Here is a 108,130-nt window from a genome sequence, read left to right as displayed (position 1 = left end):
GAAAATATGGTTATACCTTTCTATAGTAATGGTCTAAACTGTAACCAAACTACGATCAGCAAAATAGTTCAATATCATTCCAAACTCATCTTACAACGTCCATCCATCACCCTTAGAAATAAACTCACCTTACGACACCCCTTTTAGAAATACTGTGAATGGCTTTCAGATTTGATTTAAAAGAAATGCGTAACACATGCACTTGCAGACTCCCTCTTAGCTCCATCTGCTCACAACCCAGGTGAAACTTGTGCTTCCCTGACAGTCTAAAAAAGTGTATCACTTCAACATGTTTCTGTACACCATTGTACTACTTTTCTATTAGACAGAGCTTTGGCCCTATTTGGTGGTGTTTAAGAGCACAAAACTGCAAATAGGTGAGTTTTCAGCAAATAGCTGAGGTAAGGTTTCACAGAAAAACAAAATAAAAACTTGTTAGGGATAACTTTATAATCTGTCTTCAAGTAACAGAGACTATTTTTAACCACACTGAAATAGAGCAGGTCTAAAATATGTGCAACCCCACTTTCTGCAACGTGAATAAAACATCAGCAGAAAAGGTTTAAACGCACAAACTCACGACTGTTGACCTCTGGCATGAACAAAGTTTGAGCGCTCAGCGGGCCATCTTTTTTTTTTTTTTAAATATATTACTCGCCCAGATTCAGCAAAATTCCGTTTCACCGCATATGGGAGATGCGGTTCAATATATTTGCTGGAACTAATCAAAGGCCATTTGGCAGCTGTGACATCGACGGATGCATTTTTAATGATATGAGTGGCAGGCAATATGCAAAACGCCAGCGGAACACCATCCGCATTGTGAAAACTTGATTACCCAATTGATTTTTTTTCAATCCAAAGTGGCATCAAATATGACTAAATATTCCCATATCAGCATGTGGCGGGGAAATCCAAGTTGCATGCGCTGATCCCTGTGTTAATGGGAGGGCACATTTGCATAGCTCTCTCACCTTATGACACGATGAGTGATTGCATTTCCCTCCAAAATTCTTGATATTACAAAGAAAGCCAAAGAAGATAAATGATTTGAGGACTCAAATCGTTTTGAATGCATCACAACATATTACAGGGAGTCCTCGGTGTACGACTGAGATCCCTTCCTACAGTAGTGTCTTAACTCGAATTTCGACATAAGCCAGAGTCCACCATGAAAGTCAGAATTTATATCAAAATACTTTGTATAAAAAACTTATACTGTACATTGAAATAAACAAGAGGACGTATTTAGCATTACTGCTGAGAGGTGGATGGAGAAGAAGAAGGGGTGGCTGTGCTTAGCTACTGCGAAGGAACCTGGTCCTCAATCCTCTCCATCTCGACAAGTATCAAAGAACCTTGTTTTGTGATCATTGTATCCGACACATTGGAACGGAACCCTTCATTTGGGCTAAAATACGGGCTTTGTCTTCAATAAATGTCACCACGGTCGACTGACTGAAGCCTTTGTTGTGTTGGTGTCTCTCCTTTCTCCAATCTTTTTATGATCTTGAGCTTTGTTTCCATGGTAAAGGATTTTCCTTTTGCTGCAGAGCATTGCTAAAAGACACAACTTTCTTCTTTGGGGTCATAATGTCTAAAAAGGAGGGCAACAAATCCCGGCGCACAAACACGGACAAGCATTAGCAGGACAAAATAGCGGACGGGGGACGGGTATTGTAAAGCCGAAACGTCTTAGGTCAAGAGCGTCTTAACCCGAGGACTCGCTGTATTGCAAGCCCCAAGTTCCATGCATGTGTACTCTGAGTAGCACAGGGACCACTTGACGGCAATCTGAGCGGATGCTATGAGCTCGGTTTACTAAAATTTTAAATAGCAGGTTGCGAAACTGCGCCCAGCAGATTGTATTGCACTGTTGGCAAAAGGTGGAAAAGTGGTGAGAACCATCGTATCTAACAGAGTATTTTTGTTGTGTTTTATCAGTTAGTGCAAAATTAACAGTTCTCTTTATACAGACTTTAAAAAACAAGTGCAGCTCAAATAAAGTGTTGGATTTAAATAACTCCAGCTGTTGTTGCTAGGCCTCATTTTCCCTATCGCGATCAATGAAAGAAATGGTTTGAATCCCCTGCCCTGTGCTGGCCTCTCTGTGACTTTGGGGCCTGTCTTCCCTGGGCAAGTCCCTCTCTAGATCTCCTCCCCATATCTGAAGCAGACCGCCACCTTGCCGACGCCCCGCGATGTTGCCCTTGGGCCACTGATGGGGTAAAGTTAGGGTTGCAATGGCTTGTTCTCTTTCACAATGCAATGTTAATCGCTCAACAAATCTTTTTTTTTTAGGGTGGGGCTTCCTGAGGAGTGATGGTTTTGTAGGTACGAGGTATATGCAAGTGACAGAATCGGAATCAGGATCCGAATCAGAAACAGCTTAAATGGCCAAGTATGTAAAAACACACAAGGAATTTGTCTGTGGCAGTTAGTGCCGCCCAGGTACCACATTCAGAACAAAGAACAAACATGGGCAATTGTGCTATAAAGTTAACGTTTTGCATGATTGGGTACTGAACATTGTTGTTCATACTGCCTTCTGATTAGAGTTGGAATACCATTCACTGTGAAAAACTAATGGCCCTCGTGGACCTGGGAAAAAAGAGACGATTCAGGGAAAAAAGAGAGCGAGACAAGGCTTGAAAGGGTCTCAGTTGTCCCTTGGGGAGGACAAAGTGATGCCATCCTTCTCACTCCTGAAGACAGATAGCGATGCTGTGGAAACAAAATTCCCAAATAGTGCAGACGTTTCGTCAGCAAAAAGACTGATGACCATTGATTTGGGATGACTTCACCTTCTGGAATAATGTCCTTTTGCTGCGGTTCATATCGTAACTCACCAAAAATGTAGAGAGTAAGTTGGCTATCTAGTAGAATATGAACATTATAATACCAACATTTCTATGTTCATAATCAGTGGCCATTCAACCTCAGAATCTAGAATGTAAAATGCTCCTGAAGGTGTGTCTACAATTTGGAATTTGACCACTATTGTTCTGAAAAAATATTTGCCTAAAGTTGCACAAATCTTACATAAGACAGCATACCTCAGTTGAGTAAACAAAGGTTTTAATCAGGATGGAGTTCCAGATATGGCTCAGTGGGGCAAAATAAACTCTGGCCACAATTTATCTATTACGAATGGCCAAAATTCGAATGTCTAGCCACAAAATACCATCTATACTTATTTCGACTTTTTTATAGAAACTCCAAGAGGCTCCTTACTTTGAAAGACAGACAGGTAGATAATGTAACACAGACGAAGAAGAAATCGTGTCTACTTCTTATCGGTTATGAATTGAAACCTTGGTGGCACCAAACTGAGATCAATGGGCTGAGACCAATAAGGTACGTGCATCTGTTGAGGAGTCATCATGTTTGCAGATAATATTGCAGAATGGGCCCACTGTATGGAACCTCAGCCCACTTCTCAAATGCACGATCCGTGCGTGCGGTCAATATATATGATTGTTTCTGAAGATGGGTTAGAGGGAAAAACAACAGCGCTGAACTTGAGGGATGGCAGACAAGGAAATATGCAGTCAGTAGCTGGAGAAACAAGTTTTTTTTATGGGTGGCCTTTCAGAAAGTATCACAATTGTCCGGGCTTCCAAAGAGAAGTGCCAAAAGTACTCACAATCTGAAATCCAGTGTACTTGTGTAAAGAAAAAAAGAAGTAGTACTCCTTATTCAACTCCTCTGTAAAATGTATGTAAGCGCAAAAGTAAAAAGTACACATGAATTCTTAGGGTTAAGCTGTTGGTGGGATTGATAGGGTTGAAGAGTGATGTCACATGTTAGGGCAAGCTAGTGTTGCAAGCTAGTGATAGCTCAGGCTTCTATGCTATTGTGGTGTTTACATAATTGACCCCTCCGTACAGGGCACTTAACCACGCCTCCTGAAGTGACGTCACGCCACGTGCGCTGACATAAGACAAACAATTAGTAAAAATGGCCAATACAATACAAAACATTCTTAACTGAGAGAGATGCCATGCTTCTGATTTCATTCAAGCATTCACACGTAGCAATGTTATGCTAGCGAAGAACGTCTCATTCATTTATACGAGACGTGTTTTAAAAATCAAATATAGGGCATATCTTCGTGCAAACACAGTCTGGTTAAGCTTCGGCTGCGAGCCGACAAGAAAGCGACACGTTTGTGCAGTCCGATCATCGCTAAATATCGCTCAACAAAGAATAAGTGTGTCAATCGTTCACATGTAGCTATGTTATGCTAGCGAAGAACTTCGAATTCATTTACACGAGACATGTATTGAAAATCAAATATAGGGCTTACCTTTGTGCATACTTATGTGTTCCGGTTGATATTAGATGGATTTAGTTGGTGATGCGGTCTTCCACAAAGTTTGATCCATCGAAGGCATTTTTCGTACTGGGTCTTCGGTTTTGAAAAGGGTACGAATCGAACTCCACCAACTAGCCTTTCAGGATACCTGTCATCACTATTACAAAGTCCGTGACTACACCTCTTAACCATATTTTTTGTTAAATAACCCAAATACGCGATAAAATGCTAACAAAACCTATACTGGACCATGCAATGTTGACTGAGAAAATGTCGGGAGCAAAAAGGGGCGTGGTTTATGCAGATCTCTGGCCTCTGATTGGTCAGTGACGCAGATTGCGCAATATCCACGGAGGGGTCAATTTACCCGCGGGACCTCGAGTTAGGGTGCGGGGTTCTGCACGGACTGTTTTTGTTGTTGCGCTTCCAGAGTCAAGGTTAACAGAGTTCCCGCCGTTATGCGAGTTATGTTTTGATGTCGAACAATAAAACAGGTTTTGTTCCTGTGTCCGACACGCCGCTTCCGACTCCTTTTCTCCGGCGCTACACTGGTGACCCCGACGTCAGTCCCGGCGTTTTCGAGACTGAAAGGAACATGGCAACCGCCATCCTCAAATTGCCAGAGTTTTGGGAGACGTCCGGCAGCGTGGTTCGCGCAGATGGAGGCTCAGTTCCCCCTCCGCGGGATCACAGATGATTCCATGCGTTATTATCACATTGTCTCAGCCCTCGGGAGCTCAACGGCGGCCAGAGCAGTGAACTTCATCACCTCTCCCCCGGCCCGAGATAAGTATGCTGGAATCAAGGCTCACCTTCTCAAGGTTTTTGAGCTTTCTCCGCCGGAGCATGCCTGACGTCTGTTGGCTATTAATGGACTGGGGGACAGCAAACCTTCCAAACTCATGGAAATGATGCTAAACCTGCTGGGCACGGAAGAGCCCAATTTCATTTTCATGGAACTGTTTCTCAGGCACATGCTGCTGCATATTCAGACGGCGCTCGCTAACAGTTCTGTCACTGAGCCCCGGGCCCTGGCCGAGGAGGGTGACCGTTTCTTCCTGGCCACCTAGCACTTCTCCCCTGAGATGCTGGCCGCGACGCCCAGTTACTCGCCTCCGGGCGCGGGGGTGGCATCCAGCAGGGGCCCCATCGCCACCGACGGCCGTGCTGGCACAGGCTTGACACGGCCCACTTTCTCCTCTGCCACGACTTAACATGGGGTCGAGCACCACATTGAGACCAAGGGCCCCCCGATTCACACGAGGGCCCGGCGACTTGACTCCGAGAAGCTAGCAGTCGCTAAGTCCGAGTTTGCCAACATGGAGCGCCTGGGCATCGTCCGCCGCTCGGATAGCCCATGGGCCTCGCCGCTACACATCGTCCCTAAACCGAGTGGCGGGTGGCGACCGTGTGGTGACTACCGCCGCCTTAACGACGCCACTACGCCCGACCGCTACCCTGTTCCACACATTCAGGACTTCTCAGCCCACCTGGCGGGCAAAATCCTGTTCTCCAAGGTCGACCTGGTGCGCGGGTATCACCAGGTTCCCGTGCACCCCTCAGACGTTCCCAAGACGGCTGTAATCAATCCGTTTGGACTGTTCAAGTTTCTGAGGATGCCGTTTGGTCTTAAAAACGCGGCACAATCTTTCCAGCGTTTAATGGATTCTGTGCTCAGGGACTTGCCATTTGTGTTCGTCTATTTGGATGACATCCTCGTCGCCAGCTCCTCGGAGGATGAACATCTGATGCACCTCAGCGACCTCTTCGCAAGACTTGAGCACCATGGCCTGATCATCAACCCGGCGAAGTGTGTTTTCGGGTGCCCTCTATCCTGTTCCTCGGGCACCTCATAGACAAGAACGGCGCCGCCCCCCTTCCGGCAAAGGTGGAGGCCGTCTCCGCTTTTCCCCGACCTCGCTCGGCTCGGGGCCTCCGGGAGTTCCTGGGGATGGTGACTTTCTACCACTGGTTCATCCGCCGGGTGCCCCACATCATGCGCCCGCTCTATGAGGCTCTTAAAGACAAGGCACCCAACCGGGACGTTGAATGGACGGCCGAGAGGATGGGGTCAAGCTGCACCGCACTCCGGAGTCAAGGTTAACAGAGTTCCCGCCGTTTTGTTCCTGTGTCCGATACTCCGCCTCCGAATCCTTTTCTCTGGCGCTACACTATCAAACATTAGCTAGCTCTACTTTCATACTATCAAAACAATGTTTATACTATAAAAGCAACATACATTACTGCTAAGGTACATTAGCATATTTTTTTTACTTCTCACCACATAAAAAAAAGAATTTCTCTACTTTTGCTCACGTAACAACTGTATGGATTGTATAAAAAGTGAATCTTTTGTGGATGTGATTTACATCTAAATCTGTGAAAGTTTACAATTTTTTTTGAGTCAAAAGCAAAAAAGAAAAGAATTGGCCTTCCTCCTCTTGGTGGGGATTGTATCCCAACCTCATTATTTGAAATAAATAAATTTTCAAGATGAACAGGCTTGTCACACTGAAAAAGAGGAAGAATCATTTTGGTGAAGGTGAGCTTTTTCACAGGCAAGGATGGTTTTATTTTATTTATTTTTTTTGACAGCATCTTACTTTTCCAAAATAGTAATTAGCTATTTCAAATAAATGTAGACATTTCCTCCGTTTGCCTCTGTTATGTGCAATCAGCACCATCCAAAAATCTATGGCGGCCATCTGCTGCTCTGTTCAGCTTCTCTTACCTTTAATTACACACGCACGCTGGCAATGAGGACGCCGTTCGGGGAGGCTTTGGCGATCCTGTGTCAGAAAACAGCCCACAATTTACACCTCAATTGCATAGTTTGTTGCACACGTGTGTGTGCTTAATAATTAGTTGAAACTACAAGATGCGGCAGATGTAAAGAGCTTTGTCCACACGTAACGTGAAGCATTGAGCTTACGTCGAATCGTTCTTAAAAAAAAAGAAAAAAAAAACAATAGGTGGTTTGCTTAGGCTTTGCAGGGAATTGGACAGAAACCTGAAAGTCTGTCATTCTTCTTCTTTTGGCTTGTCCCTTTTGGGGCCGCCACAGCGTGTTATCTCAGATGAACGCACATGTATGTTTGGCACAATTGAGGCCCCAGTGGGATATGAACCCAGAACCCCTGGTTTACCAAACCAGTGCTCTAACCACTGAGCTACAGGGCCTCAAAGTCTGGAAGGTAAACACTAAAATGAGAAAATTTAGTTTAAAAAGGAAAAACTGTGGATCTAGCATGTATTTTTGTCTATAAAGATTTTTTTTTTTCTGACCACAGGTCAAAGCAGACAACTCTCGTGAATATTCTTGAAATTGTAACTGCTGAATTGCAATTGGCAAGTTTCACTTAAAGACGCTGTCGAGTGAATTTAATTTATTAATTTATTTCTAAATAAATTATACGCATTTGAATAGAACTGCTACAAATGTGCAAACACTGACAACTATAAGTAATGATTTGTGGGGACCTAGCATGAGAGAGCAGATTTGAGAACTCATATTTTGGGGGATTTGGCTCAACTGTTAATAACCCTCAATATAATAATGCGAAATGTTTGATACATTTGAAAAGAAAGCCAAGTTCCAAAGTAAAATGATACTGGAAGCATGAAAATGTCACAAAAATGCATACAGTCACCAGGGGATCCACCGATGAGACGCACAATTTTGAAATAAGCACAAGTGCACACGCTTGCCTTGTGCTGTAATTTGCTCTTCATCATAAGCAGCACAGAGCACAATAAAAACAAAAACAAAAAAATCTTTCTGAGCAAATTCAACTCCAAAAAAAAAGGCTAATGAACGAGATGATGTTTAAAAGTAAACAACTGTGAATTTTCATCCCTATATTAAACTGCTGCAAAGTAGATGATCCTCATTTCAAGAATGTTCTTCTACCCATCTGTGACTCATTTTTTCGCATTAAACTCTGTATTAGATTTTAAAAGGCCACCTGTTCCCCAGGTCATTATTTTCAAAGATTCTTTGTGGTTATGAATGTCTTGAAACTGTGCAGTTTGCGTGGGCATGGGCCCTTCTTTATTGAAGGACTCCTGCTCACCTGTGATCTAAGCAGTTTAGTAAAGCTTTTGCTAAAGTAAAAAAAAAAAAAATCCCATTAATGTGTGGGTGTGTTTGTGTGGGCGTGTTTTACCCTGGGCTATTTGTGAGGCTAACAATGTGCATTAAACCTCAATCACATCGTAATACTAGAAGCTCATTTACCCTCTACGTGAGTGAAGACCCTAAATAGGTCTTCCCAAAGGCCAGATGGCATGGCTCTGAGTGGACAATTCATGGTGTTCAGTAACTACTAACTGTCTTACGATCTGTGAAATTTTCAGGACCCGCAAGCTGCTCTCAGGACAACACACATGTAAAAAACGTGTGCCATCATATCAAGATGCTGCTTGAAATCTGGTCCTTAGGTCATAAACCTGAGTACATGCAACGTGTCACGATCCTAAATGCCCGATCATCAGTGTCGTTAAGCTGTCGTTAGCTCCAGAAGACGCACATGTCCCCTAGTAATAAAGTTAGATTGTATCTCCATCATCAAGGGAGAGGTGGGAGGAGGTCACATATGTGCGACCCTTCCACTTTGAAGTCAGGCCCAAGTTACTGTGGCAAAAACAAAGTCAAGTCAAGTCAAGTCCCAAATTAATTTCGGGCAAGATGAGTCAAGCCATTATTTGGATTAAGCAAGTCAAAATCTTCTTCAGTTGCTACACATTAGCTACTTTGCACTCATTTCCTTTACTGAGGTTAGTTAGTGTTATTAACACATTCCCAATTTATGTTTTTAAATGGTCCTGGTCTCCATATTACCCATGACTTTATTTTCCTTTTAAACATATAACCGACCAGCTATCAGGATTGGGAATAGCAGTTCTTTTGACTCCACTCAACCACCACAATTACTTCAATAAAATGTTTTTTCCCCCCAAAATGTATTTACCAAATCATACAGTGCATCATTCTTTCCCTCATGATTCAACCCTTGTGGTCACATTCACTCTACCACATGTTTACTTACAAAAAGACCGTAGAACACAGTCATGTGCAAGAGATTCTGTTTTACTTAACAGTATATATTCACTAAAATTACTGCACATGAAGACAAGTCTTCTTTATTTTAAAGGACTTTTCAAGCCTTATCTTAATCAGTGTATTGTATTCTTTTTCCTGTGACTTGACTCTCCATTAGGCATTAGCTTGGAAGAACGGATGCCACTGAAAGCGTACCCCCGCAAGGGCAAAACAGGAAGGAATGATTCAAGAGATACACGCTCATTCGTAGTGAATGAATCATGGGTTCAGTCGGTGGATCCTTTCGGTGTGCCCGCGTTGCATCATTCACCGAAGACTCACGAGTGAGTGAAAGACTGCAACAGTTTCTGCTCATGTCTGAGCCCAATTAAAATGAGAAGGGAATGAAACAGTTCGTAAAGTCGCAGTCCTCGAATCCACAAAAAAAAAATCTTCAGAACTTGAGCCATGGTCTTAGCAGAGGACGATCACAGCTTACTAGTGGCTTGCGAGGTTCGCGCGCACTGCACAAAAAAAAGAATTTTCTAAAAAAAAATTTAAAAAAATACACCTTCAAAATGCAAATGTTCATTTATAAACATGAACAACATGTGTTAAGTCATATAGCCTTGCAACCACAAATTCTAAAGCTGTTGACTTAAGTCAAGTTACGTGAGTCAAGTCCACTACCAACTCCATTTCCTCCAACATTCACATGTATCTGCATTAATGGAGGTACCAATACTCAAAAAAAAAAGGACACCATATTTTTTTAATTACAATAAAAACACTTCAAAACCTTTTCAATAAATCTGCCGGGAAAGATGGTGTTTTATGGAATTTTTATGTTTGTCATTTGACATTTTTTATTACTTTACTTCTTCAGACACTATTTAGATGTGATTTGCTCATAAAAGCTGACTTATTCCTGAGCAATTTGTTCCCCTAACTTTTAAAATAATGACTACATCCTTGTGACTCTATGGCGACCCCGCCTCTCACACAAAGTCTGTCAAAGTGATTGGCTCCAGCTCCCAATGAAAAGCACTACAGAAAATTCACAGATGCAACAACTACAGGCACGTCACTAACTTTTACAACGTTGTAAATGAAAACATCCCAAGATCATCATTTCGTAGATGTAAATGCCAGTCACACGTGTCATCATCACATGCTCATCATTATTCAGAAAATCCAACAACAAAGATTATAATAATTAGGTAAGTCTCCAGTGTCTGTCGCTCAACTATTTCATATTAAGCAACACAATTAAAAAGTATAAAATAATGCACAATTGTTTACCTGTACTTTAAATCAAGCAATTAAAATTTCTCTAAACTAGCTGATTAGAACTAGATGAAGATATTAGCTCGAATATATATACAGCCCATAACAAAAAGTCAAGAGAGGCCACAGTCAACACTGAGCAACTACAAGCAGAACTTCACACTCTCGAAAACCTCATGGGACCAATTATTTCATTCGTTGACACCCCAAACTGACGGAGATGCCAAGTACCAGATACGATAAACACACCTCATTAGCCTGGGATGACATTAGTTTTCCGAGTGTTAGCTTATGAATGATGCAAATTGTTTAGCGCACAACATACTTTCAATTCCTCCATCATTCAGGGAAGGGATTCCAAACCACTTTATTGTGACAGATCATTAAGAATGTTGCCTGATTTCACATCTATTTTCTGTGCCACTTATCCTCATTAGGGTCACGGGAGTGGCGTAGCCAGGCCCAGGAGTCATTGGGCAGGAGGCAGGGTACACCCTGAACTGATCGGCAGCCAATCGCAGGGCACACAGAGACAGACAACAGTCGCACTCACAATCACACCTGCGTTGTAATTTAGAGTGTCCAATTAAATGTTGCATGTTTTTGGGATGTGGGAGGAAATTCGAGTGCCAGGAGGAAACCCACGCAGGCAACAGGGAGAACATGCAAACTCCACACAGGCAGGACTGGGATTTGAACCCCAGTTCTCAGAACTGTGGGGCCAACAATCTAACCAGTTGTCTCACTGTTCCGCCGCATAAATGGTTACAACGTTTCTATTTACAAGAAATGAATTTTTGGTCATTTACCAACTGTATACCAGCATATCTACTTCTACTGCTTTCTGTGACTCCCCCAGTCTCTCTCTATATGTTGCAACCTGCTGGCGATGCTCTATCCCCACCGGGCATTGAGAAAATCCTGTTTGAAGCCTCACAATCGTGAGGTACTGCTGATCAATTGTTAGGCACTGTCCTGGTCTCGTGATGTCAAATTGTATACATTGAGATAAAGACAAGGAGGAAGACGACTGTTCTAAATAAACTACTGTAGGAAATATTCATTCACAGTCCAAACACTTGTTGTAAATGTTTCTGTCCAGCTCCTCATTAGAGAACAGCAAGTTTTGCAGAAAGTACTAAAACACTGCACAACTGCAACCAGAAGTCTTTGACAGCCTAATGAGACTGTCGCACACCGAACGACATGGCCGAATCTGACAGAACTCTGGAGAAGCGTGTGAGATTGTGCAACCACTTTCATGAGTAGTTTTGCCACGGTTCAATGTTCGAATCGCTGGTGCACAGCGTCGCAGAATGTAGTCACTCAAAATGCACACTCAAAATGTATTTGCAAGTCGAACCCTACTGAGAGCCTTAGCCCTGCCCACAAGCCATTCATTCATGTAAGCCAACAAGAACAGTCCAGTTGCAATCGATTCAAGGCCCTGAGAATGAGTCTGATGTTGTCCGACATTAATCTTTTCTGATTTTATTGGAAAACTGCACCTTCCCCAAAGAATTATTGAGCATGTTGCCTTTTTGTTTGTTGATCCAGTCTGTTATATTTTAGCAGCTGCTTAGAACACACACAGAGTGACTTGGTACAAACATGTGAGCCATATTCAGTCAGACTCAGTTTGATGTCGTGAGAGCTCGGTGGGTGGTTTTGGATGCGGGGGGTGGGGGGGGTATTCTAGGGCGCTGAGGATGATGAAAAGGAGCACAGGGTAGTGGGGGAGGGTTTTGGATGGACATTATTTTTGATGTGTCATGCTCTTACTGTGAGAAACAATAATGTACATGAATGAAATGAAATCTAGCCAATATACTATATAAAAGCGTTTCATCCTCTCATTTCGAGGTTAGCTCAGAACTTCAGATTATTCAAGGATCGCTTTTTTTGTTGTTTGACCTTATAGTTACTGTGACCGTGACGTGATAGTCTGCCTTTGTACGTCTGACTAAATCCAGGAAGCTGCAGCTGGGGGTCATGTTTTGTCTGGGAGGGGTCACTACTGAGCTTGCTCCCACTGAGCGCTCCCAGAACACTCACAGTAGGACGTCCGCTGTGCGCCGAGTTCTTTCAATGTTCCCGCTTTCCGTCACCCAAACTACACTTCACACGGTTGTGTCGGTCAGTCCTCCGATGCCAATCAATTCACTAAATGGGGAAATATTCATTGAATGATTTTGCTCTTATTATTCTGAATCAAATGTGCACTTGAAGACATCAAATTACTACTTTGAATTTAAGTTGTCCCAGCTGGTTTTGTTACACTGAAACCAGACGAAGGTGAGATGACGATGTTAGCCTGGCCTAAGTAAAGCCACTCCCCCATAGTCAAACAAACCTTCAGCCTCCTTTAGAGAAAATGCCAAAAAGGAGCAACTACAGCTAATTTTACCTCACATTTGTTGACATATCGACTTAATGTTTCATCATTTGAAAGGCTTACTCATCAATGCTAAAAATGGTCAGTTGTGGTAGTAGTGGAATGCTGGCGGACAGGCTGCTGACGGGCATCCATAGTTGCTCCAGTTGTACAGTCGTGGTTAGCTGGTTGTGGGGGTGGGACATGCACCCAAATGAGATTACAGAGCAGGTGAAACACATGAGAAATGTTTTCAGTTTTATCTGTCCAACAAACATTTTTCTGTTTGTCTCTGTAAGCACTGCTCATCTGCTGCACCTGTTGAAAATGGAGTTCCGCAAGGTTCACTTCTGGGGCCTGGCTTCTTCTCCTTGAAATTGCGCCCCCTAAAGGTATCATTAAAAGGATGGCATCTTGTTTCATTTTTATTCAGACGACACCCAAATTAAGATGCCCCTTAAACCAAATGTCTCAAATTGTACAACACCTTTGCTGGATTGCCTGAAGGACATTAAATCTTGGATGACTGAGTTCCTTTTCAAGTTTAATCCACGCAAAACCCAAGTGTTTGGTCCCTGTGGTACCCCTACGGCCCCTTCCAACTTGGGTTCCCTTGCAGCAAACTCAAACACAGTCACAGTGATTTTAAAATGGATCAACAAATTAATTTTGTCGTAAAGTCAATTTTTTCAATGAATAATTTTCTCCTAGGTTAAGCCTTCCCTTTAATCTTTTTAGAGGGTTATTTACACTTTTGTCTCCACTCTCTATGTTGTTGTCAGCCAGTCTTCCCTTGCTCATTTACAAATCGGTCCAGATTCCTGACAGGAGCACATCTGACCTGTGCTGGCATCATTCCACTGACTCCCAATACACTTTGGAATTCATTTTAAAAAGCCATTGTTTGATTTAAAAGCGCTGAAAGGCCCGACTTCATCCTGACTCTCTGAACTTTTACAGTCTTAACCTGGCCTCTAATGTCTGGCAACAGATCCGTCCTTGTCGTCCAAAAGCAATGTTGAAATGCGGGGCGACACAAACTTTGCTGTCACAGCCCCCGAACCAGCAAATGAGCGGCCATATATTCGAATTTCGTTTAAGATAAAAAAAAAAATAATAATAAAAAATATTCATCCCTGAATTTGTCAGACCAGAAATGCCAATGCATGGATTTAGTTTGTGATTTTATGTCCTGCATCTACCTTATGTTACTGACGCTATATTTTATATTGGTGCTACTTTTATATTTATGTAGTTTATACATGTGCTTTGTAAATAAATTGGATTGGATCATTATCAAAAACATAAAGGCAATAGTGAGTAGCACAAAAAGATGCAAATTTTGCAAAAGAAAAGAGACGCCAGGAGCACTTGGAAAACATCCCAACTGCCCCCATGGAAGCCAGAAGTGAGATTTGAACCTTAGATATGCTAACCACTCATCCGCAACACTAGCTACTGTTTGTCACTCATTTTACTGCATTTATAAAAATCTCTCCCTTCGTCTGCTTTCCTCACTTCCCATCTCATTAATCTTTGATGGGAATAGAGCCGTCATTGTGACGTGTTATTGTTAGGGATTTTATATCAGTGCTGAGTCCTCATATATCAAACTGCATTCATGGTTGTTTTGTTGGCTTTTTGTGGTGAATTTACACCTCTTGCCACATCGCTTGGAGTGCGCCGCAATCTGTTTCCACTTGCCGACATTGTTCACCATTCTCGGCCTCGTCGGGCGGTGCTTATTGTGGTTATCTGGAGGCTACACTTGTGTTGTTTGTGCGTGTGTGCGTGTCAGGTAACGACAACAGAGGAAACACAACAGGCCTGTTCGTGGCTGATTTTAAGACAAGTGATGCAAACTTTACAGTTTGAGCACCTCATAACTCAACTTTAAGGCGTTCATAAGTTGTTTTGCTCGCCAGCCCTTCCCACGGGGGGAAAAAGGTAGACTTTTTAGTCACTCCAATGTGTCGATCTTATATTTCGGCAGTATTTTACAGTGCAACACAGAATTAGAAGCCGTGTATGAATTCTTTGTTTATGAACAGCAGAAGGAAGTTAGGAGCATGTGTGTGGCACACTGAGCATTAGAAATAAAGAGTATGAACTACTCCGATTCTTTTTTTCTTTTGTATTTTTTCAAGATGACTTCTTTCTGAGTTTTCTTCATGATCATCCATCCGTTCGTTTTCTATTAAACCTTTCCACAAAGGATAGGTTGTCTATACTCAGTCAAGATACTCAATGGAGCGTGACTTACAAAGTCTCATTGTTATATTTACGGTGGTTTTTAAACAGATGTCATTTTTGGAAGTTTCAACATCTTTTCGAGAACGTATTTGTACACCGTACTGTCAGCCTATCGCTGTGGGCTTCTTCAACTTTCAACCAATGACAATGTGGATTCACAATGCCGAAATTGAAGTCTTTTGTCTGACCAGAAACAACAAGACGCCAAACAGTAGAAGACACCCTCGAGATCACTTTCACTTCCAGAGAGAACACAAAGGGACACTTTTAAGATTTATTCCAAATGTGTCGACGTTTTCTTAGGTTTATGCAGTGTTATGTATTTGTAACACGTACAGTACGTATTGTTTTTCCCAAGTCTCAGAGCAAAGACAATTTTTGTAGCACAATGTGATACTTTTTTTTGGAATGCGTTAATATAGCAAACTAACGTACACTAGCTAAGTAGAGACGGGTGAGTGCAAAGTGGCTAATGTGGGAATTGAAGTTCCTACAAGATTGTCTGGATTTTTTCGCTTTGAGTAGCTTGAAGGCAGAAAAGCTCTGTAGAATGAAAGTCTGTTTACGTTATTTTAAGACTCGCTTAAGTAATGAATTGACTCAACCAGACAAGGAGTCAACTCGATTTGCTCGATTTTTGTCACTGGAACTTGGGCCTCACTTTAAATCTGAAGACTTGAGACTTGTTTATGACTGATATCACTTAAGTTGCACCCTCGAGGCCTCTAACGATCGCTTTGGAAAAGACGAAGTGAATAAACATTTCAGAGTATACATTTTTGCAGGTTTGACCAAGAGTGACGGAAATTAGCACGATTGTCGAGTGCGTTGTATGTGGCGTACACGTATTTTGCCATGCTTCCCTGCTGACTTGAACCCACGTCAAAGTTTTGCAGCTCATACGGGAGAAACCGCCAACAGCGAACAGCCATTTGACGATCGATGAAGTCTGCGAACACGGCGGGCTCCTTGGATGTTTCCGACATTTGCTAACCGCACTGGGTCCCTCCGATGCTTTTAATGGCCGAGATGTCGGCGGCGTATTTGTCCAACTCTGGCGAGGTCCCATCAGTCCTGTGGTTGACAAAGAAGTCGTGCAAAGAGTCGCAACAGCCTTTTCACACTCTGCCTCACCCACTCAGCCTACCGTGCGCCCCATTTGTCCCCACTTTGTGGTTTCTCCCCCACAAAAAAATAAAAAATGAAGACAACGTGTTGTCTTCATGTGAACGTGTTTGTACGAGGTCGCCACCCATTAGCATCCTCCTGTTCTCGTAAATTCCACACATCGACTGCGCCTTCTGATTTATTCATTGGCTCGTTTGGGATTCAATGCATCTGCGTGCGGTGGCTTTGCCAGTGTCTGATTGGCTCATTTGCCTGCGTCCTTCCACTTTAATGATTCACTTGCGTTACAGGGAGTCTTCTTGTGGGCCACTTGGCATGCAAACACCTGATCCTATGCTGAACATTCCACGCCAACATACTGCAACGGAAGAATGGAGATGTGTCGGCAAAGGGTGTTGATGTTCACGTTTAAAATTACTTAGTTTCCATACCCAGAGATTGTTTTAACATGATCGTACAATGATGAAAGCTCATTTCAAATGGATATCTATTTGCAGCCGAGATGCCACAACTTATCATATTACTTGTCTTGATTGTGTTGCTTCTTTTATCATTCAATTAAATCCCTCCCAACCCATCCGTTGGTAGATCGTGAGAGACTGGCTGCTTGAAAAGTAGATCAAGGGGTCAAAAATTCTGGGCACCCCTGCTTTAGACTCTCAAGTTGGACAAGGTTTTCTGAAGTCCTGCTGTGAAAATTCAAATCTGCTCAAAAGCGAAGGAAAGAGGCTGACACAAACTGCTTTTGCAGTATTCCTGGCTTTTGGTGTGTTCCTCCGATCAAATGATTTATCAATTGATTGATTGGTAGACAGATGGACGGTTGGTCACTCATCAATGCAGGCGCGCCAAAATATTCAACAGGTTATCAACTGAATACGTCATTTTTCTACCACAAATAGCACTTAAATTTTGTTCATAATTGCAGTGTGAGCAGAAGATCCGGATTAAGGCGGGTGGTGATCCATGTACAAGTACAGAAAGTATCGAATCATGCAACAACCGCAGATGTTTGTCATGTCTGGTACGAGTATCAGTGGCCAAAATGTTGCCGTACGGCCAAGTTGTTGTGAAAATCTCTGGGACGCTGCCTTTGCAGGAAGTACCAAATTTTACGACCAGGCAATTCAGACTTGGGCCTCCGCTTCAACTTCGCCACAGCCTCGATTCTGAGACGGGAAGAGAGAGCCTACGTGCGTTTGTCGGCCTAATGCACCTGCTAAGCTATTCAAACTGCACTAAACAGCGCCGGAGGCTCCTTCATCTTCCCGCCTGCATCTCCCGGGCCCGGCGTCACTCGACACGTGCTCCACTTTGCTTTTTTGACCCCCCCCCCCATTTACTTCCAGCTTCAACCCTTCAGACCCGTGAACGCGTGAAGCGCTACCCCTTGTTGCTGTTCACTGTACTCTGGCCTTCATTTCTTCTGTCAGAAAATCAATCGTTAGTTTAGCAAGAATTAGCCGCTCGTCTGGTTGAATAATTCAAAATGCGCGCACACAAAATGGGCCCAAAGGAGGAAGAAGACTCTCTTTGCATTTTGAAAGTAATTCTAAACAATGTTCAAGCGCAAAAGCGGCTGATGGGATGTAGTGTGAGGGGAACTTGTTGTGCAACGTACTTTTACACATTTCTTTTAGTTCAATTTTCTTGTCATAAAACAATAACTCCAAAATTGAGAAAATAACCACTTTTAAACTGGCTTTGCTTTTAACTATCAAATGACAGAAAGGATGAAGGTGGATCCAAGGAACGTGATCTGTTGCACCTTGTCGCATGGACATAATTAGATGCGTGCCATCACCACAAAGAGGCGTGGACAGCGTGTGCACAGACTTAAACGTCATACATTTTGCACATATATGTTTTCAATTATTTATTTATTTTTGCTGGAACCACACACAAAAAATAAAAGCTGATTGAAAATCAAATAAGTCATCAGAAAACAGGCTGAAAGAAGATATCTGTAGATACCATTTTTAAGTCCAGAACAATGGAACAGGTGGCAGTGTTGACAACATAGAAGTTCAAAGGTGCCTCAGTAACTCGACACATCCAAAGTGAAAGGAGCTGACCAAAAGTACATTTTGGGCAAAAGCTTTGGAAAAAAAAAAGACTCTGTGACGAGATGTGCGACATCCCTGTGGTGTCCTTATCTTCTCCTCGGTGGCGGAGAGCGCTGGCAGCCAGTATGCCAGATCAGGAAGACGCGAGATGCTTCCCTGGCCTTCGCAGTTTTGCTGTGCTGCGTTCGATCTCGTTCCATTTTTGGAATGTGTGACTAGTCGGATGTTTTTTGTACTTTTTGTTTCTTCCAGGACGTTGATCTCCTCCTCCTCCTTTCAGTTGCTGTTTGTTCGAACGTTGTTGCGATTAGCACTTTATTTTATTCATTTTTTTTCTTTGTATTTTGTAAATTACTATTCAACTTCTTGTCAGTGGGGCTGTATTTTTGTACCCCACACCGCCACCCCCTTCTCATTAGTAGTGCCGTATGTGACCGCTTTCCTGACTTTGTGTCAATGAACCTTCTTGTCACTTGTACATTCTGTTTCAGATAAAATGTCCGCGTTGGGGCCTGACCAGTTGCTGATCATTACAGATATTTCATTTATTATTATTTTTTTAAACAAGATATGAGGAGGGTTCCAAAGGTGTGCAACATTTCTGGTTAAAATACAGAACGTTTTTAGTGAATTGCCACGGGGAAGTTAAGCTGGGGAACATGGCAAACATTCCAAAGAAGAAGAATAAAACGAAGTCTTCAAGACAGTAGAAATATAAACGTGTTTTGTAAAAAGCACACATTGAGGCCCGATCCAATCCATTAAAAGAATGGAAAATGCAGCCTCATTCAAAAACGTCAACATAGTCCCATTTGAAATGTGAACTGATAATAGCGAGCCTGTCTCCCTTGCATCAAAAATAAAATAAAATAAAATAAAGTATCTCCTGAAGCCTAGCCGCTGCATTTTTGCTCAACTCTTCAGGCAACCGAGCATACTTGCATGAAATGTTTTGGAAATGTATTTTCATCAGGATTATGACCAAATATGTTTTCACCAACTGTCATGATCTTGCCGCTCCAACCCGGGCTGTGCGGGTGTCCGCGTGGCCGCGCTAATTGGGAGGCACACACCTGCGCCTCATGCGGGCTGATTATCCCCTGTGTATATATAGGACCCCGATGACGACTGGTTGTCCGCCAGATCGTTGAGGGTCATGTCCCGTTCCAGCAGTATCCCTGATCGTCAACCCGTGTGTACCGACCTTCGCCTGTTCTCCAACCGACCCCATAAGCCTGACTCCTTTGACACTTCTACCTTCCTTGATCGTTCTCCCGTGTACCGACCCCTGCCTGCCCGCTGACCTGCTCTCTACGCCCGACGTCCCAACTGCCGCTGGTGCACCCGACTGCCTGCCAGATCCCCTACCTTCTAATAATAAATGTTTTTCCCTGAACTACCTTGCATCTCACGAGTCCTGCATTTGGGTCCTACCTCCGTTCCGATGGGACGTGACACAACTATATTTAAGTCTCCCATTTCGAGTCAACCTTTTCATTCTGTAAATAACTGGTTTCCTCCTAATAATTAATATACATTTTCATCAATTGCCTTGGAAAAATTTAGCAAACAAACCAAGTTGATCTTAAACATTAACAGTAAATTTAAAACATTTCGGGGGGATTTTCAGGGGAGTGACACAATTTTTAAATTTTTATTTTATTTTATTTTTTTTTACCAAAACCTTGCTAAGTCCAGCACTATTCTATTGGCAGATAATTATATTTAGAATCTTATTTTTTTTCTTTGTATTTTTAAGTCCCAGTTTTTCCAGTACGTTTGTCTGTCACTTGCCGGTCCTACTAACGGATATGTCAGAAAATCAATTAATTACTTTGAAGCAGCAGTTAACTGCATCCACACAATACAAGCCATGAATTATAGAACATCCATATGTGTGTGTGTATGCATGTGTGTGTCCGGCTGTCTTATTAATATGTGACACGAATTTTAGTCTTCACACATCTACTACGCCGAACTCAGGATGCAAGTCACCATCTTTTTCTATCCTTAGCCTTGACCGCCACGACCTGATCAATCCCCGGTCTCGGGTGACGCGCTTGTGTGGGTGTTTGTGCACTGCTCGCCCTCGTCGCGGATCAACGGAAGCAGATAAAACTACTCCCCGGATTGGTCACCAGGAAATCGGCGGGCACATACCTGTAGAGACAGACAACAGATCACGTTGGTACTGTTGCTGAGTGCAAAATGAATGTGTGTGGCAAAAATCAGCGCAAAATCTTATGTTCCCCCCTTCCCATATCACTTCCTCCTTCTTAAACCGACGCTTGTGATTGGCTTTCGCTGGTCATGTGCAATTCTCCAATAGTCTCAAAGATGACATGCTTTTCAAAATATGACTTTCAAAGAACCACCTTGTTGTCCAATCTATTTATTGGTCCGAAATTTTCAAAAGGCTCATTTTGAAAAGATTCATAGTTACAGTTTTGAAAATATAAATCATCTTTTGACTTTCAAATAGTTTCATATTTAAAATGTTTGGGCTTTAATGGAGCATTCACTTATCTGGGTTGTCATATAAAGGTACATTTTCAAAACTGCGCATTTGTCATTAGGTCATCATGGTACTGTATGTTACGTGGTTAATTCATAATTAATGTCCTATTATTGTAATCCATTTTTTTATTGTCATCATCCAAGGCTCCTAATGATGCATTCATTCCCAATTGAGATAAATCTACTCAAATGCAATTAGCTACATTACCTTTAGAATATAATTTCAATATTTAATATTACATTTTCAAGTGTGTAATTGTAACCAAGTACATTTCCAAAGTAAACATCCCAACACTGTTCCATAAATATAGAAATGGACATCTGTACTTTCTACATTGCGCTTTCTAAAAAGAGGCTTTTTACCTTGTTCCCCTTCAAATCTCAGCGGATGTCAACATGAGGTAAAAAATACAAGCAGAGAGGTTGTTCAATTTTTTTTTTATATTGATCAATTAAGATGGATCGAAAAAAAAAAACAGGGACAGTGGACTCATGGACGGTGAGGATGCAACTGTTCCAGAGCAATAAATTCCACACGGGCGTCCTTTATTGTTATTTGCGAGACTTGTGGTTGGCACTTCCTCCTCACAGGTCAGAGGTCACGCCTTCAAATCAAACTTAAATTCCAAATGTATTTTCTAATGTTAATGACTCCACTGTGCATGTTTTTGAAGTGTGGGAGAAAAAAAACAAACATCCCAGCAGAGAGTTGAACCCAGATCTCCTGTTGGGGGGGGGGTGTCACCACGGCAACATTAGAGCACCAGACAGTTAATCGAGCTATTATATAGAAACGAGAGTATCAATAAGTTATTTTCACAATTTGATTTACCGCAATATCGACCAATTGTCGGAGCCCTCGTTATCAGGTGAAGCCGTTCCTTCAGCACCACGGACAGTTCGCCACTAGTGCCAGTCCAAGAGCCCAAAAAATTGACCGGCACTCAACTTTTGCAATACTTCCCGATTGAGCGTATATGTTACCACTTGTTTTGTGTTCTTTAATAGAATAAACAATCAAAATGACTTTTGAAAAGTATGTTGATTCAGAAGCCGACCTTGAGACCACTTTAAAGCCTTTGCGGGTCTTTCGGGTCATTACAATGTAATTATTTCACAATATTCAAATGCTGCTTTTAATCACCTGTTAATCAAAATCATTTAAATTAACAGAATTGAAATATTTCCCTAGTATTCAATGACACCCTACATCAAGTAACACCCCCCCCCCCAAAAGTACATTATTATACAGTACTGTAGAAGGATTAACTAAAAAAACAAGGCATAGGTTCTATTCTGTAAGAGTGCATTTAATTTGATACTAAGCCACTGTAACATTATAAACGTAATTTGTATATTTAAACACAGCTCATGAATATAGGAAAATCAAAATGAAATGTTTGAATTCAAATGCATTACACATGAACGATAGATCAAAATTTGACCTAAAAAATGTCTGAAAACAATTATGACTCCAAATGATCAAATGTGAATTATTGTACTCGAAAATGCAATACAAGTGAATTGAATGTAAATATACAGTATAATGTACTGAATGGAAAATGAATTCAAGCCAGTGTGCTCATGTCGGCGTTTCAACTTTTAATTCAACGATTCTTCCGTGTACCGCTAGAGCACAGGTGTCAAACTCAAGGGCCGGGGGCAAGATCCGGCCCGCCACATGTTTTGATGTGGCCTGCGAAGGCAAATCATCTGTCAACTTCCATGATTCTTGTGAAAATCTATAACAATATTTAAATGTGTATATATGATTCTGGGATTAAACATTTCTATGCTTTCAGAGTCATAATGACCTACGAGGGAAGCTAACTAAAATGTGGACCGTGACAAATTTGACAAATCTGCACGAGAGGGAGCCCACACACCAGTTGTGGGACAAACTTTACAACTCACACATCAATTGATAAGAATTGTGAGTTTCACTCTTTCAATTCTTGCTCAGTACTTGTACGGAACTAAATGTTTTCCACCATATTGCAATTTCATAAGATGCATCTGCAAATGGCATGGGATGCTTGTGGCAACAAAATTGCTGCCAGACAAATCAAGTAACAATCCGCTGGACTAATTGGACCAAAACAGTTTCAAGTCCAGGTGAAAAAGGAACAACAACAAAAGGAATATTCCACAGTTCTTCTTGGCATTTTTAGCTTTTTTCAGCATTGCCAGTTTTGCAGTCAAACTCCCAAATGGGATGGAAAATAAAAACAAAAAGGATGCACTCGGAGAAAATGGGAGTGCCCCCCCCCAAAAAAAAATAAAGGATCCAGCACTGAGTGGCAAGTGAAGATGAAATTAGCAGCTGCGAAGGAAAGCGCCTGAGGGCAAAGTGGACCGTGTGTCCCCTGTGGCTACAAGCTTTACAGGAGACCACGATGAATTCAGCTTGACTGGCTACTCTTGGCACTTTGCATTTTTTTTTAAATCGTAAACTGGAGGGGGAAGGATGGAGACGTGAACCAGAGTATAAAAACTGCTGATGAAGATGACTGATTTCTCCTCCTTCAGGGTCGATCATCCCTAAGTCTTTGTTCATTTGATCTGCTATTATTATTATTATTAATTTTTTTTTACTTCAAATATTCCTTTGGGTTATAATTCCCCATCTGGAAATTGGACAAACGGCCGGCAGCCTGCGAGAACCCGAACATGAACCCGGGAGCTTTCTCCGGTTCCGCTCCACTGTCCCTGGCCGTGGTCTTGATGAGGAAGGGCCGAGCGGGCGGCCAGCGCTTCGGTAAAGCAGCAGCGGCTTCTCTCGCGCGGCATCGCTGGAATCGCTAATTCGGATTTGCTCGCGCTCACAATTTGTACTTTCAAAAGTAAGGTAAAGCTCTCCGTGTCGTTAGCTCGTGCAGGTGTGCCAGTGCTTGTTGATGATGCCACTAAAAGATCAATAACGCTAACATGAGCACATGTTGCATATTGGAATCAGTGATGACGGATGGGAGGATTTTTTTTTCTGGATCAATGTAAACTTTGTTTTATTTTGTCTTGGACATCAGTTAAGTGGCTTCAACTGTTATACATAAAAAAAACAATTTTTCTGCAGTCCGCACAAAATTATTAAATCAGTCTGAGAAAATTCACACATGCATATATTGTACGCACACGTATCGGTGCAACAAAAGTCTTCTGTCTGCAGGATTTTCGATGGGAAAAAAATTGTTTTACAAATAGCATCCTGCACCACAACACTTGATATAGTTTTGACAAATTACATTTTTATGATTTTCCTCTTCAGAGAGAATCCTGTAAATAGGATTCTGAAACATTAAAAAAAAAATGTTTTTTTTATTTTTCTTAAAAAAAGGCCATTAGGAGGCTTTGCATTTTGGTTACTGATTTGGACATTTGACACATTCTCAAATTATAATTAAACAATAAAAAAAAAAGATTTTTGTTATTGAACCAGTTTGGTACTTGTGGACGGTATGAAGATGATTTGAGAAAGTGTACAATGTTCATATCAATGGTAAAAATGCAAAACCTCCTTTGAGATTTTTTTTAAAGAAAATAAAAAGTGTGGTTTCAGGATGCTATTTACAGCAATGAAGACAAATGTAATTATTTGAGAGAACTAAATTAAAAAATCTTCTTCAGAATCCACCTGGTAAAATCATATTCATCCCTCCAGAACACACAATGGCATATGTTTCTCTTGTTTTTATGTCAAGTTGTTGACAGTCCATCAATTGTCGCAAATTCAACAGTAAAGATTGCGAAACTGAAATAAGTTGCTGTAAATTGAATGCCACGTCATCATTGTTGAAAATTCATACGTCAACCTTTGCAAAAACATGTGGCCACATTTTAAAAGGTTGACCTGATGGAGCAAAATGTCCCAAATCAGCTACCCCCCCCTAAAAAAAAATTAGTTAAAAAAAAATTGAGTTAACCAATGCAATTTGTGGAACTATATGGAATCTAACTTGCATATCAGCACGATTGGAACCATTTTCTGAAAAATCTGTGGTTATTCCGACACTAATAAACTTAAATAATTTAGCCGACTGAGGAACTCACTGTTTCAAAATGGAGACGAATGATGTCCTACCAAGGTCAAAAGTTAATTTCCCAAAAAGAAAATACGTGCGACGGTGCAAAATTTCCTCAAACGAATTTTGTCTTTTTCCAATCGGCTCCATGCCATGACAACCTTTGAGTTTCAATCTCGTTTTGGAGGGCGGGTGGTAAAACCAGGATGCCAAAACGGATCTGACCCAGCTGCCTCCATCATTTGCAACTCTCAGCAGAGGACATTTGGCCATTGTGACGCTTTCCGCGACAAAAGTCAACATGCTCACTAAATCACAAGATACATAAAGATGATGAATTTGTATTTTTTTTTAAAACTAGGTTGTTAGAAAGATAGTGAAATATAAATATTTCCGAGGCCAAATCGCTTCTGTTGGCGGGCCAAGAAAAGAGGCGTTTACATTTTTCATCATTCCCCTTTGGCCAGAGAGGCAGACTGGCGTTGACTCAAAACTCTTCCGACAGCAGCTGCAAGGCAAGAAAATTGTTGACTTCACTCAAGTCGTACACTCACTTCAATCATGTACTCAGCAGCATCTTTGTTGGCCCCAATATTTTAAAAGCTACCTATTCAGCAGAAGTATGGCTTGAAAGATTTTAAAAAGTATATAAATATGTGTGTGTGTACATTCTGTATTCCGCCTATGTTCATCACTAGTTTTTTCTTGCTTACCGGAGCGAATTTGTAAGCTGATGTATTGACAGTGTACTGACGCGACACATTAAAACCTCATAATTTTCACACCTTATTTATCTTTAATTGCGGCGCACCTTATGGCTAGTTGTGCATTTTTTAAGGCCTCAAAGAGCGAAACCTCACTGTCTGTAATTCAATTTAGTGCTTTGAATTGACTTGAAGACAACTATAACCTGGGCTCTTCACTGACCCCTATTGGCCGTAAGCGGTACTGAGCCATTGCGTGTCGGCTTGGAGAAGATGCAAACGTTCAAATGTCAGAGTTGCAGTGAATGCAAAAAGTAAAAGAGACCGTTTTGAAGATGGAATAGTTTGAAAATGGATAACGTGGAAGAATTAGGTAAAAAAATTTATGTCTTGCTTTGTTAATTCTTTTCGTTGGAAAATGTGGAATTGTCAAATACACAAAACGAGGTGAATGAGAACTGCAGAAGTTACATTTACAATTTCTGTTTTTCGTTTTTTTTTTTTTGGGGGGGGGGTGAGTTTCACACAAATGTGAAATATGGAAAAATATCAAAATATTTGGCACCGCATGTTCCATAAAACACACTTTCAAATATGCAACAGCATGAATGGCTTGAACAGTTTCAAATAGAAATGATTTCGATCTCCATTCATTTCATTAGGAGTCTTATTTAATATTTTAGACATGTATATATTTTTCAGAAAAAAAAGTGGACCATTGGAATTTGGGAAATGTAAGTCAGAATCATCTTTCTTAGCCACAGACGTCAAAATTGGACCCACTCGATCGTACTGCAGCAAACATGGCACTGTGACAAAATTTGCTTTTAGGAAATAATGCAAACGTAAGTACAATGAGCCATTGAGCATTGTGAGGGAAGTACGGGAATTCTGATATGATCGCAATTATGTAAATAATGCAGAGCCGCCACGTGCGCAAAAATTTGCTGCTGCTCAAGCTAAACAAATGGGGACTAATCACAGAAATTATTCATACAAGTACAAAAAAAATAGTCTTTGGATATACACTTATTACTGTTAATATGATAACCCATCACTAATACAATCAATAAGAGAAGCTACATTGGATATGAAAAATCTACACACCTCTGTTCAAATGGCAGGTTTTTGCGACATACAAAAACAAGATTCCACTATTAGCCCACCTATAACCTGTACAACAAATTGAAAAGATGTACGTTTTTCAGATCAGAAGTAAAAACAGTAATACGGTTGCACATGTGTACACACTCTCATAAATGTGAGGCTGTTCAGAATTAATCAATCACACCAATAAATGTTAAATTGTAGTCACGACACAATTTCTGCCATTTTGAATTGTCTAACCCTTTAACCCCAAATAAAGCTCAGCCGTTTTAGTGAGCTGACATTTCTGTAGCCACATTTTTCAACACGAGTGCCACGTTTCGCAGGCAACTTCGGCAGTATCAGACGGGTTTCATTGTTCAAAAGTGCGCTGCCAATTCTTGCAGTCGGTGCTTGAGCACCACTCGAGGTCTGTGCACGCACGTGCCTGCCACAGAGTCCTCAAGCAATTTAAAATAAGCAAAAGTGAAAGAAAAACAAGCGATGCAGATAATGGAGTGACAAAGATACGACAATGAATATGATGATAATGCCACATCGGAAAATATGGTGAAAGTTGGCAGAATTACGAAATTATAAACCAACTCTTTCAGGAGTTAATGGCAATAGTTAAAAATGTCTGGTGCGTTTCCTGAAAAACAGGGCTACTTTAGAATTATAAAAAGAGTAAGAACATGTTTTTTAAAAACCTTTTTCCTGATGCTCTTCACTGAAAAAATAATTCAGTCGTACAGTTACACTTTGAAAATTTGCCCGTTTCCTGTCAAACAAAATGAGGCATTTGAAGACATTTGACTCCCGTGCAAAAGATATACACGTCCCATTTACGTAGTTTCTTTTTTAAAATAGTACAGCTTTAATTTCAACATTTTTGCCCCGCCCCTCACGGACGGATCACACGCTGATTGGCCCTCTCCACCCCCCGCCAATCAGCAAAAGTTTCCGGATGTGACGCAACCGCGCGTGAGCTGCTGCGATCAAAAGCCGCTGACTGCCAACGGGAACACGCTCGCAGGCGCGCGGGCGCACGCGGACTCGCACGCACGCGGCAGTGTGTTGATTGCTGACATGAAGACTTTTCCGCATTGAAACAAGCTTGACGTCCTTTTTTTTAACCGCCTTTCTTTTTCTCGTCTGACGCCAACACGGCCAAATTTGAGGTCGTTAAGGAAGATTCTGGCCGCAGTTGTTTTGAATGCACGCGGAGGAAGGAAGAAAGTGAAAAGAGGCGAGGAAATATTGAAAGACGCGCCGGTGAAGGCGTTTTTCATCCGAAAAAGGGACTGCAAGAGTCGCACAAATGGTCTATCTGTGGGACGCCAAATACGGTACAACCGTCGTTATTATTATTATTATTTTCTCCATCATTGAACTATACTGGGTTCTCCGCCTCCCAATAAAAAAAAAATGCAATCACGCTTTAACCACTCGTTATTCAAATATTCCGTTTCAACTTAATACTTTTTTTTGGGGGGGGGGGGTTGTTAGTGATTGAAGCTTGAGTTACATGCAAGAAAATCAAAGAATATTTGAGTGAAAGTAAAACGTAAATAATTTGTTGGGAAACACTCTCAGTATTTTACTTTTTGGGACGCCGTGTTCACATCATACTTTCAAGTCATTCAACCACTGGACTCAAATGTACATTTATTCAGATGGCCTGCCCTGGAGAGGAGTATCATTAATCATCACAACTGAATTGGCTTTGCGATATTAAAATTGAATTGATATTTCACAGATAGATAGATAGATAGATAGATAGAGAGAGAGAGAGAGAGAGAGAGAGAGAGAGAGAGAGAGAGAGAGAGAGAGAGATAGATAGATAGATAGATTGTATTGCAACGGGTGGCATTATTGAGAACAAACCGACTTAACTGTTTCTGTACACAGTTTATAGAAAATAGCAGATGACGTGGACTAGAAAAAGTAACCATCAAAACTTTAAGTGAACAATCAGTCATCTATTTCCTTTAAAATGCTTTTACGTTGATTACAGACTTTCGGGGCGTTTATTCATAAATACTTGCTGAATGAAACAGTCATCATCATCATCGTCACATTTACATTATGGCCCTTTTAATGTCAAAGTTCACCGATGCGAACTAAAACACATATACTGAGCATGAAAGCCTCTGTGATGAAAAATTGAGCATTAGCATCTTTTTGCATATTAAATGTTTTATAAGCGACACTTTGTCTTAGTTATTAGATTGGGAAGGTGTACCTAATATTACGGATGGAGAGTGTGGAATGTGCGGCAAGTTTGTAACAGCACGACACCAATGGACAGTAATATTAGCTCTGTATAGGGCACCAACATGAGCAGCAGCAAGATTAGGTTAGGAAGGGCCCGCCAATAAATTTGCAACAAATTGTCTCAATTGTGAAAATCTATCCCTCTTCCTCATATTATTTCTATCATTTCCCACTGTTTGAAATCAGAGGCTTCCCGATATGGGCGATGATGATTTTGTGTAATGCAATTGTCCATCGTCATCTCCCGCAGACCCCTGCCCCGGCCGGCGCTACACTCCCCCGTCCACCGCCCTGGCCTCGGGGGGCAAGATGGCTGAGGCTCTTGGTGCCCAGGAGGCCGGGGGCGGAGCTGCCCTGGTGGGCAAGCTGCGCGTGGCCGACCGCGACATGGTAGCTTCAACTCATTTGCGGTGGCGGTGCCAGGTGTGAGGAGGGATCTTTTTTGAAAGCAAAACAAAATGCTTGTGCATTTCTTTGCCAGGTGCTGTCGGATCATCCGGGCGAGCTGGTCAAGACGGACAGTCCCAACTTCCTCTGCTCGGTGCTGCCCACACACTGGAGGTGCAACAAAACCCTGCCCATCGCCTTTAAGGTCAGAAGGAGGAGGTTGACGAAGGGGCGGGCGGGTGGTGGTGGGTGGGGGGATGGTTGCTGATATGACAGGAAACATCTAACCGCTCCATTATAAAATTCCATTTACATGCACCAAAAAAAAAACACATTGATTTTATTGTTTTGTTTTAAAGTCTGAAGTGAAATGACATAAAATGAGCACTATTTCAGCAAAGAAATTGGGTAAATGCTTACCATACAAAAGTCTTGCCACAAATGGGGATTGACACGATTTGCTTTAGCGGACCATGATAAAGGATTTACCGGGCCAGATTTGGCCCCTGGGCCTTCAGTTTGACACCTGCACCTTACATCACAGACAATTCGCCGCAACGCACGGCGGTGCCAATTACCCAATTTCAAGTCATCGGTTGGAGATGTATTATTTCTTTTCCGACTACATAATGCATTTCTTGTCCATCTATGACAGCGACGTATAGTGACAGACAATTAAATGGTCGTCCACTAGATTGCAGAAAGAAGGTCCACTTAGCCTTTTGCAGTATGTACAGAATCATATCTTAACACGGCTCATATCTCCTCACAGAGTCAATTTGTTAAGATTCAAGTTCATTGTTTAGGTAAATGGGTACGGTAAAAAGATTGTTAAAAAAAAAATCTAATTTTGCCATTTTTTATGCCACTTTGGTTTCCATAGTTAAATGTTTCCATGCTCAAACAGCTTTTATTCATGTTTTCAAAAATTAAATGGTTGACCGAGCAAATGGTAGTGAACCATTGAAATGCACTTCTCTTTGTAACGCTTAGGACAAAAATCCACGTCAATAAAAAGACAAACAGCTTCACGAAGACGATCCAAGTTGCACAATGTTGCCCTTCAAATGCTGAAAATAAAAGATCTAAACCACACAAAGTCATTACAATCTTGTCTTTATACAATCCTAATAAGGGTAAAAACATGCACTCATTTTGACACTTATGCGGGAAAAAAGTACTCTTTTGACACTAATATGCATTTCTGTTGGTTGTCATGGAAAAGGAGTAAATTCTCATGTAACCAAAAATGTAATTAGCATCTTCCCAAAACAGGTTCCCAAACCATGAGACCCTATTTAGGACATGTCATGGTAAAGACATTTAAAAATTTGAAAGATATTACTTTCATTTTTTTTCTCTTAAAAAAATGATCACCATTTGGATAGCAACTACCAAAAACTCAAACACTAAAATCAGTAAAATTTATTGACTTTCGAAAGGAAATTTGGTGGGGCACATCTTTACCGTTATTGATCAAATCATACGAAAATGCTGTGACAATATACACTGTTTGTGACATTTGTGCATGTTTAGATGCTGTGAGATTTCGAGAATGCAAAATATGTAAATGATGTCGCTGGGCTGAAGACAGGTCGGGAAAGCTGTCAGAAATCCAGCAGCAATATATAATAAGACAACATTTTAACTAGTGGTTACGCTGGCTTGTAAGGAGAAGAATAGTCTCACTGCCAATACCATAGACCCCATAATCCTCATGTATTTTTTCCCCCTACATCGTTGGATGCATTTTGTCCACAGTGGGTTGAAAGTAAATGAACAACTAAAAATGACACTAAAAACAAAACAGTATGTGGCGTATCCCAGTGGTCGCACGACTTCATGGGTTTAGATGTCTCGTTACATCCTGTTGACGCTCGGGAACGTCTTTCCTGCACTTTCAGGCAAAAATGCATTTGTGGGAAAAAGTGGCTTTTAGCAGCACGAGCGACGCATTCAGCGAGTTTGCTGCATTAGCTCGCTCACACTTTTGCGCACGTGCGTGTGCTCCATTCGGCGTCCTAATGAAGTGCCACAAAGCGCTTACTGGAGCAGATTGTTGTTGTGATGCCTGTCGTGGATAAAGCGGATCACCATTTGAGACTTGAGGCCTGAATTGGTGGCATGTCCATTTAAAACATGTCTAAACTTTTTTCCTCCGAGGGCCACATGGGGGGTAGGGGGGGCTTCAAAGGGCACTGACATTTGTCACCATTCATTTCTCAATTAATCATGCTAAAAACATCCAGGCAGTGTGGAGAAAAGATATGCTAAGCAATTATAGTTTTTGTGTTATACGGTAATTTTGAAAAAGTGTTAGACCACAATTTTCTTTTTAAAGCATTAAAAGCATGAGATTGTGATTTTGAGCATTGGCACAATTACATCCAAGACAGGAGCAATCTGGAAGGAACAATCTTTAAACAAGGGTTTACTGGATTGGGATCATTCCTGTAACAAAAATGTAGTTCACAAATTAGATCTTAACACTCTGGAAAAAGACAAGCAAAAAATAAATATATATATTGTTTTCTTCTGAATCTGAATTACAGTATTTTAATTATTTCAGGTGTTATGAAAAGAAGACGTGTCACTGTTTTTGATTTAAATCATTCCACTGCACCTTTGCGTAAGGAAAAATTCTTTTGATTATTTGTAGTAGTTACGAGTGCGCCGTTTTTGTCAAATGCTGTTTTTGGTATACGCTCTGGACCACTGAAAACATGGACAGTTGGCCACAAATGGCCCCCAGAGCCTAGTTTGGACACCTTTAGTTTTAAACACGAGTTAGTCATATTGCAAAATTACAGAGCCCCTAAAGGGACATGGGGGTGAAAAAAAGAAACTTGTTTCTCATTGTGGGACCTCGGCAGGTGGTGGCCCTCGGTGAGGTGCCGGACGGCACCATGGTGACGGTAATGGCAGGAAACGACGAGAACTACTCGGCGGAGCTCCGCAATGCCACGGCCGCGATTAAAAACCAAGTGGCCCGATTCAACGACCTGCGCTTCGTCGGACGCAGCGGCAGGGGTACGCTCGTGTGTGCCAAAAGAAAAACATGTGCCGAAATATCTTTTATGCACAACTACACACACACACACACACACACACACACACACACATGCACACACACAAACGAAGCATCTGGCAGAAAATGCAAGTGATGAAAAGTCAGTATTCAAAACAACTTCCTCGTAAAGTCCCCCCCACTTCCTCAGAGACACACGTGCCCAACAGTCAAATATTTCCACTTATCTATTGAGAAGAGCAGTCCGGGCGCATGCAGCATATGAGCAGGTTTAAGAACGAGTCAAGCTCTAAATCCTGACAAGAGTTTTTATTTCCATACATGCAAATGCCAAACATCTAAAGTGAAAACTTTCGATCCATTATCAGAAGAGTTATTGACAAAAGGAATAAACGGGTATACTAGGCATATTCCTTCCAAACTCTAATGGTGACTAGTTTGTGCATTTGTATACTGGAAATAAAGGTGTATCCAGTTGCCTATGAATGTACAATATAAAATAAATTAATGTATTTTACATATCGCATTTCTTTGGCATTTAAAGATGAGCATTTTAACCCAAAGTTATAAGGAACAGTGCTAAAAACAACTAATATTTCAAGCGAAGGAATTTAGGGTGGTACTACGTTAAGCAGTTGTGATCCAATCAAGAGGTTTATCTATCTTCTATTGTACAATTATTACACATTGTAGGAAAATTCAACACAATATGAGCACAATATGAGAATAGTGGATTTAATATTGAACTGTTTTCAAATTTAATTAAGTTGAAGTTTTATTTAATTTAAAATGTTAATTGAATCATTATTGAAGTAAGGTTTTTTTTCAAGCAAAGTGTTAATGTCTACACAATGCATAATGATACAGTGCCATACAATGATATTGAATAAATCTCAAAAAGAATAATAAACCTGCCTCATTTTGATGGACACATCCGCCTACTATTTATTGTTGTCATGGTTGAGAGATTTCTTTATAAAAGATGTTTTTTTTTCGAGGTGGCACATGGTGTAAAAAGTTTGCAAACTACTCATATGGACGACAAAAGGAAGTTAGCTTGGGTCGCCAAGCAATTTGTTTCAAGGAAAACATAACACATGTGTCAATGAGGCTCTGATGACGTTCAGATGATAACACCAACTTGGTCATCGTTAGTCCTAACTTCCTGTTTTGCAGAAGCACTTTCAGATACACTGCTTGCAATTATGTTTAGGTCTCCAAATGAACAGTTCTCTAGTAGTCATTTCAATTCAACATTTGGATTTTTTAAGAATGCTTTAGCTCACAGGCGTCAAACTCAAGGCCCGGGGGCCAAATCCAGCCCACCGCAGCCTTTTTTGTGGCCCACGAAAGCAAATCATATGCTTGACAGGGAATAAATAATTGCAGTCACGTTTTTGTTGCCAAAACCCCTTTTTACAGTACAGAAACTTGAACAACAGGTGACAAAGTATTACCTTTGATTCAATATTGAGGAGATAGTTTTGGAGAAAAGGGCACTCTGAGGGAAAACTTACCTACAATGTGGCCTGTGAAAAAAATGAGTCTGACACCCCTGCTTTAGCTGCTCTTTAAAACCCATCACTTCCCAATATATACAGTATATTTTACATATGATTTTTTTGCCACTCATACAGCTAAATAAGGTAACTGAAATATTAGACATTCCTGCTTGTAGTATGCAGTGCGCTTCTTCACTGACATTTAATTTGATTCTCTTGGTGTCCCTTTTCTCGAAGGCAAGAGTTTCACCCTGACCATCACGGTGTTCACAAACCCGTCGCAGGTGGCCACATACCAAAGAGCCATCAAAATCACAGTGGACGGTCCCAGAGAGCCGCGACGTGAGTGCGGACTCAAACAACGCGTGCCACCGACACGGGTCGCTTCGAGCTCTTCGCTCACTGCCAATTCAGCATCATTTGGAGGTCGGACAAATACTTTTCATAGGCTCAATGTGTCGTCTGGTTTGTTTTCATGGTGGCCAAGCTTGAATCTTGGAACGCTCGCTTCCAAATTCGCAGATAAGTGAGTCACTGATGCAAAGGCCGACTTCCGCTCTCACTTCAGTTCTGCTCTCTCACACACGCAAACATTCAAGTGCACGTCCATGCACGCTCCCAGTTTAGATACGTATTTGCCATTCACCAGTAAAAAATTAATTTTGTCTTTTTTTTTTTGGTGTGGAAGCTATCCTTGGCTATTTGCTGAAAAATTCACAGAATGACGTTTTTTTTTTGGGGGGGGGGTGCTCTTCCCATAACACCGTAAGGTGAAACAAGGTGGTGCCCAGATCCTTGATAAGAGGAAAGTATTAATTAATGTCAACAAAATATGCTGAAGCATTTCAAGTGAACTTCTTTGTCTGTCAGGGAGAAGCCAAGTGTAGCCTGGGTTGTTAGCAGAAGTCACATTTGTTTTACTGAGTCAAGTCAAGGTCAAGCTAACAAATGACACAGAGCTTGTTAAAGCTCGACAATTAAGATTTTTACAGGTTGCCAAGGTGAGGTAAAATCCATTTTTTTTAAATAAACATTTGTAAACCATTTCATTTTAATGCTGTAAGATGGGGTGAATTTCGATGTTATGCCATCTTAGTATGCAGTATGATTACGCTTTCAACTGTCACTATATACAACTATTAATGCATTTTTTAAATCCTTTTTTCCCCCTTTTTTAAAATCTTTTTGGGACAGAGGGCAACCAACCCTGAGAACGCTTATTGGCCGTCCCCCACTCTTATTGAAGAATTTTTGAGGAAGGCTCGTCGCTCGTCATATAATAGCGGGGGATTACTGTACACACATGCACCCATTAGAAGCTTTGAAATGTAACCAACACCACAAATGATGTGTACACGCGCATGAAAACGCACACACACACACACACACACACACAACAAGATCGTGTACATCAAGCTGAGTAATGAAATCCTCTCTTAGGTCATCGGCAGAAGATGGATGACATCAAGCCCGGCTCGCTGGCCTTCTCCGAGAGGCTGACAGAGCTGGAGCAGCTGAGACGGAGCTCCATGAGAGTGACTCCGCCGCACCATCCTCATCCTCATCACCACCATCAGCACCATCATCACCACCACCATCATCATCAACAACACCAGCCCTCCGGCTGCAACACGCGTCAGTCGTCGGCAGCGGCCGCCTTGCACTCAGCCACGTTCTCCAGCCCCGCGCACACCCAGATGGCGAATGGTAAGAACAGCAACGATTGATGTGCAAACATAGGCAGCAGTAGAGGAAAAAAATAAAAGTGCACATTCGTTTGTGAGCGCCCATTGCAGTCTCTTATGTTTTTTAGTTTTGTAGTTCTCGGTCACAGAAATACATTCAGATATTTCGTATGGCTTGTAATTGCAGATGTCAGAAGGAGTTGGGGTCTAAAGTAAAAGCTGCTTTTGTCAGCAAACTTGAAACAACTTTTTCATCACACTAAAAGCAGCGAGGACTCAAATGCACAAGTCACACACACACACACACACACACACACACACACACACACACACACACACCACACACACACACACACACACACAAACACACCAACAAGTCATGAAGCTTCATCTTCTATAACCCTCAATGTTCCTCGTTACTATTTGTGTTTCTGTGTCAATCACAGAACCCCAGCGAAGCACTAAAACGACGGTATCGCTTCCTCTTATTTGCCTTGTAGTGACGCTGAATGTATCAGACTAAAAGCAAACTCATTCGTGTGCGCACACTGAAGGACAGAAAGAGGGAACACAGTCATTGCTGGGTAACTGTGAGCCAGTAGCACTTGCAGAATAGCAGCAACGTGTCCTATTAAGAAGTACTTGATTATGTCACGACCCATCGAAACAGAGGTAGGACCCAAATGCAGGAGTCGGGAGACGCAGAGGTAATTCGGGAAAAAACGTTTATTGTTCCACGGTCGGGGATCGGGAAGGCAGTCAGGTGCAGCAGTGGTAGTCAGGACGTCGGGCGTAGAGAGCAGGTCAGCGGGCAGGCAGATCGATCACAGCAGGCAGGAGTATCAAAGGAGTCAGGCTTATGGGGTCGGTCGGAGAACAGGTGGAGGTCGGTGCACACGGGTTGACGATCAGGGATACGGGAGTGCTGGAACGGGGCATGAGTTGCAACGATCTGGTGCTGGACCAGTTGTCCCCATGGTCCTATATACACCGGGGCCAATCAGCCAGCATGAGGCCTAGGTGTGCGCCTCCCAATCAGCGCGGCCGTGCGGGAACCCGCACAGGCAGGGCTGGACTGGCAGGACCATGACAGATTATTCATCCATCCATTTTCTAAGATGCTTCTCCTCACAACTGTCAGGGGAGAACTAGAGTCAATTCCAGCTAACTTCAGGCGAAAGGCTGTCAGTCGCCGTCAATCAATCAATCAATTCTACCTTCGCATTCATCTGGTCACTTCATGATCATGACATTCAACCAACGGCCACTGAACTCTTTTGTTTGTCTTAGAAGATGTTTCAAATGTCATCCTAGCAGGCTTCATTGGTTTAGTCAATCATCATCTTCTCGAGATGCAATTTTGAGTGCACTCGCAGCCATTTTCTTCTGGAGGTCAGTCTCCAAATTGAACATTTCTTTACCTGAACACACACATGCAGCTACAGGTTTTTCCTGTCCCGGGTTTGTCTAGCAGCCAACTTGGCTCTTTTGAATCTGCCGTATTGGGCACGGTCGGATGGCTTTGACCACAACTCCAGCAGGTCCAACGTGTATTGTTGTCCCGACTCCTGTGCGGCTCACAAAAGAAAAATCCTCTCTCCCGGAGAAAGCTTATTTTATGTCAGCGCTTATTTCTGCGAAACACTGGACATTCACTCAAAGAGTGATCTTGATTACAAAATAAAATTTCTTCTGCAGAGCCAAGAGCGTGTGAGGGCATTGTTGAGTATTTGCAGCTAACTGCACAGCTGCAATGATGCTGACAACGGCATTTCTTTTAATTGTGTTTCCTCCCCGTGACTCGGTCCCACCGACCACCTTGGACTCAAATGTTCCAGATGGGGTGTCCTAATTATTGGCGATACAGGGGTGGGACAGAAATCTGGCGTGTTTTTCGATGAATGTGACCAAATCATTCAATGGAGCCCCATGTTTTGTACATTTCCACCATCTTGTTACGCCGAGCTTCACCAACTTGGATGGCAGTTTGGTCACTTTTGCCATTGCTCACGCTGACGAGGCGGCGAGAGTTCCACTGGATGTAATTTTTTTTTGCAAGATTTGAAACATCATAACCATCGTGTTAATGTTATTCTGATCCACTGAACCACCTCTTTCATGGGAAATAAGCCCATTGCTACGGATAGGTTTCTAATGACGTCACCACCACCCTTAGACCAATCGGATAAATTAACAATAGAAAAAAACTACACGCTTCACCTTTCACCCATTTTCTCTGACCTCTATGACACAGAAAATAATGTAATTGGAAACCTATCCATTGATCATTGATTTTGCTTTGAACCAGTTGTTCGCAACTGTGTCATTTTCCTATTGTTGCAAAGCCGCGATCCACTTTTAGAAATACAGTATTTCATATTGTTTAAAATATCCTATGAAAACATGATATTGTATTTTGAAATGCAGTTTCAAACAAGTTTGACATTCTGCCCAAAGCAGAATGGAAGCCACAGCCAATGCTAGCCAAAGGCTGAGCTGCACTTTATTTGTAATAGAGTAAACGAGAACACAACAGTTCCACTTCAGTAATTCGATGTGGGCTCTGTACTGATCCCCTCCTTCCCTTCAAAAAAAAAAAAAAAACCAAAACAAAACAAAAAAACTTCTGAATAAAAATATGACCAATGTGACCAACTTTGTAACCAACCAGTAAACCATTTCGCCCAAACATGTTTTTTTTTTAATCATTTGGTGATCGAACCATTAATTAATGAACCCCTTTTGATTCAGCTCACACATTTTCCAACACATCAAGAACAACTTGGACGTAAGATTTCGTGGCAAGGTGTCAATAGTCACCCACGAATTTCGCTGTACACGTGCTCACAAAATGAAATGAGGGTTACAATTTGGAGGGCTCGTCTTACCTGTTGCTGAAGTTTGAAATGCTGCTTCTGATGTCCTTGAGGTGTTGTGCATCTGTGATGCATCTTCATCACATCAACTCACATTCCAACTTGAAGCCATTGAGGGTAAAATACAGCAGCAGTTTCAACGCCATTGCTCGCCTTTACGAAAGTACTTGTGGTTGGTCGTCGTTGCTATGGTGCGTGTTTATTCCTCACGGTTCGTTCAAGTGCAACATTGTCCTCCAAATGTTTCTAAAATTGTTTTATCTGTTCAAAAATAACAGAACAACTAAGGTAGCCATTTTACTCACCTCTATATCTAATGAGCACGCGAACCAATGAAATGGCGACATCTAACGGTCAAAAGGCAAACTACAAAAAGGCCCTTTTTAACACTTACTCGAGAACAAACTTATGTGGTTCACCCAAAACATTGCTGACCGTTTAACAATACTGTATACAGGTAACCAACAATGATATTTTAATGTATATAAGTTAAATAATAACCTTAATTTATTTTTTTGAATTAGACGGTAAATTCTTGAATGGCAAAAACTTGTTTTTAGCACAGGCACTGCATCCACCGTGAATCGTTCTTACTGCCAATAACTTGGAAAAGTTCTTTGCAGCCAAGCCAATGGGGGAAAAAATTTATTGGCTTTCGGTGTCAGTCATCTTTGACCGTCCTGCTCGCTTTTCTCCATATCGACAAACACGCGCGCTTCTCTTGTTTTTTCTGAGCATTTTGGTTTTGAAACAGTTTTGTGTAATTATGTGGTGTCGTTGCTTGCGTTGAAGGTTTTTGAAATGGAATGAGCTAATTTTTTAAATGAAGGCAGTAGAAAGAAAGAATATTTTCTCAAAAGTAAGAAAAATGAATAGTCAAGTACAGACATTTGACAAATTTACTTTAGTACAAATACTTCGGTAGGATATGACACGAGAGGGGAATCCCCAAATCAATGCTTTTAAAGTGGAATATTTCATTGAGTAAATGAAAGAGTTGACAATCCGGAAACTAAAATCCATTCACTGTGGATGATAACATTTGTCTTGTTGCTCTTAGAAGCCCGACAGATGCAGTCATCTCCATCGTGGTCCTACGATCAATCCTATCCCTACCTTGGCCAGATCGCCACACCTGGCATCCACTCGACCAATCCCCTGTCACCGAGTCGCTCGTCGCTAGGCGACCTGACCTCGCGTCTTACAGGTAACGTGCACACTCACGTGCAAAGTCACGCCACTGAGACCAAATGAACAAACCACTCAGCCTTGAACTTTGACCTCTTTCAGGTCCTGACCTGACTGCATTCAGTGACCCCAGAATGACCTTGGAGAGATCTTTCACCTCCGTTCCCTCCTTGCCAGATACCCGATTTTCTGACCCACGCGTTCATTACCCTCCCACGGCTGCCGCATTTACCTACACCCCCCCGCACAATCCCCACTCCAATGGCGCCCTCGGGATCACCATGGCGACGGCGATGGCGACCGCACCTGCCGGAAGGTATCACACATACCTCCCGCCTCCGTACCAGGCAAATACGCCGCACCAGGGCCAAAACAGGCCCTTCCAGTCCACCTCGTCGCCGTATCACGTGTACTACTCCACGGCTGCGGGCTCGTACCAGTTCTCCATGATGGCCGGGGGCGGCGACTCGCGCTCCCCGCCAAGAATCCTTCCACCTTGCACGAACGCCTCGACGGGCTCGCCGCTCCTGCACCCGTCGTTGCCCACTCAGAACGAGGGCGTAGCTGTGGAGGTGGAGTCCAGCCACAGCAGCTCCCCGGCAAATATCGAGGCTGTGTGGCGGCCTTATTGACTGATGGGAGTCCAAAAAACATTTTCATTATCCGCCATCCGGCTTTGGCGAGCATCGGTACACTTTTGATTGTCCAGGAAAGGTCGACAGTATTTGTACATTTTTATTTTTTAACTGATCTTCTGGAGGATTATACGTAGTCCCGCTGGATTACTATTTTATTGTAGCTAATGTGTGACTGGGCAACACGGTGATGGAGTGGTTTGGATGTCTGCCTCATAGTTCTGAGCTTAGGGGTTCAGGCCTTGTGTGGACCTTGCATGTTCTCTCTACGCTTACCGAGTTTTCTTCCGGATAGTCCGACTTTCTCCCACAATCCCAAAACATGCATGTGCGGTTCATTTAAAAATCACAAGTGTGAATAGTTCACCTGGAAATTGTTTTGTTACAAATAATGTTATCTTGTAAGTTCTGTGACAGATTCACATGTAGATACCTGTAAATAAAAGCTTAAATGTTGATTTGTTGTCTCATGTTTATCTTTTGATGTAAAACCAAAATGTTTTCAGCAGTTTTGGACTAAAATAGTTAGTTTTTTCCCCTCTTTTCAGCGTCAAAGTGATACCAATAATAAGTAGATGAGCCCAATAGACGATCTTCAAGTAGATATTCATAATAGAAAATATTGGCAAAAAAATTTCAACAACTCCAACATGACTTCAAATAAAAGGGTTATCTGGAACGTTTTTGTTTTCAAATCTTTAACAGTAAAATTTTAACAAAAAGCGGCATTTTCTGTCGAAATTTCTTGTGAATTATTACTGAAACGCTGATGTTGAACTGAAATACCGGGAAAGCATTCGTAATGGAAACAAATTTGAATGTGAAACAAAATAAAAACAAATCTAGCATTTCAATGATACAGGTACATTGTTAAAATGACTCCGTTAGTTTTGTAAAACTCCACCTGTTCCTCTTTATATTGTTGCTGTTGCCTTTCTACTGATTCGGACTCCAGCTCGGCAAGTGGCGGTAATGGTTGCCAACCGCCATTTTAATCAAAGAAGAAGAAAAAAAAACACGACGAAGAAGAACTCCTGACTCGTCACTCCACCAGGCGCCAAATTTAGAAAGCGTCGAGTTGCCAGTGGAAAATATTGACAGGACAAGAATACCGGTTGTACGCATCCGACATACTAGCTGGAGCCACAATGTCGGAAGAGTTCGGCTACTCTCCCAGCTTCAAACGACCATCGGAAATTATGCGAATGCGAAGGAAAAGAAGTCGCAGCGAAGCTTTCTCGAAGGCGGGTGGCGTCGCCGACGGAACCGACCAAAGCGCCTCGTTGTCGTCGTCGTCGTCGTCGTCGTCGGTGGTGTGTGTCCGGCCTTTCTTACCAGGGCCGCTATTTTTCAACACCCACTGCCGCTCCGGCGGCGGCGGGGTGAAACGTAGAAACCCGTTCGCCAACATTGAGAACAGACACAGCCCGAGGAAGAAGTGCTTCGGTCATGACGATGGTGGAGAGGCGGGTGGCCAAAGCAGGGCAGAAAGAAGAACGACAACAAGCGAGGGAGAGGTCGCAACAAAAAGTGACGACTTGGCTTTCCTACAATTGATGGAGAAAATAGATCTGGGACGACAAGAAACCCGGAACAGCATACAGGTTAGTGAACGGGAGCATCGTCTGTTATTTTGACAAAAATAGCAGAAGATACCAAAATCATCTCGTCTGAAGTCCATTCACATTGTCGACCACGCACGTATTAAAAAAAAAAACAAAACAAAAACCCCCCACGTTTGTTACAATGAATGGAAATGCCATTTATATGTTACGGTCCCCCAAACAACTAAATACAATTTTAACGTGAAAAATAGGATTCTATTGTTTAATACAAACTTAAAGTAAATAAAGTTTGTGCATCATAATTTCATGCATAAATTGTGCAGCTCCTGCTGATGTGCCCACCAGGTGGTCGTATAATAAATAAGTGTATAAAAACGAAAACCTTAACAACTGCTCTGCAAAGCGTAATAAAATGTCTTTTTGCAGAGGTTGAATAAATAAATGCCTGACTATTGTTATACTATGTGTATAGATGTTTCTCTCGGAATCTCTGATAACATGGGACATCAAGGCCAGTTTCATTAGCTCATCTTTGGTGTTTTGCATTGTGAGTTGGCATAAATCTGTCAGACTTCCATTAGTAAGTCATGTGCTGTTTTATTTATCACACAACATCATCTATTCTCATTGTTTTATGTTTACTTTTCCACCAAGCCTCAACTGTGAAATGTAAGTTTGACTTAACCACTAACCTTTGCTCGTACCTCAAAACAAAACATCCACTCATATCTTGATAAACATGTTAGTAACTATCATCTCAATTTACTCAACGTTACAGTCCTAGGACCTGTTCATTTCAACCCAAAGCTGCTAAAGTATCGTTGTATGAATAGCAGAATGTGGATCTACAGTTTAATTATTCCAATATGTTTTATTGTCACTGTTGCTCGACTGCGACATGTAGATATCGGAACAAAGATACATTATTTATTTCAGATGTGATTAAATTTTGCGGGGCACCTGATGAGATCCTTCGGCACGAGAGGGCCCCCGGTTTAACAGTACTGATTGTTCAGTACTTTGCTACTGTCAATGCACCTGCTGTACATTTAAGGTCATCTTCTTTCCCATGCCAGAAGTGTTTGTCTCCCTCCAAAAATGACTCTGTGTTTGAGGAAACCGAGGAAGATGTTAAAACACCACTGCAGAAGGTACTTGAAAAATATTGTTTTATGCAGTCCTGCATGGTAATCATGACACAAAAATTTTCAGACTGTTTCTGTTTCAAATCTCTTATTCAGCCCTATGAACATTTCTGTAGGGACATCAAAGTGTTTCCAACGTATTTACGTTACTTATTTCTCCTGTCCCTCCGTCCAGAGCCCACAGGTCATTTCTCCTCTCTCCATAGCGTCCCCTGTCTGCACAGAGTATCCGGCCGACTGGAGCTTGAAGACGCGACTCCTTTTTACCTCCTCGGTGTCGCTGTCTTGGTCTGAGCAGCCCAAAGCTCAGGAGGAAGCCTTGGGGCTCAGCCAGCATTGCCGAGCGCAGTTTAGCACATTGCCGCACAATCTACAGGTAACGTGACCTTGTGGTTGTGTCTTGAGAAATAAAGGTCCTATGTTTAGTTCCATTGTTCCTCCTGCAGGATCCAAAGTCTAGCACAGCGCTTCGCTGTGCTTTCCAGCAGAGTTTAATTTATTGGCAGCATCCCAGCCTGTCTTGGGTGCCGCTGTTCCCCAGGATCAATGCTGAGCGAAGTTTTGCCGGAAAGAACACCCCCTGGGCACATGATGCAGAACTGCAGCGGTGTCTGATGAGTGAATGGTAAGATTGCTTGTCTTCTAGATCAGTGTTTCTCAACCTTGAGCTATTGCACAATTTTTGCATTGGAATAATATAACAGAAAACCACACAAATAAATGCTGCAAAATGAGCGCTGTTCATCGCCGCGGCCGGTGTTAGCTTCGCTGCGGAGGTGGATTGGGTGGGGAGGTGGTTTGGCCGTGTGCGGAAGAAGAAAGGAGCTCCCCCCCCCCCACCGGCCACCAGTGTCTGGGTACCCCTGAAGTAGTTCCTTCGCCCGGCATGGGTCCTCCTGAGTACTCTAAATACTGTCGGGTAGTCTGTTGTTTGTTAGAAGTGATCCGCATATCATCTAAATATGGTTTGGAACGATAGGGTGTTATTGCCCTGGTCACTTCACTCGTTTGTGAGGTGTTCTCTTCTTCGAAAAGAGCTTCCGTGTCAGAAGGGGTGTCGGAAAAATCCGATAATCTGTTGTTCGTCTCCCATAGCAGGTGCCACTACTTGTTTTCAATGGCGAATATCCCAGTGTGACTTTTGCAAATGACGTTGCAGGCAATATGGGTGCCACTGGGATGTCGAGTGAGACTTCCGCAACTTTGCGCATGAACGACACGCTGTCCAGTCATTTTTTTATATGTATAGACATTGGAGTGAATAATATATGTATTTTTCATAACAATCTCTATTTCAAAATGTATATATGGATGTCAGTTGAGCTTTTTAGTAGCTCTTTACTTGCATTTGTTTCATATTGTTTTGTGTGCATCAGGAATACTTTCTTGTGCTAGGTTGGAATTGATGAATTGCGTGAAACCCTCACTGTTGCTTGTGTGTTAACCTGGCATTCTGGTCATGTTCCCTGCATTACGTAGCAACTTGGTGAGTTTCCAAAAGTGCGGTGTTAGGTTTCTTTTCCTGCAAGGTAACAGTACCTTTTTGTTCTGGTGTCTTATTGCTGCTAGGAATGCTAACTGAACCAAGGATCTGCTGGTGAGTAACTGTAGTATAAACAGAACCAAAAATTGTGAATCTGCAATAAGTGAACTGCATTACAGCGAGGGATTACTGAAGTTTAGTATTTAAGTTGGGTGTGTGCTTTTAAGGTGATGGCGTAGTGATCGACGTCATCTCGACCATTTAGTCGGTGTGTGAGCGCAAGTTGTGGCTGACAGTAGCACTTAGCGAGTGTTTTCACTTTGTACCTGTTGGTTCCGTTCAGTACGTGCCTGCAAGTAGGTTGACCCATCTCACCCATGTGGTTATTACAGTGCCTTCAATGCGCCCCTCCCCACACACACACACACTTTTTGGCTCATAACAATGGGAAATTAAATGACCACGCAACTGCCCAATGAACATTTCTGTAGGATAAATTCTCAGCGGTTTGCACTAGGTTGATGGACTGTTTCACAAATGCACATATGAAATAATTTGTACGTTTGCGCAGGTCAACCAGTCTTTCGTCACTCTACAGTCTACTAAAGGCCAGACTGTGTCCCTACTTCTATGTCTGCGCCCATCAGGTACGGCTGTCCTTCAGCGTTACCAAATATCAAGTCCAATGCAGGAACTATACAAGTACTGAACATTCAAATTCAAATCAACATTGCGATGTGGTAGAATGCAATCTTCAAACCAGTGAGGATTTGGAGAGAGAAAAAAAACACAATTTTGAACAAGCCTCTGGTGTCACCGTCTCCCATTTTATTCCAGTACACAGTCTTGTTCCGGGCGGCTGGTCTGGGAGGCTCAAGCAGCATTAATGCACTGATTTCTCCCACCACCAGAGGCCTGCGCGAGGCCATGAGGACAGAAGGTGAGTTGTTGGCAAAGCTGCTGGCGTGTTTGTGTGATTCATTGTTGTCATTATTCATGGTCAGGTATCGAGTTCAGTGTGCCTTTGATGGAGCAGGAAAGGATGGGAAGCAAGAGCAGAGAGCAAGTGATTCTTTGTGACGAGGAGCAGCAGCAGAAAGAGTGAGCAATTTGATACTCTACCTCCAGCCCATTTTCTAGGAAAATATGCACGTCTGCCATCCTAAATTCACCTCAGCCTTTTTTAATTTTAAAAATGAATTGCTGATTAAAAAAACACAACGTATGCACCTGTAGCACACTCAACTCGGGTCCTCTCTGAAATATAAAGATTAGACTGACAGTAGAGATGTCAGTTCAGCGTACTTCTTTGCCACCAACAACTACTTTACTTTTAGCTAAGGCTTTTCTTATGCTTTCTTAGCTGGTTATTGAAATAGTGACCAATATACCAACCAAAATATAAGGTTGTGCAGGGGGAGTAAGTTGCAAATGGGTGGAGCTTCACTGGGTTGTTTTCACGTGCCATCACCCGTTGGGCTGCCTCGAACGGCGGTCATTTTCGATCCCTGAGCTCCCGTTACGCATACATAGGCAAGGTGGCCGACATTGTTTCTTTCTAAACCCAGACCAACAGTACATCAAGCCCAAACACACATCATGGGACTCAGAAGTGTTTGACAAAGGCGCAATATTGTGCCCTTGATCTTTTACTCTGTGACAGAAATCGTGAAGGAGGAGCACTTACCTGTATGCTAACACGGAAAACGAAAGGCGGTGGAATATTATTTTTTTAATATGGAGACAAACTCCATTTATTCCATTTTTTTTTTCAAAAAGTAAAAGCTGTATATTAGTTCACCACAAGCAAAGTGAAATGGTTATTTGTTCAAAATTTGATGACAATGGCAGAAAGACAAAAGAATAAGCAAATCCAGTATTTCACAAAATTCTTGAATCTTTCAAGTGACTAACAAAAAAGGATCTTAACTGTAATGTTGCCCTTCTGAAAATGGTATCGATTAAGCTTGTTAGCTTAGCTCGGTGACTCATCAGCACGATAGAGGTTGATACCGGGCAGCGGGATAGCAGCGTCAGGCAATTGTCCACAAAGCCAAGTCTCTGTGAAGAACAGAGCCGCAGAATGTCCAAAGTTTTTCGTCGGAAGCGCTTTCAAAGGTGGACTTGTGGACTGGATCGCGAGGCTTTGAAGAGCGCGCCGACTAGTAACTCTGGAAAAAGCTTCAGCGAATTGGTGAGAGTTGTCAAAAGAAGGCTCTCTGATGGTTAGCAAGTCCTTTCTTGTGTACTTGAGTCCCGAGACGCCCGTGAAACACAAAACAGTAACAGAGTATTCCGTAGACTTCCTCACGGTACACGTTCAGTAGAGGTTAAATGGCGGCATGCAGTGGTATGTGGGAAATTCAGCAAAAAATGTGACGTCAGTGAAAACAAACATTGATGAAGTGCTTTTGATAATCGCCTTGGGGCAACTTACATTGAACAGTGTTAAGGTAGCCAGGAGACAAATTGAGTTAAGATTTTCACTATTGCCATTACATTTCTGTTGCTGATTTCTTGGTTAAAAAAAACGGAGTTGTACACATTATGTTAAATCAGGGATGCCTGCTTTGTTTTATTTTCATATTGGAGATCGTATCTGCCCTCTCTATCTCACTATTTATCCTCCAACCTACCCATCCGTATATCCATGTATCAATAAATCCAATCTTTCCATCACAGTAGTTTGGAGCACAAAGAGGACAGGTGCTGCTCCGATGGCTGCGACGAGTACGAGGACAGAGCCAGCAGTCTCTCATGGTTGGAGGAGATGGGAGTCCAGGACAAGATCAAGAAGCCAGATAGTATCAGCATCCAACTGTATCCTCCATCCTATAGCTGTGGTATCCCATTTCCTCATCATGGTGTTTTCCTTAAGCGTTCTCGTCCAGTCGTGAGGAGGGCCGAGCGATGAGCGTGGACCACAAGCCGGAGTCTGTGGTGTGCGTGGAGGGGCCGCACACGTTCACGCTCGTCAACTTCCTCATCAACTGCAAGACTGTGGTGGCGGCGACGGGTTCCCAAGCGGGGCTACCGCCGACATTGCTGGCCCCTGTTCCTTTTAGAGGCGCTACAATGAATTCGCTGAAGGTACCCACGGGTGGCCAAAGTACTCGCAGTAGAAGTACTGATACTTGTGTAAAAGTAGGTAGTAGCTACTAGATGAAGTCCTGTACTTGGAGAAAAATTGTAGCGCTCTGACCACTGAACATAAAAGACCTCAAATGAAACGGGCCAGTGACCCAAGTATGTTGTGATCTGTTTAGGCCCGCTGTTTGAATGTGAAGAGTCAGGTTGCTTCAGCCTACCAGAACATCAGCAGTATGGAGATAACAGGTGGACAGTCGACGGAGGCGCGGCCCAAACCCAGGCACGGGGGGAGATGACTTACTTTTTTTTTTTTTGTGCTCCAGGCCCTGTCCTGCCTTCCTCGCTACATGGCATAACAACTCTGCTCCGACTCGCACAGAAAGGAAACTTCTCGGCCATTCTTTACACACACGCACCCACGGCCGTTCTGAATATTCACGGAACCACGGTAACATTGCTATAAAAAAAAAATAATCCATAAATGAGCACTTTTCTAATGTTTTGTCTTTTTTTTTTTTTGGGTAGTGTGCGAGTGGGTCAGCAGACGTATCTGCATTTGGCCTTCATCCGGCCTCCATCAAGCAGCTGCAGCAATCGTCCAGCCTTGGAAAGACGGCACTCACGCAGATTACAATGAACAATTACAGTTACACTTGGAAGAAGTGATTCAGTTCAGTGTCGTGGGTTTTGGGCCAGGGTGGTGCGTGGTATTGTCCTGTTTTTTTTTTTTTTTTTTTTGCAAATTGACATAATACCCTTCATATTTAAAATTTGATACTAAATTTGATATTTGATACATCATGATTTAATTCATTATGATTTTTTTTCTCGACTTTTGTCAAGACTAGTTTGTGAATAGCCAGCACACTGGATTAACGGTGAGCGTATAAAATGCCTCACAGTAATGAGATTTCAACCTCAGATCCAGCCTTCCTGTATGGAGTTGGCATGTACTTGTGCAGGTTTTTCTCTGGGTCCTCTGGGATCCTCCCACAAACCAAAAACATGCATCTTAGGTTCACTCAAGGTGCTAAACTATCATACTTTTTCCACCAAGTACCACAAATATTAAAACACAACAGGGGGCTAAGCCTTAGTGTTTATAAAAAAATGATCATATAGTTTATTCTAAAAGTATGGGAAGTGGGGGACTACTTAAATGGAAATGTATTGAATTTATGTTCAGTTATACAGTACTTAAACAGTTTAGGCAGGTATCACTTTTTGGACCACCAGAACCTTTAGTAAGTGCTCTAAATTGTCCATTGGGTTGAAATAGAATGCAAATGCACGTCTGTATGTTCCCTGCAATTGCCAGACAACCACTCCAGAGTGTATTTCGCCTCATTCCCAGAGACTCCAGCTCACCCCCGTGTGAATGAACAGATTGTAAATTGTGTACAATATAAATTTATATACAAATAAATGTTGCACTGTTTTCTACTCAGATTATAAGATGATTTATAAAATCTGGAGTAAGTTCTTTATTTCTTATGCAACTTCAAAATCTTACATTTAACTTTTCAAATGACAAGCAAATATTGTATACAGTACTATAAATTGCCAGCTATGATAAAATGTACACTTTTTGTATAGCTTTTTTTTTAAAACTACGTATTCCATATTTCCATAACTGCAATTATAAAAATACCATATATTTCTTAATTTGCTTTTTATCTGTGCTGACAAGTGATACAACTTCTCAACATTATTGCTGCAGTAGCACAGTAGATTCTGGAGCTCTTAAGTAAACATAGCAACACATGGCTATCAGCAACAGTAAAAATGTTTGCTTTCTCTTTCAATGAGCGCCTCACTTTGGGTATTAAAAAATTAAATGGAGATGGTCATTCAAAAAAAGAAAACCACACACACCCATGGCACTTGTGTAAGGTGGCTGGATGAGTGACATTGTTGGGCTATGTTGTCCCAGAATCCCCTCAATCCTTCAAACAGTTTGCTCTTTGCGGGCCACTGAAATGGAAGGATTGGAACTTGTGATGCAGTCAGAAAAGACTACTGAGATTTCCTCACTACAGAGCATGAAAGGGAGGAAATGGTGGTCACAGTACAGAAATTCTGTGTGCACAAAATGCTAATTTGTGGCTGTAAGTAGCTGTGGCTCTGTACCGCTCAACTGGGCAAGGATTTAGAGTGCACCTTTCCTAGAAACAGGCCACTTCCAAAGCCACATAGATACGAGGATGATTGAATTTAATTTCAGCTGAAGATCAACTACAAAGAAATTCTGAAAAGCCAGGCATTGCAAAGTATTACCGAGAAGCATTCAAATAAAGAGACAGGAAAACGGTGACTGTTTTTATCCTCGCAAGAAAAATGGACAGTCCCTTCCAAAAGTATTGGAACCCTAAGGTCAATTGCCTTGTTTTTGTTATATATGGAGGTTCAGCTCAAAAGATGAATGAGACAACAGTTCAGAATTAGACCTTTTATCAAGGTATTTACATCTGCATGTGTTCATTCAGGACATAGCACCTTCTGTTTGAACCCACCCACTTTTCAACTGATCAAAAGTATTGGAAGGTAACTTGACTGTTTTTTGTAATTGTTCAGGTGTTGCTTTTTAGATTGAAAGAAACTACTTGCGAACTGAGAAACAGATAGCCAACAGGTAAGCCAAGGGCATCAACAGCATTTGATGACAGAAACGCTGTGAGACCTGTGAAGGAACACTTAAAAGACAAGTCAGTGACATCACTGCCAACCTCCAGAGGGCAGGAGTGAAGGTATCGCAATCTATTGTTCAAAGAAGACGTCGAGAGAATCAATAAATATACCCTACACAGCATTACACAAGATGCAAACCACTCATCACCAAAAAGAACTAAAATGCCAAATTGGATTTTCTTAAGTAAAGAGATGAGCCACAAAAGTTTTGGGACAACATTTTATGGACTGATCAGGCCAAGATTAACCTCCACCAAGCTGATGGAAAGACCAAAGTATGGAAAAAGAAATAATGTTTAAGATTAAAAATATAAACTCATCTGTCACTCATTCATCTGTTTTTCATTTGAAATGTATTCAGTACTGTATACAACAAAATTGAATTGACCTCGCCGTTCCCATACTTTTTGAAGGGGACTATTTAACAGTAGTGTCAATAAACGCAGAAGAAACCTTTTCTAACAAACCTAAAGGACATCATGTATTGGAGTTTTGATCCATTTCTTTTCCATGTTCATGGGAATAATAAATCTACAATTAGGTATTTCATAACACATTCAAACCATTTCCTGAGCCACATACTAGATTTTTCTTGGTCAGAAATGAGTATGTAGAGGTATAATCTCCCATGTAGGCAAGTCGGAAAAGGCACATGGCTCCATGGTTTTCAACCTACACCCATTCTGCCATCAATTTAATTGTCATTTGCACACCTTCTTGTTATTTACCGGGGTATTAAAAGGGTGGGGTAACGCTAAAAGGTGGGCGTTCCCTGTCAATTCTGGCCGAATAAATTCTACCAAATTCTTCTTATGCACTACAGAGGGTGACGGAAGGCTAGCGCGCCGGCGAGGTGAAATATATTCCACGTTTTTATTTAGTTAACTGCTCCGATGGAGTCGGTCACCGCAATACTGTGTGTTTATGACTGAACGTATCGGCCCCTTTGAAATGCACCTGGAAAATGTTGCAATTCAAATGTATGCACTGGTGATGACGGGCCCACTGCTCCATTCATAAGCAGTACTTTGTTCTGACTGAACACTACCTGCTTATGAATGGGGCGGTGGGCCTGTCATCATCAGTGCGGCGATGATTAACATCTGAAACCGCTATTGAATTTAATTTCACATTCAACATCTGACATGTTTTCCACATGGATTTCAATGGCATTCATGTCTTCCTAAAACTCCAGTTTCAGAGAATGATACCCTCCCTCAAACTCCAGTCACTAGCAGTAGAAGTCATTGTGTGTAAATTGGGTGCATAAGAAAAAAAAAACAAAAAACTTACAACCAACAGGAGAATATGGCGCTAAGTTGTACTTATTTGATACCCACAAATGAATATGACCAGACCAGAGCATTTTGTGCGCACACTATACCAATTTGGTGGTCCCAAATTAGTACTTTGACATCAGAAATCAACATTTTGTGCACACAACATACTTATTTCATGGCTTCAAATTAAAATTTCAAAGTCACAAATTTGCATTTTATGTTTACATTATACCCATTAGATGGCCTTCAATTATTTTTCAGGGTCATAAATTAGCATTTTGTTCATACATTATATCTATATAGAGCTACAATTAGGTTCAGGGCTCTGTAACTCGCAGACTGATTAAAAAAAAAAATAAATTTAATGATGAAGTGCCATGCATCAAAAAAATGCTCATTATGTTCCTTTTCAGTAGAAACACCTACAAAATGTGTGGGTTCATTTTGTACATATTAAATCATCATCTACAAAATCGACAACCCTGCCCACTTGACAGTCAACTTAAAGCACTTTACCTGAGGTTTCCATGAAGAACACTGTTGTCTACCTTTAGGCATGTTGGTGTAAAGAGGATATTCACACCGAGCATGCTTTGTCAAAAAGGTTCTGGTGGTTTATGGTGCTTGCTTCGGTTAAAAGGGAGTGATGGACAGAAGTCTTGCCTCGAAGGTTTTCGAACCTTCTACTCGTCGCCGGGCAAAATTCCACGGAACGACATCGCCAGCAGTCCCCATGGAATAGATGTTGATCAAGATCAGCTGCTACTGAGTGAACAGGTAAATGCAGAGGTGGGAGGGGAGCGCGATGGTTCCGTGGGTGAATAGCAGACATCCACTCATTATGGCAAAGACGACGACCTGCTTGTGGAGAAACTGCAAATAAATAATAATTAAAAAAAAAAAACGCAGATATTAAATCAGATCAGTCACAATCAAGACAATAGCAGATGGTGGGAAGTGGTACCTCTGAAGCCTGTGAATCATGTGAGCCACCAGGGAATCCGAAATGCCAGGGTAAGCCTCCTCAGTCCGCAAGATGGCCTCCTTTAAGTCCTCTAGGGCTACGGGGTTCCGGTTCATTTGCTCCTGTCTGGCCTTTACCTGCCAATATTAACAATTTTTAAGTCTAGACCCAAGGGAGTCTTGATATTTTTGTTGTGTAATTCGTAAGTTTTACCTCGGCTAATGCAGGAGAGATGACTGTGGACAGGCTCTGTGAATAAGGCCTCTTTGGAATACCCTTAGTCTGCACAAAATTATTGAATGTGAGAGGGGAGTTTAGCACAACACCACATAAAATAGTAGGAAAATATAAACAAAGCTACTCTCTGCTTTTACAAGGTTGGTAAGTGTTCGAGTACTATTCTGAGCAATGTGGAGTTTAAGGAGCGTTCTGTGAAGCCCCACAACTACATCCCAGATTTCTGAGGGATCCTTTTTAAAAGCTTTTCACGTTTTACTGGCAAGTCCAAATTTTGACTTTAATGTCATGTTGCACTGCAAAATTTCTGGCAGCACAGACATCTACTGAAGTCGAGGTGCCACAATAAAACAATTAATTGATAACTACACCCTCTTAGTAAATATTAGCAGAATTGATTAATGAAAGCTAACAAACAACAGTGGTCTCATTATTGCATGACAATTGCTACAAAGACAACAAACATACTTTCCCCCCCAAAATCAAATAATCTGCAATACATTTATTTTTCAAAGTAAACTTGTAAGAGGAGTTTGAAATGAGACTAAAAGATTTTGTGATCAAAGTTTGTGGTATATATATATGGCTTTAACGATTAACATAGGTAAAAGACATTTTTAGTGTTCTGGTACAGAACGGAAGGAGGAAAATGAAAGGAGGAAGACTGTGGTAACCCCAGAATAAGATGAAGGCGTAAGAGAAAGAAGGCAATCCTCCGCATTAACAATTGTTGTGTGCGATCGATTTGGGAGGTGTGACTACTTTGTATGGCACCTGTTCCATTTCATTCGACTGCCCCTCGCCATTCTGCAGCTTCTTTGGGTCCTTCTCTCGGATGGTAAAGATCCAGTTGTCACTACCAAAGTCATTTCCGCCCGACGCCTGCCCATCCTGCTCCCTAACATACAATTGCAAACAACTCCTCAGCTTTATGCAACACAACACTACACATTCATAGTCACATGCAAAAATGCACAGTGGGTTAACATGTACACACACACACACACACACACACCTTTACTTCTACTCAAGTACAGTAACTGTCTAAGAAAAGATTTTGGTAAAAAGAGTAAGTGCTACTTAACTCCTACTTAAAAGAAACAAAATTTGAGACTGAAATATACCCAAGTAATAAAAAGTTAAAATATTTTTTGTGAATTTGGGGCCTCCACTCCCTGAGAAGGGTTGCGTCAGGAAGGGCATCCGGCGTAAAAATTGTGCCAAACATATGTGCGTTCATCTGAGATGACACGCTGTGGTGACCCCGAAAGGGACAAGCTGAAAGAAACTTTATATTCAATATCCATTTCAATAATTTGGCCCAATGGAAAATAAATATGTCACATGAAAGAAAACACAAACGCTATTAAGCTAACAATCGGGTTCCCATAACTTTGTTAATGACGTGAACTGGCCAACAAAAAAGCTACATTTGTTAATGAGAACTGCAAAATACACCTTACTTGTGAGTTTTCAGATTAGGCGAATAACGTTTTTGAACTCCAGAAAGTGGTAGTTTTTGGTATGACAAATGCTTTATTCTTTCCACACAGTATGTCCATTTTCAGTCTATAACAGCAACTAAACTTGCAGTCAACATGACAACAACAACATGGGAAATGTGTTAAAAGGCAAAATGAAATGGATGTTGAACATAGGAGCATACGGCAATCTTGGTGGGAGTAAAGTAAAAACTTGTTCTTGCCATTTTCTCCTTGAAAAGTACTAGTAGCAAACTATTGCATATACCTAATATAAAAACTGCAGTTTAACACACGTTTAAGTCATATGCTGTCTTAGTAGCTTGCAATATACTGACAGCGGTGCATTCTTCTACATGGTCATGGATGGGGAATCTCTTGCATCTATTAGCATGTTTCTGAAATCATTAATGATCCCCAGTTCATGTTCCTCCATGTTGTCACTGTCTGTTTTTTTCAACTTATAAGTCCCGTGATCTCAAACAATCAAAATTTCAACTGCGGTTGTCTGGATGACTGTTTATATCTTTTTTTTATAATCATCTGGATGTTAAAAAAAAAAAAAAACATAAAAAGGCCATTTAAAAAAAGTAGGAAGTTAAAAAAAAAAAGTCATCAGAATAACAAATACTCAAAGTACAAATGTCTGAAACATCGACAAGTATTTGTTTCTTCCCACCACTGCAAAAATAAATATATTCGTGAACACTTACGAGTCTGATTCATCAGAACTGGACTCTGTGGTTCTCGACTGCTCTGCCTTCCATCGTTTGTATTTGTCCACTAGCTCGGTCAAGTAGGATGTTTTTTTAGCATGGCGTACTATCAGTTTATGCTTCAGCAGCTCCTTGGCAGTCGGTCTCTGCAGAAATGAAGCAGCCAAAGGCCGTTTAAAATACAAGGCGGAAGGTAACATAATGGACGGATGGAAATACCTACAAAACTGGGCTCCTTGTTGAGGCAAGCCTCAACAAACTCCTTGAGCGGCTTGCTGTAGTTTCCCTCCAGAGTTGGAGGGTTGTTCTTTGGGATTAGAAATAAAACTTTCATGGGATGGAGCTCAGAGTGCGGCGGTTCGCCTTTCGCCAGCTCAATGGCTGTAATTCCCAGAGACCAGATATCAGCCTAAAAAGAAAACAGAGATGTTGCGAAACCTTCTCCTTGAACGGTCATCAATGTGGCGTCTCAATGTACGAGACCCCAAAAGACAAATAGGCCCCCATAAGTTGTACAAAAACTTGGGGGGATAGTGAAGTCCAGCTAGTATAAGTCAGAGGTTCCCAAAATTGGGTTCCTGGACCCCCAGGGACTGTCAGCTAACTTAATGTGCCACAAAAAGAAGAACAAAACAAAACAGCAATTAAATATGGTGTATTATTTAAAATGTGTGTGCCAACAAATGGAGACCAGTGTGTCAATTAATAAAAATTGAGCAATTATTCCTCCCTTATCTTAGTGACAGTTAAATCATTGTGACTGCATTAATTTTATGTCCCTTCATTGAGCCTTCTTAAAAAAAAAATAAAAAAGAAAAGATCAAGTACAGATTCCTTCGTATGACATTTAGTAGGACAAATTACTTGTTTAATTGACATTGGGATTGTGGGGGGAAATCTCTAACCTGTAAGAGGTCCCCCCAAATTGATGACCACAGGCACTAGCTGCTAGTTTGCAACAAACTGGCTAGTACCTGTATGTGTCCTCACCATTTTAGAAAAGGTTGAGTGATCAACTGATCTACTTTTTAGACCAATGGTGTCAAAGTGATTTTTGTCACATTGTAGTTACAGTTTCCCTCAGAGGGACTTATGACTGTTAAATCATAAAAATCTTTACCCGCCACATTATATTTACATATGAAATTTAAGAACTAATTTTGGAATCAGAGATCAAGGATAATGGGGTGTTGATGTTTTCAACAATTGTTGTTGTTTGGTAACGCAAAAATGTTTGCAATAGCTCAGCGTTATCATTTATATGACATGACAATTTGAAATTTTGGTACAGATTTCAACAAAAATAATGGAAGTTGATACACATGATTTGCCTTTGCGAGACACATAAAATCATGCAGCAGGCCGCATCTGGCCCCCTTGCCCTGACACCTGTGTTTTTGACTGTATTTAACATCAACTTTTAAACTTTTGTGAGTTATCAAATGCAAAAACTGTACCCCAACACCAAAAAAGGTTTATAATTGCTAATATTAATAGTTTCAACCTTAACCTATGCTCCTGTCTCAGAGTATTATAATTAGTTATAATTACTAATTTTAAACTAATCGTACAATAGAACCCTTAAAAATAAATGGCTGACAGATGTGTTCTCGCTCTCTTTTTTAAAAATTCAGGGCACTGTCGTATGTTGTGGCTTCACAAAATAAGTAAAAATACAAATTACTACTTTCCTACAGGCCATTACACTCAATTTACGATGGACAAAATGATTTTTAAAATGTAAAGCGATCTAGGTTGACCATGGTGCTGGAGAGGATTTCATTTGACCTTTAAGGTTTGACTGTGATGGTGGGCCAGCCTAACCTTAGAGTCGTATGCAGACTGTTTTATGACCTCAGGGGCCATCCAGAAAGGCGTGCCCACAAAGGTGTTGCGCTTGATCTGGGTGTCGGTGAGCTGGCCCGCCACACCGAAATCGGCCAGCTTCACCTCGCCTTGCTCAGAAAGCAGCACGTTGGCGGCTGTGGTGAGAAGAGTTGAAGCGGCATGAACATTTTACACCACGATTACAGTGACCACAATTATCACTGTTTAACATGAAGAAATTTGAACAAACAAAAAAATCATTACAACATAATTTGATTCTAAAAATATATATTTTTTTAAAAGTGTCACTATTTACACTTTTGGGAATTAGAAACAGCATCAATCAAAGTACATTTGAAGACATGCAAGTCTGCAATGAATTTTACACAAGTAAAATGACTCAGATGAGTCTATTATTTCCTTTCCATCCATCCATTTTCCATATCCTTTACCCTCACCAGAGTCAAGGGCGAGCTCGAGTCTATCCTAGCTGACTATGGGCGAGAGGCGGGGTACACCCTGAACTGCTTGCCAACTAGCTTTATGTCATTTAGTTTGTGCAACTGCAAAGTGTGGTGGCAGAGTTTCTATTCAAAAGGAAATATTTTCTCAAAATTGTGGTTACTAATAGATATAGTTTACCATTAGCATTCCATTCAGTTGTTTTACAATCATTCTTCTTGTTATGGTAATGATTGTAGCAGAACGTTGCAAATCTTTTGTTGAATGAGCTGCTATGTTTTGTTAGAGGGTCTCCTTTATTATTTCAACTGGAGTCTTGACACAGGAACGACAGATGTTTCATGTCAGGTGGCTACGTCCTTTATTTTTGCAGCTTTATTTTTATTAACCAACCTTTTCTAAAATTTAGGATTTTACACTGTCTTTGTGGTGACGCAGTAAAATAAAAATGTAAAATATGAATTTAAATGGTCCTCCCCTTCCTGAGTTCCAGATCTTTTTGGAACTGATAGCCCTAAAACCAGGCCATTGCAATTTCTCGAGCTTAGCTATGTCACTAGCGAAGCAGATGCAAAAGTGGGTCAAACACAAAGAGTTGTCAGAGGGGCCTTTTGTGGACACTTGTATCGCAAAACCAAGGTGTTTTTAAATTAATTTGACATTTTTATACTATGTTCATGTTTGAGGAGGACTTCAAGGGAAGTGAAAACATTCAATATGAGTGCAAATTTGCAGAACAGATGCAGCACACATTTGTGCTTTGTCCTGCTGTCGTCATTTCTGTCCGGTGGGAGCAACGTTGGTCAATGCCTGGTTTTGTTTATAAATTACAGCTCACTTGCCACATGTATAACGTGTATGTGAACTGCACCAAATACAAAAACGTAAAGGCCACTTCTGGCCCGCAGGGAGAAATCAGAGCAAAAGATTTTCCCGGTCTGAATACACCCTAAAATTTCTTGGCCTAAAGTCACCTTTTGCTTCAGAAATAGATCAATAATAGCAAACCTTTTCACATACCTAAAACTGAAAACAAAATATGTGCATCTATTTTCAAATAGAAGCATACAGCACAGATGAAAACAGAGAGAAATTTGCCTTGTCCACAATCATTGCTACAACAGCAGATTCATGCCACCTGTTTTGTTCAGCATATACTTCTGCCACTAACATGAGTCTCTTCCAGTGCATGTATACAGGCACACTGTAAATAGTTTAAGAAAAATTCATAAAGTTGTACCTTTGATATCCCGGTGGATCTTCTTCTCAGAGTGCAGGTACTCCAGCCCCTTGAGGATCTCTCTCAGAATGGTGGCAATTTGGGTCTCATCCAGAGCGCCTGGCTCCATCTTGTAAAAGCCAAAAAAATAAATACAAATACAATAAATAAATACAAAATACAGTGCTCCCCATGCTTATTTTAACATGATCACAAGTTCCTATTACGATCTATGTTTAACTATGAGGTTGTACTCTAATTCTTTGCACATGGCTGAATATCTTGTGGCTTAGCTTGGATGTGTCACGGTAGCACAAAGATTGTCTATATGTGACTTGAAAGTGAGTCATCAAAAAAGACCTAATGTGGTATTTAAAAATATGGACCGCCTGTATATCAATTCCCCTAAAGAGTTGTGTGGACAGTGGGAATCCTTTGAGGCAGCTATTACAGACACAAATTTAGAATTATCAGGATTGAGATACACAGGCAATAAATAGGTGCTGGTTGGTTTACTAACACCGCATAAATAATGTAATGTATAAGTAACGTACAAATCTAGGACTCGGGGACACCACAGCAATTAATGTATGAATTCAAGTGGGTTCCAGCAGATGCCTAAAAAAAAAATCAGGGAATGAAATTTTGAGGTTATTTTCATGTAGGGCATGCTGTTGCTGCAGTACATCATCGGGTATATGCAGGCACACAGACACACCGTGGCGATGCAATTTATGAAGAAGACCTCATTGTATATATGATTCAAATTTGGTAGCCATCAGACAAACGTTATGTCAAGATATCTATCCACGGAGGGTATTTATGATAGTCACTAATGTATTGCTTTGAGTAATTTTCACGTACTTTACTCACAATCAGAAGAATGATATACAAAGAACAGCAGAAGGTCTTACTCACCAAATCTAAAGCAGAGCCGCCTCCTAAATATTCCATGATGATCCATAACTTAGCATCCTACACAGTTGAGGCACATTACAGGAATCACAAATTAGAGAAACGCGGGTGACGAAGACATTCCGTCACTTACAAAAACAGGAAACTAACTGGCTGGAGACGCATCACCTTGAGGTAGGAGCCATAGTACTTGGTGACAAAGGGGCTGTCGCATTGGCTCAGCACGGTGATCTCCTGCTGAATGTCTTCGATCTCATCCTCGGCTTCCTCCAAGTCAATGATCTTGATAGCCACCACTTTCTGAGTCCGATTGTCGATGCCTTTGAAGACCTCTCCAAACGAACCCTTGCCGATGCGCTCCAGCTTCGTGAAGAGTTCTTCTGGGTCCACTCTTATATTCTGAGGAGGATGGATTGATGGATGTTTGTGTTGAGCCAAATATGCATAATGAGGCCCAGGAACACAAAAGTAGGATCAAGAAAAAAAAAGAAAAAGGAATATTTTAAAAGAACAGGTCAGGGTGTAAAGAAACATCAGCAAGCTACCATGTTTCATTCATTCATCATACGACTCAATATCTGATAATGCTAAAGATGATTCCGTCTAGAGCTGTGGATATGGACAAAATTTGTATTAGGATATAGGTAATTTTATAACCAAATACCATGATATACAATTAGATATAGTATTTTGCATAAGATTTCCCATTACAGTACTTGAAATATTCCCTCCCCATTTATTTATAAAACACCTTTTAAAAAGGAAAAAAAAATGCATAATAGACAAAATAAAAATACAATAAAACAAATATCCAGTAGAAAAATATTATTCAAAACCTCAGGTTGTAAAGTCAGTTTTTAAAGGATTGTACACCATTGTTTTGTCCATTGTGTTGTGATGTAATGTGTGGTAGTGTATCAATTAATCAAAAACTAATCAATTACCAAATTATTCGACAAGTATTTTCACAATCAATTACTCAGGGAGAGACAATGTTTAACTTAAAAAAGTACCAATTCTTCCTTAGGACTCTCAGCAGTAAATATTCCAAGATTTCTGCAGTCCTCTATAAAAGCAGACTGACTCGACCAGCCTTGTTTTTTCAGTTTCTTACTCTTTTTTTTTTTTTTTTAATAAATGGCTTGTTACAACTAAAAGTACATTTGGACAATTAAGTTAACAAAAGTAGCTCACGAAATTTTATTTTTGAGCTCCTAACCAGCCATTTTCCAAATTTTCTTGATAATCAAAATCACTGGGAATACAATTAAGATTGAGCATGTAAAATTGGACAAAATATTCAGGAATAAGATGCACATTTGTCATAACTATTGTACATTCAGTGATATCAGGCATTAGAATGAACCAGATTTTTTTTTGTTGCATGAATGTAAGTTTATGGTGAGAGAAATTATGAAAGGCTCTTTCTACGAGATGGCAAAAGGTACAATCAACCTCAGTATCCATCTATCTGTTGCCACTCATAGGAGGTGTCTCTGAAAGGTTTCAGGATTGGAGTCACAACAACTACGTTTTCTCCTTCAGAGTAATTCCTCTGGAGTCCAACACACTTTCCCTGCCCAAGCTAATATGCCTTTGCACACCCCTGGTGGGTTTCTTTCGAGATCCTCTGGAGCCCAGTCATCATAGCCACCTTAAAGTCATCCACATCTTCCTTAACTTTGAGAAAGTATGGACAAAAATCACTCAGAGCCAGGTGAGTAGTGAGGCTACTTCAGCACAGCGACGTTCCTCTCAGCCAAGAACTGTCAGATGCTTAAGTTAAGGTCAGGTTCTGTGACTTGTGCTTCCAGCCACAGCTCTCATCCAACCCTGTGTGAAAACACACTGAAAGAAATGAACGTTGGAAGATGTTCTGGGTGACCGTCTGGTCCACAAGAGAAAAGCTCGTAGTGTGGGTCCGATATATTTCTTTTGTGACACCAGTCCTGAAACTTTTGGCACACTCATTCAGAATTGATTAATATTATTTCAGCCCTGATATATGTTTGTTCGTTGTTGATGTTTTTTTTTTTTTTTTTTAAATATGTTCCTTGGCTCAGTAAAATTTGGTCAAGACCGCACCGGTTCGTCTTACCTGCATCCCGGGCAGGTTCCCAGGAGAGTGGGCCATGGCTGAACTGGCTGACAGCTCTTCGGCTAAAGTCACGTCCAGAACTTATTAGGTGACGTAATAGTGGGCGGCTGGGCCCACGGGACTACAATGTCCGGGTACGGTTGAGCAGTTATTGTAGAGTTCAAAATGTGTCCGAACTTCCCCGAATAAAACCAATTACATCATCAAAGGGTGAACAAGCTAACGGGCGTTTGCTAACTGTGGGGCAGTCGGTAAATTCCGAGTTGGGGGTCGAGTCATTTAACGTTTCCCTTTAATTCGACGCGGGTGAGATGTCACGAGATGGTCGCAATTTGCATCTTGTTCAGGAGCAAAATGAAAGTTTCCACTCAAGGCTAAGGCCGCTGTCACTTTGTAAAAGTGAAGTTTGACGGTATAGTTTTGCCAGCTCGCTGGCAGATAGCATTGTTAGCTCTCTACCTAGCTAGCCAAACATAGCAGACAACCAAACGTTGTCTGCTAGTCGCAGCCCCAAACAACACCGACCCTGGCATTTCACACATGGAACTCCAAAGAAGCGAGTCTTAAAGCGATTTTACTCGCACTGACTGGTCGTCATGAGCTCCAAGCAGCCCGTGTTTTGGTTTCCGTCCTCACCTTAGCCCCCGACTCCCGACCATCTTGTCGGAGTTATGACGTATGACGGGGGAGGTTCTGATCCGGACGACATCCAAATCCAAATAGAAAGTGAACTCTCACAGAAGTGGGTTGTTTAAATTGTTTCTTCGAAGGTGTACTCTTATTTGCGACTATACCATGCTATTGTAGTTTAAATATTACTGCCTTGTGTAGTGTGTGAATATATATATATATATATATATATATATATATATATTTATTTATATAAATATATGTGTGTGTATATGTATGTATGCGTGTGTGTGTGTGTACAATGTGATAAGGTACATATTTACACAATACATATTTACATAATTATGGAAAATGAAAGGTTCATAACAGGCTAAAAACAGGTGCAGTCATCTTGTACAGTCTCTCACTAACGTTTTAAACGGTGATGTTGGTAAATTGTTGGTAATTTGTTATTCAGGGTTCCAGCCAACAGGGCTCGAAATGTGAAAAGATCGGCACAAAGTAGTGAGGATAACAAAAGAGAAAGTGCGGGTGGTGATATGTATGGTGAGCAGAGAGCGAATATATGGTGTGCTCTTGCCAGTGGGATAAACATGGACCACTCAATCTTAATGCACAAGTACAGAGGGCCAATCAGGGAGAACAATTCACAGTGGTGAGTGTTAAAAGGAGCGCCGTTGTAAAAGCAGATGTCGGATGGCGTCTATTTTATGGAAAAGTGTTTCAAAATCAGGTTTCAGCAAAAAATACCCATTAACCTTTTTTTTTTAAGTTTGAGAATCACTGTAAAATGGATGGATGGATGGATGGATGGATGGATATTGATTCAGAGGAATTATAGAAGCAACATACATAGGGCTTATTTGTGTAGTAGCGGTCTGTACAAGATGAAACTGCTTTGAGCCTTGGCCTCACAGTTGTGAGGACCGGGGTTCAAATCCCGGCCCCACCTGTGTGGGGTTTGCATGCATGTTCTACCCCGTGCCTGTTTGGGTTGTCTCCGGGCACTCCGGTTGCCTCCCAAATCCCCAAAACGTGCATTAATTGGAGACTAAATTGCCACTAGGTGTGATTGTGAGTGCGACTGTTGTCTGTCTCTGTGCCCCTTGCGATTGGCTGGCAACCAGTACCGGGTGTACCTCGCCTATTGCCCGATGATAGCTTGGATAGGCTCCACCATTCCCGCAATCATTGTGAGGACAAGCGGCTCTGAAAATGGATGGATGGACAGTCTGTACTGCTGTAGTGCACGTTGATCCGGTTACTGGCAAGGACAAGAAACATGTCCCGGTTTCGACCAGAGGGCGGCGCCAGACTACGAGTGTGCTATCGCAGCATCTTCGTCACGATGCTCGACGGCGGCACTTGATCGCGTGCCGCATTGACTGAAATGTGGACTTTTAAGATCACGTTATGTTGTAGCATTATTTTTAATAGGATCACACGGGCATATGTAAATGTGTCTGATCCCGCTGTCGCTGCTATAGGAACCTTTAATGTGTCAGTGGGCGTGAATTAAAAAGGCAACCAGTCACTTTTTGTCTGCAGTTGTGACATATTGTAGAAATACGCGTATATCAGTGTTCCATTGATTTCATCGGGAGGCTGTCGCGCACGATTCCCCCTCCCCACGTTTGTGTGGGCAGGCGCAACCTCCCTCCTCCATGCGTAAAATATGTAGGGCACGCTTTGCCAGCTCCATTTGAGAAAAGCCAAACCGGTAAATATACTGTACTGCGTGGGGGGGAGAGCGTGCCATATTAGCCCACTCTCCTCATCGTCAACCTTCATCAGCGTCTCAACTGAAGAAGGGAAAGCACATTTGGGAGGAGAAAGAGGAGGAAAAGATGGAGATTACCGACCAGGGTGCTCAAATGGAACCTTTGTTGCCAGCGGTAAGTCAAATGAGTTAGGTCTTCATTCGGGGTTGAAATGTCACCTTATCTGTCTATACAATAAAGCACAAGACAGTCGATTGATTGTTTGGTCTTAAACACATTTGAGCCTGCCATGACTGTTTTCACAATTAGCGTGCATAGCCTAAATTAGCATTTTAAACCTTCCACTGATGCACTGCACTGGGCAATTGGAATTTACTGTCACAGGAAAAGGCATTAGTCACACGTGAAATTTAATGTAATTTCATGCCAAAAAATGGTCTGATTGGCACTCATAGTGCTATCGTATCATTTTAAAAATGTCTAAATTGTGGTTGAAGAACTGTATTGTCCTCTATCACGTAACCATGGGAGACAACATATTAGACGCAGCTCATGATGCAGAGCACTTCCACAACTACAATAATAAATACACAATATTGTTAAAGTTGCAAAATGGTCTTGGTGTCTGTCAAAACAGAGCACTTCATAGAAATACCAATAGATTTGTTGATTTGGACCCACTGTTCAGATTGTACTTCACGCGCCCTCTACTACCTGCATCCTCTTATACAACCTGCCAGCTAGCTTTTACTTGCTTTTGCGTGTATGCCTTCAACTAGCAAGAAGGCCCGTGCTAAATTCCCTCCCATCAATTCATATTCTTTTGGTGATGCAGTCATATATATTGAGCACCAGTCCACTCAGGTCAGAGCCCCTCTCCATTTATCCAACCAACATATTCAAACAGCATCTGAATTAACTTTGAAATGAAAGCGTCGCCTCATCAGTATTCAGATCCTCGGAAGGAAGGAAGGAAGGAAGGAAGGGAAAATTCCTCCTGAGCAAGAGATGGGAGATGATGACACCATTTTTTTGGAGGGGTGGGGGTGATAGATGGCGCGCCTGGTCTCTCTCATTTTCCAAGTGTGTTGATAGGTTCAGCAGGACATCATGTCCCCATTTGGAACCGTAGGTGAGTTGTCAATCCCTGGCAAGCGAGCACTGATCCAATGCAATGTGGTTTAAAGGACCAAGGCAGGTTCATTGCGTACTTTCAGCCGAGTAGTGGGTTAGCACGTCATTGCTGTCATAGTAAGATGACCAAAGATACATTATTTGTAGTAAACAAATACTTTTTGGGCCATTTAAAGAAAAGAGGATGACGGCTGTATTTATACAATCGGCAATAGCGAGTGAATGTTGACATTTACAAAGGTAAGAAAAATATCTGATGGGATCAATGTCGACGAGACTCAGTGCTTAACAGATTCATGAGGCCATCACCCAATTTGAGGTTTATGCCACAACTGGCATAATTGAGCAGACACCAAAATCATTATATAATCAAAATAATCTGAAACAGGAATACAATGAACTCTCCATAGATGATTGTTGCTGGACTGGTCCTGACGGTTACTCCTAATCTAGAGTTGGTATTTCATGTAAGAATGTTGCCAGGGCTCTTCCCCATGATGGACTTCATGGTTATCATACTAGAAAAACAGCAATGAAAACCGGAAACGTGTAAACAAGTTTTGGAAGTCGCTGCTTTGGTCTGATGAAACGAAAGTTGGAAAGTTGTTTGGAAAAGTACTTGTGGGGCTTTCAACATTTTAAAATACGGTTACCGCAGTAAAGTGCAATGGTGGGAGCATGATGATTGTGGCCGTTTTGCTGCAGCAGTCTCAGGAACTTTCAAACCACCATGTACTGTGAAAATGATGTTTACGTTGATATTTTAAAAAGAGCATGAAATAATAGTCCACCAGTGTGATGAGAAAAGCATACATAAAAAAATGGCCTAAAATGTTTTGAACACAAAATCAAGTCAAGGTCCCGACATGTGTCAGGATGTAAAACCCTCATTAATCGCCATGAGCACTTTTTCCAACTTTTATTTTATCTTAGCATACCAACTGTTAGCATGCTACAATCTGAATACATGTAATTATATTAGTACCATGTTTCAGCTGTTTTTACCTTTCTATTAGTTTTTCTCCAAAATCATGAATACATTTTTCCAAGTTCCACATGTGCTACAGTTAATTGATTCTACAACGTCATTTGCTAATACTGTTCATTTAGGCTGTCAGTGTGGCACAAACCTTTCATTGGGTTCTTGTTGAGTACATTCATTCAGGACTGTGTATGTATGAAGCAGGGGGTTTCTTTTTGTCCTGTTGACTGATGTCCTTTAATTGCAGGAACAATGCCGTCAAGAAACTAAAAATGTGGTGAGTACAATCATTTCATTTTCTCGCTTAATTTGCACACAATGGCTTGGTTTTCTTCGTAAGTGTAATTACTTAGTTTCCGGGAGCAAAAAAAGAAAACACACTTTTGTGATGATGATCAGTAAATTCATTTGCACATCTCACAGGAAGGATTTATAAAATATTTTAATATATGGCTAAAGTACAGAATCCATACCACTATCCCATGAATACAAGAAAGACCGAATCAAATCAATCAAGTCTTACTGGAAAAAATCTCTACAGAAAGGCCTTTCTCAGCTCAAACGGAAGTGCAGTCCACATTTTGGGGGCAACGGACTGCAAGGGTCTTTGACCTTTAGTTTTTAATTTTGAGTGAGGGACAGTAAGTAAAAGACGACCAGCCGACCGTAGTGACTTAACAGGTCTGTAACCAGATGCACCCAACATATGGAGGAGCCTGACCTTCAGGGCCAAAGTCATTGACCATTAAAATCCATCCATCCATCCATCCATCCATCCATCCATCCATCCATCCATCCATCCATCCATCCATCCATCCATCCATCCATCCATCCATCCATTTTCAACAGTGCTATGGTCACGAAGCGGTGGAGCCTAGCCCAGCTGACTTCATACAAAAGGCGGACTACACTCAAAACTGGTTGCCAGTCAGTAGCAGGGCACATATAGACAGACACGTGCAACCATTCACACTGTCACTGAGTTGAATCCACGCTGTCCGCACCTAAGTCAGGCGAGTGGACCACTGCACGATCAGTGCCTTAAAATGTTATTGTGATTCTTAAAATAAACAGCAGCTGTTCTGATTGAAACAGGAAATGCCCAACAGTGAAGCAAATTAAAAGTGTCTTTGTTTGTTTTATGTTGTAATTTTCTGTAAAAATATTTGAAAAATGAAATTGAATTAAAAAATGAGACTTTCTTTAGATAAACAATGTTAATAGGTCAGCAATATTTGAACTTCTGCCAAGCATTAATATGTGAGAAGTATTGTTTTCACTCATTGGTTGGTTGATATTATTATGGGTTTGAGGCACATGGGCAGTTGAAGTCCATGAAAGAAAAACATAATCAGTAGAACACTCCTTAAGTGTTATTATCTCTGTGTGCACTTTATGTACAAGGCATTTTCTATACTGTCTAAACTACCCATTAATTATAGTCATTATTATGTCATTAGTACAGTGTGTGGGTGTATATATATATTTGTTGTCTCTGTAGTAGGTTCTGCAGGATACACCAAATCACAAAAGTTTTTAAGACCATTATGAAGGAAATTTAAAGGTCCCCTGGCATCATTTTTTTTTATTTGTACTTTTTGGGTTCACAAAATAATTTAAATCAAGCAGGCCTAGGATCCCCCTTTTCAAGATACTGTATTTGGGCATACAGTGTATACCTGACAATTTATAACGCTGAATTTTCCATTAAGATTTTACATTTAGGGGGCACGGTGGAGCAACTTTAGACTAACTTGTGGAGCCGTCTAATCTTTATGGCTGCAGGACCCAGCATAAAAATCCAAGAATATGAGATGGGAGCTTTTTCGTACGGAACTGAGAAATATTAGGGCAACTTTTATGGTTATTACCTAATGGTGTGGTCGCCAGGCATATTTTGGATGAACATGTCAAGAAGTCACTTCATGTGAATAAAAGACTTCATTTCAACTCGAGCTTCCCAAGCTAAACGTAGCACGTCCAAAAAGGCTCAGCTCTCCACATAACAACATAACGACCAACAGTAAAATGCAGTACCATAGTTAGTTGGTCAAAAATCTTTTTTACAGATTAAAGATTGACCATTTATTTTTCCAAGAGTTTTATATATATATATATATATATAACAGTATATATATATATATATATATATATATATATAACAGTATATATATATATATATATATTCATAATAATTATGGGCTGCACAATGGCGCAGCTGTAAAAATTTGCCTCACAGTTCTGAGGACCGTGGTTCAAATCCCGGCACCACCCCTGTGGAGTTTGCATGTTCTCCCCCGTGCCTGCGTAGGTTTTCTATGGAACCTCCGGTTTCCTCCTACATCCCAAAAACATGCAACATTAATTGGACCCTCTAAATTGCCCCTACGTGTGATTGTGAGTGCGACTGCTGTCTGCCTCCATGTTCCCTGCGATTGGCCGTCAACCAGTTCAGGGTGTATCCCGCCGCCTGCCCGCTGACAGCTGGGATTGGCTCCAGCACTCCCGTGACCCTCGTGAGGATAAGCGGCTCAGAAAAAGGAGGGATGGATTTTATATTTACATAAGCTTTTCTCCAAATAGAGCTTTATTATCCAATTTACATTTGGAAAACACTATTACATTACATCCGCTGAGCGAGGAGCAAAATTCAAAGCAAGAAACAAGCTAGCAAGCAAAGGAGAGAAACCGCTCACTGGACCACGACAACATCGTTAAATTTGATTGACATTTACAGTGAAGAAAATAAGTATTTGAACACCCTGCTATATTTAAATTCTCCCACTTAGAAATCATGGAGGCGTCTGACATTTTCATCGTAGGTGCATGTCCACTGTGAGAGAGATAATCTTAAAAGAAAAATCCAGACATCACAATGTATGATTTTTTTTCAACGATTTAGCTAGCATCTAGCTGATAGATAGGTGTTCAAATACTTATTTGCAGCTGTATCACACAAAAATAAATCATTAATAAATCATACATTGTGATTTCTGAATTTTTCTTTTTAGATTTTCTCTCTCACAGTGGACATGCACCTACGATGAAAATTTCAGACCCCTCCATGATTTCTAAGTGGGAGAACTTGCAATATAGCATGGTGTTCAAATACTTATTTTCCTCACTGTAAATGTCAATCAAATGATCTGTAAACGTCTCACATCACAATCCATCAGTTTAAGGGTAGGCCTTATTTTACATTTTATTTAACTTTATTTAACCGGGTGAAATGTTATTCATGGATAATCTTTTTTGTAGAGCAAAGAGGCAGTAGGAATTACATATAACTCTACAACATTCATACAATAAATAAAAAGACTAAAAAACATCAATTACATACAAATGTACGGGATTTGGTTTAAAAACTGTGACCAAGTCCAAATGCTTTTGATTACATACATGTTTTTTTTCATTCATTCATTTTTTTCATTCAATTCATTAAAATTTGCCAGGCTTTAAGTCATTTTTGGGCCTCTATATTGGGTTTATGACCTTATAATTATGGACTAAAAGTTGAATGTATGAATGCAGTTTTTGCGGAAACAGTCTGATGTATTTATATTTTTTATTTATCTTGGATATTTTATTTGTGGTTCTAAACCATGTCAATATTAAACCATGTCAATATTAAATGTTCTTTAGAATTGAAATCTGATTTTTCTTAAAAAGGATATCCTTCAATTATTATGGGCCATAATACCATTGTATTGGTGGCATTGAGAAAAACGATTCTATCCTCTGTGATGATAGTTTTTGGCAACACATAAAGTTTCTTTCGGCTTCTCCCTTTCGGGGTCGCCACAGCGTGTCATCTCAGATGAACGCACATATGTTTGGCACAATTTTTACGCCGGATGCCCTTTCTGACGCAACCCTTCTCAGGGCACATATTCTCCTAAAATTTTTGCTACTGCAGCAGGCTGAAACATAAAATACCAAGAGAGCCAAGAGCAATGGATAACACCAAAATATGGTATAAATTATACAAATAAAAATCTGCAATATTGCAGGACCGCAAAGTGTCAACTGTCATTTACCGGACTACATAAGTTACAGGGACAGGATATTCGCATACTGGGACTCACATAGTCTCAAGTGTCAAATGATCTATGTAATGCAAAGCTTTTTTACAAGAAGCAGTCGCTTCCCTGGTCACTCTGGCATTTTTCCTGGGATGAGTGGGCGTGTACCAACCGCGAAGGGGGCACGTACTTGAATAGTGAGTGTCGTTTCCATGCCACAATGACGGCAATTTCAAATCCACCCATTAGGTGAAAAGCTATTGCATTCACTTGACAGAACACATACCCGTAGATGTCATACTTAAAACAGATCACAGAATCATTTTGACCTATGTAAAGTTATATAAAAGACTGGGGGAAATGGATTTTGATGGAAGGGGGCCTTAAAGACCAGTACCAGTATTATGACACAAAAACAAACATTTCTGTTCAGATAAATATTTGGATATTCCAACCAAAAACAGATTTTCCAACATGTCCAACATAATGCAAGTCTACATTCTCTACATTTTGCTACCTGTGCACCTTTCGTACATTAGTAACGATAACGCAAATCATAAATCAGTCATAGGCGATTGCCCACGTACAGGTTAGCGTACTTTAAAATAGCACCCTGTAGTTCACTTTCATTGAATGTTGGATTGTTTAACATCTTGATTGGTGGCATATGACGTTTATAGTAAATGTATAGTATACTGCTTTATTTTTGTTCCTTTTAGTCGGCTTCAATGATATACAGTCTCCCTGTTAGTGTTTAATCACTTGCTAAGTTGTGTGAATCAAACCCAAATCACTCTTGTGCTACCTCTGAAAATAAAAATCATACGTGTAAAGTCACATCACGCTGACAATAATGTAAACAATATTGCTAGTACCGCAGAGTTGCAGTATAACACTGCTGCATTCAGTTTATAGTCAGTGTATGAATAATCAATTATCAATATTATTGGCAGAAATAGAGTGCTCAAGATCAAATTTACTTTGGTGAGGTCTATTTTGTCCACTTTGAAGTCAACAAACAAACGCTGTTGACGACCAAATCTACTGGTGAGAGTTGGTCTGGTGACGGTTCTAAACAGAATTTGTATTTGGTGTGAAAGCCATCTGAACTCAGTTTCTTCTGACCTGCATAAGAGCACAATGTTTACACTGATTGGCTCTGTAGCCAGCTTCTCTTTAATATTTTGTTGTGCACCATTAACGATTGCCTAGGCAGCGGACAAGATGATGCAATTTGTTTCTGTTATACTGCACTCATATTATGCTAAAAACTAATATTGGTTTAACTACAGGTGGCATGTAAACAAGTTAGAACGTACACATAGTGAACGTCTCTGGTTGTGCAAGTGGCACCATACTACACCGACTTGTTTAGACTTCTGATAGCAGCGTGTCTTTTCACCGCCTAAACAAGGATAAGGTGCTCAAGCCGTGTGCTCCGCTGTTTGGTGGTCTATTGTATTCTGCTGATCCAGGAGCAAATCCAAACAGTCAACAAAAACACACAACATGACATGTCTGTAGTTTTTAATGCAGAGTTTGTAGAACCTCTGCACCCAACTTTGACTAGTTACAGTGCTCATTCAAGTGCTGTCACAGGAGCCCAGGCTCTACCAACATCATGTTGTCCACTAAAGTTAACAGATTCAGGCTCCCAATGATGTTACCAGTGATGCAAGTGTAGCAAAAATAATACTGAGGTTTTTTTATTTTTGGGTAAAACATGTTCATTTATGGTTGGGCACAGACTTGGAATTCACTCGTGCTCACAGTCTTTTTGCTAGGATGGAGTTGGTTGTGGTTGAATTTGGAGACATTTAATCTGAGTGGATTGGTAGAAATCTAACATGATCACCCCCTTTTTCTTTAAAATTATTTTTCTTAAATTACTTTAAATCTTTTGGGACTCCAAGAGTGACGCAGTCCCTGACCCAAGATTTAAGGTAACAAATCTGCAAGGCTACAAGAGAGACAAGCTGTGCTCACATCATGGTAGCATCGGTGATGTCACAACACTAATCCCTGTTGAACGGTGGGGGTGATGGGCGGATTGGCGGATGGATGCGAGTCAGAAACATTTGACCCTGGATGAGAGGAGACACGATTGAATCAGAGCTGCACTGAGCTCTATTTCTTCCCTGGGATTTTTGCATGTGAGCTCTCCACTTCGCATTCCAAGAGGACATCGTGGTGAACCACGTCCTCCTTCCTAGTGGGACACGTAACCCTTCTGACTCTTTCTTCTTGGCACTGCCTGCCTAATTAAGGGGGTTTGGGAGCAACCTGTCCCATCCCAAGAGACCCAAAATGCTCTCGGTGGACTACAACAAGGGATTTAGTTACCAGGTGAGTTTCTCTTGTTTATTTTCTCGGGAAAGTTCTTGGCCAGGGGACAGGATTTGCTGTTGTACACGTGAGACATCCCGTGGAGTTTGACCTGACAGATGGGCTGGTTGTGTTCTGAGATTGAGGTTTATACCTGCTGCACTGATCCTGGGTATTTCATTGGGACGATAAAAGGAAAAAATAAACTCATATATTTAGACGGTTTTGACAGCTTTTGTGCACAATAGGAATATTTATGTTTTTCAAGTAGTGATGCTCTCAGCAGTTATCATTGCCACGGTAACCATCTGGAGGGATGAAAAACCATGACAACTAAATCCATTCGCCTATCACACAGGCCCTTACAGCCACCGATAATCCATCACTCTCTTTCTAAACTACAAGACAGAATCATCCTGTATGTCGTATTAAACGAATGCAGCTTGAAAGTGGACACATTTGCATTCCTTTGCCTGTCCAGCCATTTTTTTGTAACCCTACATATTGTTCCTTTTGCCACATACGTTTGCCGAGTACTTTTGAATTTTTTTTGTGGGGAGTATACTGTGTATTTTGAAAGTAGATCTCACAATGTTCATTATGTTGCTCCCCAGGGAACACCCATGAATAGCTTAGTGCGCAAATGAGGTCACACATTGGACCTGCATCCCAGAGAGCTCCATGACATTGTGAAAAGATTACTTGAAAGGAGCTTGTGTGAAATATAGCAATTAAAAGAGGCAGTTCACAGGCTTTAGACTTGAAAGAATACGGAGACTTGATTTGTTAAAATCACTTACAATTATGTGAGTCTCTGGTGTTGGCAAAATAAAATAACCAAGTTAATGTTATGCAAGCAAGAGAGAAGTTCTGCACTAATTGTGATGTAATAATGCGGCTAATTCGCATGATACCATCACCGCACTGCCCATGACTTAGAAGCGAGGTTAGGTGAAGATCCGCATTTGTTACATGACAGAAGGGGGTTGACTGCTGGAATACATGGAAATGAAAGCATTTTTAAGTCAAAGCCAAAAGATAAGTAGGCCTGCAGTGTTAGCATAAACAAGAAGTAGCCAAAAACCTCATTAGTATTCGCTCGTGATAATTGCAAATACTCAAATGTTCGGTGAAGTTGGAGCTGCTGTGATTGGGGGATTTGTGTCTGGCTCATTCAGAACAGTTTGAAATAAAAATACCTTGTCTCTCTCCTTTCAGTAATGGAATCTACACGAAACATTTTATTTGGTGGCAAATTGACTTAAACTGCCGTGATTACCGAATTTAGTGTCTGTATTATGGAAGACCAAACTTGAAAGGTGAGATGCAAAATCATGTAAAAACAAGGCTTTATAAAAAATTTGAAGAATTTATCTAGCATCTATCATTTGGATGCCGCACTACATTGTAATAAGATTAATTTCACATTTTGCTGTTGTAACCCCAGATCACCTACTTTAACCAACAACAGGATTAACCAAATATTTGAGTTACAGGGCAGAATTTCTCACAGTGCTTGCTTACTGAATATGTACATTTGAACACTTAGTTTCTAAAACTCAAAGTGCTTCATATACGTGTTTAAAATACAATCATACGTAAACTGTTTACATCACAGAGTCAAAAGAATTAGCTTGACTTCCGACAGTCACTCACAGTGTGTTGTAATAATTCAAAGCAAGAACGCGAGTGGGGTATGTGGGTTGTGAATTTTGTCTTGGTTCCAAGCTACATGTGCTCATATTAAGTGCACACACTGGAAGTGAAGCATCATGACCTTCAACAGATGAACTTGACATTGGACTCCTTCTGCCTGAGCAAAACTGAACATGATGAGCTTTTGAAAGGCAGAATATACTGTATTAAATTCATCATTTTGTGCCAGTGGTCATGATGTTGTGGCACGCAATAATTCTTCTCGGGTGATGTAGTGTACAACACGTGAGCGTGTCCCTGCATCACGCTTGGTCGCACGTCCACCCCTCATCCTCCTCTTCCTCCTCTTCCTCCTCCATCCCCAATCCCCCTGCAGTCTTGGTTACATGCTCCCCGTGCTTGGCTGATGCTTACATCAAACAGTACAACTTGAGAAATTCTGAACTTTATGTCCTCCACCTCTCCTTTGTATTTCTTGTAATCATTGAGATTGTGTCAGATTTATTTCAGTATCTTTGCAGTCTATAAATAGAAACCAAGGCCTGCTGGGTGGAGATTTTGACTCATCATTACATAATAGCAGTCTAGTGAAACATGTTTTTATATTTAGCTTATTTGATAGGAAATGTTCGGTAAGGTACAGAGGCGTACTTTTTTCCCACTCCAGTTATTGGGTTAGGGTTAGGGTTAACCTAACCCTATGGACAGGAAGTGCAAGTGCGTCATGCTCATTGTGCACGCTACTCTGAAAACATTTATTGTAGGGCTTGAACCACTTAAGTTTTTTTTTTGTGTAGTAAAGTAAGGATAGTCAAGATGATTTATCATTGGTGCCAAAATAAAAAAAAAAAAGGTACAAAGTCAAATTAATATTTAATGTGATGTAAATGTGAGCTAATCTTGGTGTGGGGGTGCCAGCTGTTTTTCAGCTTCGACCAGTATCATTTTGGTTGATGATTGGCTGAGTCATGATGACTAACCTTAACTTTGTTTTGTGACCTCTTCGTTGTCTGAACGTTTCTGGAAAGCTTCACCTCTGTTCACAATTTCCTCCATTTTTGGATAATGTGCTTTGGTTTAGCTCACTAGAGTCCTGAAAACTTTGATGTTGCTTTATAACCATTTTCTAAACTGATTTGTTTCTTTGAATTCATTCGGATCATCCCAAGATTTTTTTTTTTGGAGCCTACTTCACTTTGTCTGACAGATACTATTTAAGTGACCTCTGTCACATTTGGTCATATTTGTTAAAATATTGATTCTGACTTGACATTAGTACATAAGTAGTGGAAAAAAAAAAATCACATTTCTCTGGCTCCAGCCACGGTGGCCTTTTGCTGACCTCAGAACCGAAGAGAAACTACCTTAATCATGTCAGAGTATGACTGCAATATTGTTGGAAGTCTTGTTTAATGTTGAGACTGTGGTGGTGTTTTGGTTTTCCATGAATAAATTAATATTTAAATATACATACAAAATGTTTAAAATCTAGTTGGATTATTGTGAGATGCAACATTAACATGTAAAATTGTCTCAATTTTCTAAAACCATTTAAGAGTGCTAAATATGCAAGATTACATCCAAAATCAAATCAGCCCGGACACAAATATATTTTAGTGCCAGTCTAACAATTTTGAAATGAATCCTAATCTGAGCGCATCTCCTAATGTTCTGTCAAGGCCGCCAACCACACAAACATGATTGTGCCACGTCTGTTCACTTAAGTCTTTTGATCATATAGCTCACGAGCCACGCTGTCATCCATGTGCGTGTGTGCGCGCACGTGTCTGTGTGTGAGAAAGAGAGAGACGTGGCACCATTTCACTTGGCCGTTAATCTTTACGGGATCAGGGTCGGATGGTCATCAAGAGCATACATACAGTGAGAAAGTATATGCCCCCCCCTTCTTTTTGCATCTCTATTACACACAAAGGTTTCAAATCAAACCAATTTTAATATCACTCAGAGACAACCCAAAGAAATACAAAATGCAGTTTTCAAATTACAATTTGTCACGAACGGGGCTTGAGGGTGGACCCAAATGCACGACTTCAGAGACAAGCAGACAGTGCAGAGGAAACCTTTATTTGGTCCAAGGTAGATCAGGCAGACAGTCCAAACAATCAGAAGTAATAGTATGGCAGGCTTACGAGGGTGGTCAGTGGACAGGCGTGGGTCGGTACACGGAGAGCAGAAGTCAGGCAAACAGGAGTGCGGGAACGAGGCATCAAGGACGACGATCTAGCGAAGGACAAGTCGTCCCCCAAGTCCTATATATACTGGGAGGCATCAGCTGAAACAAGGTGCAGGTGTGCTCTGACTAATTGGCTGGCCACGCCCAGCCTGGGCAGGAAGCCAGGAGCATGACAGTACCCCCCCCTCCCCCCCCACTCAACGGCCGGCTCAGGAACATCAGGGTGAGCCGTGTGAAAGTCCCTGATGAGGGAGCGCTCCTCCAGGCCATATCCCTCCCAGTCCACCAGGTACTGGACCCCCCTTCCTCTGCGGCAGGAAGACAGCAGCCGGCGCACAGTATACACCAGCCCACCGTCCACCATGCGGGGGGGCTAGACCGGAGGAGCCAGTCTGCTGACGTGGAACGTAGGCTGCACCCTCATCGACCTGGGCAGTTTCAGCGAGACGGTGACCGGGTTAATGATCTTGGAGAACGGGCCAACGAACCTGGGAGCGAGTTTGCGGGATTCCGTCCGCAGCGGGAGATCCACACTCTCTGTCCCAGTCTGAGCTCTGGTGCGGCCCTTCTCTTGCGGTCTGCTGCGGACTTGTAGGCGCTGCTCATGCGCAGCAGTGTCCTCCGAGCTGCTTCCCAGGTCCGTTTGCAGCGTCGCACCACGGCCAGGGCCGACGGGACCGCGGAGTCTGTGGCCAGTGGAGGAAACAGGGACGGAGGATAGCCATGCACGACATGGAGTGGAGCCATACCTGTTGAGGCGGAGGGTAGAGAATTGTGGGCATACTCCACCCACTTGATGTGCTGGCTCCACGTGCTCTGGTCCCTGGATGCCAGACATCGAAGACCGGTCTCCAACTCCTGATTTATCCTCTCAGTCTGGCCATTAGACTCCGGGTGATGACCTGATGTCAGACTAGCTGAAGCGCCGATGAGGTTGTAGAACTCCTTCCAGAAGCGGGCGCTGAATTGCAGACCCCTGTCCGAAACGATGTCCTGGGGTAGCCCGTGGTAATGGACGACCTCGTCTAACACCAGCTGGGCTGTCTGCTTAGCCGACGGGATCTTCGAAAGCGGCACGAAGTGGACCATCTTGCTGAAACGGTCCACTACAGACAGCACCAATGTGTTCCCTTGGGAGGGCGGCAGGCCAGTGACGAAGTCCAGCGCGATGTGTGACCACGGACGAAAGGGGGTGGACAGGGGTCGCAACTCACCAACAGGCCGTAGACGGGAAGTCTTATTGGCCGCACACACCAAGCAGGCGTTGACGAACTCCCTTACGTCCTTGCTGAGGTTGGGCCACCAGAACCTTTGTTTGACCACTGAACGCGTTTTTGCCATACCCGGGTGGCAGACTGTCTTGTTGGTATGGGCCCAGTTGACAACGTCTCCCCGCAGAGATGGAATGACGAAAAGGTGGCCCGACGGACAATCCGCGGGCGGCGGTGTCTCTCTCGACCGCCCAGGTGAAGCCGGACACGAAGCACGCCTCTGGCAGGATAGGAGCGGCCTCTGATTCCGTGCGCTCCCCCTTGTGGATCCGCGAAAGTGCATCCGGCTTGCCGTTCTTGGACCCTGGGCGGAAGGACAGAGTAAAGTGGAAGCGGGTGAAGAACAGGGCCCACCTGGCCTGGCGGGCGTTCAGCCGCTTCGCGGTCTTCAGGTAGTCTAGGTTCTTGTGGTCAGTGAAGACCACAAACAGAACTTGCGAGCCCTCTAGCCAGTGCCGCCACTCCTCCAAGGCCAATGCAGCACCGCGTCGACCTTCCCAGGATCCATACGCATCCCGCTCTGCCAGGACACGGACGCTCGGTGGAACTCACTTGTCCAGATTTATGAACAGCTGGTGCTGCAACAGACGCCGGAGCAACTCCCTGACCTGTTGGATGTGAGAGTTCAGATCTGATGAAAAGATGAGAATATCGTCGACACACAAATACGTTCTTGTTCAGAAATTCCCCACCTTTAATGAAGTTTTGAAAGACGGCCGGGGCGTTTGTCAGTCCAAAAGGCATCACAAGATACTCATAGTGCCCTGTGGGGGTGTTGAACGCCGTCTTCCACTCATCTCCTTCCCGAATCCGCACCAGATGGTAAGCGCTGCGCAAGTAGAGCTTGGTGAAGATCTGGGCTCCCTGAAGGAGTTCGAATGCTGTAGCGATCAGCGGCAAGGGGTACCGGTTCTTGACTATGATGTCGTTCAGTCCTCAGTAGTCGAGGCAGGGTCGCAGCGTGGAGTCCTTCTTGTCAAAAAAAAAAAAAAACCCGCACCGGCTGGTGAGGATGAGGGGCGAATGAGTCCGTCTGCCAGCGATTCCTCGATGTAGTCCCTCATGGCTTGATGCTCTGGTCCTGTTAACGAGAACAGTTTCCCTCTGGGAGGAGAGGTGCCTGGCAGGAGTTCAATCGCGCAGTCGTATGACCGATGTGGCGGCAGAGACTTTGCCTTAGATTCAGAGAAGACCTCCCGGAGGTCATGGTAGCAGGAGAGCACCGCGGTCAGCTCCGGGGCGGTACTAGGTTCTGTTAGCCGAACCGGCGCGACTTGAATACCCTTTTCCTGGACAGCGAAACAGCAACAGCGACAGTCCTCCCCAAGTCTTGATCTGACCCGTGGCCCAATCTATGTGCGGGTTATGTTCTTTGAGCCATGGGCTGCCCAGGATGATGTCCCTACTACGTGCGTTGAAGACATGAAAGCTAATACGCTCCGAGTGAGCGTCTGGAAAGCTCATACGTAGCGTAACCCGACAAAGGAACTTGCCGTTGGCGGCATAGGCGTGACGAAGCAGTTGCGTGGGGAAAGTTGCTGCCCCCAGTTCCTTGACCACGCGGGGATTTATCAGGTTTGCGTCCGACCCGGAATCTAAGAAAGCAGTCACAGTGCATGAACGGGAGTCTGTTCCCAAGGTGAGGTGAAGAAGGGACCCCCCTGACTCCGCCGCGGTATACCGCACACTCACCGGAGTAGAGATCCTGATGTCGGAGTGCTTTGGTCGAATCGGGCAGCGGGCGATCAAGTGTCCCAAACGCCCGCAGTAAAAACAGCGACCCTCCCGTCGCCGGCGCAGACGCTCCTCCGCTGGCCCGTCGAGACCCTCCACCTGAATGGGTTCAGCCGTGGACGACCGGGCGGCAGCCGGAATGGATCCCTCCCTCTCTCATCACGGCTAGTTGATCCTCCATTACTAGTCGCTGGTCAACCTTGAGGGCCAACGCGATGAGTGCGTCCAGCGAAGGATGGAGATCTACAGCGATGAGGAGACCCCGGATTTGGGAGGAAAGCCCCTGGAAAAAGGAGTCGTGCAGGGCATCCTCGTTCCATCGACTCTCGGCGGCGGAGATCCGGAACTCGATCACGTAGTCCGAGATGCGACGACGACCCTGGCGAAACGTCAAGAGGGAGGCCGCCGCCGCATACTGGAACACCTGGGTGAGTGCGCAGATGAATGACGTCCAAGAACGACAAGTTACTGAGTTACGACTCCATTCAGCCGTGGCCCATGCCTCTGCCCTTCCCGTCATGTGGGAAATGACAAACGCGATCCTGGAGCGGTCTGTGGGAAAGGCGGATGCCTGCAGTTCAAAATGGAGATCGCACTGAGTGAGGAAAGGCTTGATGTTCCCCGAGTCGCCTGAGAATCGTTCCGGTCGGGAGAGCGGGGTAAAAAGTCCAGATTTAAATGCAATTGAGATGCTTTTTCATACTGTTACTAGTACTAGTTTTTAATGGCATGGTATTTGCATAAATTACATTTAATTATCAGCCAGTGTACTGGTTCTTGTGGTACATGGACAAATCGGCAAGTGTAAAATGTAACTAACATTTTTTTTAAACTTTTTGGGCATGACACGATGAGACAGTGCGTTAAAGTGCCCATTTAAAAAAAAATTGACACCTTTTTAATGAAATAAAGTATGTAAATAAATAACTAAAGTGTAACTATACATTCAAGCTCATTTAAAAATTATCTAACAACATTACCCTTAATAATAAAGTTCTTACAGATTACTTTATTATTGTTATAAAGTTCTTACAGATTACTTTATTATCAAAGAATCCTTTTAGGCAGCGAATTGTAGCCGGTTGAATTTCAGACAGCGAATTGTAGCCAATTAAATTGTTAACATTGGAAAGTTACACTGAAATACAATTGTTGAAAATGTGATCACTTTACATTTCAAATTAAAATCCTGTTTTCTGTGACATTTCAAACTCAAATCCTGGTGGCACATACAGTATTTACTTCCATAGACCTCATCCATCCATTTTCCAAGCTGCTTATCCTCCCAAGCGTTGCAGGGTCAACTGTTGCCTGGCTTTGCTCAAATCCTTCCTGACATACAAAGATTTTAGTCCGGCTGTTGAGATGTATCACTTATATAGACACAACATACTTCATTGACACCGATAGTGAATTTCCAATTAGCTTTGGTGCCATCTTGTGAAATCCTAGTGCCTTACAGAAAGATGACAAATGCAAATGTTTCAGCTCTCATGGTAGGTTGCAAAAAAAAAAAAAATATGAACAGCGAAGTACAGTTACAACCATCATCCTGCAATCATTCAAATTTAGTATTATAAGCTTTTGTACATTGCTTTGGTATAACTTTATTCCAGTTGAACTATGCATCACTTGCACATTGTTGACTTTGTTTAATTTTCCATGCTAGTACAACACACATGCTAATAAGCCCATTGGGAGCATTTTTGTGTTTTTCAATGTCTGTATTTAATAGCTGTGAACGGCACAAAAGCACTGTGCTGTATCTATTAGAATCAACGTGAGCTCTCTATTCATTACCTGTCTGGACTAGTTCTTATAATGACTGATGATGGTTGTCAGCGGTGGCGAAGAGTATTTATTTATCAAGGTTTTCAAAGCACGAGTCGAAGTGTATGATGACCCTGAGGTGGAGAAAGTCTCTTTCAAAACCTGTTTCCCAATTGGCTGGCTTCTTTGTTGTGGCTACAGCTACAGTTTTCCTCTTTGGATGCAGTTTTAAAGAGGTTTCTAACCACTTCTGAATAAGAGTTTAAATATGAAAAATGCTAGACTTTACATTACATATGGTTCCAGTTGAGTCAAACCTAGTCCATCTGTGTGTGTTTGTGTCAGAGAACTGATGAAGAAGCAGTGGTGGACCGTGGTGGGACCCGTTCCATGTTGAACACCAACTTTGAGAAGGAAGAACTTGAAGGTAACAACTCTTTCAGTATAAGAAAATACTTCTTTGAAACAAATGGAAACGTTAGTATGAGGCAAGGTTTGGCCACACACAACAGTGATGCCATCGTTTTGTCTTTTTTTTTGTTACTGCATGTCAAAGTAAATGTTTAATCAATCAATCAACCAGGGAATCAAGCTTCATTAGTACTAAGGAAGCACAGTATATCTATTTTGTCTATTTTATGTTGAGAAATCAAAACTTTTTTAATGCTCATATCAAATGTATATCATGGAAAATGTTTAAAAATTGTTATAGCGGGCATAATGTTTAGGTTCCAGAAATAATTTGTTTGCGCAAATAAGACATCATAACAGTAAACAAACTATAATTTTGAAAAAAAATAAAAATAAAATTAAATAAAAATAAAAAAAATATATCGTGTTTATTTTACCATTGTGAGTCAAGTCCAAGAGAAACTCACTGCTCGCTAGCAGCAATAAGTCTCTTCGATCTCGCAAAGCACGAGGAGGGAAACGTCGTTGTCATTGGGGAAAACAACAGTATTTCAGCAATTCAGAAGTGCTTTGTACTTAATGGAATCGAAAAATAGTCAGCCATTTTCACAATGTCAAAGAGTTGCCGTTGAGTTTTGGACAATAAACTAAAATAGCTGATGCAATGTGGTGGTTCAAATGATATGTCCATTAATTGGCTATTGTAAACAACTTGAAGTGATCACAAGTGTTTGTACACAACACCTCCTCGACTCACAGCAATCACATTTTATGTGAATGAAGATAGACATGTTTCACGTATTGTTGTTCTCTTCATTTTTTACACCTGCCAAAAAAGATTTGCTTTCACCACCAACTGCTTTGTTTTGAAGTCAATGTTCTCATGTTCTTCATGAACTTGTACTCGTAAACCACCCTTTGTACTGAATCAGAGTCTGATGTCACCATTTAGTCCTCAGGCTAGATTGTCATCTAAGGCATAACAATTGAACACGGTCTGCTTAATCTCATACCACACAATCACGTTTTCCTCTTTTTGATAACCTCCTCATGCAAACATTACAGTTCAGGGTTGAAAAAGTATGTCAACTCCTTGGCTAATGAATTCTCCAAGAGCTAATCAGAGTCAGGACTCTGCCAACCTAAAATCCAGTAAACATAATGAGATTGGAAGCTGCCCTAAAAGAAAAAAAACAAAACAGCGTTTTGAGTTTATTCTCAAGACGTATTGCTCAATGTGAACCATGTCTCACACAAAGGAGCTCTTAAAATACCCTCGACTAAGAATTGTTGACTTGCATGAACCTGGGAAAGGGTCAAGAAGTCTCTTTTAAAGCCATGATGGTCATCAGTCCACGGTGAGACTGATCGTCTGTCCATCCATCCATCCAGCCAGAGAAAACTCTACTATCTCTAGGAGTCACTGTCCTGGAAAGCTGACCGGAAGAGCACAGCAAAAAATGTTAAATGATGAGAAAAATCCGAAATTGGCAGCTTCAAACAACAAAAGAAATAACAAACTACAAACAAAAATATCTGCCACATGCTCTTCTGGCAAATGTAAACTAGATAAAACTTGAATTTCATGAGAGGACAACTTGGAGGAATCTCCTGCTCCTAAAAAAAAAAGACATTGTTTCAGGATTGAAGTTTGTAAAGGAGCACCTGGATATTCCGCAGCACTACTGGAAAACCATGTTGACAGATGAAAATAAAGTTGTTTGGAAGGATCACACTATACTGCTGTATATGTGGAGAAAGGAGGACATGAACCATATAAACCTTGTGCCAACCGTGAATTAGTGTGCGAATATTTCAGGATCTTGGTCAGCAGACTATGAAGACAGCTAACTGAATGACTTGCCATTTAAGATTCTGTCTGCTTCTACTGTAACACTGGTTCGGGGAAAAAAAAATGGTCCTGCGGTGTGCAGGCTCCAACAATGATAAGCCTTTAGATTGGTGGCCCCATAAGCCAAATTGTGGAAGCCCGGCCAAAACCGGTACTGGTCCCGTATAGTCATGAGATAATATGACACTAACCCTCAGGTTCAATGATTAGGAGGCCCGGTAGCTCAGTGGTTAGACCACTGGTTTGGTAAACTAGGGGTTTCGGGTTCATATCCCACTGGGGCCTCCACTCCCTGAGACGAAGGAAGGGTATCTGGTGTGGAAATTGTGCCAAACATATATGTACATTCATCTGAGATGACACGCTCTGGCAACGCTGAAAGAAACTTACTTATGTTTCCTCAGGTTCAATGATTATTTCATATTTTGTGACTTTATAATAGTTTGTTTAAGCCTTTACCATGTTACTTCTGTTAAACTGTAGAATGTGTTAGTAGTATCTTATTTTTTTTTTTATTAATATAACATTTGAACTGGCCTGTTTAGTCCAGCATCTGTACTGCAGCTAATTTTGCGGGGTGATTTGATGCATCTGTCTTCATTTTCCCTAGTGCCCCAAAATGAAAATTATGAAGGGTTGGCGATTTAATGTAATTTTCTATTTAGCCACCAATTCTTGAAGATGAGTAACCATTAATTGGAAGATTTCCCGCAGCTTCCATCCTGTTCATCCAAGTCTTTTTGATATCAAGTTTTGTAGTTGAATGATGTAGTTCCATGATCGGCTGTATGGAGTTCATTTTGATGCACTGTCTGATCGTTGCAGCCTGCCACAATCTCTCAGAAATCTGTGGCCGGCCTTCTGGGCTTGCATCCTGAGAAATTATTCAGTTTCCATGTGTTGCAGCTGGTCCGTTTAAATCTCCAAGCCAATGTCAGAATCAGAATCAGATTTAATAGCCAAGTGTGCAAAAACACATGAGGATTTTTTTTCTCCAGCAATCGGTGCTGGCCCGGTACCACTTTAATCCTCTCTCTGTATTATAAAGGAGACACGTTCACAAATGTTCACAGAGCTCTCTTCCCAAAGACCCTCAAAGTTCTTTCACTTAGAAGCCAGAAGCACAAGAGGAACAAAAAATATCACAAAAACAAACAACATATGATTTACATCTTAACAGATGACAAGAATATATTTAAAAAAATGCATAAAGTCACATACCTGTATTATAAAGGAGACACATTCACAAATTTTCACAGAGCTCTCTTCACAAAGACCCTCAAAGCTCTGCAACATTAAAGACATGGTCACCACACAGACCTTGACAACATCTCACCTTCTCCAGCTAGAGTGTTTATGTTTGAAATTACTGACATAACCCCCACCCCAATTCCTTATACCAGTAACAGCATTGAAAACAACGAAAAAAAGAATAAATGCCAGAGCACGTGCTGCCTTTCAAAATAATAGTGCGCTTCCACGCCCTGTTCCTATTATAGCAAACAACATCACACCATTACATTCATCCCCACTGTTTTCCGCTATAATATGAACATGACCTGTACTTTCCTACATATGAGTTTGTTAACACTTCCAAAAACCCAAGAGTACTTCACACACAGTCTCCCCAGGTGCCAGTATGTAATTCCCCTTATACACAGCCCAGCTCAACTAGTATTGAAAACTATCCAACAAAGGATCAAGGCAAACATGAGGTGATCAGTCACATGTCCAACCCCGGGAAAATGTGCCAACTACGCACTTCAAGGCAACAAGACACATTGTGTCAGCAAACTGCAACCAACAAGAGTACAATCTTCATATATCAAAAAGTGTCAAGAAAATTCACATGCAAAAATTACTTATCTAGCGATAAAAACTACTCTTAAAGCAATTACCGACTCAGCCTTATCAATCTTCCTAATCCGGTGCAGATTCTCCCACCCAATGGACCCACAACCACCTCAGCAAGTTGGATGGGAGACACTCCAAAACTGGAGCCATTCTGGTTCTGAAGAGTGGGACATACAGGTGACACACCCAGAGCAAATGGCAGAAATCTGACCACATCATCACTGAGTTTCTCGTGAATGTCTCTCCCCATCCCGGAATGGCCCTGCGCCAACTCTGGCCAACCATTCAGTGTTGACCACGACAGAGGTGTACACATCAGAACACCTCTTCCCTTGCCCACACTGCGACTCGCCACACCAGCTCCCCCCATCCCGTATAGAGCAACTTTGTCCATACCATTACCACAAACTATCAGAATAAATTAACAGGCCCCGTAGCTCAGTGGTTAGAGCACTGGTTTGGTAAACCAGGGGTTGTGGGTTTGTATCCCACTGGGACCTGCACTCCCTGAGAAGTGTTGCGTCAGGAAGGGCATCCGGTGTAAAAATTGTGCCAAACATATATTTGCGTTCATCTGAGATGACACGCTGTGGCGACCCTGAAAGGGACAAGCCGAAAGAAACACACACAATCAGAGTAAATTAACAGCTGGACAGTGAAAATGAAAATTGTCCCAGACAAACTCTCACAAAAACACACATATGTTAACAATGCTCACTCACACGCTCAAGTTACTACCAGTCACTGAAAAGTATCAGGTTCTATCGACCAGCTGACGCCTGAGTGTAAGTTTCAAAGGAATCAGCATGCAGCGATGCGTCACTCCCGATAACACCAGGACAGCAGAGACTTTGTTGATTCGTTCAAAAGCAAAATGGCCTCAGATGTTGATCACACTGGCTTTTGCGTACAACTGTACCATCCATGAAACTACAGGGTTTCCACCATTCTTTCTGATGTATGGCCGCAATCCTCGCTTGCCTGTCGATGTGATGTTCGAGCGTGTTCTGTTGGATGGAGAGACTGTTGATGTTAAGTACGTACAAAGATTTGAGGGAGGCAACAACTCTCACGTAGGCACATATTACTAACCAACAAGATAGACAAGCCAGAGTTTACAACAGAAAGATGAAGGGTTTTGCAGTGGAAGTGGGTGACACAGGATTCTGTTGGCTAACAGAGGTGAAAGAGGGAAAAGGAAACTAGCAGATTGGTGTGAAAATGCAGTGTAAGCGGTCATAAGTAAGAATGACGATCTCCATATCTACAGCATTTGGCATCCTGTTACAGGCCAGATTAAGACAGTTGACTGGAATCTGATCATGCCTGTCAACTTTTTGCCACTGCCATCATGGGGGAGGTTGAACAGGACACAGGGTCTTTCGTTCACAGCTCTGAGCCAAGTCAGGATACAATATAGATTTAATTCCTACAGTTGGAGACATGAAACCCAATAAGAAGCATTTATTTTGCTCAATATGTCACATAGATATGTGAATAGGCTTCTCTGAGAAAAGGTGAATCTGTAAGTTTAAAGATTTAAGTACTAATCAGTTTGTAGGAAACCCTTATTCAAGATGTCCTGTACATATCCAATACACTTAACCATAGGTGAAAAATTATTTGATAAATATTGTATGCGTCAAATCTATGATGCAGATCTATTTGATTTTACTGGACACCCTCGCACCTCATATGGTGCAGGAGGCAAGAACAGGGCATCTACAGTTCTCTGAGCACTCAGCTGAGGGCCAGGGAAGGGCGGAGGGCTGGGGGTGTGCACTGCAGCACTGGCCAGTCAGCTCGACTGCAGTGAAAAAGAGGAGACAGTCAGCTCCGATTATCTTCAATCCAACCTTGTGCATGCGTGCTCAAGTTCTGCACGCACAAGTGTAGCAGCTAAAATGTGGGAAAAGCTTTCTCGAGGTGCATTTGTTTGGCCTGCATTAAATGGAAAACAAGCACGCACACACAAAAGAGGAATTCCCAACATGACCAAACAACCTTAATTTTGATTATCTCCAAGTTGCACATCTTAGACAACCTCATCCTCAATGTGTTTACATTGACTTATTAAGATGTAATGTTTATTCAGTCAGAAATAACCCCAAAAATCTCAGAAATCCTAGATGAATCCTGAATCTAAATGATGTTTGCCTGGTCTATGTGACATGTTTCAACCATGAACAAAGTTCAGAGGAAATTGCTTAAGCAGTTTTTGTCTAGATGCAAGGCTACGAATAAATAGGGTCAATCGAATCTTTGGGCTCACAGGCCACATTTCATTTTGTAAAACCGACATAGGGCCAGGTCATTTGTGAATGACGTAAAATAGAAAAATAAAACTTGGATGTTAAATGTGTAAAATACAAATATAATCATTTAAATTTTATTTATACTAAATTTAATACAATGAATTTTTAAAAATAAAATAAAAATTGTTGAATGGTTGTGAATTTTTTCACATTTTTATTGTAGACAATGGATACATTTATTTCAGAAAAAATGAATACAAAGAATATAAAGAATAAATACATTTATTACATTTACATACAAAAGAATGAATAAATACATTTTTAGCAAACTAGTTTAACAAAACATCTTCAAAGAATACGACCACTAAAATAGTACATTTTCCTAGTCATTTTACGATTGTATTATTTATAATCAACTTGATTTACTCACCAATTTTTAATACAATAACAATAGGTACATGTAAAGATTTTTTATTCACACTAGTTTTTCATGGCTATATTATTTACAATAATTCTCATTGAAAATAACAAATCATCATGTTACACAAATTGTTTAATTCTTCTTCTTCTCGAAATAATATGTTCAAATGTCTTGCTACAATGGGAGACAAGAAGCCGTGCTCCACTAACTGCTCGTTAAAATCTCATGTACGTCATTTCCGTTACTCATATCTGGTGCACCACTAAGTGGGCAAACGTAGCAGACAATTGTAGTCACGAAATTATTAACAATAAAATACTGAAGAATGGAACAGGTGCTGATTGGCTTAATGAGCACTGTGCCATCTTCTCTAGCATTGTCTTGTGTGAAAATGATTTTTTTAACAGTAAAATAGCGCCTTAAGTGTCCAAGACTGATTTTAATAGGATGAAAGATAGCAAGACAGCATGACAGTAAAAGATCTGTCATGAAACAGTTGGAATATGGATGAATATGAAGTTCTTTGGTTTTTGTTGGGTCCAGGTCACCGTACTCTGTACATTGGGGTACATGTTCCTCTGGGGCGGAGATCCCATCGTCGCCACCGTCACCACGGTCATAGACACAGGAAGCGCTCCAAGGAGAGGGACTCAACAGCTGACGATGGACGAGAATCTCCCTCTCACAGTCAGTGTCCCTCGTCCCTTGTGTTTGCTTGTGGTTTCTAGCTTAGCTGGAATATGACCAGAAATGAATGCTTGTCCTCAACCATTCTCTTTGCTGCAGCAAACACGCCGGCTCAGCGAGTGCAATTCCTGTTGGGGACTGAGGATGGCGATGAGGAGCACATTCCGCACGCCCTGTTCACTGAGCTGGATGAAATCTGCCTCAGGGAGGGGGAGGATGCAGAATGGAAGGAGACTGCCAGGTGGGTCTGTTTTTGTTGCACTTCATCCCACTGGTGACATCCCTGTAGACCTTTTTTATAATGTTTATAAACAATAGTCTTCAGGCACCTTTTGGTGCCAGAAAGCGATCGACTACCGCTGACTCAAAGTACTACAATGATGAAACTGGTTGCGTTTGGACTTGCACCGCTAGATAAAATGGGAAAACGTATCGTCTTAAGCATTTAAGTTCATTTTTACATTCACACTGATGGTTAACTGTGAATGCTGCTAGTCAAGCATTTACATACAGTTGGCTATGTCTGTAGTATAATCGTATTATACTTTTTGTGAATTCTCAAAGGGTAAAACATTCATTAAAATGGTATCGAGGCAGCTGTGGCTCAGTAGGTGGGGTGGGTCATCCAATGACCGAAGGGTAGCTGGTTCCCATCCCGGCTTCGATTGTCCGCATCTCGAAATGTGCTTGCGCAAGGCACTGAACCCTCATTTGCTCCCAGGGGGTCGATTAGGGCCTTGTATGGCCACAGTCCCCCATTTGTGTGTGAGTGGGTGACTGTGAGACTTTGTAAAATGCTTTGGGCACTGTGATAGTGGAGATGAAGTGCTATAAAAGGGCAGTTATTTACCATTGCTTGAATTCTGAAAGATTAAAATAAAATGATGAATGCAAGTTTTATCACTTTTGTTAATTAGGAAAGGTTTCTGTTCCTTCAACTAATCCAGATTTGGATAATTTGTCAACAACTGAACTGACTTGCGTGCATTTGTGTAGGTGGCTAAAGTTTGAGGAGGACGTTGAAGATGGCGGCGAGCGATGGAGTAAGCCCTATGTGGCCACGCTGTCTCTCCACAGTCTTTTTGAGCTCCGCAGCTGCATCATGAACGGCACCGTGATGCTGGACATGAGGGCAAATTCGCTGGAGGAGATTGCAGGTAAAATAGATTTTCCAAAACAATAAATGGGATTCTGCAAATCATTTTCATCCAATCATCACGTTGTATGGTGTCTGAATTGCAGACTTGTTTCCAAACTATTTCTTTTCCATGTATACAGTTAAACCCCCACATATGTATATTTCACTTGTCACAAAGTCAGTTTTCAAGTTTATTCTGTGGAACCTATCGTTGACTATTTGCAAACAAACAAAAAAAAAAACAGCTGGGGTTTGGATGACTTTCTTTCTATTTGTGGCAGGGCTCGATCCCTGTCACCTATGGATAATGTATTTGGTAAACCATCCAAAAATGCAACACAATCTGCCTTGCATTATGATGTGAAAATACCTTAAGAGTACTGTACAGTCAAAGAAAAGCAAGCTCAGCTCGTTCTACTTTTCAGATATGGTCCTGGATCAGCACGAACTTTCCGGGCCTCTGGGTCAAGATGCCAGGAGGAGGATCCGTGAAGCCCTGCTCAAGCAGCATCACCACCAGAACCACAAAAAGTTCGCCAACCGCATCCCGATTGTCCGCTCCTTTGCAGACATCGGCAAGAAGCAATCAGAGCCTCATTCTATGGATAAGAACGGCGAGTGCGCTGTGTACTCTATTAGCCATACAGTACAGTATGTACTGTAGTAGTACAGTAAACAGTAAGTAGTACAGTTAATTTACTCTCCAACAAACTCATGAGATCCGGTAACAGCACTGTAATGATGAGTCTGTCTTATATATATATATATATATATATATATATATATATATATATATATATATATATAAGTAGTTATAACTACACAAATAACTTGAGACATCTTCTCATTCTCTTCATCATCACCATTTTCGGATCATTTGGCTTGACCTGACAGCAGTGTTTTCTTAACAGGTCAAACAGTTTCATCGCAGTCGCAGTCAGCCAGCACCGAGGGCAAACAGGACGTCAGTAGAGAAAACAGTGCAGTCGACTTCAGCAAGGTGAGCCACCGCTGGTTCGGCTGTTTATCTACTGAAAGTGAGACCAGGTCAAATTATTTATTTAAGATTTGGTACCATGTGGAATGGTCAATTTATGCAGTTTATCCTGGGAAAGTGGACAAAATGTACCTGGAAGACCAAGCTAGTTACATAACAGCCTAATTACTGACACTCATGGTTCTATGACGAAGTTTAAAAATACTGAGATTCAACCATTCATTCATCCATTAAAAACATATGTATATGTATTGTGTTATTTCATTAAGGAATGTATCTAAGATGGTTATCATAAGCTTGTCCAAGACCATACTCACCCTAAAGAAAGCAAGAGAAACAACAGAAGCTCCGGTGTCCAACCACCTTGGTGACACCGGCAAAGAAAAACTTGAAGACACCTTAAATCTGTTTTGTTTGGGTGGTGTAAAACAGAGTGATAAAAGATACAATGACTATGCTTGCATGTGTGTTCTCAAGGTACGCTGACTTTCTTTGGGTGTTAATTTAAGTGTTAATGTTTGTGTCAGAGCAATGGCAACTAGTAAAACTACAATAATTCTGTATGTTGTAACAGAGTGGTGTGGAAGAAGTGCGAGTGTTTCTGGAGACTGAATTACGATAGCTACAAGAGAGAGAAACAAATTTTTAGCATTCTTCAGGTCTTTCAATTATTAAGTTATTCATCCACCCATTTTCTGAAATGCTTATCCTCACTAAGGTCGTGAGCATGGTGGCGCCTATCTCAAATGACTCTGGATGAGAGGTGGGATATACCACCAACCAATTGCACGACACATACAGACAATCAATCACACGCTCACATCCACACTTACAGGCGATTGGATAACAGGTCCTCAGAACTGTGAGTCGGATGTCCTAAACCAGTCATCCACCGTGCCTCCCAAGTATTGAGTTAGTCAAGATAAAATTCACTTGTATAAAACTATAAACTGTTGCCAAAGAGAATTTATAAATAAGATTGTTCCCAGAATAGACCCTTGAGGAACTCCGTGGCTAACTTTAGTTTTCCTAGAATTTGAACCTGTTAATATGAACTGTTAGTAATCTATGAAGTTGAATTGATGTAGATACAGAACCTTTGTCTAGTACTTTCACAAGTGCTTTTTCATTGACAATAATGCATTCCAAGTCTAAATAAAGTTTGTGTAACTTAGCTTGTTGTCAGAACTTTCCCAAGAATGGTGCTTAAAAAATGTTGATTGTGTTGGTCAGTGGTAGAATATTTACTATGTGAATAACAAGAGTTTGTAGACATCCAATCAGTCATCTATTTTCGCGATCATTCATCATCTATCATTGATTTAGGGCGAGGTGGTGTACACCCTGAAATGATCGCCAGTCAATTAGAGACCTGAGTAAGTGGGATATTGACTTGTTAAGTAAGCATGGGCCAGATGTGATTCAGAGATCCCCCCCCCACCCAAAAAAAAATAATGCCCAATGCTTTAACAGTTTATGTTCCCAAAGCTGATCAAAGGTGAGATCGTAGACATGAAAATAGTGACAAGAAAAACCAATAGGATTCACCAATCATTTATTCTGATTCCTGGATAGCGCTCTAATCCCATTACGGCCTAGGTCAGGTGTTGGCAAACTGCGGCTTCGCTTTCGTCGTTATGTTGCACCTATGGTTTGGGAAAATAAATTACAAGTGCCCAATTTAAGTTTGTTATTTGTCTCAAAAAGGTGTCACATGTCTTCTTATTAAGCCAACGTTTCTTAACTTCTTTCTGCAGACCTTGTGCAATTTCGGTGATCACCATTTGCCTTCTTCAGAGATGTTTGACAGCACTTGACGTGTCAGCAGGCAGATTTGACAGCCGGCATACACGGAAAGCCCAGTGACACCAAAACTGCACAATATCGGAACAAAGTATTTTATTTGTTTGTTCGTTTGTTTAATTGTTTTCGCGAATAGTAAGATTATTGTGATCTCGAGAAAAAAAACAGTAGATGGATATAATATATTTCAGTATTTTTTGTCGCTCAAATATCCGTCACAGTCTCCGAGACGCCGACACACCTCACAGACTGCAGTTTACAGTCCTGCGTAAAGACGAAAGTGACTTTCTACAGCCCTCATTTCCAGACATATTAGTCATATTAACAAGATAAAATAAATATTTAGACAGTTATTTTGCAAATATTTCTTGTCATTGTTCAGTGAAATACAGCTCTTTTTTCCCATTGTATTGTAATGGGCAATGAGGAAGAGGAGTCATCGCTATTTCGTGTTGTGTTTTTAGTTGGTTTTTAATTAACACTTAGGCAGCACACTAAACCTCCAACAACAATGAGCTGCTGGGTCACCTCACTCTCCTGCCTGTCTACTTTACTTCCCCACCCGCGTTCTTAAAGGGGTACACTCCTCATCACAGCTATCACAGGACTGTACTTTTGAATTCTACGCACTCTGAAAGCCTAAAGGATGATGGCTCACACCATTTTTGTTTGCTTGACAGATAATTTAAGTTCATCTTTTTCATTAATTTGAAAGAGACCTCCAACTCTGTGATTTGTATTTTGTATTTTTTTTGCAAGAGTTCAAAATGTGTTCATTTAATGAACAGAATTTAATTTTCTGAAACTTGGATGTACTTAATGGATTTCATACAAGTGTAAATCCATCCATCTATTTTCTTAGCCGCTTATCCTCACAAGGGCCGGAGCCTATCCCAGCTGTCAACGGGCAGGAGGCAGGCTACACCCTGAACTGGTTGCAACAATCGCAGGGGACATTGAGACAAACAGCTGCACTCACAATCACACCTAGGGGCACTTTAAAGTGTCCAATTAATGTTGCATGTTTTTGGGATGTGGTAGGAAACCAGAGTGCCCAAAATGTCTCTCTGAGTGATAAAGTTTGCCAACCCCTGCCCTATGTGAATATTCTGAGTATTGGGGGATTGCTGTTATATGCTGATTTGAATTAAACAGCATCAAAGTCCTTAATGTACTGTATTTCTGGCTTTGTCATTTCCATGGCTGGTGTCATCAATTATTGAAAATATTGTTTGTTAGATTGACCTTCACTTCATGAAGAAGATCCCGCCTGGTGCTGAAGCCTCAAACGTTCTAGTCGGGGAGTTGGAGTTTCTCGACCGTCCTGTGGTGGCCTTCGTCCGCCTGGCCCCTGCCGTGTTGCTCAGTGGTCTGGCTGAGGTTCCCATCACCACTAGGTTGCCCCTGCTGACCTCCATGTTTCTTCTTGGACAGATGATCTTGCATGCTCTCTGACTGTGTCCTCTCTGTACTCCCTACGCCTTTCACAGGTTCCTTTTCATCCTGCTTGGGCCTCTGGGAAAAGGTCCACAGTACCATGAAATTGGACGATCTATTGCAACCCTGATGACGGACGAGGTGAGCCCCTGGTTACCGGTAATAACGACAGATTCTGTTGTTTTCTTGAGCTCAAGGTGTACTTTGAATTCTGCCCAAAAAGTAATCTCTAGAGGGATGAGCGCACAGCATGCTGTGATGAACGTCAGGATTTCTCAGTGCAGCTTTTATTCATGCCAGATGTTGCTTTTCCACCCCTGGGATGAACTTCAATAAAAGCGTTTGGATAACAGTCTAACTTTTTCCCTTGCCAGGTTTTCCATGATGTGGCATACAAAGCCAAAGACAGAAATGATCTTGTCGCAGGTATTGATGAGTTCTTGGACCAAGTGACAGTGTTACCCCCTGGCGAGTGGGATCCCTCCATCAGAATAGAACCACCCAAAAATGTGCCCTCTCAGGTAAACTCCCACTTCCCAAAAAGGAAGCAATTGGAGATACTGTAATGTTTTCACCTATGAGTTTTTTGCTTTGTGTGTTAGTTAATAGGATGACACCAAGACTACACCAGTGTAACTTTACTGTGCCCATGTCGCACATTTACACCAATCAAACATGCCACAAAGAGTTCATACATGGGACAACTGCCATCTAGTGGGAGAGCATTTACTATCCACTGCTGCCATATATCGGCAGGCTCATTTTATAATCTCTTGTGGAACACTAAAAGGCCAGGGCACACTGGCACTTTAGCGGACACTGACACAATCCCTGAACTACACCATCGTTTTTTTCCCTTAATAAATGCACTTTAATTCATACATTAAACATTACCTGATGTGGAAAATTGAGTGAATTATTGTACTTTTACACTTAGAGTTCTATTACAAGGTAGAAAATAATAAACTCAAATGATACTCAAGCCCATAAATGGTAGTTATTCATCACAGGTGCTTATTGCAGTTCCATTGTCAGAGCAAGTAATCCAGGACACTAGATACTCCAATGCAAAGTATGACTTCTAGTCGCTGACCAGTTGGGGTTCCAAGCTGAATGTACCAATATCTGTGACCTAAATCACTGCTGGTTGGCTGGGCAAATTCATCTTTGTCACGTCCTTATTGAGTTTCAAAAATTGAGGATTACGATTTGAGGCTAAATGACAAGAAATGACAAAGTAAAAACAAATGGTCACGTTTCTTTGCCCTGTAGGTGTTGTTATAATCCACACTAATATTAAACCTTTCGTGGGCAGCGTCCCACTTTTGGGACATCGTGATTTTCAAGCATTATATCCTTCAATACATCAAAATATTTATATACGATCTACTAAGAAAAGCCAAGTAGCCTCTCACAGGAGATTTTAAATTAGTAAAATTATCATATAATTTAACCATAAATGAAAAAGAAGTATTTCCTTGATTGTGGCCCGTTAGGAGACTTTTATCTCAATAAGGCAAAAAAATTGCCACCCTGTCCATGAAGGGGTTAATTTTGAGACGGCTAATGGTTTTCTTGTTCCCGTCAACATTCTCTCAAATTTCCCTTCACCTTAATTACAAGTATGACAAGATTTTAATTGATTAAAGTATTTTGAAGTGGGGCAAGTTTCCACAGAGTTCCTGAAGCTATTACATTTGGTCAGTCTAAATCCATGACACCTAACCCTTTGAGACCTCTAAACTGTGGACATCAATATTAAATGATAATCATAGAGATTTATACAGTCTTTCAAGGGACCCAAGGACACTCAAAATATTGCTCCTTTGAACTTGATACAAACAGATGGGCAAAAGGAATGCGGGATTAGTTTGCATTGCAATGTCACGCTTTTGACTTAAGTGAGTCTAAAAACACTGCTTTTGTTCTATATTCTTGAAATCAATGGTGGTTGGATTTAAGAAAAAAATATATACATATACATATACATAATATGTATATGTTCTAAATATAAATATATAATAATTATTTTTTAACAGGAAAAGCGGAAGATTCCTCCTCTTCCAAACGGAGTTACAGATCTTGTGGAGTTAGGGGAACATGGAGGCCATGGTGGCCCTGAGCTTCAACGCACTGGAAAGTAAGTTAAAGACAGGAAGACCCCACAATTGCTTTCACACCGGCTTTCCGGGAAATTGCTGCATCAGCTGCAAACCAGCAGATGTATTTATTTTTCCCTCTCAGATAGAATTTACAGATGAATGACAATTGTCGTGCCTTTCCAAAGCCATTGCGCCTTTACAGAATGAGATAATTACAGTAGGTAAAACATTTGCTTTCAACACAACGCAGTCACAAGGCAGTTTCAGGTGTTGCACTTCAGACTATTTACATACTGGCAGTCTTCTGTTACTCCCTTACAACGTGAGAAATTCAAGACTAAAAACCCTATCCCACAAACCCGACTTTCGTGAGAAGGCAGGAGACAAAGGCACATACTGTGTAAAGGCTTCATGACCACATGAATAGTGTTAGCAAGTAGTTTCTGTTCTATAGTTAAATTCAGAATGTTTACCCTGACCCACAACAGTTAATAATCCCATACTAATTAACCCTGTGGTTTCACAGCAAAGGAATGCTGCTAAAATGTCTCTTCCTCCAAGGCTGTTCGGCGGTTTTATCTTGGACATCAAGCGGAAGGCCCCTCACTACCTTTCTGACTACACTGATGCCATCAGCCTACAGTGTCTGGCCTCCTTCCTTTTCCTTTACTGTGCTTGCATGTCACCTGTCATCACCTTTGGAGGTCTTCTGGGTGAGGCTACTGAAGGGCGTGTGGTAAGAGGACTTACAAAAAAAAAAAAAAAAAAAATAGAGTGAACCCCGTTTTATTCTGGGTTATGTTCTGGACTCAACCACAATAGATGAAAATTTGAAAAATATATGGTTTTGTAACTCCAAATTGAAATTTACTGTAAAACTGACACAAAAAATAAAATAGAATTAAACATTCCATCCATTCTCTGTATTGTTAATCTGTATTCAGACTCTCAGAAATTAGCATAGATTTTAGTCCAAATATAAACCTTCAAACAACAGCTACATTATCATACACAGAGCAGCATTACATGCAATGCTTGCAGAGTCTTATTATTTTCGGAGGAACAATAACTATTGCTGATGCTTAGTTGGTGCCATTATCTGTTTCTGCTTCTTGCACTTAATTGCGCTGCATCTCTTCTGTAGACCTGAGTGCTGCCTGGAAGCATGTTGTGGCAGAGTGTAGTAACACACTGAAGGCATGCAACCCTAAATTTGGGCTTGTGTGTTTATTGATTTTTTTTTCAAGTAATTTCTTCGTCACATGTGAAATGACTTCCAATAAAGAAAGCAATTAATATGGTTTATTGTTTTTTTTTGTTTTGTTTTTTTTGTTTTTTTTTTATTATTGTTTATTATGGTTTGTTTTCAGAGTGCCATTGAGTCCTTGTTTGGGGCTTCCATGACTGGAATTGCCTACTCGCTTTTTGCTGGACAGCCACTTACGATCCTCGGCAGCACTGGTCCGGTTCTTGTGTTTGAGAAGATCCTCTTCAAGTTCTGCAAGTATGTCTTTTCCATTTGAGTAGATGCTTCTCACTTCTCATAGGTGAACTGTCTTTCAAAGTGGAGCTATTTGTGAAACATTTTGTTTCAGGGACTATGGCCTCTCCTACCTCTCTCTGAGGGCCTGTATAGGCCTTTGGACGTCCTTTTTCTGTCTCCTGCTTGTGGCCACAGATGCCAGTTCGCTTGTTTGTTACATCACCCGGTTCACAGAGGAAGCCTTTGCGGCCCTGATCTGTATAATTTTCATCTACGAAGCCCTGGAGAAACTCGTCCACCTTGGCGTGCACTACCCCATCAATAAAAACAACAACCTTCAGAAACTAACACAATATTCGTAAGTACTTTTATATTATATATTAGTTATTGCCTTCAAAGGTCAGGAGGAACCGTTTTGAACCAGTCCGTTTTGATGTTTTACCAACCCCCCAAATAAGATTTTACTTAGTACAAAAGCTACCAATCCTGCATTATGTAGAGGTAACTTCCAAGTTGGATTCCATAGATGCACATGTGTGGAGCCCAGAGATCCCAGCAATGAGACTCTGCTGTTCTGGGAGGAGAGGAACATCACAGCCTCCCAGGTCAACTGGACTACGTTGGAAGTTACGGTAAATAATCTTTAAACTCATTAGTCCAGTTTACCTGCACAATCCAAGTTTATTTGGCCAAAGGTTATGCATTTCGGAAGACCACAACTCCCATTGGTGGGACCACTTCAGAGGATCTGTCAGTTGTTTTTAATACTGAGGGATAAGCATTCCCGTTAATTATTTTTTTGTGTCAACAATAATGTGATTGTTATGTGCAAGCTCATTGAAAAGAACTGACAGAAAAATGCTGGGGTTCCATGGCATTGCCCGACATTCACCATTCATATTTTAATGGTCAGTGCATTTCACTCAGAGGAAAACCGATCCTTAAATTATGAATGAAAAACATGTAGGTAGGGTCTTTGAATGTTTTTGATAACCGCTCACTTGAACTTGTTTGCCATCATTATTCCACTATCATCCTCATCGGGTCCTCTGGTGCCAGTAGGAGTGTGAACATCTGCACGGGGAGTTCGAGGGCAGTGCCTGCGGTCCCCATGGCCCTTATATTCCTGACGTCTTGTTCTGGTGCGTGGTCCTCTTCTTCTCTACCGTCTTCATGTCCGCCTTCCTCAAGGAGTTCAAGACAAGGCGTTACTTTCCTACCAAGGCCAGTTCCAGCGTAGCCATCTAGTGGTCTACCTACTGTATGTCGTTTTAATCTAAAAGAGCATCCTGTCCATGTTTGTCTTCAGGTACGAGCCATCATCAGTGACTTTGCAGTCTTCATTACCATCCTGACGATGGTTCTGGTTGACTACGCTCTGGGTATTCCCTCACCAAAATTACAAGTTCCCAACAAGTTTAAAGTGAGCCTCATCTAGTACACTTGAAGATAATTTTTTGTGAATGACTGATTGTCATTGTGCAAAACTGCCACGGTTATGAACTTTTGAATTCCGGTGAAGCATCTTAGGTCAACCATCCATTCATTTTCTGCACCCGTTCTCCTCCCTCGGGTCATGGACATGGTTGGGCCTATCCCAGCCGACTTTGGGTGAGAGGCGGGCTTCACCTCTGACCTTGTTGACAGCCAATAACAGGGCACATATAAACAAAACCATTCACACTCACAGACACACCAACTGGCAATTTCGAGTCTTCAATAGATACTTTTCACGTGACGTCATGAGTCACATGACTTTTGTTTATGACGCCTACTGGACGGCAAAACTACAATACAACTTGTGTTTTTTAGTGATCTTTCTGTGGATATTGGCTTGCTTATAAGCGTCTTATGGCCATTTCATCATGGTATTTCATCGTGTGACTTATGGTTGTAAGAATGGACAGAAAAAGGTGTCTGACAATTCAGGCATTGTTTACCTTGTGCTGGGCATTCAGCTAATTTACTGTGGTATCCTCCACACTTTTTACATATCTTTACGGAGGTCTTTGGGCTGTCAATATGCCTCCTAGCACTCGCAATGAAACTTTGCTTTCCAGGTTTGCGGTGGATAACGTGAACCTCGTGGCTGTCGCGAGCCATAGTCTTTAGCTGCACTTTTGCTAACATGTAGGAGCGAGCTATGCTGATTGCTTTTTTTCGAGCGTGATCTCCAGCCCCTGGCTGAGTAACTTTTTGTGCGCACTCGGTGAGTTGGTAGCGAAAAGTACGTGGTCTCTGACCATCTCATCGCTGTTTGTGAAGTTACCGTCTTTAACCAACAGCTTGAGTTCTGTCACAAAGTGCTCACGTGACTCACAGTTGCCTTGCGCCTTCTCATGAAACTCATATCTAGCAAATACAGGGTTTGCTTTTGGAGTGAGGTAATCAGAGAATTTTTTTTAGCAATTTATCTTCGGTCACTGTTCACGTATTGCTGACATCCCGTCCTTTATTGCCAATCCACAGCAGGAGAAAACTGCACTTTTACCCTGAAGCTCTGTTTTTACGCGGTTCCGCGAACATGAGTTTGGCGTGTTCCTTGAATCTCCACCACGTATTTGGTAAATTGGATGAGTTGGAACACCGAACGCCTCCTTGTTGTGTTCGTTTTTTTTTCCCGTTAGTTCTTTTTTTTTCGCTCCCCGCTGACGTCGACACAATCACAATTAGACCAAACTTGCTATATACGAGAGGTACTGTAGCGCAATCTAATAATAACAAGATGATACTTACTCTTGAGTTTCATATATGGCTTCTTTCTTTATTCCTCACTCCAGCACAAGTGCCTCAATCACCTGTGGTTACAGTGTTCGTATCTCAAAGGCCTTTCAAGATAAAAGATCAAACGATAACTGTAGCTAAAACATTACAGTATACACTTATCACTTCCTAGCCATGATGTGTAGACATGATCTTGCCGTCCAAAATGGCGTTGTAAACAAAAACACGTGGTCGGCGTGACATCAATGAAAAGTATCTATTAACCTGCAACACCTGTATGTGGGAGGGAACAGGATTTCCTGGAGAAAACCCACGTAGGTAAGGGGAGCACAAGCAAAGTCCACACCGATGAGGCCTGTGCTTGATGTCATTTGTAATAACAAAGTTCTTTCATGATAATAATCTAATAAGAGAGTTCAAGACAGTAACTAGGACAAACATAGTTTTGTATACTTGTTAAAACACAATGTGATGGTCGTTTTGGAAAATCCCCTTTTTCCACATTTGGTTTTTCCCTATGGACCGTTGTCACTGACAGTACCCAATGGCCTGGCTAATGTGAAGAACGTTTTATTGCTGCCATGTACTGTCTCCAAATTTGCACTAAGTTGTTGCTTCTTACTTCTGGTCTGAGTGACCTCTCAGTTGTGATACCAGTTTGATAAGTGTAACCTTCCGATACTTATGTGAATGGCTTCAGTTGTTTGTGTTTTCTAACTTGATGCCCATTAGGCCCAGAGCTGCATGACTTACTCTAAAGGGGTCTGATTTATCAAGTTTTAAGACGAAAGCCTGAAATTTTGAAAAAACGCTTGGACTATTTTAGGATCAAAATTATCAGTAGATTTCTTCAAATAATAATGGAAAAGGGGATCAGCACTTCTCACTACAGATATAGAAGCATTTATGAATGCAAATATTTTAAAACTATAAAACAGACACCACAAGACCTTGTCGCAAAGAAGACCTCAGGGACTTCAGACCAGCTCACATCCCACCTCATGAAGACACTGGAGCAGCCCACCATTAACCCAAAATAATTCATTTTCCAAGACGTGGTTGCGGTTAAGGAAGGTTTGGTTACCTCCAGTAGAAAAACTCTCAGGACACCCACAGACTCAACAAACTTGACATTCATCTGTGGTGAGGACTACAAACCTTGACTGTGTTATGCGGTAGAAGTCGGTGGGGTTGAGCAAACGTCTTTATTCGCCTCCAGAGTGTCATGAAAAGAAGAATCTTGAGGACGTTGATGTTTTGCTGTGACAAGCGAGTGTCAGCCATTCCCTGTTCCATCAACTGAGGCCAAAGACTTAGGGGCTTATGTTCATCCTTGAGCATGGTTGCCTGCCTTCACCAGGATGAAGGGGAGGTCAGTTGCAAGACCTCACTGAGGTCTCACGGCAGGACCACAGGGAAGACTGTAATCAAGGAAATTCTCTGTACTGCCATGTGGTCCCCTTACTTAGTCAGTTGGAGCTCGCTGCGGATGACCTAAAACAGAAGCATCGTAGGACTGGGGACCCTACTATTATGAGCGTCCCATTTGACCCTTTCTGAAAGTGTCCAACAGAAATTACCACACTTGACATTCATCTGCCTTTCAGACAGAACCCACCAAGCTGTACATTGCCTTGTTTATGTGCATATTGACAATGGACAGAGCTGCCCACAAACAATTTTTATTCATCTGGTGTGACATATGGAATACTTATATCATGACATTTTCAACAAGGAGGGGCTGGAGCAGCAAACCTCAAGCGTTACATGCGCCACCCATGGCTTTTCTGTTATCAGCTCTCTCCCAACTTCCATCTCACCTCTTTAAAATAATAAAAAAAAAAATAACATCCAGTAATACAGTATTAAAGAACAACAGCCACTTAAAACATGATTTGTATTAAAGAGTAAGAGGCTCATCCATGTCTTTGCTGCGTTTAGCCAACCAGAGATGATCGTGGCTGGGTTATAAACCCTGTGGGTCCCAATCCATGGTGGACCACCATCATCACCTTCATCCCTGCTTTGCTGTGCACAATCCTTATCTTCATGGACCAACAGATCACGGCTGTTATTATTAACAGAAAGGAGCATAAACTGAAGGTATACCTATCGACACTAAATTACTTCCCAGGTAGTTCTTTAATTCTCGAATAAATATCCTGGTATTGGCTCTGGTCTTGCAGAAAGGCTGCGGCTATCATCTAGACTTGTTTGTCGTTGGCGTGATGCTGGGTGTGTGCTCTGTAATGGGGCTGCCGTGGTTCGTGGCTGCCACCGTGCTCTCCATCTCTCACGTGAACAGCTTGAAGCTCGAGTCCGAGTGCTCCGCGCCAGGAGAGCAGCCCAAGTTCTTGGGCATCCGTGAGCAGCGCTTTACTGGTCTCATGATCTTCACCCTAATGGGCTGCTCTGTCTTTATGACCTCTGTTTTGAAGGTCCGCAAAATATAATAAAAATACATGCTGGATGCATAACTGCAGATGTCACAAATTACTTGTCTGGGTTTGAATTCCAGTTCATCCCGATGCCTGTTCTGTACGGAGTGTTTCTCTACATGGGGGCATCCTCACTTAGAGGCATCCAGGTGAGTTTTGGCACTTTTTCCAGTCAGTTACAACCCCTTTGGATTACTTGTGACCGAGAAAGAGACTAACATTAAACTGTAACTTACAATAACTACCAAATGGTGTTGAATGACACAACACAATGTGATCCTATCTAATCACAAGAACAAAAAGAGTACAGAGCAAGTCTGCCTTTGAGCCACTTTGCAAATCTATTAATTACATAAGTAGCCTAGAAATGCCACATGCCAATAGACCAGAAGTGTCCACACTCCGTTCCAACAATACTTCTCAAAGAAGAGGAAACGCTCATATGAATCCTGGTTGCCGACAAATGCTACATATGGACAATTTGAATATTATCTAGTCCACAGTTCAATACAAAGACAGTGGTACAGTACAAATGAGAGTTGTAGGTACAGACTGCTCACATGAAATCCGAGCCAGCCAGCACTAAACGCAAAAGAGTCCTTTGGAAACCCTTGAGCTGATAACGAGTGCACCTAGCACTGTTCCTGGCTTGTGTGGGACCGATTGGTGAGTAGAGTCAGGGATGAGGTCCACCAATCAATCCTTGGTGAGTCTCAGCAAGAAACTGGCAGACAGGTTCACATGCAACCCCAATGGCAATACAGGAAGTCCTTGGGTTAAAACGGTCTTGACCTAAGACGTTTCGACTTTACAACACCCGTCCCTGTCTGCCATTTTGTCTGGCTAAGACTTGACCATGTTTGTGCGCTGGCAATATTTTTGCATTTTTTGCCCTCCTTTTTAGACATTATCGCCCCAAAAAAGAAACCTGTGTCTTTTATAAACGCTTCTTTAGCCAAAATAAAATCCATTACCATGGAAACGAAGCTCAAGATCATAAAACGATTGGAGAAAGGAGAGACACCAACATCACCAAGGCTTCAGTCGGTCGACCACGGTGAATTATTAAATACAAAGCCCATATTTTAGCACATGTGTAGGGTTCCGTTCCAATGTGTCGGATACAATTATCACAAAACAAGGTTCTTTGATACTTTTCGAGATGGAGAGGATTGAGGACCAGGCTGGCTTGTTATTGCTCTTTACCTTTGAAGGAACTTCATCATAAACTGATTTGTCTAGATTAGTTTCTGGCACGTGGGCTCCCTCTGGTGGTACACGACAAACACTCTCTAATCTCATAGTTTTATTTAACTTTTAATTTCATTGCATTTCCATTTACTCCTCATTAGCTGTTTGTTCATTTAAGCATTTTTTTGTACTTTATGTACAATTAGATATTGTAGATAGATTATTTAGGGGTGTGGGATGGAATAGATGTATTAATTCTGGGAGTTTCTCTCAGAGCAGGATCCCAATGTACTTTGAATGATATCTGAGTTCTCGTTTTGCAGTTCTTTGACCGTCTCAGGCTGTTTGGGATGCCGGCCAAACACCAGCCTGACTTCATTTACCTTCGCCACGTTCCACTCAGGAAGGTACACCTCTTTACCATCATCCAACTCAGCTGTTTGGTGCTACTGTGGGTCATCAAGACCTCCAAGGCTGCCATAGTTTTCCCAATGATGGTAAAAACAACAACAACAACAACAAAGAGTCTCATATTTCATGTAAGCTTTGTATGGATGCAGATCGCGTGTGTATTTTCTATTTTTGTTCCAGGTCTTGGCTCTCGTCTTCATCCGCAAGCTTCTGGACTTAATCTTCACCAAGAGAGAGCTGAGCTGGTTGGATGACTTGATACCAGAGTGGAAAAAGAAGAAGCTCGAAGATGCTGCAGAAGAGGTTAATAAAGGACAATGTGAAGTCATTTGCACTTCAAATAAAAATGTGTTGTGGACAGGTTTGCTTTGATTGCTCCTGAAGGTCACTTTCGGTTTCTCCTCAGGAGGAGCACAGTATTATTGCGGAGGAAGAAGGCATCGTGCACGTTCCACTTGAGGGACACTACAAGTATGTTTATAAGTCACTTTGGAACGACCAAAGTTTCCTGAAATGCTCAACCTCCTACCTTTATTGTTGACCTTGTAATGCCAATTTGATTATTTTTTTGGGGTGCATTTGAAGGAGCGACCCATCTACAGTGAACATCACCGATGAGATGTCGAAAGGCTCTTTCGGGAATGTCTGGAAGAGCGTGAACCCCATGGAAAATGACCCGGTTGCTAAAAGGTAGGCCAAACACAAATTAAAAAAAAGGGAATGTTATATTTTGATGTTGCTGCTTCCAAGTTTATTATTTTGAATCAGATTTTCCAAGAGTAGTGTAGAGGTGATATGGTTAAGTTCATGTGGTTCACGTCCATACGAACTTGAGTATTTTTTTAGCCTTTGGTCTATATACAAACTGTCTTTTAGGTCATTGAAAACCACATTTTCACAAAATCTTTGTATCGTCTTTTTGTGTGTGTGTCGTTATGTCTGCTGATTTTATTTTTTTTTGATAACTTAATGTGTAATGAAATACAAATTGTCTGCTCGCTTCACTACACACAAAAGTGGTTTCCTTTTCCTCTATTCACAAAATGAAATGTTGGCGGTGATATTTTCCTGTTAGCCTGTTGTGCACGATTGAATTTTATGAAATGAACTTACAGAACTGTCTGTGACCCTGGAGTGTTCCCTTTAAAAACAAATAAACAAACAAATTGTGTGCATGGATATGACTGGAGCGAAGCCCTGTGGTCACGGTTGTCCAGCCAGTAGACTAACATAGAATCTCCTGCATTGCCTCCCTCTGCCTCATTCCACCCCTCCAGCTCCCCTTCCTAACCTCTCAGAAGCTGAGAAGCCAAAGGTGAGTCTTGGACTGTTGCTTGTTTAGGGTTTGGAATAGCCACAAGTTGTGACCTTGCTGTCGGTTAGGAAAAATTGGACACGCATGCATGTTAGGAATCTATCTATCTATCTATCTATCTATCTATCTATCTATCTATCTATCTATCTATCTATCTATCTATCTATCTATCTATCTATCTATCTATCTATCTATCTATCTATCTATCTATCTATCTATCTATCTATCTATCTATCTATGCTCTGTCCAATTAAATTGTTCTTTTGTCGTACCTATGTTGCGTACAGCCACTAGGGGGCATGTTTGCATGCTATTTTGACCACAATGACAGCTGTGCGATCGATTACTCATCAACGTAGTCCACAATGAATTTGTTTCTTTGGCATTTCCTCTCAGCCTCTTACTGCATTCGGAAAATAAATCATTTTTCGCTATTGTGATATGTTTTTGTACAATCCAGTTTGTACATTTTTGTCCCCTTTTGCCCAGTTTTCCCAAGAGTGTGGAGAAGCGCCACAAGCGTCGAAGGCGCGACAAGAGCTTGGACCGGGAGACAAGTTTGTGATGACACACACTTGAAGATAATGCCATCGTTCTGTTCCTTGTTCATTGAAGAAGAAAAAAACTGTGCCACACTTCACTTTTGTACTGTGAAACACTTTTTTTTTTTGTTATGCGTGTCATGTGCAACTTGTGTATAGAACACAAAATTAGAAACAACATCAGTGACTATATTAAAGAGTTACTGTTATTTCTGTGAAACCAGCAACAAAACGGACACACATTTTGAAAAATATTTTATTGTATTTTGTATGTTTTTATGTTTTACAAAACCGGTAACATTTATAAACTCTCGCTTCAGCCAAATTATTAAACTGCTTATTTTCGTGACGAACATTATTGTAGAAGGTAGGATTCCCGTGAAAAGTGTGTCTAAAGCTAATCTAGACTTTAAAAAATTATAATCAATTATATCACGTCTCATATATATTCTGTATATTTACATTTTTTTGTGAGGTGACAAACTTTTTTGGTCATCTTTTTCAAGGGAGCACATTATCTTAGCCTCCTTTGGCAAATTGCGACTTATTCTTTTTCCTTTTTCCATCACTGCTGATCTTTGTCGTGGCTTGTAGAAAACTGTTTATGGCGGTCATCTTGTCAGTATGTGTCATCTATGGACCTACGCTGTCTTTCTTCTGTGGTGTGTTAGCATTGAAAGTGATTTTTTTTTAAGACACCATTAGTACTTCTAGGGATGCAATAAATAAGTTTTTTTCTGCAAAGGGCAACGTGTAACATGTGCTGAACAGTCTTAATAATGTACGATACGTAATATATTATACATACTATATTTTATTTTATTCATTGTTACTAATATATTACCACAAATGATGTCCATGGCAGTTTTCAAATGTAGATGTTTCTTTCCCATTGTCTGATGCTTCTCTCCATGCTTACAGAAACTAATAACTAATCTAATGAGAGTTCAAAATAATGTCAATATCACATATTTTGACTGCATCTGTGTGTATAGTATTTAATTATTTTTTTTTTGCCTTAAACTTTGACAGATGACAGCCATGTCCTTTTGGTTGTTAATTTGAATGGAGATTGTGAAGTAATCAGTTCCCCTTTGTTCTTAAATTGTGGTTTTGTTCAGCGGAATGAGAAAGATGGAATGAAGAGTGTCTATTAAACTTTCAATAAACGTATGTGGAATGATGGATTTCCCCCACCCCCAAGTCGATCTTTGTCCTTGAAATTTTGTGTCACAATCAAGCTTTTGTGGTGTGGTAACAGCTTCCGGAAAGAAGCTGTTCCTCAGCCTGCATCGGATACTCTGTCGTCTCCCGCCCGAGAGGAGTGGATAGTAAAGAGGGTGTGCGGAATGGATCCCGCGAAAGGGCAATTTATGCACAATATGAATATGAAAGTAAATCCACAATACACTGAATCTGCAATAGGTGAAGCACAATATATCAAGGAAATACTCTTCAACGATACTCATGGGCATATTATTTTGAAACAATGAATATTACTGTAGTTTACTAAGTCACTCCGAGTAATTGTTAAAATTCATGTAAGACCAGAAGGTGTCTAAAGCAAAATTCTATCAGAATCAGAATCGGAATCAGCTTTAGTGGCCAAGTGTGTAACAACACACAAGGAATTAGTCTCGGGCAGTCGGTGCCATCCTATGACATTCAGAACAAAGAACAAACAAACTAATAAGAACAAAGAACAAGAAACGTCAGAAAGTGTTTAGAAAACTATGGTGGGAGATAAAACGAGTTTATAGAAGATTACCAAGAGTCTGGGGAGGTTTGTAGAGCTTTAAAATATGTATAAATGATCCCAGAAACATGATTCCTGCTTGGGGTGTTGGGGAATCTACTAAATGATAAATGAGGAATTAGTGGATCTTATCTATCAAACTGCACATAATCAAAGTGTATATAGTTTAAACATTTTATTCATTAAGTTTCTTGTTGTAGCAAACTTTTGAGGATTGCTACTATAGAGATTGTGCACGTGACGTCACAATTTGCACGGCGCCATATTGCCGGTCAAACAAAGCTGCTCGGCAATGCCTGAGTTGTTGAACCGGAGCAAATTTTTCACAATGCC

General features: G+C 41.5%; 4 protein-coding genes across 10 annotated transcripts; 3 read left to right on the top strand and 1 right to left on the bottom strand.

Moving 5' to 3' along the window:
• The first annotated feature begins 27,820 nt into the window (after positions 1-27,820).
• runx1 (RUNX family transcription factor 1) lies at positions 27,821-40,801 on the top strand. 3 transcript variants are annotated; one of them, XM_061826738.1, is made up of 8 exons: positions 27,821-28,142; positions 29,321-29,460; positions 29,552-29,662; positions 32,331-32,487; positions 34,225-34,329; positions 35,428-35,694; positions 39,612-39,755; positions 39,839-40,801. In XM_061826738.1, the coding sequence occupies exons 1-8, from the start codon at positions 28,115-28,117 to the stop codon at positions 40,366-40,368; spliced, it is 1,482 nt and encodes a 493-aa protein (XP_061682722.1). In that variant the 5' UTR covers positions 27,821-28,114; the 3' UTR covers positions 40,369-40,801. The 3 variants fall into 3 exon arrangements, with proteins under 3 accessions (XP_061682722.1, XP_061682711.1, XP_061682731.1); XM_061826727.1 differs by having other exon boundaries at positions 39,609-39,755; XM_061826747.1 differs by lacking the exon at positions 34,225-34,329 and having other exon boundaries at positions 39,609-39,755.
• Positions 40,802-41,317: 516 nt separating this feature from the next.
• LOC133497259 (protein downstream neighbor of son homolog) lies at positions 41,318-51,504 on the top strand. 3 transcript variants are annotated; one of them, XM_061813349.1, is made up of 12 exons: positions 41,318-41,975; positions 43,013-43,087; positions 43,257-43,457; positions 43,528-43,706; positions 45,136-45,211; positions 45,402-45,504; positions 45,569-45,665; positions 47,247-47,368; positions 47,443-47,654; positions 47,831-47,900; positions 47,978-48,102; positions 48,180-51,504. In XM_061813349.1, exons 1-12 carry the CDS (start codon positions 41,520-41,522, stop codon positions 48,318-48,320), a joined length of 1,857 nt encoding a protein of 618 aa, XP_061669333.1. In that variant the 5' UTR covers positions 41,318-41,519; the 3' UTR covers positions 48,321-51,504. The 3 variants fall into 3 exon arrangements, with proteins under 3 accessions (XP_061669333.1, XP_061669334.1, XP_061669332.1); XM_061813350.1 differs by having other exon boundaries at positions 41,319-41,975; positions 47,250-47,384; positions 47,456-47,654; XM_061813348.1 differs by having other exon boundaries at positions 41,319-41,975; positions 47,247-47,384; positions 47,456-47,654.
• A 147-nt stretch (positions 51,505-51,651) lies between these two features.
• LOC133497294 (serine/threonine-protein kinase 24-like) lies at positions 51,652-62,209 on the bottom strand. Its single transcript, XM_061813353.1, has 12 exons — positions 62,178-62,209; positions 61,542-61,603; positions 59,612-59,842; positions 59,447-59,503; positions 58,550-58,658; positions 56,845-57,002; positions 55,244-55,429; positions 55,018-55,166; positions 53,598-53,721; positions 52,800-52,868; positions 52,587-52,723; positions 51,652-52,495 (listed from the first exon to the last, which is right to left on the bottom strand). Exons 2-12 carry the CDS (start codon positions 61,575-61,577, stop codon positions 52,462-52,464), a joined length of 1,290 nt encoding a protein of 429 aa, XP_061669337.1. The 5' UTR covers positions 61,578-61,603; positions 62,178-62,209; the 3' UTR covers positions 51,652-52,461.
• Positions 62,210-63,037: 828 nt separating this feature from the next.
• Positions 63,038-107,234, top strand: LOC133497176 (sodium-driven chloride bicarbonate exchanger-like). Of its 3 annotated transcripts, XM_061813331.1 has the most exons (27): positions 63,038-64,066; positions 66,256-66,285; positions 81,326-81,407; positions 88,317-88,460; positions 88,560-88,701; positions 89,457-89,617; positions 90,024-90,212; positions 90,510-90,598; positions 93,638-93,795; positions 93,889-93,976; positions 94,210-94,356; positions 95,875-95,975; positions 96,464-96,650; positions 97,308-97,441; positions 97,533-97,778; positions 97,947-98,052; positions 98,483-98,644; positions 98,730-98,843; positions 102,086-102,247; positions 102,331-102,582; positions 102,663-102,731; positions 104,097-104,270; positions 104,365-104,487; positions 104,591-104,655; positions 104,770-104,874; positions 105,462-105,499; positions 105,989-107,234. In XM_061813331.1, the coding sequence occupies exons 1-26, from the start codon at positions 64,019-64,021 to the stop codon at positions 105,472-105,474; spliced, it is 3,291 nt and encodes a 1,096-aa protein (XP_061669315.1). In that variant the 5' UTR covers positions 63,038-64,018; the 3' UTR covers positions 105,475-105,499; positions 105,989-107,234. The 3 variants fall into 3 exon arrangements, with proteins under 3 accessions (XP_061669315.1, XP_061669307.1, XP_061669301.1); XM_061813323.1 differs by lacking the exon at positions 105,462-105,499 and having other exon boundaries at positions 96,499-96,673; XM_061813317.1 differs by lacking the exon at positions 105,462-105,499.
• The last annotated feature ends 896 nt before the right edge of the window (positions 107,235-108,130 follow it).

This window comes from Syngnathoides biaculeatus, chromosome 2, assembly GCF_019802595.1.
Source record: "Syngnathoides biaculeatus isolate LvHL_M chromosome 2, ASM1980259v1, whole genome shotgun sequence".
Lineage (NCBI taxonomy): Eukaryota > Metazoa > Chordata > Actinopteri > Syngnathiformes > Syngnathidae > Syngnathoides > Syngnathoides biaculeatus.
This window is presented reverse-complemented; position numbering and strand designations above follow the sequence as displayed.

What these genes read in the sequence shown, in the direction of transcription:
- LOC133497259 (XM_061813348.1), top strand. Translation starts at nt 41,520, where the DNA reads ATGTCGGAAGAGTTCGGCTACTCTCCCAGCTTCAAACGACCATCGGAA. An exon ending in AAACCCGGAACAGCATACAG is followed by an intron (nt 41,976 to 43,012) that starts GTTAGTGAACGG and finishes TTCCCATGCCAG; the next exon opens with AAGTGTTTGTCTCCCTCCAA. An exon ending in CGAGGCCATGAGGACAGAAG is followed by an intron (nt 45,505 to 45,568) that starts GTGAGTTGTTGG and finishes ATTCATGGTCAG; the next exon opens with GTATCGAGTTCAGTGTGCCT.
- LOC133497294 (XM_061813353.1), bottom strand. Translation starts at nt 61,577, where the DNA reads ATGGCCCACTCTCCTGGGAACCTGCCCGGGATGCAG. An exon ending in AGTCGAATGAAATGGAACAG is followed by an intron (nt 52,869 to 53,597) that starts GTGCCATACAAA and finishes AATTTTGTGCAG; the next exon opens with ACTAAGGGTATTCCAAAGAG. An exon ending in TCTCTCCTGCATTAGCCGAG is followed by an intron (nt 52,724 to 52,799) that starts GTAAAACTTACG and finishes TAATATTGGCAG; the next exon opens with GTAAAGGCCAGACAGGAGCA.
- LOC133497176 (XM_061813317.1), top strand. Translation starts at nt 64,019, where the DNA reads ATGGAGATTACCGACCAGGGTGCTCAAATGGAACCTTTGTTGCCAGCG. An exon ending in GAATGGAAGGAGACTGCCAG is followed by an intron (nt 88,702 to 89,456) that starts GTGGGTCTGTTT and finishes GCATTTGTGTAG; the next exon opens with GTGGCTAAAGTTTGAGGAGG. An exon ending in CCAAAAATGTGCCCTCTCAG is followed by an intron (nt 94,357 to 95,874) that starts GTAAACTCCCAC and finishes ATTTTTTAACAG; the next exon opens with GAAAAGCGGAAGATTCCTCC.
- runx1 (XM_061826727.1), top strand. Translation starts at nt 28,115, where the DNA reads ATGGTCTATCTGTGGGACGCCAAATACG. An exon ending in GCACACCCAGATGGCGAATG is followed by an intron (nt 35,695 to 39,608) that starts GTAAGAACAGCA and finishes TGTTGCTCTTAG; the next exon opens with AAGCCCGACAGATGCAGTCA. An exon ending in CCTGACCTCGCGTCTTACAG is followed by an intron (nt 39,756 to 39,838) that starts GTAACGTGCACA and finishes GACCTCTTTCAG; the next exon opens with GTCCTGACCTGACTGCATTC.